At 44.7% G+C, this 129,483-nt stretch overlaps 1 protein-coding gene, 1 long non-coding RNA gene and 6 other non-coding genes across 9 annotated transcripts; 4 read left to right on the top strand and 4 right to left on the bottom strand.

Moving 5' to 3' along the window:
* Nucleotides 1-330: 330 nt before the first annotated feature.
* Nucleotides 331-541, bottom strand: LOC120399697. Its single transcript, XR_005595304.1, has one exon. It is a non-coding gene; the product is annotated as a small nucleolar RNA U3 (small nucleolar RNA).
* Nucleotides 542-6,689: 6,148 nt separating this feature from the next.
* Nucleotides 6,690-33,976, bottom strand: SQLE (squalene epoxidase). The gene is made up of 12 exons (XM_039527230.1): nucleotides 33,830-33,976; nucleotides 32,865-33,223; nucleotides 30,521-30,767; nucleotides 30,026-30,206; nucleotides 25,164-25,260; nucleotides 22,610-22,723; nucleotides 20,725-20,896; nucleotides 12,042-12,137; nucleotides 11,333-11,475; nucleotides 8,750-8,846; nucleotides 8,208-8,295; nucleotides 6,690-7,346 (listed from the first exon to the last, which is right to left on the bottom strand). Exons 2-12 carry the CDS (start codon nucleotides 33,156-33,158, stop codon nucleotides 7,154-7,156), a joined length of 1,722 nt encoding a protein of 573 aa, XP_039383164.1. The 5' UTR covers nucleotides 33,159-33,223; nucleotides 33,830-33,976; the 3' UTR covers nucleotides 6,690-7,153.
* A 45,212-nt stretch (nucleotides 33,977-79,188) lies between these two features.
* On the bottom strand, nucleotides 79,189-126,606 carry LOC120397054. 2 transcript variants are annotated; one of them, XR_005593647.1, is made up of 4 exons: nucleotides 126,436-126,606; nucleotides 123,602-123,693; nucleotides 84,057-84,242; nucleotides 79,189-79,262 (listed from the first exon to the last, which is right to left on the bottom strand). It is a non-coding gene; the product is annotated as an uncharacterized LOC120397054 (long non-coding RNA). The 2 variants fall into 2 exon arrangements; XR_005593646.1 differs by lacking the exons at nucleotides 79,189-79,262; nucleotides 84,057-84,242 and adding an exon at nucleotides 119,490-120,534.
* Nucleotides 98,603-98,816, top strand: LOC120399699. The gene has a single exon (XR_005595306.1). It is a non-coding gene; the product is annotated as a small nucleolar RNA U3 (small nucleolar RNA).
* LOC120399700 lies at nucleotides 104,394-104,606 on the top strand. The gene has a single exon (XR_005595307.1). It is a non-coding gene; the product is annotated as a small nucleolar RNA U3 (small nucleolar RNA).
* On the bottom strand, nucleotides 106,183-106,396 carry LOC120399698. Its single transcript, XR_005595305.1, has one exon. It is a non-coding gene; the product is annotated as a small nucleolar RNA U3 (small nucleolar RNA).
* On the top strand, nucleotides 108,282-108,495 carry LOC120399693. The gene has a single exon (XR_005595300.1). It is a non-coding gene; the product is annotated as a small nucleolar RNA U3 (small nucleolar RNA).
* Nucleotides 110,319-110,532, top strand: LOC120399694. Its single transcript, XR_005595301.1, has one exon. It is a non-coding gene; the product is annotated as a small nucleolar RNA U3 (small nucleolar RNA).
* Nucleotides 126,607-129,483: the final 2,877 nt, after the last annotated feature.

Here is a 129,483-nt window from a genome sequence, read left to right as displayed (position 1 = left end):
ATGGGGAGAAGCATTGTCAGACTCAGTGAAGGAAGGAGAAATAGCTATTCAGATGAAGTACAACAAGCAAGAGATAAAAGACAACCTTTTTATGGGAAACCTGCTGATTGCAGAGACAAGGAATAAGGACCTAATGGAGACACAGTAACATCCAAAAAGAAAGCTTTTCTTTGAAGCCTGCTGATAGATACCACCCAGTCACACACCACCTGAAAGCAGATGGAACATTTCACTGCTGAGAACTCAGCACACCAAACCCACAAGGAACACAGCTACCAAGGGGGTACACCCAAACTTCTCTTCATACCCAACAGAACAAGTTCAAAGCTAACCACTCAGACTGTGTTTCTTTCCCCTGCTCTTTTCAGGAAGAGCAAGACACTCTTCCACAGCAGAAAGCAGCTACCACAGAACAGCACTCTCAGCCACTGTCATGCTCAGAAAGAAACACTACAGCTCCTCATCGTGGTTAGCAAGACCAGGCTTTTACAAACACTCTTCTCCAGTCACCAACTAAAATGATCCCTGAAAGCATAGCCTTAACCAACACCCACCTAGACAGTCACAGACCATTCCGGCGCATTGTCCTCTAACTGGTGGGTGCTACAATTTGGCCTTCACGAGAGAGAGAGAGCACTACGAGAAGCCCCACGTGAACAGATCCTGGCTCTCAACTCTGCCCTCCATGGCCCCCTTCTCTAGGGTGCCTATCAAAGCAAAGAGGATCAAAGTAGCCATCCCCTTTCATTTGCATAAACTGAAGACACAGACAGGCCACTCAACCAATCTTCTCCCCGCTCCCTTCTCAGCAATGCCTAAGACAACAATCCTCTAGCTGGCCAAGCCAAGAGCTCTCTAGAAACCACAGCCTATGCAGTTTTGGACACCAAGAGCACCTTTCTTTGGCACCATAGACTAAACTGGAGAAAGTCAGCGGTCGGGAGCCGTGCTCTGCAATGAGGAGTGTTTCCTGAACCCCAGGGCCAGTCTTACCATTCTTCAGGGAGCAGGAGCGTAGACATGATATTTTATCAAACCACTCAATAGTATTTTCAGGTCTTTATTTTTGGTAAACACTAACACTTTATGCAATTGTGTCTTGAAGTTCTGAGACTGAAGGAATCTCACAGTGTAAAACACAAAACACCCACATATGGTGGAGATTGGAAAAATCAAATCACATTAATATCACGGTATGATTGGCCCACAAGGAGACGCTGCCCGCCTATTTCTTTGCGTCCGTGTGGCGCAGAGCTGAATTTAATTGATCAATCAATCACCCACTGATAAAGACAAGCTAAGAAGGTACATTTGGGCTCAAAACCGCAAAGCTATGCCTGAATACCAACAAGAAAATCAGTGCTTCAAACTTTTCAAGGCAAGTAAAGACAGGAGCGAAGAGGATGCCTTGCGCTGCAAGTACGGCAGTGTTGTGGTCAGCGCTCGCGATGACAGAATAAAGGAGCATGTCAAAAGCAAGCAACAGGAGAAGCTTAAAGAAGAAAGTGAGCGTTGGGATAAACAGTCAATATGAGGAGCTTTCAGTGAGGCTTTAGCGAAAGAGAGCCCAGAGCACCAGCGTGTCAATGAATTTGTGCATGCTCTTTGTTTCCTCGGACAATCACCGTTAATTGCCGGGGGGGCCTATTAGTGACTTTGTGCAGTAATAGTGTCCAGCAGCAAAAACCCTTCCTAATGCAGACAACCTGATTTGTAAGGATCTGAAAGATAATGATGATGCTTTAGTAGCAAAACTGATGCAAAGAATGGATGGAGATGTGGTGTCTAGTCTGATTTTTGAGGAGTCTCCTGATGCTTTGGACCTTCCGATTCTTGGCCGTTGGTTACTGTTGGTTGATTTCAAAGTGATAAAGCCTCGTTTCTTTTGTGCTGAGGAGACATTCGTTCCCGCTGCTCACAACTGTTTTGTTGCCGCAGCCATAACTACCATGGTTCAGATGTACCAGCTATATTGGCCACAACTAATACAAATTCTGTATCCTACATGGACAAGTTTGCCTGGGACGTTAAATTCACTCAGAAGCCGGAGCTGCTGCCTATTATCTGTCCTGCTCCTCTGATTAATGTTGCGCTGTCAGCATCGACTGCTACAGAGGAAATGAAAGAAGTTCAATCTTGCATCATTGGCTTCAGGGCCATTTTCAAGCATGTGAACAATTTGAAGGCCTTGTTTTACACAGAGCTAGACGAGTGCAGAGGCCCCCTTGTTGTGTCACGTGGGTAGAGGAGCTTGTATTTTCCTGCCCATCATGTAAATAACCCGTCGACTGTGCTAATGCGTCTCCTAGACAGGGCCCGTGCAAGGATGTTTCGCGTCCTAGGCGAAACTTCCACCTTGCGCCCTCCCCCGCCCCGCCCTGAGGCGCCCCCCTGTGGCATCTCCCCTCCCTGCACAGCAGCTCTCCTCCTTCCCCCCTTAGGCACCCTCCATCCTGCAGCAGCTCCCCCACACCTTGAGGCGCCCCCTTGAACCGGACCAGAGAAGGAAGAAGAGGAGATTTAGGGGCAGAGTCTCAGCAGCACACCATTGCTGCCAGTGATGCTGTTGAACTCTATCTTTGGCAGTTTTGACTATGGAGGCTTGTCAGAATGGCACAGTCAACAAGAAGAGGAAGCATATTCCAGGATCACACGGGGACTTTAAGAGAGGAGGAGGAAAGACATTAATTCCGGAAGCTGCATCCCTATGTCCAGTTCTGATTTCAAAGACGTCTTGGCAACCAGTCAACCTTCTGTAATGAATATCCTGAACTTTTCTTTGGAGGATTTAGGCAACATGTCTGTGACTTTGATTATAGTCTCAAAGTATGATTTTGTGAATGGGGAGAACAGCACCTGCTGATTTGCAATGCTCATTTGTAAGGATGAGATCAAATACATTTTTCTCCCCTTCAAAGCCAACCTCTTAGACTCTTGGCCTTAGGTATGGACTTATATCTCCCATGAAACAATCTCTCTTTAGTTGCCATTACAACAAGGGAGTTGGAGGCTGGATGAGAATTGAAGCACTCAGGACTTTGCACAGGACTTTGTATAGTTTCATTTGTCAGTACACTTCCCTGTTGGAGGTAAGGAAGCATGGGTATCCCACGATCTTTGCAGGTGTGACGGTGCCACCCATAAGGCTTTATAGAAATATGCTTTAGGGTGTATATATATATAACATAATTAGAATGTGTTTTATGTTACATATGCCATGTAACATCTCTGTAAAGGTTATGATCTACTGAATCCTATTTGTATGCATGTATCATTTTTGTATTCGTAGTTATAAATATTGGCTACATACTTGTTTGATTCTACGTAGGCTGTAGTGAAGCAGTTGGTCAGCTTCCTGAGAAAAGACTATTCTTTCCCAATCAAGAAACATTTAAGCCAACAATGAACTTGAAGACACCAATCCACATCTAGGCTTTCCTAGGAATGTGGCTTGGCTGGTAAGGAACTCAGTCATGCGTGGACATGTGACTTGCCCAGGTGACTCCAAAACTCCATTTTGTAGCTGGACTTTGCATAGGAGAGAGGAGGGGATCTCAACCCACAAGAGAAAGTCTATTTAAGCCTGTGAGAGACCCCTCCATTTTGTCTTCAGCTGGCTGAAGAGAGAGAACCTCTCCATCCCCAAAGATACCTGAAAGAAACTGGAACAAAGGACAGTGACTGCAAGGGGTGTGAGTGATTGCTGGACCCAGACTAAAAGGAGATTGGTCTGTAAAAGGAAGCATTCTGGAACTGGTGAGGATCTTATCTGTATTCAGTTTCTTACTGTATTAGACATAATTTGCATGTTTTATTTTACTTAGTAGTTCACTTTGTTCCATCTGTCACTACTTGGAACCACTTAAATCCTACTTTCTGTATTTAATAAAATCATTTTACTTATTAACTCAGAGTATGTGTTAATACCTGGGTGGGCAAACAGCCGTGCATATCTCTCGATCAGTGTTATAGAGGGTGAAAAATTTTATGCGTTTACCCTGTATAAAGCTTACCCTCTATAAGCTTTATAGAGGGTAAAATGGATTTATTTGGGGTTTGGACCCCATTGGGAGTTGGGCATCTGAGTGTTGAAGACAAGAACACTTCTGTGAGCTGCTTTCAGGCAAGCCTACAGTTGTTAAGAGACATGATTCCGACCTGGGTCCGAGTTTGCAGCAGGCTAGTGATTCTGGCTCAAACCAGGCAGGGCACTGAAGTCCCAAGCTGACAGGGCAGGAAAGCAGGGGCCGAGGTGGTCTAGGCACATCTGGTGGGGGTTCCCAAGGTGGGTTCTGTGATCCAACCTGTCACAGCGGGTTCCAATAGTACTTTATTTATAGGGAGAGCTACCTTTTCTGGGGCCAAGGACTGCAGAATGTCCATCAACTTGTGTGTATTTTCCTGCACAAACTCAGCCTGAATGCCCAAGATTGAAGCCATTTGCCTCAGAAGATCCTGATGTGATTTAAAAACTTCAGGCCCAAGAGAGAGACTCTTGTATGAGTTTCAGCCTGATACCCCTCAGGTGCTTTGGCAATTCTGAAAGGATATTGGTTAAACCTACAGGGTGAAAAATCCTGATCCTGTTGAAGGCAATGGCAAAACTCATATTGCCTTCAATGGGGCCAGGATTTCACCCATAAAGTGGGATTTTCCAAAGTGCTCAGGAGAAGGAGGGGTAGAGCAGTATGGGTCCCTGGTGCCCCTTGATGGGGGATACCATGCTTAAAGGGGAGTTTCCTGTGCGCAGGTTTGAGTGTGGGTGGAGCTCATCCTTGTAGTAAAACTTCCATTTACTTCAATGGGAGAAAAGTCAGGCCATGGGTGACTGCTTAAATCCAGCACATAGCTTCAAAAAGGGGAGCTGCAAGTGCGGAGTTATGCCCTATCTGTATCAAGTCAAAATTGCATGCAAAACTGAAATTACTCTTGGATTTTGAAATCTAGATAAGACCTCTTCCACTTTTCTCATAGGATAGCTCTAGTATTTGATGATCTAACTCGAAACTTTTTATTAATACGAAGCTTTATTATAGCAACTACATTGTTTAGCCTAAATTTGCTGAGCATCTAATATAACCGTGCAAAGAAGTTCAGCTTTTACTTTCAGGTGGCAGCGGGATGCTATGTGGTGCTTGTATTTTTAGTAGCACGCTGGAGTCTATGGCACTGTTATGTATTTTAAATAGATCCCAGTTCAACACCTCATCATGTTTGTTCAGAAATGTCTTGTATCTTGTTCTGTAGACAAATTATAGGTCCATTTAATCAAATTACATTTGCAAGTTGCTCTTCAACACAAGCACACACAGGATTTACTGTTGCCCTATTACAAACTCTAATGAGTAGTATTTGTCCTTCGACCCAGACTCAGAAGGGTATTTAAACACGTGTGTAACTTTAAGCATGTTAGTGGTCCCTGCTAAATCAGAGCCTTACAACATTCATTACCCAGAGAAAGTGACAAATCTACAAATGAACAATAAGTATCATAACGTTAGTTAGCTGGGGGTGCATATTTGGCTCAGGATCTTTAACCCCTGGTTTACAGGAGACTGATTGTAAAGAATATTTAAATATAAAACATACATTAAGAATACATTAAACTAATCCATAATATTTCAAAAATTAGACTCCACAAATGATGAAAACACTTTAAATATAAATGCTGCAAACTTTGAATACCCTTAAAGTGGCATTGTTTAATTTTTATATATAATGGTATTTGAAAATATTACTGTTTTCCCTTTGAGTAAAGTTATCAGTTATTAAAGTAGCAATGTTTAATTTCAATAGGGAATGAAGAGTGATATTGGTTAGAAAAATATACCTATTTCTGTTTTCACTTGAAAAAAAAAGGTAATTTGAAATATTTATCAAATAAAGTATTAAAAGTTTCTCCATAAATATTTTTCACAGTCCGACAGAAAAGTTGATTATGTTTATATACAGATATGTAAGCTGTCATTTTTTTTTAAAGATACATACTCAATTTTTTGTAACTTGTAAAGGAAAAAAGAGTGATCTGTCATTACTTTCCAACCTGTTGGCTGTGCTGATAAAAGGGTTTTTGGGTGAGCCAAAAGGAAAGAGCCATCCAATATTACATAATACAATCAAAAGAAAGGTAGGGCCAAAACAAAAATACACAGCAGAGGAAAGGACATTATTAAAGGTAACATTGAGAGGAATATTGTCAGTAAAAGGCATTAAATGTTTTTGGTCACGTGCAATAACTTGTAGAAGAAAAACAAAAACCAAGTATTAAAAAGGACACTTTTGAAGTCTTTTTCATGAGTTTTTAAATAATCTTTACTACTATTTTTAATATCCACTTGGAATAGCTCCTGGCTGATTTTTTTTTTTGGTGTGTACAACTTGTGGGCTATACTTCTGTTAAATGGTCGGTATCTGTTAACTTCTGTTGCACAAGCAAAATGAAAGGTAAGTCTTTTAAATAAAGTGAGACTGTGGAACTGGAAGAAGGTAGCTTGAATGAAATACAGAGTTGTTAAACAAATTCTGATCTGATAACCTCTTGTATAAAATAATTCTGGTGAAGAGAATGATTTTTTAAATTAGCTACTTAATATAGGATGACATTTGCAACAGTAATGAAGTTTAAATATAAAGGACAGTGTCCTTTTAAGTGTCAGTAGATTGCTATTTTAATTGCAACTGAAATAAAATAGAGGCAAAGACTTTTAATGAAATAAATGAAAAATTTCTTACAATATTTCACAGTAATAAAGAAAACAAACAATCCATGGAAACATTGAAGGATGCAGCAGCAAATGACTTAAACAGTTCACTCTGCATTTTATTAACATCATCAACATTATTGGTACATTGTATGCAATGGATAAAGTGAGGAAATCGTCCTTTGCCAGAAGTGGCATTTTTCTACCATATGTTAACAGTTAATTATGGTCCTTGTAAACAGTTAAGTCATTTTAAAATTTCCATGGTAAAGGAACATATATTTACATATGTACATATACCCACAAGAATAAAAATTAAGTCAAATCCTGAACAGGGGTTTGCACTTTAAACAGAGATGAACATAATACAGTGTTGAACAGTACTTGTCCAAAAGACTGTAAAGGCTTGGTGAGTTTCACATATTCTTCCTCCATTCATTTCCCTCTAATATTTAATAGACTATATACTTCATTTCAGAGTAAATAAGTGGAAATATTACAGAGCAAGCTCGGTAAAGTACAGCACCGCTACTGAAAAACGCTCGTGGCTTCATGACCCAGGACTCTGATTTAAAGCAAAAATAAACAGCATATAGCGCAACGGCAAAGAAGTGGCCAATCAGTACCATTGGTTTAGGAGATAAGCTGTACAGACAGAAGAGAAAACACATTAATAAAGAGAAATTTGAAGCACTATAGAATTTTCAGTCTTACATATTAATGTAATAGATTTTTGTTAGCACACTACTAACATCTGTTTGATCTAAACAATCCCAGCCCTGCTGTCTACAGTGGAAGAATCTGGCATAACTTGGAGTTGCTGTGTGCTAAGTAATTCCTCCTACATCATTACCCTGATACACCATTGCCTCAGCTCCATTTCTGCTGCAGTCCTCATCCCTGCCTTTATCATTTCCCATCTGGAGTATTTCAACTCCCTTCCTGATAGCCTCCGTAGATCCAGCTCTCTTGACTCCACTGAGTGAGGAATGCAGCAGCCCTCTTTCTCACATGCTCAAAGAAGCATGGTCTATTGTTTTATCCATTTCAGGATACAGTTCAAAACTGTCCCATTTTTAAAAACCATCCAGACTCACACCAACCTTCTTCAAAGAACTTGCCTCTCTCTGCTCCCATCCCTGCTCCCTCCACTCATCTAGAACTGGCCTTGGTGAATGAATTGTGCCAGCTATCATCAAGTCTTCAACCATCCTGAATCTCTTTGTCTCACTGAAACTCTCGTGCCCACGTATCTTACTTCCTCTCCAAACTGTTTTAGTGGAATCTTCTAACTGTTCAGCATTTTGGGACACACTTTATATGAAAGGCGTAAACCAAAATAAGGACCAATCCTAAAGAGGTTTGCTAGTGTGGACCCTTCTGCCCATGCAGTTGCCGACTCAGGGTCAGCAAGGGTCTGCATTAGTGGACTGCAATCCATTAACTATGGTCTATGCTAGTTTCTGATACAGTACAGTAGGTGTTTCGATATTTTATATAACTTACACAGATAGCAATCCAACTGGACCCGAGACACACTCTCCCCCAAGTTTGAAGTAATGGAAACATGCTTGCCTTAGTTGATGCAAGGAATCTAGAAAAGGAATTAAAAATATCTTCAGTAACTACTAAAACCACCTAAAACCAAATAAAGCTGTGATCCAAAGTCCACTGAAGTTAATGGGAGTCATTCCATTGATTTCAATGGGCTTTGGACCGGGCCTTATTATTTAAGTAAAGAATAACCTTCCAAAAAACTTACTAGTCTGTGAGCACTACATTCAGGCACCACAAATATGGGTTTTTTAAATGGAATTCCTTATACCAATTGTCCCTGGGCTGTTTGCTGAGACGTTATCAGCAAAATGTCAGCTCACACCAGACACCAGCACTACTCACAGTTTTGGAGGCACAGTCTAACACTGACAAGTATTTCTAAAATCTTTTGAAAATTATAAATGCAATACATGCTCATGCATGAACACACACAGAGTGTACTTATTTAATAAGTTGCAATTAATTACAGAAGTTCTCTTAAATGTACTTACCATCTCTGGCAGCAAACAGTTCATAAAGGGCCTGAGCAAGAACATTCACTACAAAAGAATGAGACTTTTTTCTTGACCAGTAAAATGTCTTTTTTGCCTGTAAAGGTAAAAAAAAATAAAAATCTTTATATCAGGGCACAGGAAGATACTCTTTTCTTTCTAAAAAGGTATAGGTCTGACTTCCTTTTCAAAGTTATACTGGTGCTACTGCATTATCTGCCTACAGATTTTGTACACTTTTTCTATTTAAAGGTCAAAATCTGTCTCAACTATAATATTGACATCAGCCTGTTTAAAAGCCAATTAGATCTCCTCTTCCCACATTCTGCTGTAGCCAAAAGGATAATAAAATCATGGAACTTTGATATGGAAGAGACCTGTTACATCATAAAGTCCATCCCCCTGCCAACCCCTATGGTATCTCTTGAAATAGAGAAGGAACAGGAAGAATGTTCTAACTAATGGGGCTTTCATTATTTCCTTGGAAGACTATATCATATAGTATACACATGTTTTTTTCAGATATTCATCCATTCCTCCCAGTTATACCCCCCTTTCCCATTTAATAATTGCTCTCCATCCTGGGTATTTACACCCTCCAAATATTTGTAAACTCTTATTCTTCCCTCTTTTACACATTGATTTGCCAAACTAAACATTGTTTAACTGGCCACTCTAAAAATTTTGTACTGTTTTGAATGAGTCTGCTATTTTAAATATAATTTCCCTCTTATAAACCTATTTCAAAGCCCATTGAAATCAATGGAGTCTTTCAATTGACTTCAATAGGCTTTGGATTAGTCTTTATATAGGTAGGGAATGTATAGCTTAAAAAGGTAGACTCTTTCAAAACAGCAGAACTATGCCCACCACCACTTTTTGATTCTTTCCTCTAAAGGTACTCTTGCTGGACCTAATTTGTGTACATTTTTCTGAACTGAAAACAATATTTACTGTGCATAACAACAGTTTAGGAGCAAGTGAAGAAGAATATCACATTCAACTGATACTGAAGAGTGTATTTAGAGATGTAGGGTAAAAGTTTCAAAAGCACCTTGGTGACTAGCGACTTTGAAAATCAATGGGATTTAAGCTCTGAAGTACCTGTCACTTTTGAAAAATATACCCATGAACACTTTGAAAAATATACCCCTTACATAGTGGGGTAAGACCTTCTACAAACGTGTGATTGTTAAAGCACACAAATGGGTCTGTGTAGATTCTGCTGGTGTGGTTAACCATAGTGCTGCCTGAAATAGTACTATGTTAAAGCACACTAGGGGTCCTTTGGTGTGCACCAGTAGGGTCTACAGAGACCAATTAATGTGCAACACCTTAGTGTGCTTTAGAAATCTCACTCCTGTGGAGCTCATTACCCCCACCATATACACAAGCCCTTAGCTTGTGAGATCTGACTAGATCACAGCATGAAGTGGCAAATAAAGGATGCTGGCAAAACCAATTATTAATCATGTTTATTGCAGCAGTGCCTAAAGACCAATCCCAAATGAGGCCCCATTGTGCGAGGCACTGTCCAAACACACACAATCCTTGATCCAAGGAGCTTGCAATCTAAATAGACAAGACAAAAGCAGGATGGGGAAATGGGATGTAACACACAAGCAGAATGAACGATGTGATGGCAGCAAACTTCCACATTTGTTTGCGGTGGATTTGGTTAGGAGAGGAGAAGCTAAAAATGGAAAACATGAAGGGAGAGAAGATGCTGAAGGAAGAAGGGTGAAGGGCAAAGGAAAAGAGGGTAAGGGGGCAGGTACTGGGCAACGCTGAGGTGAAGAGACTGAGGGGGGAGGGAAGGGGAAGGGATGGAGCAAATAGCCAATTACCACAGGACAGTAAAAGTCCAGTCAAAATTTTAGAAACTTCTCTAAGTGTCCAAAAGGTCCTTGATTTGGCTTCTTCTGCAACTGCTCCTACCAGCTATAGTCTCTGGCTGGTTCCTCTCTGCAGTTTCTTCCCCACTCCCACCCAAATGCTACATAGCAAGAAGCAAGAGTGGGGAACAGAGGCACCACCTGGGTCTTAATTTCCTCAGAATGGATGGGGGAGGGAGTGTCTGCCCTGCCTGGTTCTGAATTTAGACAGGGAGGGAGGGATGGCCCCAGTTGGGCCCCATTTTACCCCTCCCGCCATCTACAGCAGTTTAATGATTCACAAGAACGTCGAAAAACAGCTTTCACTAGATGAGCAAAGAACTATTAATTGCCCCACCCCGAAGTTAGGAGAAATTAAGTAAGTGAAAGAAATTGCATAAACACAAGCCTAGGCATGTCCCAGAAATAGGGTTGCCAACAGTCCCTTATTAGAAGGGACATCCTTTATTTTTTCATCTCTATACAACAAGATGCGAAGTTGCTGAGTGCTGCAAAAAGCAGCAAGAAATACCTCAGGAGAATGTGGGTGAGTACTGCTTATTTATGAATTATTATTATTAACGACAGCAACATTAGGAGAAGAGGTGGGGCAGATGTGCTAAGAAAACAGTCCCTTATTTTTGAAATACGTTGGCAACCCTTTTAATTATAGCACAATTATAATTCTAACGTCAAAATAACGTCTCACCTGAAGAATAGCAGAATCCTCATAAAGATCTGGAATATCCTGGAGCAAGCATCTCCATATTTTAATATCATTCAAAACAACACTCATTCCTCCACCTGTCAGAGGGTGCCTCATATTATATGCATCTCCCAAAAGAAGAACACCTAGATGGGAGAAAAATAATAATGGCATAGAACACATGCCAAGTTCTCCATTTTAGAAATCAAAACTTTCCTTTCTCTATCCATTTTGCTAAGCCTTAGCAAAGAAAGCATTGCAGTTTGAAAACTACATAGACTCCACACAGCAGCTTAAAATCACAGTGTAAAATGCATCTGAACAACTTAAAGCTTGGAAATGTTTTGTTTTTTTTAAACACACAGCTCAAGAACAGGTTATAAAAATTTCTTCATACTTTCCTTTAAAAAATAAGCCACCTTTGACAGATAACAAGCATGAAAAACCATCAGCCTGAAACTGACTTTAAAAAAAAAACATGTTTTAAAATAGGGGTTTAAAATGGACCAACCAACAAGCTTAATTCTAGTGTCACTATCAATATGCTGTTTATAGGTGCCAAACACACACACCTGTTTTTTAAAGTACCATTTTCACAAAAGATAAAACAAACTTGACTGGGAAAGTAGCACTGACAACAAACAAAAATATTTCTAAATTTGTTTAATGGTCATTAATCCTATACTTTTAAATATTTTTGTTCTTACTCTACCTTGTTTGTTAACAGGTGATGGAGGTAGGAAGCTTGCAGGCATGGTCCTCAAACGATCATTTTGAACTGCTATTAGGAATGGTTCCTTTAGGTGCTCTGCAGTAACGAAACTCTATTTAGTTATATTACGTATATGAAGTCAAATAATTTGCACAGAATTACTCATAACCAGTTCTCAGAGATATAACTCTTCGGAGTTACCTGTGTTACATATGGAAACTGAACAAACTACTGTTTGATGTTATGGTATCTATTAGTAACATAAAATTAGGGTCCAGTGCTGCAAACTCTACAATGGCTCAATCCTGCGATATGCTGAATGCCCTCAATTGCAGCTGACTTTTATTGGGAGTACAGGATGCTCAGCACCTCATAGGATCCGTACACAGGTGTGAACATAAATTGGAGCTCATCATATATAAGGCTTGCAGCATCAGGCACTTAGTTTGCAGAGGGGAGGAAAACTGAAAAGAACAAACAATAATTCTGGCATTTTAATCAGAATGAGCACACTAAACTTGTACATTTAGCTGTTGTTTTCAAATGACCTTACCACGTTCCCATTAGAAATCAGTGGCAAAACTCACAATAACTTTGGTAAAGCAGGATCTGGACCTAGAACAGTTACCATGGCAAAACATCAGTGAAACTATAAGACAGGCAACGAAAGGGAACAATAAGTTGCCTCCTTCAATATGGTCACTCAAAATAGTTTTCAAATCAGCCAAAAAAAGACCCATTTCAGGGAGACTGATCAAATTATTCCTGCTCTACCTTACCCAGCAGCAGCCTAAACTGTATCATTTCTGCATATTTTAAGATTTCCCCAAGTATTTAAATGAGAAAACCACTTAAATCTGCACCCTTAATACATTTCAATTCCACGTTGAATGTAAGAACATAAGAACGGCCATACTGGGTCAGACCAAAGGTCCATCTAGCCCAGTATCCTGTCTTCCGACAGCGGGCAATGCAGGTGCCCCAGAGAGAATGTACAGAACAGGTAATCATCAAGTGATCCATCCCCTGTCGCCCATTCCCAGCTTCTGGCAAACAGAGGCTAGGGACACCATCCCCCTCATCCTGGCTAATAGCCATTGGTGGACCTATCCCTCCATGAACTTATCTAGCTCTTTTCTGAACCCTGTTATAGTCTTGGCCTTCACAACGTCCTCTGGCAAAGAGTTCCAAAAGTTGACTGTGCATTGTGTGGAAAAAATACTTCCTTTTGTTTGTTTTAAATCTGCTGCTTATTCATTTCAGTTGGAGATCCCTAGTTCTTGTGTTATGAGAAGGAGTAAATAACACTTCCTTATTTACTTTCTTGAGACATGATTTTATAGACCTCTATCATATCCCCCCATTAATCGTCTCTTTTCCAAGCTGAAACATCCCAGTTTTACTAATCTCTCCTTATATGGCATCCGCTCCATACCCCTAATAATTTTTGTTGGCCTTTTCTGAGCCTTTTCCAACTCCAATATATCTTTTTTGAGATGGGGCAACCACATCTGCACACAGTATTTAAGATGTGGGCATACCATAGATTTATATAGAGGCAATATGATATTTTCTGTCTTACTATATGTCCCTTTCTTAATGAAGCCAAATTTTTGACTCCCGCTGCACACTGAGTGGATGTTTTCAGATAATTATCCACAATGACTCCGAGATATCTTTCTTGAGTGGTAACAGCTAATTTAGACCCCATCATTCTATATGTATAGTTGGGATTATGTTTTCCAACATGCATTACTTTGCATTGATCAACGTTGAATTTTATCTGCCATTTTGTCGCCCAGTCACCCAGTTTTGAGAGATCCTTTTGTAGCTCTTTGCAGTCTACCTGGGACTTAACTATCTTGAGTAGTTTTGTATCATCTGCAAATTTTGCCACCTCACTGTTTACCCCTTTTTCCAGATCATTTATGAATATGTTGAATAGGACTGGTCCTAGTACAGACCCCTGGGGGACACCACTATTTACCTCTCTCCATTTTGAAAACTGACCATTTATTCCTACCCTTTGTTTCCTATCTTTTAACCAGTTACCAATCCATGAAAGGTTCTTCCCTCTTATCCCATGACAACTTAATTTACGTAAGAGCCTTTGGTGAGGGACCTTGTCAAAGGTTCTCTAAAAATCTAAATACACTATATCTACTGGATCCCCCTTGTCCACTGCTTGTTGACCCCCTCAAAGAATTCTAGTAGATTGGTGAGGAATGATTTTCCTTTACAAAAACCATGTTGATTCTTCCCCAACAAATTTTCTTCATCTATGTGTCTGACAATTTTGTTCTTTACTATACTTTCAACCAGTTTGCCCGGTACTGAAGTCAGGCTTACCAGCCTGTAATTGCCGGGGTCACCTCTGGAGCCCTTTTTAAAAATTGGTGTCACATTAGGTATCCTCCAGTCAACCTCCAGCTGATTTAAATGATAGGTTACAGACTACAGTTAAGTATCAGAGGGGTAGCCGTGTTAGTCTGGATCTGTAAAAAGCGACAAAGAGTCCTGTGGCACCTTATACACTAACAGACGTACTGGAGCATAAGCTTTCATTGGTGAATACCTACTTCATCAGCAATTTCACCAAAAACTCAAAAGGTAATAACAAAATGTTTTTTAAGTACATCAGAAGCAGGAAGCCTGCTAAACAGCTAGTGGGGCCTCTGGACGATCGAGATACAAAAGGAGCACTTAAAGACGATAAAGTCATTGCGGAGAAACTAAATTAATTCTTTGCTTCAGTCTTCATGGCTGAGGATGTTAGGGAGATTCCCAAACCTGAGCCGTCCTTTGTAGGTGACAAATCTGAGGAATTGTCACAGATTGAAGCGTCATTAGAGGAGGTTTTGGAATTGTTTGATAAGCTTAACAGTAACAAGTCACCGGGACCAGATGGCATTCACCCAAGAGTTCTGAAAGAACTCAAATGTGAAACTGCGGAACTATTAACTATGGTTTGTAACCTGTCCTTTAAATCAGCTTCTGTACCCAATGACTGGAAGACAGCTAATGTAACGCCAGTATTTAAAAAGGGCTCTGTAGCAGGGTGGACCCCTGCTCCTGCCCTAAAGGGGTTAAAAACAGCCCTGGGAAGGGGCTGTGGCGGGAGAAAGCAGCCTTTAGGTTGCTGACTGGGGAAGTGGCTGCAGCTGGGGCCACGCCTCAAACTGAGCAACAGGGCCTTATAAAAAGGCCAGGGAAGCCAGAAGCCCAAAAACAGTCTCTCTCTGCTTTCAGAGGGAGATGGGCCTGGCTGCAGGGAGCTAGACCGGGCACCTGAGTGGAGCAGGGCTGGGGACAGGCTGAGGAGCTGGGGAGCTCCAGCCTGGAAAGCCCCAGGCTGCCGCCTAGCAGAGGGCTAACAGGTACTGGGAGTTGCAGAGGGCAGCCCAGGGGTAGGCCAAGGCAGCAGGTCCAAACCCTCCTTGCCAGTGATGAATAGGCTGATACTGCAGTCTGCCCCAGGACGTGGGGCTAGACAATGACTGGCAGTAGCCATGCACTGAGGCAAGGTGGGGATAGAGGGTGGGGGTTCCCTGAGAGGGGAGACCCTGAGAGAAAGGGGTTACTGCCGGGGGGGGCAGCACCCCATGTAAAAGGGCACCGGGGTCCAGGGAGGGACTCGGGGCCAGAGAACAGGCGGATCACCGGCCTGCAGAGGGCGCTCCGTGCTGGAAACCAAGCTAATTCCCCAGAATCACCAGCAGGAGGCGCCGCAGGGGTGAGTCCGACCCGTTACACGCTCTAGAGGTGATCCCAGCAATTACAGACCGGTAAGCCTAACATCGGTACCGGGCAAATTAGCTGAAACAATAGTTAAGAATAAAATTATCAGACACATAGAAGAACAAAAATTGTTGGGCAAAAGTCAACATGGTTTCTGTAAAGGAAAATCATGTCTTACTAATCTATTAGAGTTCTTTGAAGGGGTTAAAAAACATGTGGACAAGGGGGATCCAGTGGACATAGTGTACTTAGATTTCCAGAAAGCCTTTGACAAGGTCCCTCACCAAAGGCTCTTACATAAATTAAGTTGTCATGGCGTAAGAGGGAAGATCCTTTCATGGATTGAGAACTGGTTAAAAGGCAGGGAACAAAGGGTAGGAATAAATGGTAAATTTTCAGAATGGAGATGGGTAACTAGTGGTGTTCCCCAAGAGTCAGTCCTAGGACCAATCCTATTTAAGAGTGGTAGCCGTGTTAGTCTGTATTGGCAAAAACAATGATGAGTCCTTGTGGCACCTTAGAGACTAACAAATTTATTTGGGCATAAGCTTTCATGGACTAGAACCCAATTCATCGGATGCATAAAGTGAAAAATACAAGAGCAGGTATAAATACATGAAGGGATGGGGATTTGCTTTACCAAGTGAGCGGTCAGTCTAACGAGATAAATCAGTTAACAGCAGGATATCAAGGAAGGAAAAATAACTTTTGAAGTGGTAAGTATCAAACTTTATACCATCTGCTTAGGCCTGAATAAACACTGGGAGTGGCTGGGTCATTACAAAATCTAAACTTAATTTCCCCAATACTAATTTCTCCCTACTGTTACTCACAACCTTCTTGTCGACTGTCTATAATGGGCCACTCTCTTACCACTTCAGAAGTTATTTTTCCTCCTTTGATATCCTGCTGTTAATTGATTTATCTCATTAGTCTGACCTCACACTTGGTAAAGCAACACCCATCCTTTCATGTATTTATACCTGCTCCTGTATTTTCACTTCATGCATCCGATGAAGTGGGTTCTAGCCCACAAAAGCTTATGCCCAAATAAATTTGTTAATCCTATTTAACTTATTCATAAATGATCTGGAGAAAGGGGGTAAACAGTGAGGTGGCAAAGTTTGCAGATGATACTAAACTGCTCAAGATAGTTAATCACCAAAGCAGACTGTGAAGAACTTCAAAAACATCTCACAAAACTAAGTGATTGGGCAACAAAATGGTAAATGAAATTTAATGTGGATAAATGTAAAGTAATGCATATTGGAAAAAAATAACCCCAACTATATGTACAATCTGATGGGGGCTAATTTAGCTACAATTAATCAGGAAAGAGATCTTGGAGTCATTGTGGATAGTTCTCTGAAGACGTCAACGCGGTGTGCCGCGGCAGTCAAAAAAGCAAACAGGATGTTAGGAATCATTAAAAAAGGGATAGAGAATAAGATGGAGAATATCTTATTGCCCTTATATAAATCCATGGTATGTCCACGTCTTGAATACTGCGTACAGATGTGGTCTCTTCATCTCATAAAAGATATATTGGCATTACAAAAGGTTCAGAGAAGGGCAACTAAAATGATCAGGGGTTTGGAACGGGTCCCATATGAGGAAAGATTAAAGAGGCTAGGACTTTTCAGCTTGGAAAAGAGGAGACTGGGGGCGGATATGATAGAGGTATATAAAATCATGAGCGGTGTGGAGAAAGTGAATAAGGAAAAGTTATTTAATTGTTCCCATAATTTAATAACTAGGCGCCACCAAATGAAATTAATGGGCAGTAGGTTTAAAACAAATAAAAGGAAGTTCTTCTTCACGCAGCGCACAGTCAACCTGTGGAACTCCTTGCCTGAGGAGGTTGTGAAGGCTAGTACTATATCAGGGTTTAAAAGAGAACTAGATAAATTCATGGTGGCTAAGTCCATTAATGGCTATTAGCCAGGATGGGAAAGGAATGGTGTCTCTAGCCTCTGTTTGTCAGAGGGTGGAGATGGATGGCAGGAGAGAGATCACTTGATCATTACCTCTTAGGTTCACTCCCTCAAGGTATTGGCCACCGTAGGCAGACAGGATACTGGGCTGGATGGACCTTTGGTCTGACCCAGTATGGCCATTCTTATGTTCTTATGTAGAGTTCCTTCAGAACTCTTGGGTAAATACCATCTGGTCCTGGTGACTTATTACTGTTTAGTTTATCAATTTGTTCCAAAACCGCCTCTAATGTCATCTCAATCTGGGACAGTTCCTCAGATTTGTCACCTAAAAAGAATGACTCAGGTTTGGGAATCTCCATCACATCCTCAACCATGAAGACCGATGCAAAGAATTCATTTAGTTTCTCCACAATGGCCTTATCGTCCTTAAGTGCTCCTTTAGCATCTCAATCGTCCAGTGGCCCTACTGGTTGTTTAGCAGGCTTCCTGCTTCTGATGTACTTAAATTTTTTTTTGCTATTACTTTTTGAGTCTTTGGCTAGCTGTTCTTCAAATTCTTTTTTGGCCTTCTTAATTATATTTTTACATTTCATTTGCCAAAGTTTATGCTCTTTTCTATTTTCCTCATTAAGATTTAACTTCTACTTTTTAAAGGATGCATTTTTTCCTCTCACTGCTTCTTTTACTTTGTTGTTTAGCCATGGTGGCTCTTTTTTGGTTCTCTTACTATGTTTTTTAATTTGGGGTATATATTTAATTTGAGCCTCTATTATGGTGTCTTTTAAAAGTTTCCATGCAGCTTGCACGGATTTTACTTTTGGTGCTGTATCTTTTAATTTCTGTTTAACTAGTTTCCTCATTTTTGTATAGTTCCCCTTTCTGAAATTAAATGCTACAGTGTTGGGCCACTGTGGTGTTTTCCCCGCCACAGGGATGTTAAATTTAATTATATTATGGTCGCTATTAACAAGCGGTCCAGCTATATTCAGCTCTTGGGCCTGATGAAATCAAGAATGGCCTCTCCTCTTGTGTGTTCCAGGACTAGCTGCTGCAAGAAGCAGTCATTTAAGGTGTCAAGAAATTTTATCTCTGCATCTCTTCCTGAGGTGATATGTACCCAGTCAATATGGGGTTAGTTGAAATCCCACATTATTTTTGAGTTTTTTATTTCAATAGCCTCTCTAATCTCCCTGAACATTTCACAGTCACTATCGCCATCCTGGTCAGGTGGTGTGCAATATATCCTTACTGCTATATTCTTATTATTCAAGCATGGAATTACTATCCATAGAGATTCTATGGTACAGTTTGGTTCATTTAAGATTTTTATTTCATTTGATTCTACACTTTCGTTTCACATATACTGCCACTCTGCCACCAGCACGACTTGTTCTGTCCTTCTGATACATTTTGTATCCTAGTATTACTGTGTCCCGTTGATTATCCCCATTCCACCAAGTTTCCGTGATGCCTGTTATATCAATATCCTCATTTAATACGAGGCACTCTAGTTCACCCGTCTTATTATTTAGACTTCTAGCATTGGTATATAAGCACTTTAAAAACTTGTCACTTTTTAGCTGTCTGCCATTACATGATGTAATTGAATGTTGTGTTTATATATAGACACTGTATAATGGTTTATTACAGCAATTCCCAACTTTTTTGCCTGCATGACCCCATTTTAAGATTTACTTATTCCACCACCCCAGACAGCAACAAAACAACATGGGCTTGCAGCATGACCTCACCAGTACAGTGTTCTACAAAATGACATCTTCCATGCAGCATGACTTTGCACATACCATACACATGAGGTCACACCGCACAAAGGACACCATTTTGTGGAACAAATCCAGGTGCATTCATGACCCTATTTGCTGATAGCATAACCCCACTTGGGGTTGCAACCCATAATTTAGGAACCGCTGGTTTGTTCACTATTAAAAACTTCATTAAAAGGGTGTTATAGTTGCTCAACAATGCCTAGTACCCATCCAGAATGTGAATGTTGGCAGCTGAAACAGAAACACATGAGGTCTAGGAAATACGCTCAACCAAATGAAGCCAAAACATTAGAAAAAACAGGACACGCAGAGTTAAGGTAATGCCCACCAGACCACATACCTTTCACTCTGCCCCCTTTAGAAAGGAAAGGCAAAGCTTAATTAAACCTCTGAAACCAAACAATTGACAGTTAAAGTAAGGTCCTCCATACTCTACCAGGTCTGAACTCCAGTCTACCAGGTCTGAATTCCCCACCCTGATCTCAGCATGGTTTTCCTGTGCCATAGCAGACCCCTTTCTGGGAATAGAGTCAGAATCTCCATCCAGCCCATATGACAGTCAAGCTTAGAAAAGTTCTCCACTACAAAAGGTGGTATAGCTGTACTGGCAAATCCTTCTAGTGTAAATGCAATTTATATCCCCAGAAGGGTGCTTTAAATCAGTATAGCTCATACCAGTTCCCTGAGAGAATTAAACTATATAGTCAAAAGCACTTTTATGCCTGTATAACTGCATCTATGCTAAGGCATTTGCTGATATAAAAATGTTGTGATGGGAAAAAAAAAACCAAACCCACCCACCCACACACCAATAGACATTTATATATGGCAAAAGCTTCTGTTGTTGACCTGACCTTATAGGACTTACATCTAATGATGAACTAATGTCCTAGTAAAAAGAGATGGTTACTTCCAGAGTCAAATGACATTCAACCAACAGAGAGCAAATTACCAAGTGGCTGCAGAAAGGCCCTCAATAGTAAGATCACCACCTTCCCCATCCATGCAAGGATTCTGGATGCCACAGAGAGCTCCCCGACAATACACATTGTGACTGATAAGATGTCTGGCTTTCCAAATGGATAATTCAGTAACAAATTGAAAACAAAGCCAAAACCAAACCAATCCCCCCCCCCCCGATCCTCCCCACACACACACACACACTGGTGGATAATACATTACAATTCTGAAGAGTACATACACAAATCTTCATAGTCTTACCAGGTAGTTGTGGATAAATTTTCTCAGTCATGTATTCTTTGATGTTTTTTGGCATTTCTCCTCGAATATCAACAAGTACTCGAGTCTCATTTGAAGAAATCTGATAGATAAGGACTGGACTAGGATTAGCTAAAACAAGTTCAGCATGATTGGCTTTAAACTGTGGTGAGTCCTTATTAAAAAAAAAGGAAGGAAGGAAAAAACTGATTAGTAAAGGGGTCAAAAGTTGCTCTCTTGCTGAATCATTTCCTGACATCCTTTAAAGTGTATTAAATGCAAAACAAGTCACATTAATTTAACATTAAGATTGCATGTTGGCAATGAAAGTGCTAAGGTTCCAAAAACAATGATAATTTGACTTCTTTGCACATTCTGAATACTTTATGACAATACATTTTAATTGATATATTAAGCTACATATTTCATTAAATCCTTTATTAATTCTTATGTGTAAAGTGGCCTATTTAGGATATTGTTTAAATGAACAAAAGAGAGATGAGGAGACAAAATGCCAATAGGTGTAATTACGCTTTCTACTCCATATAGGCACCAATTCAGCAAAGCACTTAAGTATGTATTTAACATTAAACATGCGAGTAGTCAATGGGACTACTTATATGAGAGTTCAGGAACCTCTGGCACGCCGCTCACCAAGGTAAACACCCTGGCAGGCCAGGCCAGTTTGTTTATCTGCTGCGTCGGCAGTTTCAGCGGATCGCGGCTCCCACTGGCCGCGGTTCGCCGTCCCAGGCCAATGGGTGCGGCAAGAAGCGCCGCGGGCTGAGGGATGTGCTGGCCGCGGCTTCTGGCCTCCCGCATTGGCTTGGGACGGCGAACCGCAGCCAGTGGGAGCTGCGGTCCACTGAACCTGCCAACGTGGCAGATAAACAAACTGGCCCGGCCCGCCAGGGTGCTTACCCTGGCGAGCCACGTGCCAGAGGTTGCTGACCCCTGACTTATTTTTACCCCATGACTGGTTTTAATATTGTTAAATAAAAACCAGGGTGGGTTTTTTCCCCCCAAACCAAGTAAGGGCACTAGTCCTCAGTATGGACTATGGGCCCAAACCTTCTTTCACTGAACTCAATGAAAAATTTATCACAGACTTCAATAGGGGTAACGTTTTGAGAACTTTGAAAGTTTGGGCTGGTATGAATTTGTACCTCGTGTATTATATTTGACATTACACCTATAATATCCCCAGATAAAAAATAGTGTTAAGTCTGGGTACACATCAGTGTGATTGTCCACACAGAAAGTTAATGCCTGGCAACCCAAGGTGTGAATCTACAGCACACTAGCTTGCCACACACTAACTGGCCATGTGGACCCTGCTCCTGTGCACTAAAAGCTCTGCAGTACATGTAAAATGAGAGTGCATCAAAGCGCACTACAGAACTTTTAGTGCTCAGTAACAGGGCCCACATAGCCAGTTAATGCGCAGCAAGCTCGAGCTAGAGAGTCACACTTGGGTTGCTGTGCACTAAACTTTTCATGTAGACAAAGCCAGTAATTTAAAAGTACAAACACACAATCCAATTTTAATGTCACTACTCTTACCATGGTCCAATAATTCCCAAAGCCAAAATGAAAAAGAAGTTAATGGAACTCCTGTTAAAATATTTAAAATCATGTTGTTCTTCTAATAGATGCTTTGGAGGCCATTTAATAATACGGTATAATTCAAGAGACTGCTGTCAGTACTTGCTAAATAACAAAAAATAATAAAGCATAGGTTTTCTAAATGTCTTCCATAAGGATAAATTCTCATTTCATATACATAACTCTCATTACAGCTACTGGCAGATATGGTTGAATTTGGAGAGAAAATATACATCAGCTATTAGTCATCTGTCTTCCTGTACTATACATACAAGGTCCTTACTTTCAAAATGCAGCCAACAAAATGGGATGAAACAGAAACTTTGTTGGAGATCAAATTTTTCCTAAACTTGGAGAAGAGTCCATCAGCAACAACAGTCAGAGGCGCATGTAATTCCTGCAACATAAAAATATGATATTTATCTCAAAGATAAAAAGGATAAAATATCTTTTTATTGATATGTTGAGCCTATATAATTTTAGATCTGATATTAAGATATAATTAGCTGAATTAATTTATCTCAATTTTAAAGGGGAAAAACACAATAAATCACTTTTGGAATGAGAGAAAGTAGGGAAGAGTTCAACCCCTTAAGAACTTTGAGACATTATGAGCAATTTAAGAAGATGATGAGCTTATATAGGAAAATGCTTCTCAATATTTAATTTATTTTTTATTGAAAAATCTGAAAGTCTATATATAAATAAATAAGCAAAACAAAAATGGAACATCTTTTACAACAGTAACACACCGATAAATAAATATAAGATTTCTGCTGAGGTTCCTCAATTCATTTTTCTTTTAAAGGAACAAACAAAAAATAAGATGAGATAGATAACACACCACCACCACTTTTATTTAATTCTACAATTACTGACCAAATCACTGGCAATCTATCAAAATGAGTTACGTAGAATCTCCTACTTGCTTTAGGATACCACATAATTTAATATCAACAAACCACCCCAAGCCCTATATTTTTCAACCACTTACTGGTTTTGAGGTTAAAATAATCATGGAAGAGTGACTGTGACACTAAGCATCCCTGTATTCAGACCCTACACACTACTGTAATAATCTTTGTAGAAAATATGCCCTGTGAGGTATCATTTGAAAACTCACTGATCATTAATATTCTTGGGTGTTGTATGTACACAATGTGTATTAAGAGTTATGGACATCTGCTGGAACGATAATTAAAAAATTATTAAAACTCTCAAGGAGAGTTGGTAAATGAAGTACAAAGGAATGTGTTTTTGAATTTCTGACCAGCCTGATATTCAGGCAAAGATAATGAAGGTCCATTTTTACATATTACAAATCTATTAAACTAACAAGTGTGGGAAGAAAGAGCATGGAGCTTCCTTCACCACCAGACTTCAGGTTGCCTACCTCACAGCTTGAATAAGCTTTACTTTGAGGGCTAACCCTGAGACGAATCCTTTTCAAAGGTTTATTGGTCTATAAAGTAGACCAATAACCAGGCTAATACTATTGCATATTTTATTATTGCATAGGAATGTCTTCTTTTACTATGAATAATGAACCAGCTCATACCTCCTAGATCTGTGCATGGAGGATTCCATCTAGGTTCTAGTCTCAACCTTCCCACAGAGAAGTGGAACTCAGCTACCAGAGATGGTTTACGCTGGAGAGAGCACAGACTGGGCAGGCCAGAGGGAGAAACAGGTGGGCCAGAAACAGGCACATCACCCACTATCTGGACCCCTGGAAATTAGTCCAAAAAAGAGATATGGATTGGAGCTGCATTAACATTTTTATGACCTCTGAAAATTACTGGGGGCAGCTGCAGAAAGCTGTGGCAGCTACAGTAAATTTATGCACCCAAAGGGCAGAAAGGTTTTACATGGGAAGCCAGAATCTATGCAGAGACCGACAGGACTTCCATGCAGACAGCCGTAGTCTCCTGATATCCACCAGATTTAGTGGCAACCCCGGTAGCCTTTTCTCTATGGGGAACATAGTGCCTCCTAATAGAAGATCACAGAGAGAGAGAGAGAGAGAGTGTGTGTGTGTGTGTGTGTGTGTGAGAGAGATATCTCTCTGTAGAAGAGGTTTTGGGCTATTAATAAACAAACAACGTAGATATATAACAATTTCCATCTGTAGATACTAAAACACTTAAAAGTTAAATATTCTTATCCCCCTGTAGGCTTAGAGAGGTGGAGTGACTCCCAGTCCAGTGGACCACATTTAAAATCCTCTACAGCAAAGAGCAGAAAAACTGAAAAAGTTGTAAAGCACAAAAATCCCATAATAAAATGTACAATACAGTTTGAAAATACATCAATGATTTTCTGAAATTGAAACTGCAGGAATGTTAAATGGATTGTATTTGAAGAAAAAGAAAATCTTCAGCACTAAAAAGTGACCGAAACTGGGTTTTTTTTCCAAATAAAGAGACTGTACAAATTTCTTAATGTAATATACGATCCTGTATTGCCATATGCGGAAGTCACTACTTCCTTGTTTAAAAGAATAAAAATACCTCGCCTGTATGTAGCACTTTTCACTGATAGATCAAAATGCTTTACAAATCACCATGTATTCCCACTTTACAGATTGGGAAATAGAGGCACAGAGAGTGAAGTGACTTAGCAAAGATCACCCAGCAGGCCAGTGGCAGAACCAGAAACTGAAACCATGACCCAGTCCAGCCCTCTATCCACATGGCCACAAAACCTCCCTTTATTTTTCCCATGCTTGATGCACATTTATTTAATGTTCTGAAATATCCAAATCTTCTTACATGCTGTATCTGTGACCATACAACACAACAGTTAAACACAAAGAACAGTAAAATCTGTTGTCTCACCTTAATATCTCCAGTTTCTTTATCCTTATACTGAACACCCACCACACAGTCATCTTCCTCGAGCAGTTGTAACACAGTCCCTTCAATGAATTTTGTGCTGAAATAAACCAGAACTTTTAAAAATACAGGAAAAAATAAAAGGATATTTAGGGCCATAGTTTCAAACTGACTTATGACATAGAGAATGCAAGTTGTTCATGATAACATTACTGCATATAAAAAGCATTCACTTACACATATAAAATTGTTCTGCCTATGTTCAGACACAGTACTAAACAGTTCCTATTTTCTTGAAATCAATGGCCAAGACAAAGTGTCACTGAACGCTATGGCCCTGATCCTGCGAAGACATCCACATGGGCTTAACTTTATACACTGTGATTAGTCCCATTGACTTCATAGTCTATCACATAAAATATACATGGAAGTCTTTACAAGATTGGGATCTGTGGGCTTGCTAAACCAGCGGTTCTCAATCAGGGGTCCAAGGCCCCCTGGGGAGCCGCGAGCAGGTTTCAGGAGGGTCGCCAAGAAGGGCTAGCAGCAGAGTCGCTGGGGCCTAGGGCAGAAAGTCCTGCCATGTGGAGTTGAAGCCCAGGCCCTGCGTCCCACCACTTGAGGCTGAAGCCAAAGCCTGAGCAATGTAGCTTTGCAAGGGCCCCTACAGCATGAGCCTCAGCCAACTGTCCTGCTTGCTACCCCCTAATGCCGGTCCTGGTTTTTATATCCAGAAAACCAGTTATTGTGACACAGGGGGGCTGTGGAGTTTTTACGGGGGGGGGGGGGGAGAGACTTGGAAAGAAAAAGGTTGAGAACCCCTGGTCTACACTACAGAGCCTTGGCCTCTATAGCTATGCAGGCAGAACCCCCTAGTGTACGCGGTGTAAACTGCCATAAGGAGTTCTATTGACAGCATAGCCACACTATGACATTAGCTAAGCCAACAGGAGCACTGTTCTGTTGGTATAGTTGCATCTACATTAGATGGTTTTCAGGCATAGCTAAGTCAGCTAGGAGTTGTGATTTTTTCACTGTTGGAATAATTGGGGCCTAAGAGGCCTACTTTAGTGGTTAGCCTAACTAGTGAAAAAATGAGTAAAGATTCATGAATTGCTACAATGACCCATTACATAAAATTGTTTAAGAAAAGATGTAAGGAGGAGACAGAAAGACTGAATTAATTTAAACAAAGAGATCCCGATACCACCCAAGGACTGTGTTAAGATCATGAGTGCCAAAAAAGAGGCATGTAGGACCAGAAATTAGGCCTACCTGGTGGACAAAATAATGAGGGGGATGAGCTATTCTATCCATCATCCATTTTTGAGGCCCTACAAAAAGAAATGGGGGAGGAAGGATGACTATCGCCACTACCGTGGCTGCAGCAGAAGGATTTTTATCGTGACACGCAGACCTTGACACACCAGTGGGAACACCTGACAATCACTGCTGCATCAGCAAAGACCCCAGCCTGATACCTGTGAGATCCCGCTGTCTTCCCCTCCCTCGTGTGTCTCTTTCTGATCCCCACTATCTTCCTCCTCTTGGTTTTTCGCCACATCCTGAAACCAGCTACACTGCATGGCACCCGCAAGAGATGAGATGGCCCATTCAGCTCTCCTCAGCCTGAGAAAGACCAGTGAAGGAGAGGGGCCTAACCAGACCATCCAGATGATGTCCTAACTGCAGAGGTGAGCTAGGGTCGTAGTCGTGGCTGTCCATGACTGACTAGCTATTATGCATCCTGAGAACACCAAAAGCCATATATCTCCCATTTTTAATTATGCTGTCTCTTCTCTCCCGCAATCTTTGTAAAGCCAGATGTGAGCCAGTTCCCCCTCAATGGATGCATGACAGTGACAGACCGCTGATCAAGTACACTTAGTCAGAAAGTGCAGCTACCACAGCCTGGACTTAATCAATATTTCCTCTCTTTAAAGAGAGATTTTAATAGGTTTTGATTATGTTCCTTTTACATAATCACTCAATTTCAATTTGAATGCTTGTGTAGACCAGGTGTAGGCCAGGTCGCTATGTTACCACATGGCTTTCATCCTCCATTATCTCACACATAACTGTATGCTCCTTATAAGTATGGGGGAAAATGGGGAAAAAACACCACATTTTCATGGGGTTAGAGTTTCAGATTAGGAAGATTAAAAAAAAGTCTGGCTTTTTTTTCCTTTCATCATTTAATAAAATTACTAAAATAAATTTTATTTCCTAGAAAAAGATTTTCAAAACCATTTTCTTTAACAATATTACACTGTAAATATACTTTTAGTTTTATCATCAAAATAAAGGTGTGTACTTTACCAAAATTAATACATATTTGCATGACTTGGTCTCGTCTGTTGTTCATAAATCTATTAAAATAAATCCTTATGACAGTAAAAGGAGCTCCTCAAGTGAATTGCCAACAACTGAATTGTCAGAGGGATTTCACATGGGTGCAAGGATCCACCTACACAGATTCAATTACAGGCTCTGTCTTTTAGGTTAAACTCTTCAGGGTAGGGAGCATAGGCACTGACTCCGTGGGTGCTCCAGGACTGGAGCACCCATGGAAAAAAATTGGTGGGTGCTGAGCACTCACCAGCAGCTCGCCGCCCCGCCCCCCCACTCCAGTTTACCTCTGCCTCCTCCGCAAGCGCCGCTGCATCCTGCTTCTCCTCCCCCCTCCCTCCCAGTGCTTGCTCTGCAAAACAGCTGATTCGCGGGGCGGGGAGGGAGGGGGAACGCGATGCACTAGGGGAACAGGCGGGGCCGGGGATTTGGGGAAGGAATCCAATATGGGCAGGGAGGGGGCGGAGTTAGGGCAGGGACTTTGGGAGTGGGGTTGAATGGGGGCATGGCCAGGGGCAGGGAAAGGGGTGGAGTCGGGGCAGGGCCAGGGGAAAGAGGCGGGGGGGGGGGGGTGCAGGCACCCACCGGTGCCGGAGAAAGTTGGCGCCTATGGCAGGGAGTGTCTATCTTTGAATCTAGTGAAGCACTAAGCACATTGTTAGAACCGAACAAATAAACAGTAATAATATTGATAAAGGACCATCCCTTTACCCTGTGTGTAATTTTACTGGTATTCATCTGAAAATAAATACTTATTGCTTAGTACATGTTAAAAGAATATATTCACTTGTAATGACACTAATCTTTCACTCTCCATGACACATTTTTTAAGAATTCTGAGAGAAAAAGTAAGACTCCATGGCACTCAAAATTACAAATGTTTGAAATCTCCCAATTATAATTAATTTTCAACTTTCCCTCCCTATCCTGGTACATGGAGAGGTGGAACATATTCAAAATGAACCACGAAAGGAAGAAATGAACTCGTTACAAATACTAGCTTTTCTAAATTTCTGCTAGAAAAATGTGTAAAGCAGATATAACAGAATTTTCAAGGATTTTAAGAAGAGTTAGGTGCCCAAATCCCATTGAAATTAAAGGTATGCCCAGGCAGCTTAAACTCTCATAATGATCACAAATGCAGCAGATCACCTCAGCTTGCACCAACCTTAGCAGTATTGCAGGGTTGATATTTTAAATTTCAAAATAATTAATTCATTCAATCTAATCGATTTAATGGAAACAAACAGGTTTTCAGTAAAGAACAAAGATTCATACAGACCTGTGTACTTATTTTAAAAAATATATAGCTTATTGTGGTATGTTGCATGATAAAGCAATAAGACCTTACTTTCCTTTAACATTTAGGTTTCTTGACACCCCTCTTACATAAAGGCAGTGATCATATAAAGAAGTTTGTTACAAATGTTTTTAGGGAAGAAGGGGCTGCCTTCAAGACTCTAGAATACCAAAACTACTGGAGGTGTTCATCACTCTTTTACAAAAATTTTACTTTTATATGTAGTATTGGAAAAGGTGGAGGAGTAGAGAAAAAGAAGATCATGATCATCCTCATTCTTGCTAAGGCAAGCTTCATTTCCAGCATCATGAATCATGTCAGCAGGAAGATCAACATTTCTATACTTGAAAGTTAATGAAGATCAAGGTGGAGTGTGAATTTAAAGCACAGTGGCTATTCCTGAATAACTCCATGTATTTACAATTCCTGATCATGAAGTGAGTCATCTCTACCACTTGCTTCTCTGATCAATCCAGGTAGTTCCGTGCATTATTCACAGATAGAGTATGGCTGTTTTTGGCAAATAGCTCAGATCAGCACTGGTGTACACAAGTACAACTCCATTCAAGTTACTACCATTTGCTGAAGGGCTCATTTTGACCCAATTTATTAAAGTATACACTATGCATTACAGGCCTGTTTCCCCAGTGAATCAGAATCAACCCGTGGGACAAGATCCGCCCCACAGACTGCCAGTTGGACCACATTTTTTAATTCTGTGGCATGCAGTGCAAGCATTGCATACATAGACAGCACACTACTGATGAGTGGTAATGTTTTACAACCGCTTTGCAGAGATATAAACGACTACAACAGATGCAAGTGAAGAATTAACCTCTGAGATTTGGGATACTCCTTCATGTGGTCCAATATTTTGTCTCCGCCCAATGTTTAAATCCAAGACCAAATTATGTCCCAAAAACCAATGCACAGTTGCTTATTTACATGCTCTTTTAGCTGATTATGGTGTAATTAATATACCTCTTATAAACATCTACAAAAATATGTTATGTGCATATTGAAGCAAAAAAAATGATTAACACTCAGTTCCTGCATCAGGATTGTCTAGTGCAGACATCTGAACCCTTGCAGAGTTCCACTGAAGTGAATGGAGCATCTCAGAGGTGCAGGGAACTGTGCTATTGGATCCTGATGCAGGAACAGGACCTAAAATTGTTATACTATGTTGATTAAAATTTTAAGCCAGCTGTCTTACTTGGGTTCTGCCATGGCTGCCCTTCGGAGACCCATGATGAAGCGCCCATGATGAAATGCTCTTCCACTCTGCACCAGACCATCTGCAGAGTTTGGATAAGGAATTTCAACCTCTGACTTGCTCTCTAGATTATGAATGATGTAACCATTTACTATGTGAGCATCAAGACCTTCCACTGAATCTGGAAAACAAATCCCAATATATTAGTGAAAGAATAAAGAACAACAAGGAATATGCACTAGTCTGTAAAAACTGACCTCTACACCAAGAATATTCTATTTCTTTAGCATACGATTACATGCATACAGCACAGAAGGGGACATTTTCAAAATGGTGGACAGGAAACATAAGAACAAGCTTAATCCAAATATATCCAGAATATGTTGTATTTTTTAATTTTCTTTGTAAGCATGCTTTTCTTTGACACAAGATGTTTTTGTCCTTGTCAAGTAAATACCTTTGCAACAAAATATCTGAGTTTTAAGATTTACTTACCTTCAAGACCCAGTTCCTTAAGAGCATTATATCCTCCAGGTTGTAACAATTCTCCAACTATCCTGTCAGGTTCCTTCAGATCCCTCTCTATTACTGTCACATTTCTTCCGTCCCGTGACAGCACTGCAGCCAAAGCAGAACCAAGTACACCTGAACCCACGATGATAACCTCTGGATCAGACCGGGGAGCTAATATTGTATTTGTAGCAGTCTCTGTCACAGTGTTTGAGTTTACCCCTCTTTTACCCTATGTAGAAATTAAGACCAACAAAAATACAAGTGACATATCTAGCATTTATACTCTTTAATAATAATAGACAATATAATATAAAAATTGAATGATTGTGAATTATCTTTTGGCTTTAAAAATTAGTCAGTTTTTTTCTAGATCTAGGTTTGAATATCAACTCCCCTAATCCTGCAAACCATTATTATTGAGCCTAGTGATGTGAGTAGTCCCACTGGAATTCAATGGGGGTACTCAACAGTAATAAGTGTCATGTTCATGCTAGTAGGCATTAAGCTCAGTATAAAGGGTTTGCAGGAGTGGGTCCTTAGCCATATTAGGGCCATGGATGGCAGGACAGTACTGGTCTGGAAACAGGGATTTTTCTGAGGCCAATTATAAACGTGGTCAGATTTGGGAGAATTTTCACAGGGATGGCAAAAAGTACGTTCCTGACACAAAGGCAACCTCTCTGCCTAATTTCTGCAAAGCAGACGCACTAGAACCTCTCAAAAGTTGAAAGGATTTCTTTTAACATGGTTAAAATGCATTTCTGCACAACCTTGTTCTGAGAATGGCTGAACCATTTTAGCTGAAATCTCCCCTCAAAAAAAACAAACAAATAGCCCAAGGCAGGCACCCAAAATGGAAAATTTCAGCCCAAACAGTTACAATTTGGCAAAGTTATAAATAACTGAAAACGGAGTTATATCATGAAAAGTGTTAGGTAACTTTAAATATAGGCTGTGCTATCATTTGACTATTTATATTGCTTAAAACTGAAACCCAAAGTACTGTCATTCATCAAATTACATATATGCTGGTTAATCAATTTCTCTTGTGTATGGAAAAGGCCTAATAGGTTCCAGTCCTTCCTGGCAATTACCAATCAATTATACCTCACATTGCACAAAAATGACAAATGTGATAGTAGAGTTTCTTATTTATTCTCTGTCAACAACTCACTTGGCAAACCTGCAAAATATTTGTTGACTACCAGAGCTGCAGTCTGTACCTGCAATTTTCAAAATCTCAAGTATTTTCTGCTTTTTACATCACTCCCAGCAATAAACACTCTACAGTCAGAATTTTAATGACAGCTTTCAATGGTGTACAAAGTAGAATGGAATCCAGCTCATTTTGACACAGCTCTGCAGTGCTTACTGTAGTAAAAGCTAGGTTGTATCAGTACAACTACCTAGAAGGGAAACAGGATTGTTAGGTAACAGGGTGCCATGTTTATAGCTACTTTAAATGATTATAAAATCTGGGAAGTAAATGTAAAATAAATTAACTGGGGCTCAGGGTATAGTCTTTATAAGAAACAATACAGTAGCTGAAAGTCCCAGGAGAATTGCTGCAGCAGCATGAGGTCACGATCTCTAGTGCAGGGGATCAGACAGAGTCAGCTCTGCTCCAAAGTGCATACGGAAGGGGGTCCAACTATTGTAGTTCAAAGGATGCACTGAATCTGTACATCTGCTTGAGACCCTAGTGGGGCTCCTACTGAGCTCCTTCCACAAACTAAAGCTTTCCGCTATCATACCATTGGCAGACAAGGAAAAGCTGGCAGTCTGCTTCAGAGATTCTGCCCAATGTTCTAAAAGCCTTTGAAGGTGTAAAGCCCTATACATGTGATATTTCATTACTATTACTATTATCTATAGAAATCTATGGATTTCACCAGATGTATCTGCAATTTTTTTTTCTAGTCTGCCAGATAAATGTTTTTCTTTCAAATGTAGAGATGCTGAAAGCTGATGTATGTCACAGCACTAACAATTTAAGATGTTTCCTATGTGGGAAAAATACTTTACTGGAAATTACACGAACACAGAAACTGCAAATCAACTTAATAACGGAGATTTCGCAAAAGGTTTACCTTTAAACTTAATTTGAAACCTGAGACCCTAGTGTCTTGATTAAACAGGCTCCATCTATGAGTTTGTCACTCAAAACCAAAATAAAAATCTAACAAATCCCTAGGTGGGGACCACAAAGATAAATCCTCTCCAACCTTCATTAGGTGCTTTTCCCCTCAAACTGACAGAGGAGCCCTAATATAAAAGCAACCGTGAAAGGACTCCATTCTATTTCCCAGGTTTGAACTGAACTTACCTTTCTGGATTTGGTTTGCTCTGCCTGTGGAGATCCAGGGGTGGATTTGGCCCAGAAAAAACCAATGAGTGGCAAAGCTGAGAGAGCACTACAGAGCATCCCAAAGTGGGACTGTTTCTGCTGCCCCCACTGTTGTTGTTTTAGCCACCCAGAACGATACCGATAAGACAGGAACAAACCAAGAGAGAAAAACACCAACATAGTCAGCAGCACCTCTTTGTTGACATAAGTCATCAAGTCTCCACATTTCTTATACACATAGATGAAGGAGGCGATGCCCAGAAAAGTCCACATTATGACAAGAGCAAGTAACTGTTGCCAGTGGTTCCTTTTAACACTTGTGCTGTGATTGAAGTTCTCTGAAAAAGGGATTTTGCACAAGCTATAAAAATCATAAAAATACAAATATCCTCTTTAAAATATATATGTGGTAACAGAGAAGCAAGACTCTCTCACAAAGCCCTGCAAAAGATAACAACTGCAGCTTTACTGGGGCATGGCAGCCCAGAGACAAGGATGCTCCAAAAAGTGGTATGAATTCACTACAAATCTCTTAAACCATCAGAGGGAGATTTACAGCAGCTCAAATGATTTAAATTCTACAAACTGACTACAACATTGGCCTCAGCTATTGCCACCTGATGGTCACGAGGGTCAAATTCATTGGTGGGGTGGTGGGTTGTTGCTATGTCTCCTTTGTGGGTCACAGTCTCTTTTCTCCAACAGCAGGTGCTCTCCCGCACAAAAATAATTAGACCAACATATTATTTACATGTGGCCTGAAATGAGGCTTCTGGCGGTAGCCGCAGGAGGGGATTTATAAGACGGGGAGACCCTTCTCGTTAACTATCAGAGCTTATTAAATCTCATGTTGAACACGGGCTCCTCCCCGAAATCCAGAGGCGAAATAAATACGCTGGTGCAGCCCTTCAGAAATCCTCCGGCCGGTCTCTCCTCGCCCTCACCAGAAGCCCCCAGCAGGCGCTGACAGACGCGATCCCAATAGGCTGCTCCCCGGCACTGGGCGCCCGGCAATGGACCCGCGCTGGGCTGTGACTCCCCTGCCCCTCGGTGGGTTCCGGCCAAGCCCCTCTCCCCGCGCCCGCGCCCGCGCCCGAGCCGGTCCTCGCCCAGACTGACGAGGATGGAGCCAGGCCTCCCGCGCTCCCTCTCCCCCGGAGGCTGCCGCTGCTAGGCTACGGACTTGACGGCTCGCAGCCAGGAGTACAAGGAGGAGGGGCGGGGCTTATGCTAATGAACGGCTCCCTCAGTCCTCTTGCAAGCGCCGCGCGCCCGGTGCCCCAGCAGCTCCGGGCCAATCGGCGGTGCTAGGGCGAGATGGCGCTATTGAGGACTGGCCAATAGCAGGGAGCGGTGGGCGGGGCTTGACGCCTTCCGGGGCCCTAGTGCGATGTGACGAAAATAAGCGGACGGGGCTAGGGGAAGGGGTTGCGCCCTGCGGTTGCCATGGGCACGGGGAGGGATGATGCTGCGCGCTGGCGGGGTATGTGGGGCGCAGCTTCCCGCCTCTGACCGCCCCGCTGCGGCTGGGGTCTCGGGGCTGCGTCCTGCTCCCCATTAGAGCCTGTTCCCGGGCTCTCCGTCTGCATAGCCGAGACCCCCCCCCCCCGCAGCAGCTGGCCACCACCCTGCCTCTGTTCCCCCAGTGGGGAGAGATGGGGCACCTGGGCAGGCCGACCGAAGGGGGGAGAGCTGGGGCAGGAACGAGTTGAGTTGGGGGGAAAGTGAGGTGGGGCAGGACATAATTCTTCATTGCTCTGGATTGCACTCCCCAGTGTAACATCTTTGTGTTTTACACCGTGACTTATGATAAGCCCTGGGAACAGCCTTGTTGCATCATATTTAGGCACTTAAATAGGTGGCCTGATTTGCAGAAGTGATGAGTTCTCAACAACAAAGTAGGAGCTGCTGAGTGATCACCAAATCCAAAAATAACACCAACGGTGCCTAACTAAAGATTTATTAGGTTAACTTCAGGCTTCCAACCTGAGCCCAAAGGGTGAGAAAAAACAGTGGGGCTCTCAAAGGTTGAATGGAGGTCTCTGCTCACACACAGCTCTGGGCAATATCAGGGTTTAAATCCTGGGTCCTGTCCCATACCCCGTGATGCATTGCTTCTCATCCCAGAAATCCCTGTGCTTCTGTTTGCGTTTGGAGCCATCTTTCAACAGTTTGTGTACTGTGCGCTCTGCCTCTTTGGTCTGCAGGAATGGATCCGCAGTGTTGACTAATATGCTGCTCACTCTCACTAACAGGTCATCAGTGGCAGTGGAATTATTCCTTAAACTACAAAGGCAAGAGGACATTGATCTCGCCAGGCATAGTAGCTAGCTATAACATGAGATTGCTTGTGGCATTCATGGAGGTGCTGACCACACTGGAATGCTGCTTCTGGGGTTGGGAAACAAGCACTGAGTGGTGGGATCACATTGTCATGCATGTCTGAGATGATGAGCAGTGGCTGCAGAACTTTTGGATGAGGAAAGCCACATTCATGGGACTGTGTAATGAGCTCGCCCCAGCCCTGTGGTGCAAGGACATGAGAATGAGAGTTGCCCTGTCATTGGAAAGTGTGTGGTGATTGCACTGTGGAAGGTGGCTACTCCAGACTGCTGCCGATCAGTCACTAACCAGTTTGGAGTTGGAAAGGCAACTGTTGGACTCGTGTTAACGGAAGTGTGCAGGGCCATTAATCACATCCTGCTCTGAAAAACCGTGACTCTAGGCAACATGCGTGACATTGTGGATGGCTTTGCACAAATGGGCTTCCCTAACTGTGGAGAGGTGATAGATGGCACGCATATGTCAATTCTGGCACCAGACCACGTAGCCACTGAGTACATTAATCAGAAGGGGTATTTCTCTATTGTTCTCCAGGTGCTTGTGGATCTCCATGGGCATTTCACGGACATTAATGCAGGCTGGTCCGGAAAGGTGCATGACACGCATCTTTTGGAACAGTGGCTTGTTCCGGAAGCTGCAAGCAGGGACTTTCTTCCCAGACCGGAAGATCACCATAGGGGAAGTCCAAATGCCCATTGTGATCCTGGGAGACCCTGCCTTCCCCTTATTGCCATGGCTTATGAAGCCATACCCGGGGAACCTTTGACAGCAGCAAGGAGCGATTCAACAACAGGCTGAGCAAGTGCAGAATACCTGTTGAGTGTCCTTTTGGCCGTTTAAAGGCCCACTGGCACTGCATATATGGGAGTCTGGACCTGGTCGATGACAATATTTCTATGCTTATAGCTGCGTGCTGTATCCTCCATAATATTTGTGAAGGGAAGGATGAGAGCTTCACTCAGGGCTGGACCGCAGAGGCTTAGTGCCCGAAGGCTGAATTTGAACAGCCAGAGACCAGGGCTATTAGAGGGGTGCAGCTCGGGGCCATAAGGATCAGGGATTCCTGGAGGCAGCAATTTGAAGCTGAAAGCCATTAATATTTGTTGCTATGTTCAGGAGTGCAGTGCTTGTAATGCTAGGAGGTGATTGTGATTGGTGCAGACGATGCACTGTGAAGGGTTAAGAAAATTGCCTGTTGCTTTGCAGGGCTCTGTTTGCTTTCAATTAATGGAATAAAGATTGCTTTCAAACCAAAACAATTCTTTTATTAAAAAAACAACAACCTATGGAGAGAGAGAAACAAAAAAACACATCAGCAATGTGGAGGTTAGGGGGGAAGGCAGGGTATCAGGAGGAGGTGAGGTCCCGGGATGGTCCCCAAGGTCATATCTGTGACTCCCTCACGCCCCATGGGGACTGGCCCAGGCCCAACATGCCACCCCCGAGCTTTCCTCCCCACAATTTGGGGACCATTGGTCTACACAGACACTACGTTGACCTAACTACATTGACATAAGCCTTACACCTCTCGTGGAGGTGGAATTATCAGGTTGGTGTAGGTGGGCACTTACATCGGTGGGAGGAAGACTGTCATGTCTAAGATGCCTTATGTTGACCTAACTGGGTAGTGTAGACGGTCCCTGAGACATTTACCTCCAGGAGAAGGTTCGCAGCTGAGGCAGTGGAGTTAGGTGATGAACACTCTGAGGGACTTGGAGCTTCAGATAGCCTCCTCCCCACTTATTTAAGTGCATGCTGGCTTTTGTGAATCCCATTCTTAGATGCCTATCTCTAGTCATTGTGTAGGAAGCCTGAGCCCCTCACTCAGGCTTTTTGAATTCCAGGGATCTTCTAGGTGATAAATGTTAGGCATCGCAATGCTGAGCATCAAAAAGCATAAGATCTTTTGTGGATTTAGCCCTTAATGTCTAAACTGTCTCTATGGCTTTGATGCTGTATAACAGGGGGAGGGGGATGCTTCCGGCTTTCTTGACAGAAATTCCTTTATGGTAGAACATCTTCAAGGGTTATATCTCCATATTATTTCTAATTATAATAAATAAAAACAATTCTTTGCATTTAGGGCCTGATCCAAAATACAGTGTAGTTAATAGAAAAATCCCCACTCACTTCAGGATATGTCTACACACACAGAAGTTGTGATTCCCAGTTTGGGTGGGTAGACAGATGCTAGCTCTGCTTCAGCTAACATGCTAAAAATAGCAGGGTTTAGCCAGGGTTTAGCCACCCAAATATGTACCCCAGGTGTTGGGCAGGATTGTACTTGGGTGGTTAGCCCAAGCTGCCACCATAGCCACATTGTTATTTTTAGCATGTTAGCTCCAGCAGAGCTAATGTGTTTATGTCAACCTGGGCTGGGAATCACACCTATCCACTGCACTGTAGACATACCCACAGTCGGCTTTGGATTAGACCCTTATCTTCCAACCCATTCAAATAATGTTTGTCTCACAAATACCCGTGTGAGATAGATACGTATCATTACCTTCTTTTTTACAGATGAGAGAAATGAGACCCAGAGTACTGGAGGCTGGGGAGAGTAACATTACTTTACACAAGTTCCACCCTCACACCTCTATATCTGATAATTTCTCTTTTAAAATTGCATAATGAGAAAGGCATGATCTAGTGCTCTGAGCACCAGACTAGGAGATGGGAATTTGGCGTTCTAATCCTGGATCTAATGCTGAGACCTTGAGAAAGTCACTTAACCTTCCTGCCTTACTGTGAGAACAATACTTCATAAGGGTGTTGCAAGCATTAACTGATGTTTGTGAAAAGTTTTGAAAACAAGTGTTATGTAACGGACGGTTATTATTATCTATTATTCATACTCTGCTATGATTGTATCATATATAGCATTGCTGGTGGAAAAATTGGATTTGATATGTAAAACGATATGGCAGAGTGTAGGGAGAGTAACATTTCTGAACCACCAGTTATTCCCAATTGAAAGCATCAATTTTGTGCCTGTAGAGAAAAGTTATAACAGGGAAAATTGGGGTGTCTTACTGTGGAGATCAGTTCTACAAAAACAATTGGAGTGCCGTGGTTTTTGTCCAAATGCAATTTAAAAGGTACCGCTGAAGCAAATGATCAGAATACATTAGATATACTAGTTCATCCTTGAGATAGTTTAATATACAGAAAAATAATTGACAATAAGATTCAATTAACAAGTCTTAACTAGCTTACCAACATCATTTCCCCACATCAGTGACTAATTTGTGTGAATTCTTTGACCTCAAAGTAATTACCTAATTATTAGACGAAGAGAAATTACATTAATAGCTTCTTCTATAACTACCAATACATGTGACTGCTAGTACAGTATATTTCAGCTAATGCTTCACTACTCAACACTTCGGTTATTCTATTTGCTTAATATTGAATATAACTTATTCTATATCTTGTAACCCAGTGTTCACAAGTGGACATTTAAATGGAGCCCCTACTTTTAATGTGAGTCTCTAATTACTGGTGCAGTGGAGCCCTCTTTCATCAGTAAGTGCAAACAAAGCATAGGCTCAAATGGCCAGCAAAGTAAAGGTACACTTTACACTTAAAGGTCCAGATCCACAACAGGACTGAAGTGCCTAAATCTCATTGTTAGGCACCACAAAATCCCCACTGTGCTGCCATCTAACCCTGTAGGTACCTAAACTCACTTGGCACCTAAACGTTTGCAGTAAAAATTCCCTAGACGCCTATGCTTCTGCTTCTGGACATGCGCGTTGCTGCCTCACACTAGGCACCCAGGCACCTATCTCCCACCTCAGCCCCAGTCTGATCCATAAACTGGAGGAAGATGGCAAAGGATTCCCTATCTTGAATGCTTGACTTGATCTGGTACAGTTGCTCAGAGGGCACCTAACTCCACACAACAGCTGTGGGGGAGGAGGATTCCCTTATAATCTTGAGCCCAATTGCTAGATAGTCTCCCAGACTTTGGGAAACCACAGTTCAATTCCCTCCTCTGCCTGATGTGGAGAAGGGATTTGAACAAGAGTTCCCCACCTCTCAGGTGACTACCCTTGACTATAGGGCAATTCTCATTCTCTGGCCCAATTGATACTTAATTATTCAATCATTTAGTTGGAGAGATGGATAAAGACCATGAGCAGAACAACCTATAGTCCAGTGACAACATCACAATATGCAAGTCCCTTTGTGGATTTGGGCCAAAGTCCTCTGAATTCTAAGGCCTCAGATTCCTCATGGAACTGGAATGTAGCTAGAGCAATTATTAATTATGATCCAGAGTCTCAACTATGACAAGTAGCTGCTGTTGCTCAATATGCTGGCTGACTATGGCCCCCCAGGACCATTATACCACTCAAGAAAAGCCAGAACTTATTATTCTGGCCACACTTCTTATGTGCCTTACAGATTCCCTGTGTTGGGAATTGCAAGGAATGGCTGCCCTAACACAATGCCTATATGCTTGCTGCCTATGCCAGCAACTGTAATAGGAGGCAGGGGATGCAAAGGCTGGCTATGCCAGTGCGGGTCTCCCCTACACCAGGGAAATACAAGGCTGGGGAGATCTAGCTCCTTTTCATGCAACCAGAGCAGCACAAAGGATCTGGATCCCAGAGTAGAACCTCGCTTTCTGAGTAATACTATTATTTGCCTCCTCCAAGTCAGAATACCTGTTCCAGATATAGGTGGATGATTTATGAATAAAGACAAAGTAATCCCTTTGTAGTGCTTTGTGGAAACTTGATTACACCCACAACTTGTGTAACCACATCAGCTGCTGCAACTGTGCTGTAGTGTTTTTTCAGTGTAGCTCTCTTGCTTGTGTCTTAAACATGGTGTTTTCCTCACAGATGCTCTTGTCCAGAGACATTTCTTGACTGACTATTCTTCTTCTTTGGCAGCTGGAGATCCTGGAGTCTAGTTTGCAGATGCAAGAGACAAAATACAAGAGAATCCTAATTCACCGACTTCTATAAAAGCTGCACAGCGGTACTTCTTGGGTGGAGTGACCTAAGGGATGTCCCAATTTGTTAGCGCCATGCTTTGAAGGATATCATACAAAAATGAAACTGGCTCTTACTTTGATTAACTGCCTTTCTCTAAGAAAAATTGTTTTCTCTATCAGGATGTAGGGCATGTGAAATTTGTTCACAACTGATGATGGTAATTCAGTAATTTGTTTTCCTGAAACTTACTCTTCGCATTTAAATTTGTAAGAGTTCAAACTGCATAAGGTCCTTTACATATCAGTAGTGTCAATACTACTTTTTTAAAGTCCATTTTCAAACTGCCCAAGGATTTTTATTAGTTTCTTGATCACAACTTTTTCAATTTCTTTGGTTATTTTGGGTACCCAAGTTTGCACAAAATGAATTTATCCCCAGATTTTCACATCACTGATTGAGCAATTTTCCTTTGTTTCCTGATATAGTATAACATGTTTATAATCACACATTGCAATGGTCTATACTATTATGCTCACCAGTTTTCCAAAGTATGATACATTTTGTACAAAGTATGCCTTGTAAGATATCATTTGAAAACTCATAAAGTGCTGAATATCGTTCTCTTGTTAAAATGTGTATATCAAAATTGTATGAGACGTTATTAGATTCCACTATGTATCATTGTTATAACATGCTCCAACGTTAAGACACGCAGTCATTCTCCAACAATGGGAAGATGTGAATAAGAAATTTACATTGCATCACAGCAACATTTCAAACCTCACATCCACAACAGACTATGTGTCACCATGACTCAGCAAGGATGTTTCTAGCACAAGAAATGGAGTTATAGAGGGGCCAGAAAACACTTGACTTCACCTGCCCTCCTCCTGTCTCTCTGCTCATGACATTAACAACTCTCAAAGAACTGAAGTAAGTGGGGAGTGGTACCAGGCTGAAAGGTGATGCAGCCTGTGAAAGTTACAGCAGCATATGGTGAGATAAAACCTTTGCTTTTAAGGCTTGTTAAGTTAGATATTAGCTTGCATATTACTCTTTTATTTTTTTTCGTAACCAATTCTGAGTTCTATGCATCAGTACTTGTAATCACTTAAAATCTATCTTTCTGTAGTTAATAAACTTCTCTTATTGTTTTATATTAATAAGTGTGTTTGGATTAGCGTGTGGGAATCTCCATTTGGGATGAGCAAGGCTGGTGACTATATCATTTTCCTTTGATGAAATGACAGACTTTCTATGAGCTTGCAATGTTCGGTAGTGTGCTAGACAGTACAAGACGCACATTTCTAGGGGAAAGTCTGGAAATAAGAATGTGTGGGTGTCCTCCTATGGGCAATTCATGAATGACTGGTTAGAGTGCTTGTTTGTTTAGCTGGGAGTGCATTTGCATGATGAAGGTTGTGTGAGCAGGCCAGATGTGGATATTCTGACAGCATAGTCATGTAAGAGACACCCCAGGCTAGACAATTAAGAGGACACAGCTGCTCAACAGTACAGAATGTACCCTGGGGAATGCCACAAACATGTTATTAACAATCAATCCATGGTTGGTTTTGACTACGGAATAATAGAATGTAAGGGAAATTTAATATTTCACTTCAGTTTGTGACTATTGTAGAAACCAAACATTTAAAAATTAATCAACACATTAAAATGTTTCAGAATGCATTAAAATAGATTCTCCTTTTATCTTATTTAAGTGCCAGCTCTTCTAGATTAAGTGTTTAGCCCAAATTCTGGGCCTAGTAGATTTTTCCACTAGGATGAGAAATTGGTGATGCAAATCATGAATTTTCTTGGTGTAATCTTATTTACAGAAAATGTACACAATGGCCTGGAACTCAGTAGAAACAAACAGCAGGCAGTTTCCTAGCACAAAAATCCGCAGGTCCGCCACTCTAAAGTTCTGTGCCCCGGACGCTGTGTCTTTCTGCTCCTCCTCAGGATCAGCCACATGTTTTCTCCTGGCTTTCTGCCTACAATCAATATCCTGGCCCTTGGGTTTGCACCAGGAAAGCCCCTGGCTTGATTGTTCCTTCTGCTCTACCTAAAAGAGGGTGTGGCACATGCAGGGGCTTTAATGAGATCTGTGATTGTTTTTGGATATCAGGCCTCCATGAGGGCAGCCATCAGCACTTTTCTGCCTAACAATATAAAACCTTCCTTTGAAGCCTTATAGAAATAATATGTAGGTTTAACATGTATTTGGAATTATAAGCACAAAATAAATGTTCTAAACTGGACAAATATTTTATATGATTTACCTGATAAAACTGCAAAGTAATATAAAGCAGTTTGTAATAGTTTATAGCAGGAAAACCTTTGGAGGATTAGGACTTTCATGAATGAATTCAGACCTAAGCAATAACAAGATTAAAGCAGGCCAAGAAAGGGAAGCCCATCCCTTGCTGGTGGAGACATAGGCACCAACTTTCCCCGGCACTGGTGGGTGCTTGTGCCCCCCTGCCCATGGCCCCGCTCAGACTCCACCCTTTCCCTGCCCCCATTCCAACCCCTTTCCCAAAGTCCCCATCCCAACTCTGCCCCCTCCCTGCCACTATTGGACCCCTTCCCCAAATCCCCATCCCGGCCCCGCCTCATCCCCGAGCACGCCGCTTTCCCCCTCCTTCCCCCTCCCTCCCAGCACTTGCCGCGCTAAACAGCTGGGAGCTAGGGGGGAAAAGTGGGCATGCGGCATGCTCAGGGGAAGAGGCAGAGCAGAGGCAGAGGTGAGCTAAGGCGGGCCAGGGAGCTGCCGGTGCATGCAAAGCATCCACTAATTTTTCCCAATGGGTGCTCCATGGTTGGAGCACCCACGGAGTCAGCGCCTGTGGGTGGAGATGATTTATGCTAAGAGCATAAATAATTGCAACACAGGGGCTTGCAAAAGAGATTTGGAGAGCATAGGTACAGGTTCATAAACCACACCTCCTGTGTGCCCTATCTCCAGGTGCACACAACCCAGGGAGTATGAACACTGCAGGTTTTGGTGATGAAGAAAATAGGCCATACATTTTTGGTCCTTCCTGGCCATCTCTTCTTGTGCATGAGCCATGTTGTGTTTAATTGTAGCTAATAGTATACACTCCAAGTCTAGGGCTTAGGAAATGTAGGGGCCTTGTCTATGGTTGAGAGTTTAACTCCTTAAAGGCTCATTGATATTTGTTGTTTTTCTCTTCCTTTACACATACAAGGAAAATAGCAGGAAAGGGGGAAAGCAAGAGTAATTTTCATTATATGATGGAACAAAATTCTAAACTTACTCAGAAGATTTAAAGGAGGAGGAGGAAAGACAAGAATATTCCTGTATATTTAGGAGGCTGGACTGGTTGATATGGCTGCCATCAGTTCAGGTAGGAAATCTGGCTCCTTCCTCAGCTAAGGTAGTGCCTGTTGTATTAATTGGGCCCATGTGTTGCATTTAAAAGAGTCAAGGGTGTTAACATAACCCAGTTACTGTCCCACATTAAATAGTATTAAATGAGGTTTCGTGTTTGGTATACAGAGACCTTGCCAGCTTAGTACCATTGTAAACTCACAAATAAACATCTTTTTAACCTGTTATTAAAGATACAGGGAAAGCAGCAAAAATGGTTAAAGCATTTGAAATGTAAAATATAAAGTGAGGCTTTCATTTTAACATCTCTTTTTCCCTTTAGCTGGAGAGAATCTCTAGAAGGAAACCACCCTTTTTTGACAGTCTCTTAGATGTTACTAACTCTGGTAATACCTGTCCTTTTGGGGAAAAGAGAAGAAGTTAGTTGACACAGGATGGAGCTGTTATTGCTGTTGTTAAAAGTCCAAGCCAATTTCCTAAGAAAAGATAAACACACGAAAAAGGAGAGGAAAAAGAACAGCAAAAATAAGAAATGCAGATTATGTCTCTGGTGTTGACTTTCACTGTTGGAAAAACACGGGCACAGCATATGGTCTTGTCAGCCACTCCAAGGCCTGATGAACTTGTATCAGCACCGGGCTGTTTAGGTCATTGCATTTAGCTACCTCTTTCTGGTCACAGATTTACAGCAGTGTTGCATAATATACAGCCTTGGCTGGCTGAACCAGACTCTTATCAGACAGGAGGAAAAAGGAGAGGGATAGGAAAGAAAGGAAATGTAGGGAAGGAAAAGAACACACGGGGTGGGGTGTGACCAAGTCTCACATCTCTGGCGGTATTTGAAATTTAGCTGGAGCTGGTGGAGGTGGCAATGTGATCTGACTCCCTCTAGTTGGCCTGGGTCTGGTCAGGACATCTTTCAGGAATAGGATGAAGAAAGTCCAGGGTCCCAGGCGATGGTGGTGGTGGCAGCCATGATGGTGAAGCTCACTTTGGTAGCCAATTTTTCTCCCAAAGTCTTTGAGGACCCCAAAATGAAGTGATGAGTGGAATAGCCTATTCCCTCATTATTTTGCCCACCAGTTAGATCTAATCTGATGCACCAATTTTAATTCATTAATTTCCGGTCCCACATTTTTCTTGTTTACCAGGCATGCTTTTAACACAATCCTTGAATTATGTCAACTGGCCTTTTCCTTTTAACCTTTTTCTTTCTTTCTTTCTTTCTTTCTTTCTTTCTTTCTTTCTTTCTTTCTTTCTTTCTTTCTTTCTTTCTTTCTTTTCACCTTTTCCCATTAACATTTCTTGTTATGAGATATTGTGACAGCTTATGAACTCACACTCACTTTTTACAGTTGAGCTCACGATTAGAGTAAACTTGTAGGCCTACTCTTTATAAGAGATCAAAGGCAAGAATAGTAAAATAAGACTTAGGCCATGTCTACACTACAAACTTTGGCTGACACAAATTATGTCAGCATAAAGCTGACACAGTATATCACTCGTGCACGTGCCAGTGCTGCATGTGTCAGTGTCAGTGCTGCATGTATTCACCAGGAGTGCTTAGTGCACAGTATGGTGCAACATTACATCTGACTGTAGCTTTCTGGATGAAACTGTCCCTGGTATGGTCTTGATGCACGTTAAGGACAGCTACATTATTGTCTTCTTATCTCTCCATGTCTTAATGATTCCCAACATTCTGTTCGCTTTTTTGACTGACACTGCACACTGAGCAGATGTTTTCAGAGAACTATCCCCAATGACTCCAAGATCTCTTTTTTGACAGGTAACAGCTAATTTAGACCTCATTATTTTGTATGTATAGCTGGGATTATATTTTGCCATGTGCATTACTTTGCATTTATCAACATTGAATTTCATCTGCCATTTTGTTGCCCAGTCACCCAGTTTTGTCAGATCCCTTTGTAACTCTTTGCAGTCAGCTTTGGACTTAATTTTGTAATTTTGGATCATCTGCAAATTTTGCCATCTCACTGTTTACCTCTTTTTCCAGATCATTTATGAGTAGGTGACCAGATGTCCTGTTTTTAAAGGGACAGTCCAGTTTTTGGTGACTTTTTCTTATATAGGCAACTATTATGCCCCCCCCCACCCCACCCCACCCTCTGTCCCGTTTTTTCACAATTGCTATCTGGTCACCCTATTTATGAATATGTTGAAGTTGGCACAGATCCCGGTACAGACCCCTGGGGGACACCACTATTTACTTCTCTCCATTCTGAAAACTGACCATTTATTCCTATCCTTTGTTTCCTATCTTTTAATTGGAGTGCCTGACAATGTTTTCTAATGATCCTTAATTTAATTTAATAACAAGCCTTTTGTTAGCTTAATCTCCTGCCTCTGTTTAGAAACAAACTCCCTACTCCAAAGACAGAAGCTGGGAGTAGCACAGAACTCATCTCACATTCCACACACTCAGACTGGGCTGCATTTAAGAGTTCAGTCTAGGGCTAGGGCATACGCTGTGAGCAGATCTCTGCTGGTAGGAAACTCAAGGAGGAGTCCCCCCTCCCTCACAAATCAAGCCCCGGAGGACAGACCCCCTCCCCCCAGGCAGAGTAGAGCAGCTCCTCATTCACAGAAGTGGGGGAGCAGTGGCAGTGACTCTGCATGCACCTTACCCACACATACCATGCCTTGCCTCTGTTTGGGGGAGAGGGGACAATGCCCTCTCCCCACCCCCGAAACTGCACCCATGGACTCCCCTTCCCCTCTCCCAACACTGCGCAGGCCCCATCCCTAGCCCAGCTCTCTCTGTGTGGAATGGGACGCACCTGCTGCCTGCAGTTGGAGCCGGGCTGGGAGCTGCAGCCACACAGGGAGACTGCCAATGTAAGGGGACTGTTGCCCCCTTACTAACATTCAGTGGGGGTGTTTTGGCTGCTAGCTCCCAGCACTAAAAGGGGAGGGATTGATGGCAAATCAGGACCCTGAGACTGACAGTCCCCAGGAACAATGGCAAGAGGCCAATGCTCCAGGTCAGCCTGATTGACAGGGCAGGCCGGCTAATCAGGGAGACAGAAGGCCAGTGTGGGTCCCGTCCTCCGTGTGTGAGCAGGAATGTGCCGGAGTCAGACAGAGTGGGGCCGAGCTAAGGAGGAAGCAGGGGCCTAAGCTGAGCTGGAGAACAGAGCCAGGCCAGATCCAGAGGGGCCAGAGCTGCAGCCAGATGCACAGCCCAGAGAGAGCAGACCCTGTGCTGGGAGCAGAGCTGGAGCCAGAGGCACAGCCCAGAGAGAGCAGACCCTGTACTGGGAGCGGAGCTGCAGCCAGAGAGCCAGAGACACATCCTAGGGAGAGCAGACCCTGTGCTGGGAGCGGAGCTGCAGCCAGAGAGCCAGAGGCACAGCCCAGAGAGAGCAGATCCTGTGCTGGGAGCGGAGCTGCAGCCAGAGAGCCAGAGGCACAGCCCAGAGAGAGCAGATCCTGTGCTGGGAACAGAGCTGCAGCCAGAGAGCCAGAGGCACAGCGCAGAGAGAGCAGATCCTGTGCTGGGAGCGGAGCTGCAGCCAGAGAGCCAGAGGCACAGCCCAGGGAGAGCAGACCCCATGCTGGGAGCGGAGCTGCAGCCAGAGAGCCAGAGGCACATCCTAGGGAGAGCAGATCCTGTGCTGGGAGCGGAGCTGCAGCCAGAGAGCCAGAGGCACATCCTAGGGAGAGCAGATCCTGTGCTGGGAGCGGAGCTGCAGCCAGAGAGCCAGAGGCACAGCCCAGAGAGAGCAGATCCTGTGCTGGGAGCGGAGCTGCAGCCAGAGAGCCAGAGGCACAGCCCAGAGAGAGCAGATCCTGTGCTGGGAGCGGAGCTGCAGCCAGAGAGCCAGAGGCACAGCGCAGAGAGAGCAGAGCCTGTGCTGGGAGCGGAGCTGCAGCCAGAGAGCCAGAGGCACATCCCAGAGAGAGCAGATCCTGTGCTGGGAGCGGAGCTGCAGCCAGAGAGCCAGAGGCACAGCCCAGGGAGAGCAGAGCCTGTGCTGGGAACAGAGCTGCAGCCAGAGAGCCAGAGGCACAGCCCAGGGAGAGCAGATCCTGTGCTGGGAGCAGAGCTGCAGCCAGAGAGCCAGAGTGTGGTGAGCAACTGGGGCCAGCCAAAGGGGGGAACCTTGGTAAAAGGGCCCAGCGCAGAAAGACGCTCCAGCCAAGGGTCCATGCAGGCCAGGCTGGGAGGGGGATCTTAACCTGACTGGGGGGCTGGCACTGGGAAGAAGGATCCCACCACCCAAAGCCCGGAGGTGTGTGGTCACCACCATTTCAAGTGTCCCACCCACAGCATCCCTGCAGCACAGCCAGGGCCTGAGAAGGAGGCCTGGGGCCTACAACGAACAGACTGCAAAGTGCCTTGATGTCCAGAGACATTGTTTGTAATGTTCCCTGCCACAGAGCAGGGTGATGTGTTTCCCTATAACCGTTCCCATTTATTCTTATTCTTTTCTTTAAATTGATTGTTAAGTAAACAACTTGTATTTGCTTTAAATTGTATGGAATAATCAGTGGGTCAGGGAGGTGCCCAGTGCAGAGAGGGTACCCCGGAGTGGGGACACCTTAGCCCCTGTCCTAGGTGGCCACAGCAGGGTTGGGGGTTGAGCCCCCCAGGAATCCTGGGCCCAGTCTTGTTGGGGCTACGAGAACTCTGCCAAACAGGAGAGTCCTCAAGGGCAGGGAGGCCTCTGGGTAAAGGAAGTGGGAGCGAGGACTCAGATCCTTTCGCTAGCCCACTTCACCGGGGTAGCACAGAAGCCAGGAAAGTTCCCCACAATAGCGGGACCATTCTCCCGCTTACACCTAGGAGACACAGGTAGGAGGCAGGGCGGCCCCAGATGAGCAGGGTCTCATGCTGCTGATCATGCTTGGCTTCTGCAGAGCAGAGCGAACCCTGTGCTCCCCGCCCTCGCTCACCCCTCAGCTCAACCTGGCTGAAGCAGCCCCCCACCCCCACTGAGGGCTGAAGCAGGGCTGGGTCAGCTCATGCCACAGCAGCTGCTGCCAGCTCAGAGGCTTCAAAACAGCTGATGGGGGAGGGGAGAGAGGGCTGCTAAACAGCTGATTGGCGGAGCCTGCCAAACAGCTGATAAGCACAGATGCCTAACAGCTGATGAGTGGGGGGCCGGGCGACCCCAGAACAGCTGATCCATGGCCAGGGCTGCAAAACCACTATGACTGGTAGGTGCTGAGCATCTGGAGTACCCACAGAGTCGGCACCTATGGTGGAGGCCATTGTCATGCAAGTGCCATTAATTACTCTCAGGGGGATTGTGTCAAAATACTAAAAATTCTGCATGCAATATTTTAAAATTCTGCAAAATTCTGCACATTGTATTTGTCAAAATAAGAGTATATAATCACACCAATTTCAATTATTTTGGTAATTTATTTCAGAGTACCTGTCAGCAAGTACATCTGTAACAATACAGCCACACAAAAAAATCCCCTCAGGAGCAGAGAGCTAAAGAAACCCCTGCGACAACCCAGTTCCTGCTTTTCTGCCCCCTTTCCCCCAGAGCACAGCCAGGGAGGCAAGACACTCACACCCCTACCCCGCTCCAGGGGCGGCTCTAGCAATTTCGCCACCCCAAGCACGGTGGCACGCCGCGGGGGGCGCTCTGGCGGTCGCCGGTCCCACGGCTCCGGTGGACCTCCTGCAGACGTGCCTGCGGAGGGTCCGCTGATCCTGCAGCTCCGGTGGAGCATCCGCAGGCATGCCTGCGGGAGGTCAACCAGAGCCGCCTGCCGCTCTCCTGGCGACTGGCGGAGCGCCCCCCGCAGCATGCCGCCCCAAGCACGCGCTTGGCGTGCTGGGGCCTGGAGCCGGCCCTGCCCCCCTCAAAGGCCAACTGCAGACACTCACAGACCCTATCCTCCTAGAGCCCAAGGAGCCAGAAGGAGAAACACAGTTTCATGCTGAGTTCTGGCTCCGCCTCCTTCCTTCAGGAAGTGCTGGCAACTGCAGCTGCTGGGAACCCTCCAGTTCTCTCCCCGGCCTTGTCTTCTATTTGTGAGTTGGGCTCTGCTGAGTCCTGCAGCCCATAATGGCAGCCAAAATCTCCGCAGCCCATTTCTGTGAGGAAAAAAGGAAATTCTGCGCACCCAACAATAATTTCTGTAAAATTCTGCATTGCACAATGGCACAGAATTCCCCCAGGAGTAATTAAATTAATCATCTCCTGCTGCGCAGGACTGTGACTCTCAGCAATGTAGAGGACATAGTGGATGGATTTGCAGCAATGGGGTGCCCAAACTGCAGTAAAATGATAGATGGCATGCATATCCCTATTTTGTCAGCAGCCCACCCAGCATGTGTCAGCAGAAAGGGCTACTTTTCTATAGTTATGCAAGCACAGGACTGTTCTGAAAGCTGCAAATAGGGACTTTCTTTCCTGATCCGTGGATTACCATTAGCAATGTCAAAAGACCCATAGTCATCCTGGGGGACTCAGCCCAGCCCTTGCTCCCCTGAAATTTTAAACAAGACATGCTTATTGTCACTTCTATGCTTGCGCATGGCCCCACTCTCAGCACCGGCCAGGGTGTTTATGGTCCACCAGGGTGAGGGAAATAAGGAGGGAATTCTTTGGTTGCATGAAATGCAGTCTAGGGCAATGGCACTGAATACTGGCACCATTTTCTACAGGTGGTGACAATTTTAGCTGATCTCTCACTTCTGAGGGTAACAAAGGCTGCTGGTGTCCTGAAGCTGCCTGCATCTGTATGCCAATAGCTTGTCTACTGCAGTGGTGCCTCCTGAAGTTATTACAGATTGGGGCGGGAAAGTATTCTCCCGCAGGGGAAGAAATAAGGCTGCCATCCCTTGGGAGAGGATGGCAGAGTACCTCCATGAAAGTTGCATTGAGATCTCTCCGCAGGATACAAGGGGCAACCCTGCATGCATAAACAAACTGCCCCACATGCTCCCCACCCACCTGGCCTCACTCTACAGGGGAATGCAAATCTACCTCTTCTAGTACAAGACAAGGAAACCTGCTTTAGCCCCCCGTCCCCGCACCTCACCACTGACCGGGAGCCACTGAAGGTAAGCCTGCACCCCAACCCCCTGCCCCGAGGCCCCCCCAACCCAGAGCCCCTCCTGTACCCCAAACCCCTCATCCCCAGCCCCACCTCAGAGCCTGCACCCTCAGTTGGAGCCCTCACCTCCTCCCACACCCCCACACCCTGCGTCAGCCCAGAGCCCCCTCCCACACCCTGAACCTCTCATTTCTGGCCCCATATTGCACCCCCAATTAGAGCCCTCTCCCCCTCCCGCACGCTAACCGCCTGCCCCAGCCCAGTGAAAGTGAGTGAGGGTGGGGGACAACGAGCCACCGAGGGAGGGGGAACGTAGTGAGCTGGAGGCAGGGCCTTGGGGAAGGGGTGGGATAGGGGGTGTGGCCTCAGGAAAGGGGCGGGGCTAGGGTGTTTGGTTTTGTGAGATTAGAAAGTTGGCTCACCTAGGCCGCGCTGCCTGCCCAGAGCTCCAGGGCAGGGGCGGGGAGTTTGGGCCATGCCACACACTCACCCAGCACTCTGGGGCTGGGGTGGGGGCTGGGGCAGCCTGAGGCAGGGGGACCGGTGGTTCCAATGGGGGAGCTCTGGGTTCTGGGTGGGGGATGGGGGACGTGGAATGGGTGGAGCTGGGGGCTAGCATCCCTGAACAGATGCATCATGCATTGCCCATGGCTCTGGATTATGCCCTGAAGAAAGGATTCATAACCTAGAAAACCTTGCATCCGAAGAAGTGGGTATTCACCCACAAAAGCTCATGCTGCAAAACATCTGTTAGTCTATAAGGTGCCACAGGATTCTTTGCTGCTTCTAGAAAACAAATGTCATTCCAGAAAAATCTCAGAACAGCTTATAAATAACAGTGTAACTTAACACTGAATGCCAGTTGGTTTGTTGGCAGGAATGGCAACTTATTTCATGCATGCAGTGTTGCTGTAGACGTGCTGGTCCCAGAATATTAGGGAGAAAGTGGATGGGGTAATGTATTTTATTGGACCAATTTCTGATAAACTTTCCTGTTCCACAGAGCTCTTCTTCAGACCTAGGAAAGGTACTCAGTGTCACAGCTACATACAAGATCAAAACAGAGAGCTACTTATGAAAAACTATCTGTTTGATCATGTATTTAGTTGTGACATTCAGCAAATCTTTCCCAGACCTGTTCAGGTCTGTGTAGTAGGAAAGCGTGTCTCTCTTACCAACAGATGCTGGTCCAGTAAAAGATATTACCTCACCCACCTTGTCTCATTTATTTCATGTGTGCCAAATCAACTACAAAAATCTATTTTAAGCTGTATTTTTAAGAAGTGTTCTATTCCAGTTCCTGACCGGGTATTTCTGAGGGGCTAAAAAAGGCATCTCCCCTCCACAGGCAACAGGAAAGCTTTGTTGCACAAAAATGGAATACATATAAAAAAGAAAAGGGAGCATGTTCTGCAGTCATTCATAAAAATCATTCACTAGTCAAAAAGCTTTTTGTGAACCAGGCCGCTAGCATATGCTGTTATACTTTCTACCAGTTTGCATCTAGGTCCCTGATTCTGGAAATAATTAAGCACATGCGTAACTTTAGTCATGTGAATAACCCCATACTGCTCAATGGAGCAATCCACATGAGTAAAGTTATGCATATGCTTATGTGTTTGCATGATTGGGTCCTAAAAATAACTTTTTCATAGTAAGCAGGCAACCTTGATGTAAATCATCAGTTTTAATCTTGTTTTGCATTTGTACTTTTTAGTTATTTTCCTAAAGAAAGGCTGATTCTTATTGGTTGGTAACCATGAAAACATGTTAATATGCAACTAAGTATAGCCTTTATGCTATATTTCCTGCTTCATTTTGATGATGTAAGCAGGGTGTGAATGAGCTTTCCTCTGACATCTAGTGATGCACTGGGGAGGAAGGGAAAGACATCAAGAGCAGAATGTGTTTGCATAGACATGTCTAGATATGCAGCATAATGGAGCTGCTTTGCCAAAGTAATTAATATTGGCTGGTTTGGGTTACAAATCACTAATATTTGAAAGAGGAAGTGGGCCAGGGATTTGGGGAAGGGGCGGAGCTGGGGAGGGGGCATGAGCAAATTTGCTGCCCCTGCAAATTTGCTGCCCTAGGCCTAGGCCTTGTTGGCCTAGGCGATAATACGCCGCTGCCCTGATGCCTGTTAAATATTTGGCAGTCCTTAGGGGGACTACTCATAGAAAACCCAGTCATGTGAAAGACAGAAAAAATTGTCAGTAAAGAGCAGTACAAACCTACTAAGAAAGACAGCTTCCCAGATTTCAAAGTCAAAATGTTATGGTTGCATAATGAAAATTTAGAAAGTGTCACAGTTTAGATTTATTTTTGTTGAAAATATTGAAAATATCCAAGTAAACCAGCAGGTGGCCCCACAAACAAGCATCTGAAAAGATCAGATTGTTTCCTGAGCAAGTGGCCAGGATATGATTTGTTACGCCGGTGTACACTTGCAGTAGCTCCCTTTAAGTAAATGGCATTACATGTGTATAAAAGCAGTGTTAGATCAGAATCTGACCCTTAGTTTCTAGTACCAAAATCTAAATGAAACAATGCACAGATAATCCAATATCTGCCCCAAATATTGTCAGCCAAAATTCTGGTTTGCCTTTTACTATATATAGTCATTTAGACCTGTGCAAAATGGTTGGAAAACACTACCACTGGTGTAAGTTAGGGGGGAATTCTCAAATTAAATGTAAAACATATTCCAGGATTAACACAGAAGATAAAACCCATCATGGTTGGCCAATCTGTGGACCATGGACTTCTGCACTGCCATCCATGACAACATATTATCATTAATAATTTATTATTTTACAGTGCCCAGATGTGTGAAAGACCTCTTACAGTACAGAAAAGATGGTGTTGTCCATGACCTATGAGTTTACAAACTATGGCCTGGATCTTGGAAACATTTTTGCATACATGAGTAACTTCATGCATGTTACTTCATGCACCCATTGGAATGTCAAACTTGACTCAACAGTGAAGAGTAAGAAGGGGTGGGGAAAGAAGGGCAAGGCTTACAGAAAGATGATTGCACAGTTACTCAGCTAAGGCACGTACACATCCTTGTAAAACAAAGTTGTTGTTTGCTGAGTTTTTTCTTCTTTTAAATATATATAAACTGAATATCATGGTTGATTTGTGTCTTGTGGGCATCATGGAAGAAGCCAGTTTGAAGGAAAGATACAACTTAGAAGAGAATAGTGGCCCAGTGTAACACTTTCATCTTTTAAACAGTGCCCGGAACAAGCTCTATGTATCTATGCTAGGGTTTTTTATAGCATTCAATACTCTAGCATCTAAGCGCTCTGAAGGAAAAATAGCTTGGATAGTGATGTCCCTAGTGGACTGCATGAAGTTCTCTGCTCTTCTCTCTTCCCTGATAATAGGAAGCTCTGTTTGGAAAGCATGGCTAGCTAGAAGGGTTACACATCTATCTACCTGCCAGGTAGTGTAGGCAGCAACAAGGGCTGGGTCCTATATGTAGGAGTTCCTCTTAACAATACAAAACAGAAGCATCTGGAGCTTCCACCCAGTAATCTGGGAAAACTAAACACCCACCAACACCTCTAAGAGCAGTACTTCCACATTTGCAAGCACTGAGTCGGTATATAACAAGAGAAACCTTTTATTAAAGGAAGAAAACACAGCATTAATTTGGGAAAACACTGCAACAATGACTTGAAAATATGTAACCAATAATTAAAACACCTGCCCCATAGTATTTTGGGCAGTGTCCTTTTTTCATGGTTTCCCACGTGGTGTGTGAAAGTCTAAGGCCTGGTCTACACTAGGACTTTAATTCGAATTTAGCAGCGTTAATTCGAATTAACCGTGCACCCGTCCACACCAGGAAGCCATTTAATTCGACCTAGAGGGCTCTTTAGTTCGAATTCGGTACTCCATCCCGACGAGGGGAGTAGCGCTAAATTCGACATGGCTATGTCGAATTAGGCTAGGTGTGGATGCAAATCAAACTTAGTAGCTCCGGGAGCTATCCCACACTGCACCACTCTGTTGACGCTCTGGATGCTCTGACCAGCCACACAGGAAAAGTCCTGGGAAAATTTGAATTCCTTTTCCTGTCTGGACAGTTAGAATCTCATTTCGTGGTTGGACATCGGGGCGAGCTCAGCAGCACCAGCAGCAATGCAGAGCTCTCCAGCAGAGGAGTTCATGTAATCTCTGAATAGAAAGAGGGCCCCAGCATAGACTGACCGGGAACTCTTGGATCTGATCGGTGTGTGGGGCGAGGAGTCTGTGCTTTCGGAGCTGCGCTCCAAAAAACGGAATGCAAAGACCTACGAGAAGGTCTCCAAAGCCATGAGAGACAGAGGATACAGCCGGGATGCAACGCAGCGCCGCGTGAAAATCAAGGACCCCAGACAAGGCTACCAAAAAATCAAAGCGGCAAACGGACGCTCCGGAGCCTGCCACCACTGCCCCACCAGTGACCATGGACTCTGACGATGGGACAGTGTCGACGGCCAGTTCCTCGGCGATGTTCGCGGACGGGGAAGATGAGGAAGGGTTTGTGGAGGACGAGGCAGGCGACAGCGCTTACAACATTGTTTTCCCTGACAGCCAGGATCTCTTCATCACCCTCACGGAGAGCCCCTACCAACCCTCCCCGGCCGTTAACCCGGACCCTGAATCAGGGGAAGGATCACTCAGTAAGTGCTTTAAACATGTAAACTTTTATTCTTAATATAACAGGAATCTGAAGTATGTGAAAAGGAGGTCTCTATATATATGGGGATAAATCAGAAATCCTCCTGGGAGATCTCCACGAAGCTCTCCTAGAGGTAATCGAAAAGCCTCCGCAGGAGGTTCCCGGGGAGAGCTGCCTTATTGGATGCTCCGTGGTAGCACACCTTTCCGTGCCAGGCTTTCGTGAGGTACTCAGGGAGCATTGCCTCCCCGAGCACGGCTGCATAGGGCCCTGGTTTGTGCTGGCTTTCACGCAGCATGCGCGCTCTATCTCCTTCAGTGACCCTCCTCAGGGCGATCTCGCTCGGCGACTCCTGCATCTAATTAGGAAAATTACCGTAATGTTACGCCCGGTCCAAAGTATTTTAAAAAAATCTCCGGACAGACGGTGTAGCAGAGAGTCAGCACGCTGCTGCGTGACAAGCGTAACGGGAAGCCAAAGAATCAAATGGACGCTCATGGAGGGAAGGAGGGAGGGGGGGGGCTGAGGACGCAAGCTATCCCACAGTTCCCGCTGTGTCCGAAAATCATTTGCATTCTTGGCTGAGCTCCAAATGCTTCTAGGGTCAAACACAGGGTCCGCGGTGGTTCAGGGCATAGCTCGTCAATGTACAGCCACCCCCCACCCCCTGAAGGAAAAGGGAAAGAAATTGTCTCTTGACTCTTGTAAATGTCACCCTATGTGTACTGAATGCTGCTGGTAGACGCGATGCTGTGGCACGCTACAGTAGCATCCTCGCCCCCCCCTCCGCTGCCTCATGGGTGACTGATGGTGCAAAATGACTGGTACCTGTCCTCATCATCAGCCTTGCAGTAGATGATGTAGTGCAATAGGACTGCTACCTGTCCTCATCATCAGCCCATAAGTAGATGGCCTGCTAACTGTCTTCATCATAGCAACAGGGGGCTGAGCTCCATCAGCCCCTGCCCTTCATGTGTAAAGAAAAGATTCTGTAATGCCTGGACTATCATAGCAGCTGGAGGCTGCCTTACCCTCATTTCATTTCCCTAACAAGTCACTGTTTCTTATTCCTGCATTCCTTATTACTTCAGCATACAAATGGGGGGACACTACAACGGTAGCGCAGGAAGGCTGGAGGAGGAGGGAAGCAACAGGTAGGGTTGTTGCAGGGGCACCCCCTGTGAATGGCACGCAGCTCGTCATTCCTGTGGGATCTGACACAGAGTGGCTGTGCTCTCTAGTTCTCTGATACACTAAAACCCTAGTACAGTTGCCCCATATTCTAGGCGGGACTGTTTCTATTTTTAGATACCATAAAGGAGGGATTGACTCAGGGAGTCATTCCCAGTTTTGTCTTTTGCGCCTCCGGCCGATCTCAGCCAGGGGCATTTATGACAGCAGCAGAAGGTGCAGTGCAATAGGACAGCTACCCGTCATCACCTTGCCAATTTACATTGGCATGGTTGATGGTGTAGTATGGCTGATAACCATCTCTGCTGTCATGCAAAAGCAAATGAATGCTGCTGTGTAGCGCTGCTGAATCGCCTCTGTCCGCGGCATCTAGTACACATACGGTGACAGTGACAAAAGGCAAAACAGGCTCCATGGTTGCCACGCTATGGCGTATGCCAGGGCAATCCAGGGAAAACGGGCTCGAAATGATTGTCTGGCATTGCTTTCCCGGAGGAAGGAATGACTGACTACATTTACCCAGAACCACCCGCGACAATGAAATTTGCACCATCAGGCACTGGGATCTCAACCCAGAAGTGCAAGGGTCGGGGGACACTGCGATGGGGTAGAACAGGGGCAGAGTTTATGCTTTCCGGATTGCCTGCTGCAGGAGTGCGGATGAGAAAGGTGCTGTGCATGGTGTTGTTCACAGACACAGACTAGACTGTGTTCATTGTTCGCAGAAATGTATCTTTGCAAGGAATTCACTCCCTCTTTCCCATCACACAGCTTCGACTGTCTCCAGACCTGCCACAGCATCCCCCTCACAGAGGCTGGCAAAGATTAGGCGGCGAAAGAGAAAGACACGAGACGAGATGATCGCTGAACTTATGGGGTGCTCCCGAGCCGAGGCGGACCAGCAGAGCCAGTGGAGGGAGACCCTCTCTCAGCAGCAGCGCTCACTCAGCGAACAGGAGGAGAGGTGGCGTGAGGAAGACAAGCAGGCGACTCAAACGCTGCTTGGACTAATGAGGGAGCAAACGGACACGCTCCGGCGCCTTGTGGATGTTCTGCAGGACCGCAGCCAGGAGGACAGAGCCCCCCCGCAGTGTATCTGCAACCGCCCTCCCCCGCCACAAAGTCCCATACCTCCCGTCACCCAAAGTAACCAGAAGGAGTGGCGCCAGGGGCTGTGAAAACTGTCACTGCACCTCAGCAGAGTGCTCAAGTACCCAAAAGCTCTCATACCCTAATTTTTGAGAATTCCTTCCCTTCCTGACTCACCGTAGCCCCAATCCCAGTTTCATCCCCTGACTGTCTGGTTAATTATTAAAAATACTTTGCTGTTAATTACTGTTTCCCTCATGCTTTTTTACACAACGCTGCGTTTGAAGGGGTGGGTGGGGAAGGGGGTAGGGTATTGCATAGGACAGTCACCTTTAGCAGGGTACAGAGACGGGGGCAGGATCAGCAGCAGGTCACACACACAGTGCAGTCAGTTGGCTCCCTGGTCAGTATGGGAGGTGGTTTGCAGGTTCTGTGTGGGTGGGGGGGGGGTACGTGACTTTGTAGCGGGGGAGAGGGGTTACAGATCTCATGCAATGGTCCCTGTCCTGGACCACAGAGCCACGCAGCAGAGGAATCTGTATCCGTCCTCCCCCGCCGCAAGGCCACATAGCCCCCGCACACAGAGTCCCAAGAAGGAGGGATGGCAGGCTCCGTTGAAACAACCAGTTTGGCACTGCGGACCGCTCTGGGAGCAGGAGCCTGTCATTCCTCGAGTTTAGAGGCGGTCTTTACATCACCGCACACCCTACCCAGCACAGTCTGCATCCCAGTTTCAACCCTTTAACGCAAAGTCATCAATAAAGAAACCTTTGTAAAGTCACAGTGGACCATCTGTTTTATTTTTAAACGTGTGTTGGAAGTGGGGGAAGCGGGGTGGACGGGGTATGTAACTGCAGATGCTAGTCAACAGTAACTTGGTAAAGAAACAGGGGCAGGTTCAGCTTCTCTGTAAAGAAACTGAACAGTCACAGGTCACGCTGCTCGCTGCTCGCTGGTACTTGAAGAGTTCCTTGTCGCTGTGCAAGGCGCCTGCACAGAGCTTCACGAGCCAGGGCATTAGCGGGTAGGCTAGGTCCCCGAGGATCACTATAGGCAGCTGCACATCCCCAAGAGTTATTTTGTGGTCCGAGAAGAAACTACCTTCCTGCAGGCGTCTAAACAGACAAGATTTCCTGAAAACACGCGCGTCATGAACCTTGTCCAGCCACCCGACGTTGATGTTGGTAAAACGTCCCCCATGGTCCACCAGTGCTCGCAGCACCATTGAAAAGTAGCCCGATTTCTCAGCAGCTGACTCTGGAAGAGGTGGACGATAAAGTGCGAGGAGTTGACAACGGCCATAACTGCCGTGGGCTCCGTGCTCGCAGTGCTGTGGCGCCCGCGCTGTCACTGAGCAGAAAAGTGCACAAACAGATTGCCCGCAGGCGCTTTCGGGGAGGGAGGGAGGGCGTGATTGACGGTTCAATGATGACAGTTACCCAAAACCACCCTCGACACATTTTTCCCCCAGCATGCATTGGGGGGAAATCCCAGAATTCCAATGGGCAGCGGGGAGTGCGGGAACTGTGGGATAGCTTCCCACAGTGCACCGCTTCCAAATTCGACGCTGGCCCCGTTACTGTGGACTTACACAGTCGAATTAGTGTTTTTAGTGTGGATACACAAATTCGACTTCATAAGGTCGATTCCACAAATTCAACTTAAGTTGATTCGAAATAGTCTTGTAGTGTAGACATACCCTAAGGGAGGAATGTCTCTTTAACATGCCACTCCCTTTCCCCCTTCATTGTGCCCCACTCACAGTTTGTTGTCCAAGGTCAGCAAAATCCCCAGTGTCCAGAGACACATTTGGGTGAGTTCCCTTCCACCTCTGAGAGAGGAGAGGGTTTGAGTGATGCTTCTGCCTCTGCTATTACTGGTCACTGCTGTGATCCATCACTTAACCCCATTCTCAGTTATTTCAGTGGTGGGGGCTTCTTTGGTTCTGCCTCTTCTGCGTTGCCTTTCCCCACATTGTTGACTCCATATCAGGTGTAAAGTTCAGCCCCTTTGAGGTGAGCTCTAATGATCCTTGAAAAAGGTCCAGTACTCTCACATGAAAATCAGCCTTAGTTAAAATACTAGAGGAAAAGAAGAATCAAATTGTTCCTTGGCTGTGTTTGTAAACAGAACAACAGCAGCACCACCAAAACATTTATCTCTATTCTCTATGACTTTTGCTTGGTTTTGGCATTGCTATCCCCTGCTTAGCAAATGAGTTAATGATCAGGATGACCTCCCACCTGCCCCCGCAGTCGGCACACTAAGTAGAGTCCTGCTGCCCTTTTTTCATACCATAAGGATAACAACATTTCATTACCCCTGCATTCAAGACTAAAGTGAATTTTAACCCAAAACAGCCAAAACTGATCACTTTGGCAACACAGGTCTGTCTGCAGATCCCCTTGGCAGAGTAAGTGTGACTATGCAACTACGCTGCTCCTGAAGTTTATTTCTGCAGTTCATCGCTAGATGTCAGGGGAGAACTCATTCAGACTCTGCTTACAGAGAGAGAGAGAGAGGTTTGGATTCCCTTGACATTTGCATGTCAAAACTTTGCAGAGGATTTGTAGTGATACTACAATTCCCAGAAGGGTCCAGGAAAGATGAAAGAAAATATATATTTAAAATTATTGCTATGTTCTTCCTAAAAAGAAACACACAATGTTTAGTTACACAACTGAGCGAAAAGAAAATCTCTTGAAACCACATGCAGCAGCCCTGTAACAATGACAGTCTTCTTGGGGGTGCAGCCAGGGCCGCCCAGAGGATTCCGGGGGCCCGGGGTCTTCGGCGGCGGGGGGGGCCTTCCGTTCCGGGACCCGCCGCCCAAGTGCCCCGAAGACCCGCGGCGGGAGCCCCCCCACTGCCGAATTACCGCCGAAACCGGACCACCGCCGAAGTGCAGCCCGGTCTTCGGCGGAGGGGGGCCCCCGCCGCGGGTCTTCAGGGCACTTCGGCGGCGGGTCCCAGAAGGGAAGGGCCCTCCCGCCGCCGAATTACCGCCGAAGACCGAGCTGAACTTCGGCGGCGGGTCCCGCTCCGTCTTCGGCGGTAATTCGCCAGCGGGGAGTCCTTCCGCCCGGGAGCAGAAGGACCCCCTGCTGGCGAAGACCAGGAGCAGAAGAAGCTCCTGTGCCCGGGCCCCACAAGAGTTTTCCGGCCCCACCCCCCCAGAGCGAGTGAGGGACCCCGCTCCAGGGGCCCAGAAAAACTCTGGTGGGGGCCCCTGTGGGGCTCGGGGCCTGGGGCAAATTGCCCCTCTTGCCCCCCCCTCTGGGCGGCCCTGGGTGCAGCTAATTTATAGTTTGTGGGGCCCAGGCCGGCCATTCCCTCTTTGTATCTGTTAGCAGCTACTTGTTTTCCTCCCTCACATCTGTCTGTGCTCTGGGCCCCTTACCTGAATTCAACTCCTGATGGCCTGTCCATCTTGCCAAGAATTAAACAGCACTCTGCTTCTCTGATACTGCTCTTGGCTGCTGAACACAGGCTTTCTATGAACCCCAAGACTGCAGTCTCTTCCGCAGAGCTGCCACTAGAGGTGAGGTGTAAGGTGGCTGCTGGGCTGTGGGGTCACAGAGCAGTCAGAGTGAGGATGGCATTAATTCCTTTGACTAGAGTTACCATATTTCAGGTTCCCAAAAAGAGGAGGGGGAGCGTGCATGGGGAAGAGGAGGAGTGGTGTGCTGGAGGGGGTACCTGTGGCAGAGGTACTCACTAGAGGTGGGAGGCAGCATCGTTCCCCTGTCACAGTGGCAGGGCAGCTGGCACATGCCCAGGGCACAGTGACAGCCGTCAGTCAGCACCTCCCTGTGGGACCCCTTCCCTAGGGCTGGGAGCCAGGACCTGGGTGGGCAGGATCCAGCAGCTCTGGCTGCAGGTAGGGTGACCAGATGTCCCGTTTTGGGGGATTTTTTCTTATATAGGTGCCTATTACCGCCCCATCCCCATCCCCTTATTTCACAGTTGTTATCTGGTCACCCTAGCTGCAGAGGAATGGACCAACCAGCTGCAGATACAGAGGAGGGACCAATCAGGAAGCAGACCAATCAGGCCCTTTCTGAGCTGCAATGTCTGCTCTGCAAAAATCCTGGACATTTCCTGTTATTTGAAAAATTCACCCGCACAGAGGGCCTCAAAAAATTCATCCCGGCCTCAAAAAAGAGGCAATATCCAGGAAAGCCCAGACATATGGTAACCCTATCTTTGACTGCAAGAAGAAACAGGGCCAGCCCAGTGGGCAAGACATCAGGGAAGGACAGAAAGAGATGAAAAAAGGAAATGAGGAATGGGAAAGCCAAGATCAAGTTTTCTTATGGGAACAAAACTATTGCTCTGAGTATTCTCTCTGCCCCTTAACGTGGACTGTAGGACTCTCTTTTCAGCCTGACTCCAGCATGAAATATCTCCCACTATGGGCCAGAATATTTCACCCCCTTGAGCGATGTAAGTTACACCAACATAGGCTGTGTACACAGCACTATGTCGGTGGGAGAGTGTCTCCCGCCAACATAGCTTCTGCCGCATGCGGAGGTGGTTTTATTATGCCAACAGGAGAACTCTAGCCCATTGGCGTAAAGCGTCTTCATCACACGCACTGCAGCAGCACAGCTGTACTGGTACAGCTGCAGCGCTGTGAGTGTAGTCGTGCCCTTAGACTATCTTGTCATGCCTAGGATACGGAGCAGGTGCCTCCTTTCAGATGTTTGCAGCTTTTGTTCTAGGTGCTTTTTCAGTACTCATCTTTCCCAACTACAAACTAATGTGGGTACTAAAGCTATTCCATGTGAGTACTTTCCACAGAGCCTCTATGTTAACAGAGTCAAATACTTTCTTAAAGTCAGTCAATTAATTTGGCAATTGATCTTTGATTATTAGCAGGTAAGTATGCCCAGTGGTCTGTGATGGGATGTTAGATAGGATGGGATCTGAGTTACTACAGAGAATTCTTTCCTGGGTGTCTGGCTGGTGAGTCTTGCCCACATGCTCAGGGTTTAGCTTATCGCCATATTTGGGGTCGGGAAGGAATTTTCCTCCAGGGCAGATTGGCAGAGGCCCTGGAGGTTTTTCGCCTTCCTCTGCAGCATGGGGCACGGGTCACTTGCTGGAGGATTCTCTGCAGCTTGAGGTCTTCAAACTACAATTTGAGGACTTCAATAACTCAGACATGTGTTAGGGGGTTGTTACAGGAGTGAGTGGGTGAGATTCTGTGGCCTGCATTGTGCAGGAGGTCAGACTAGATGATCATAATGGTCCCTTCTGACCTTAAAGTCTATGAGTCTATAATGTATGTACAAAACAGGGGTTTGTTGAACTCTGTGTCTCTTCAAGAGTTGACAAAAAGTAAATATCTGATCTACAGTAGGGTGACCAGACAGCATGTGTGAAAAATCAGGACAGGGGGTGGAGAGTAATAGGAACCTATATAAGAAAAAGGCCCAAATATCGGGACTGTCCCTATAAAATCAGAACATCTGGTCACCCTAGATCTACAGTGGAACGTCCAAATCTAAAGCCAGTTTCTGACTCAAAAAATTTCCTCTGCCCTGCTTTTCATTTGGCCCATAATCACCATACAGAATACCTTGCAAGGAATGCTTATGAGACTTATTCCTCTGTAATTATTGCAGACCATGCAATGCCAAAAATGTTTGAGCATGGGGCTGAAACTTCCAAAATCCCAATTTAGCTACACTGAAGGCTCCACCACTCATTTTCTTGTGGTCTACCCTGCAGAGGGTAGGTGACTATAAAAAACTTTCCACCTATTGCTCAATGTGCACATCCAATCCGATGAGATTCAGAGATCTGATGCAAGGAAGGGTTGAAAACGTAGCATACATGGCAATAAAGAAACATGCTCACTTTCTCAGAGAACTAGAGAAGAATGAAAATGAATTTGCCATGTTCTTTAAATGTTTCTTAGAAGTGATTTGTACATATGGAGAATATATATATTCAGTATATATGTATGTACTAAGGCCCTTCCAAAGCACCTGTTAAATAATCCTGATGCTTCTCATTAAAGGGTGGCTACACTATGAAAAGTGTCTGTAAAATGCCATCATAGATTTCTATAGTTATTCATCCTTAGTAACTTCCAGGGAAGCTGGGAAAATTTTTATAGTGGGGGTGCTGATGATGGAAACCACGGATACCATGTATTTGGTATTTGTTATTATTACTTTAAACCAGGGGGTGCACCACTGGTAACTTCATATCAAATGAGCTTGGCTTGCAAGTAACAATGTGGGTTTTACATATTCTGCAAACTAATAAAGATAAAAGTGATCAAATTCTGCCTCAGTTATACCCATGTGACTCCACTATCTCAGAACATATTTAACAATTTCTTTGATGTATGAGCCAGAATACAGCAAGGCTCTTTCTTCTAGCTTTGTTGGTGCGACAGAGCTAACATGAGCAAAAAGCTGTAATGCTTATTTTAGTCATTTAAGTGAGCAGATATGACTGAATATCTGTATTGCCAACTCTCATGATTTTATTGCAGTTGTAATGATTAGGGGGTGGGAGATTTACCTACCTCATGAAAACACAATAAAGGCATCAACTCATGAATCTCCCTTATTTGAAATGGCCACCATCTACTATTAAGTATCAGAGGGGTAGCCATGTTAGTCTGGATCTGTAAAAGCAGCAAAGAATCCTGTGGCACCTTATAGACTAACAGACATTTTCCAGCATGAGCTTTCGTGGGTGAATACCCACTTCGTCGGATGCAAGTCATCTACTATTACTGTCAATGAGGCTGAAGCCAGCAAGATGGCTGCCATTTCCCTACAGTCTATCTGTATGTGGGAGTCAGGCTGTCCTTAATCAAGTTAGCTCCCACCTCCCACTGTTTCAATGAGATTGAAGGCATGCCAACAGGCAAAATACTGTACACTATGGTTCAGGGGGCTAGACTGTGAGGAGAAGCAGAAACATTGTGAAAGATGGATGGGGAGAGTTTGGGGGATCAAGGCAATGGTGGGAGGCTAAAGAAGGAGGCAGATTTAGGAGTTGCAGGGGGATGAGGTGCGAGGCTCAGGGGACCAGAGGACAGTGATGAGGTGGGAGATGGAGAGGAATGTAGTCCCCCAGCTTGGAGGCAGTGGTGAAGAAGGGGAACTAAGAAGTTACTGTACATGATCACTATAAAGTTGCCCTTTAACAAACATAACCCATGGATAGGGGATAAATGAAATTACACAGGCAGGTTTCCATAACCTTTATTCTAAATTAGAGGGACATAATCCAGTGACAGACTTCAATAAAATTAGTTCCCTTGTAGTGTTGTACTAGTTTGGTAGGATGCTCCTTAAGAATCTCTATCATTTTGGATCTGTCTCTACCGTGTTATATCTGAAATAAATTAAACACAAGCCTGCACCAAACATTTTAGCATTCTCTCCCACCCTATGTGCGGTATTGCACAAACAGGACAGATATTATGGGATTTTTTTTTAACTTTCTTCTCAAGCATCGAGTGTTAGGTCACTGCAAGAAGCAGGATACCGGACATGATGGGCCAATAACCTTACCTGGCATTGTGCTCTCTTCTGACAGCACCTGATCTCATCAACTAATTACAGACACTTGCAATTGATCCTGTGTGAAGACAAACAATAACTGGTAAACTCAAGCCTGTATGAATCGATCCACATATAAGTAATGAATAAAAATGAATGCAGGGACGGTGGCTGAGAACAGAGAGGTGTGGCATGGGCTGTACTCATTTAGGTCTCAGTCAAGCCCATAAGGCACTGGTCTATGTTGGAGAAAGGCAGAGGACCAGCAGGAACACCAGGTTCAACAGCTCCTTGCACAACTGGCTGTGCAGGCAGAAGATGAGCACTGCTATGACTCTTGAGAGAGCAATGTACGTACCTCTCCACAACAGGCAGCCATGCTGGTGGGCCCAGGTTGGAGATGGCCTCCTCCTGCCTCTTCTCTGTTCCTCTTAGTTTCTTTTGGGCTGGGCAGCATCCATGGGAGCATCAGCAGGGAAAGTGCAAAGGAAAGTCCAAACACTGTAAATGTGGCTGCCCCTTGCATGGTGGCATGGACACACAAAGTGTAGAGTGAAGCTCTTTGCTCGCTCCCTGCGAAGAGCAGCTAGGCAGGGCCAGTCTACAGACCTGCCTGTAATCTGTAGCTCAGAACTGTACAATTTGTCATTATATCAGGATCTGAAAACACGGTGCTCTGCTTATATCAGGCACCAATTTATGGCAGCCTTATTGTGCCAACTCTGCCAACTCTCAGCCCTGAGGAAATCCTGTAATGGTGATAAGGGGAATATACAGTTCTTTACACACTAGGTCAGTTTTATCTGTAAGCAGGGTCTGAATAAACTCCCCCCTGACATCCAGTGATGAGCCGGGAGGAAAAGGCTTCAGGACCAGCCCATATTTACATGAACACACCCAGGGCCGGCTCCAGACCCCAGCGCGCCAAGCGCGCGCTTGGAGCGGCATTTTGCCGGGAGGGCGGCAGGCGGCTCCGGCAGACCTTCCGCAGTCATGCCTGCGGGAGGTCCGCCGGAGCCACGGGACCAGCGGACCTCCCACAGGCATGACTGCGGAGGGTCCACCGGAGCCGCGGGACCAGAGCACCCTCCACAGGCACGTCTGCAAGAGGTCCACCGGAGCCGCGGGACCGGCAACCGGCAGCGCGCCCCCTGCGGCATGCCGCCATGCTTGGGGCGGCCAAATTCCTAGAGCCGCCCCTGAACACACCTACTCTGGTTCAGCAGACAGGCTGTGTTACCAATATGGTCAATTTTAGCTAGTGTTGGGTTGCAAATTGCTTTGGTATTTGAATGCAGGGGTAATGAAATGTTGTTATCCTTATTGTATGGGTAAAGGGCAGCAGAACTGTGCTTAGCCTACCTTGATTGAGAGGGTCACCATCATCTGAACTGCACTCACTAAGCAGGGATTATGGATGCTAAATGCCCTTGAAAGGGGGTGGGTGGACAGGGAAGAAGAATGTACACATGCAGTAATAGCTATTTTTTACCTGGTGGTGTGGGCTTTGCCTAAGAGTTTTGGATGTTATTTAGCTGCCTTCCTCTTCACTGTTTAAAGGGCAAGCTGATTAGACTCAACTAAGCATCCTCTGTTTTATTAAGTGATCGCTAGAGTTGATATCCCTGATAACCAGCTGTAAGTACTAAGTACCTGCTGTGTGGTGGAGTTTCAGGGCAAGAGATTGCACAGTCTGTGCCAGTGGGGAAGTTCCACACTAACTGCTGAAATCACTGAGAGCTGGGGCCTTAAGATGTGGCTTTGCAGTAGAGAGGCATGTAGAAACAGAGAAAGTGACTGCATAGCAGCCAGTGGAGGTGGAGTGAATGATGGCACTATGGGCGGCCAGTGGAGCCTAAGCATCACCGAACAGCCAGCCCACCCCCTTTGGAGTGCACCACCACTGAAAGGAAACCCCAGCCATGGCACTGCCCATGCTCCAACCCGAGGCCTCGCTCCCACTTGTCCTCTTCTCCCTGAGGCCTTGCCCTCCCTCCACCTCTTCCCATCCCTGATCTGCCCACATGGGGGTCTCGGGGGGATGGGCAAAGAGGCGCACAGGAGCAGTGAGTGGCCGGACGGCTTGCCAGCGAGCAAGGAGACTGGGGAAGGGGGTGAAGAGGTATAAGCAGCAGGCAGGCAGGCGGGCGGGTGGGGTGGCCAGGGGAGGGGGAAAAGCGGTGAGTGGTGAGCAGCTGGCCAGCAGGCAGGCGGGGAGGGGGGGCAGAGGAAGGTGCAAAGAGATGTGTGCAACTGGCGGGCAGGCAGGGGGGATCTGGGGGAGAGGGGCGAAGAGGCGTGAGCTGCAGGCGGGGAGCTTCAGCGGACGAGGCGATCAGGGGTGGGGGCTGAGGGGGGCCGAGGGTAGAGTGTGAGCAGGGCTTCAGGGGCAGGGGCGGCTCTAGGTATTTTGCCGCCGCAAGCACGGCAGGCAGCTGCTTTTGGCAGCTGGCCTGCAGGAGGTCCCCAGTCTCGTGGATTCGGCGGCAGCCTGCGGGAGGTCCGCTGAAGCCGCGGGACCAGCGGACCCTCCACAGGCATGCTGCCGAAGGCAACCTGCCTGCTGCCCTCGCGGTGACCAGCAGAGCGCCCCCCGTGGCTTGCCGCCCCAAGCACGCACTTGGCATGCTGGTGCCTGGAGCCGCCCCTGTTCAGGGGGAGGAGGCTGAGTGGAAGCAGGCCCCGGGGTGGGGTCACGGTCCAGGCGTGCCCAATCTCCCAAAATTGGAGGAGTCACTCACCCCCCATAGATGGCTCAGTGGCAGCAGTGGGCAGCAATGTGGAGTGAATGGTGGCAGCTGTGAGCCAGCTGCAGCAACAGAGGAATCACTTGAGGCCTTCCCGGGGGGGGAGGTGAACTCATGTGACTGCACCTCTGAATTCTGGGTCTTTGCTGACCAAGGGCAGCAACTGCAATATTGCCAACCCAAAATGTTGAAAAATCACGAGTCGGGCACACCAACAAACATGAGATTGGCTTTAAAATCATGAGATGATGCAAAAATAACAGATTTGGGGTTCTTTTTATTTGCCTTCTGCTTTTTCAGCCTTTAAGGTGCGCTAGGGACACATTTTCAAGCTTTCTCCACAGCGATGAGGGCTAGAAACTTACTTTTTCTTTAAAAATGAAGGCTGAAATCACCACCTATCCACTTGACTCCAGGAGCTGGGGTTTAAGGAAAACAATAATTATCATGAGACTCATAACAAAATCACTAGAGTTGGCAACACTGCAATTGTGAGTGTGGTGTAGTGGAGGGAGGAGTATTGTATGTTAAGGGGAACATTTGTTTGTTGGAGTTTCACACCCCAGGTGAAAAACTAAGGCAAAGGATACTACCCAGTGTACTCTGGGGCAGATGTTTTACTTATGATCTCTTGGTTTTGAATGTGGTTGTGGTGTTTTCCCAAAATAATACTTGGTTCCCTTTCCCTTTCAATAACAGTTCTCATTTGTTCTATACACACATACAGTGCTTGCGAGTGAGGAAGTATCGCCTCTTAGAGGTGCTGAGGGATGGTGTTAAATTTTCCGATTACTGGGTGGGAGCACGAACCAGTTCTGTTTTGTAGTTTTAAAAGGAACCCCTAGATAGTGAACCCAGCCCTTGCTGCTGCTGACTTCACCTGACAGAAGGGTTACAAACCATGCAACTCCATTGCCCTCACAGCAAGAATCATCCGTGTAAGTGAGAGCAGAATTTGTTCCCTTAGCCATTAGTACAAAAAAAAAGGGGGGGGGGAGTAGCAAATCAAGTTTAACCTACAATGTCTTGCAAATTCTTTTTTTTTGTGGGGGGGGGGAGCAAATTGAAAGAAAATCCACTAAGGGCCAGATTTTTAAAGGTATTTTGGTGCCTAAAGATGCAGGTAGGGGCCTAGTTTTCAGAAATACCTAGGTACTAGGGCCCAGATCCTCAAAGATATTTAGTCTCCTAACTTCCTTTGGTTTCAGAGCCTAAATACTTTTGAGGCCCTGGGCTGGCTAGTTGCACCTTTTGGGTGCCTATCTACCTTTAAAAAAATCTGTCTCTCTAAGTCACTAGACTCTCTCAAAGGTGAATTTGTAGCTTTGACTTTGAATTCCATTTGCTTTGTTGTTTTGTGCCACACCCTTAGCACAAAATACCAGCTGCCTGAATGGTGATTGTTCCTGTAGATGAAAAAGCTTGAACGTTTCCTAGAGGTGTTTAAACAGAATGGACTGTTTCTGGTTAAAGGCATGTACAAGATCATTTATTTTACAAATGTCTTTAGAAATAAATTAAAAAGTTATTAACTTATTTTTGCAAAGCAGGTACAGTTGTTCATGTATATGTTGAGTTCATGGTGAAGTACTTTATATGCAATATATAATAACATGTTCAACGTTAACACAAATCTCAACTCCATGGAAAAAAAACCTGTCTTATATAAGTAAGAGTGGAACAAAAAGAGCTATTGGGTCTAGTCTAGTCTATCAGAGTTCATCCCATTCAGAACACATTCCCCCTGGGTCAGAATCTAATTGCTTTCTGAATAACCATTATGCCTTTGCCCACTGGGCCATTCCGAACATATCATTCCTCAGAGAAAAAATGATTTCCCAGTGTCTGTTTTGAATTTCCTTTTCACTAACTTATACTTAGTTTACAAAAATAGTATGTTCACAGAACATTGAGGTTGCAAAGTCAAGCACGTTTAGGAAATGTCAAAATTTTGGTTGTCTGTGCTATCTTCTTTTAACCCTCTTGTGCATTTGCATTATGATACAGTCTCTAATTACATGACCACATGCTTCTTTTTTCCACAGGACCCCTGCCTCTTTCAGCACACAGAATGGACAGTGCTCACTTAATAAGCACCTATTCAATATTTTGTATTGTCCTCATTGTTTAATATGTGGCCCCGTGCGTTATTTACTACGCACTATTCAAATGCTGCTCTGAAGACAGAATTATTAGTTTCCTCGTGGGCTTTTCTATGGCATTCATTACGAGACTATCTGACTACTTCACAAACATTAATGAATTTATTTTCACCATACTCCTCTGAGATGAAGGGCTAGTAGTATCCTCATTTTACAGATACGGAGACAAAGCACAGAAATTGAAGTCAAATGTATCCACTAATTTTGGGTGCCCGCTATGAGACACCTAGAGTCTGATTTGTCAGAGGACTTAGCATTATGTATCACTCCATACGTTCAAAGTTCAGGTCCAATTGACTTCAGTTTGTAGCTGTGAGTGCTCAGATCAGTCCCCAGGGTCTCAAGATGGCCACTCATAAAATGAAGAACACAGAATTAGTGATTACCTGTGAAATGCTTGGTTTAGGTGACTTCTCCAGCATCACAAAGGAATTCTATGGCAAAGGCAACAATAGAATCCAGTTTTCCAAGACAACTTTCAAGTGCTTTAACCATGAGGCCATCCTTTCTCTTTCTGCAATCCCTTGCCTCACTCACTACACAATTTCCTATTTCTGCAACAAATGAGACAGACAGGGTCCTACAGACAACAGACTTTTTTAATATACAACCCTGATACATTTCCTGAGCTTAGTCCATCCTATGAACTAAATGAGGCAGGATCCTAGGAGAAAAATATGTGATCATGGAATTAAAGTCTGCATCATAATGCTTACAAACAAGAAGGCCAAATTAAGATTGCACAGGCAACATTAATTCTGGAATTTCCTAATTTATGAGTGCTTGATTTTTCAACTTTAATGTTCCTTTAATGCATTTTTTGCGTGTAATTTCCTAGGTTTAAAAAAAAACTGAAAAAAAATATTGATACTCACATGGTTCAACAGCAGGAATGGAACTGTTAGATCCAGCACACTGACCTCTTCCATTTGCGCTAAAAGATTAACTGATAGCCATAGTTTGCTGTCATCCTCTATATGGACCAGCACTAGCAGATGAGACACACACTTTGCAAGAGGGTTTCATAAATATTTGCTGACAGCAGAGGAATGGTGAGACTTGGGAATCTTGGATTGCATTCCAGGTTCTAGAAGGGTGTATGCGCTAGTGGTCACAGACCCTTCTGCTTCTGTGTCTCCCCAAGGCTGATTCCCCTTAGATTCATAGACTTTAAGGCTCAATCATCTACACACTGCAGGCCACAGAACCTCACCCACCCACTCTGATTGACCAATGTATCCAGGCCTTTCTCCTCCTTTGTTGCTTCCAACTGATATGTCCCCAGCTTAAAGCAAAAATTCTTGTTGTTAGTCTGTAACCTTGCACTTTGCACTCTTAAATCTCACCCCATTTCTAATACTCCAGTTTTCAAGGTCATCTATATGTAAGCAGAGTCAGGATGAGCTCTACCCTGACATCTGGTGGTGAAGTATGGGGAGTGTGGAAAGGAATTTCAGGTATTTGCATTGGCACACCCACCCCACCTAATATATATCATGGCAGCCTGGGATGGTTATTTTGACAGCTCTGGGATCCCCAATTTCTTTGATTATTGGGGCAGGAGGAATAAAGTGTTGTCACCCTGATTATGTGAATGAGGAACTATAAGACTGCGTTAGGACAAAGATGTCTCACTATCCATTAAGTAGCACTTGCTAGACAAGGGACATGGGTGCCAAAACCCAGTGAATTGAGAGAGAGGTTGGGGACTGGTGTGTGTGTACTTGATGGTATGGGTCCTCCTTTTGAGGGCCTGGGACACCAATTGCACATTCTTCTCTTTCCACTGTTGAAGAGCAGAGCTAATTTTGAATCCTTTAGGAGTCCATCTAGAGATTGCTGACCTGAATTCATGTTGAGCCAATAGTGCACCAGCACCTGGGGCTCCCCTACTACAAGCTGAAATCACTAAGAGCTGAAGCTTATTAAGCTGAGATCACTGAGTGCTGTGTTAACTAGTGGGGGAGCCTGAAGATCTATCACTAAGCGGCTGACAGAGTGGAGCAGTTTGCAGCATGTTGGAGCAGCCCATGGAACAGTGAGCGGAGTGGAGCGGTTTGCGGGGATGGCTGAAGTGGTTCACGGGTCGGCTGGAGGAGCGGCACAGCTGGTGGAGTGGAGCCAGTCGTGGTGAAGGCTGCAGCAAAACTCCACGGAGAGGCAGAGCAGTTGGCCCTGGCCCACGTAAGGTGCCCCTTAACACCCTGTGTGTGCCCCTCCCCCCATTTCCACCCAGGCTGGGGGGTAAAACTCTGCAGATAAACTTTTGAACTCTGGGTAGCTCTGACCAGAGACAGAGACTTTTGGGTTGTTGGACTTTGGGGTGATTGGACTTAAGACCCTAAGGGGGAAAGGACATTGCCAAACATACTTGGAGGTTGTCAAGGTTTCCTCCCCCACTCTGAACTTTAGGGTACAGATGTGGGGACCTGCATGGACCCTTCTAAGCTTAATTCCTAGCTTAGATCTGGTAACACTGCCACCAGCCAGAAATCAGTGTCTGGCACACTTTCTGTCCCCCCAAAACCTTCCCTGGGGAACACAGATCCAAACCCCTTGGATCTTAAAACAAGGAGAAATTAACCATTCCCCCCTCCTTTCCCCCACCAACTCCTGGTGAGTTCAGACCCAATTCCCTGGATCTTAAAACAAAGAAAAATCAATCAGGTTCTTAAAAAAGAAAGCTTTTAATTAAAGAAAAAGAAAGATAAAAATCATCTCTGTAAAATCAGGATGGAAAATACTTTACAGGGTACTTAGATTTATATAGCCCAGAGAAAACCCCCTCTAGCCTCAGGTTCAAAGTTACAGCAAACAGAGGTAAAATCCTCTCAGCAAAAAAGGAACATTTACAGGTTGAGAAAACAAACATAAGACTAACACGCCTTGCCTGTGCTACTTACAAGTTTAAAACATGAGAGACTGATTTAGAAAGATTTGGAGAGCCTGGATTGACGTCCCATCCCTCTCAGTCCCGAGAGCGAACGAACTCAAAACAAAGAACACACACAAAGAACTCCCTCCACCAAGATTTGAAAGTATCTTGTCCCCATATTGGTCCTCTGGTCAGGTGTCAGCCAGGTTTACTGAGCTTCTTAACCCTTTGCAGATAAAAGAGATATTAACCCTTAACTATCTGTTTATGACAGAGGTGGATTGTTTTTTTTTTTTTTGCTTATGGTTTGTGTTATAATCCGGTTTGTGGTGTTTCTCCAGTGGTGATGCCACATTGTTTCCCTCCTTTATTAAAAGGATTTTGCTACACTTGGACTCCGTGCTTGCGAGAGGGGAAGTATTGCCTCCTAGAGGCGCCCGGGGGGGGTGGTGGTATGTAATTGTCCCAGGTCACTGGGTGGGGGCTCGAACCGGTTTTGCATTCTGTTATTGAAACGGAACCCCTGGATACTGAACCCAGCCCTTGTTGCTGCCAACTCAGAGGGGCGGCAGAAGGGTTACATATATCTTCTTGTATGATATTCCGGTCCACTTCCGTATTGGCAATATCTCCTCACTTTGTGTCATCGGCAAATTTTATTAGCACACTCCCACTTTTTGTGCCAAAGTTATTTATGAAAATATTAAGTAAGATTGGACCCAAGACCAATCCTTGAGGAACTACATTGGCAACCTCCCTCAATCCTGACATTTCTGCTTTCAGCATGACCATTGTACTCTCCCCTTTAACCAGTTCCATGCCCACCTATAGATTCTCATATTGATCCCCTTCTTCTCCAATTTTACTAATAATTTCCCATGTGGAACTGTATTGAATGCTTTACTGAACTCCAGGTAGATAAGATCTACAGCATTTCCTTTGTCTAGAAAATTGGTTATTTTCTCAAAGAAAGAGATCAAGTTGGTCTGGCATGATCTACCTTTTGTACAATTATGTTGTATTTTATCCCAGTTACTGTTTACCTCTGTACTTAACTATGCTTGCTTTCAAAATTTGTTCTAAGACCTTGCTTACAACTGAGGTCAAACTAATGGGCTTGTCATTTCCCGGATGACCTTTTTTCCTTTCTTAAATATAGGTACTGTATTTGCAATTTGCAATTCTCCGGTCGTAGGGTGTGACCCCTGAGTTTACAGATTCATTAAAAATTCTTGCTATTGATCTTGTAATTTCTTGTGCCAGTTTCTTTAATATTTTTGGATGGAGACATCTGGGACACATGATTTCGTCCAATTAAGGTGTTTAAGGTGTTTGAGTTTGGCTTCACCTTGGATGTGGTAATTTCTACTTAAGTATCCTTGTTCCCATTAGTCGTCCTGCCACTGCCCACAACTCCTCATTACACTTATTAAAAACTGTTGAGCCATACCTAGATTATCTTTAATCTCTACCCCCATCTTCAGTCTTTAGCAATCCCACTTCTTCTTTCCTTGTTTTCTTTTTATCTATATGGCTAAAGAACCTTTTACTATTGGTTTAATTTCCTTTGCAAGGTCCAGCTCTGCTTGGCTTTTAGCAGTTCTCACTTTATCCCTACATTTTCTGACCTCCAAGAGGTAGCTTTCTTTGTTGATCCATCCCTTCGTCCATTCCTTGTAGGCTTTCTGCTTTCTCTTAATCCAGTTTGGTCTGCATCCTTTCCCTACAATTCTTCCCCGTGTGGAGAAAATAAATAGGGAAGTGTTATTTACTCCTTCTCATAACACAAGAACTAAGGCTCACCCAATTAAATTAATAGGTACCAGGTTAAAACAAACAAAAGGAAGTATTTCTTCACACAACACACATTCAACCTGTGGAACTCATTGCTAGGGGATGCTGTGAAGGCCAAAAGTATAACAGGGTTCAAAAAAGAACTAGATAAGTTCATGGAGGAAAGGTCCATCAATGGCTATTAGCCAAAATGGTCAGGAATACACCCATGTGCTCAGAAGCTGGGAGTAGACAACAGGGGATGGATCACTCAATGACTGACCGTTCTGTTCATTCCCTCTGAAGCACCTGGCATTGGCCACTGTCAGAAGACAGGATACTGGGCTAGATGGACCCAGAATATTCTGACCCAGAATAGCCTTTCTTATGTTCTTATTCATATCCAAATCGAATGCTGGGGGCTGTAGCAGACCCCAAGAACTATCTCAGTGGATCCTCTGTTACCTTTATTCCCCACAGTGATTTTGACCCAAATAGATTCAGTTTTAGCCATTCCACTATGCTACTCCACTGTCTTTACCTTTATTTCTGTCTTTCCTGAACAGCGCATAACCTTCAATAACTGTTTTCCCATCTGCCACTATCACCTCAAGCTTGTCCCTGCCCTAGTCCTCTCTCTTCTGCTTGCTGCCCCTCAGCTCCTCATTCCAGTGTCCCCTCTTTCACACACATCCCTCGCTTCTTGTCACAGTCCCAGTCTCCTCGCCTAGTCTGTCCCATTCTCCACCCTCTGGGCTCTTCATCCTCATCCTGTTATCTTTGCCCAGCCAGTTCCACGCTCTCTATCCAGACTCGTTGTCCAAGTCTCAGTCTTTCCCCCTACCCCACCCTCAGCTATCCTCTTATTTAGAGTCAGAGGGCATGTCAGAGCTATATAAGGTATCAAAGTTAGCTTGTTAGTAGGGAGGAGTGAAGACTCTAATATGCAGACAGAGGTACCGCTGTTTGAATGATATCTGGCGTTATTTATCGTTGGAAGGGAAATGCCATTTGAAACTGTAGGGGTAAAACTGAGAGGTGACTGGCAGATCAGTGAGGGAAGCAGTTGGTTAAATTCTGCCCAGGTGGCTTTGTTTGCATATTGTGTCCCATGCTTAGTATTTTTATGGGCCAAATTCTCTCAGTTACATTAGTGTATCCCCATTAATCTGTATATTATGGGATACATTTGTTTAATATACTATTTTGCTGATAAGATTTTAGTAGCTTGTGCAACCTCTTTAGTTTTTTTGGCATTCAGCCCCTGGGATTTTTCTAAGGAATGGGCCCATCTCTCATCTGAACTATAAATGGTTTCAAACATAGTCAATGGGACCCAGATTCACAAAGGTATTAGATATTTCAATGGAAGTTAGGAGCCCAAATACCTTTGATGATCTGGACCTGGGAGCTTAGTTTTTTTTGAAAAGCAGGCCACTTATTTAGGTGCCTAAATATGGACTTGGGAGCCTAACTTTAGGTGTCCATTTCTGAAAATCATGGCCCAAGTTTAAGTGAAAGTGTGAGCAGAGCAGTGGTGGTCAACCAGTGGCCCGTGGGCCACATGTGGCCCATCAGGGTAATCGGATGGTGGACTGCGAGACTCATAGGCGGCGAGTTCCATACCCATGTGGTGCTCGGGCACCAGCAATATTCAGAACCAGGAGCCCAGGTCCAGCAATATGTGGAGCCGGGTGCCCCTGCCACCTGAGGCCCCCTCTCCCCCAGGCCTCCCCCAAGTATTCCATGGCCCCGACTTGCTGCCCCCGGGCCCTGCCCCCCACTTGTCTTTCCCAGGCCCAGGAGCAGAAAATCACTGACTGTCTCTTCCCTGAGCAGCTCCATATTGCCTCCCAGCAACTGCTGCCGCAGGGTCCTAGTGCCCCCCATCTCCACGGCCAGGACAGACTGACTCTGATCCTGCCCTTCCTCCTCAAACCCTTCCCTTTTCCGGCAGGACCCTCAAGCAGCACAGGGGAGCCCCCCCTCTGCCCGCAGTCACCGCTCCTGCCCCATGCAAGGAGGCAGCTCCATCCCTCACCCCCAGTGAGGCTACAGTGACAGTGTGCTGCTGGGGGGCAGGAAAGGGGGGCTCCTCCCCCAGAGCTTGTTGCTGCCGGCAGGGAAAGGGCTGGGGGGAGTCCTCTCTGTCCCCTGTCCCAGAGCAGCCTGCTTGCACCCCAAACTCATCCCCAGCTCTGCCCCACCCCAGAGCCCCCCCACCACACCCTCAACCCTCTACCCTAATCCTGAGCCCCTCCAGCCCCCCAAACACCTTATCCCCAGTCCCAGCCAGAGCCCTCATCCCCCCGCACCCTGACCCTCTGCATTAGCCTCAAGCCCCTCCAGCACCCCAAACACCTTATCCCCATCCCAGCCAGAGCCCTCATCCCCCACACTCCTACTCTTGCCCTGAGCCCCTCCCACACCCCAAACCCCTCATTGACAGCCCCAGAGCCCTCACCCCCTACACCCCTACTCTCACCCTGAGCCCCTCCCACACTCCAAACCCCTCATCTGCAGCCACACCCCACAGCATTTACCCCTGCACCCCATCCCTCTGCACCCCTCCCATCCCCAAACTCCCTCCCAGAGCCTGCATCCTGCACCCCAATTCCCTGCCCCAGCCTAGGGTCTGCACCCCAGACCTCCTCCCTCACCCAAACTACCACCCAGAGCCTTGGGCAGGTGGGGGGCGGAGTTTGGGGGCAGGGCAGAGTTTGGGCGGGGGCGGGTTCTGGGCACCACCAAAATTTCTACAAACATGCCACCCATGATTTTACTGATGTACTAGCAATAGCGGTGGGCCACAGGGACGTGCTGGCCACCACTTCCCACAGCTCCTATTGGCCGGGAACAGAGAACCACAGCCACTGGGAGCTGCGGGAGGTGGAGCCTGCGGACGGTCAACGTCAGCAAAATGTCTCGCAGCCCACCATCCGATTACCCTGATGTGCCGCAGGCAGGGGCGGCTCTAGCAATTTCGCCGCCCCAAGCATGGCGGCATGCCACAGGGGGCACTCTGCAGGTCGCTGGTCCCGCGGCTCCGGTGGACCTACCGCAGGCACGCCTGCGGATGCTCCACCGGAGCCGCGGGACCAGCGGACCCTCTGCAGGCACGTCTGTGGGAGGTCCACCGGAGCCGCCTGCCGCCCTCCCGGCGACCGGCAGAGCGCCCCCTGCGGCATGCCGTCCCAAGCATGCGCTTGGCATGCTAGGGCCTGGAGCCACCCCTGGCCACAGGTTGCCTACCACTGAACTATTCAAATATCTAAAACTGTACTTAAAAGCTACATGTAGAGAAACAAGACACTGATGCAGCCCCAAATGAAAAGGGAGAATGTCAGGGCCTTCAGGATACCACAGCACAAAGAACTCACAGATGTAGCTCCTTTTCAAAGAAGCTCTCATATCCTCATGCCTCAGTACAGATTTCTATGTGGAAAGAGGCTGCTGAATTCTTCCAGGAAAGTTATATAAGGAGAATGAAGCCAAAAGTACAGCTTTGATAATTATCCATTTTTGACCATCAGACCTAAAGGCATCAGAGGCCAAAAAGGACATAAAATGTAAGGATTAGAGAACCCATTTCACTCCAGACAATATCCCTAGTAAGCAGGCCAGGGGCAAGGAGATCTTGCTGGTGAAACAGCCTTTAACTACTGAAGCACATGTTAGTACGTTATTGTTTCCCTGCACATTTAGGGTGGTGTGTGGTAACAAGACTTTCATTTTCTAGGACGTTAAGTCTGCCAGGCCATTTACTGAGGAAGATAAAAGCAGAAAATCATTTCTGTGAGCCAGAGAGCAAGGCAGATGAAATGGACACTTGAATTTTATTCTCTAAGGCGATGCAGCTTTTGAGAGGCAAGTCACCTGATTCTACACTCCATGCAATCTCTTTTCATTCAGTCACAGACACATAGAGGACTCTAAGATGCGGCTTATGCTTCTTTATAAATATCTTTGAAAGATTTCTACTCTGCCTTTAATTGGCTTACTGCCCAGTCTTTCCCTACTGTTCCAGGTGAAATGTTGCTTGGTGACATATATTTCTTTTTTCTTTTCATACAGAATGTACTTATGAAAAGATGAAGATTGAGGGAATTCTGAAAAACAATGTCTAGACTTTATCATTGTACTTCCCACCCAAAATGTTCAACAGGCCAGATCCTCAGCTGGCATAAACTGGAACAGCTCCACTGGCTTCAGTGGCGTTTGCTGATTTACACCAGGTGAAGGTGTGGCCCCTTGTTTGCCCATTCCTCTATTAACCTACATGCCCTTACAGGTGATCTTTCTGATCTTTGTGCTAGATTATTCATTTTAGGGTGCATACAGTGACAATTCGAAATCATAAATTACATAGGCTGTTAATTGCATAAATCATTGTCTATACTATAGTTTGCATCTTATCTGCTGCCTCTCATTTAAACCTTGTTCTTATACCTCTGTATTTTACTCCTGTTCTTACATGTGAATGCTGTTTGCTGTGGGGGATGTGTTTGAATACGCCTTTTTAGACTGCATGTAGTAACAATTCGAGATCACAGAGGAATTTGCTGTAACTGGGAATAGCAAAGCTTATTCACTTATCTTCATTTTCCTCCTCCTTCTTTCTTCCTCCTTCCCTTCTCTGCCCCAGATAAAAAACAGACATGAGAATATAGTAGAAGTGGCAGGGAGTCCTTGAGTGATCTGGGGAAAATATTTCAGTTGCTTTTCCTAGTCATGTGTTCTCATCACTAAGTGCAAGGGGAACACCGAACTGCCAAAATTGACTTCTCTATAGTTACTTGTATATGATCTATTACTAGTGTTTTTCCTCTGTTAAAATCGTTTTATATATCAAATATAAAAATCAGACTGCAGCCTGTTGGCCCAACCTAGCCCTCAAAGTTCTGCAGTGGCCGCTGTCATCTTTACACATTTGTGGCCAGTAGAATAAAGGTCTCAGCATGAGATGCTCCATCTCAATTTGAGAAGCCTGGCAAACTCCACAGCTGATTAGGGGAAAGTCTTTCCTTGTTTATTTTGGAAAGTGGGTTTTTTTAACTGGAAGTAAATTTAATGTTTTTGAAAAATGCCAGATTAATCACCCTAAAGGCCTCCATTTAACCACAGGACTGCAAAGGCAGTGTCATGCACATTTCCCTACCATGCGCCAACCTTGTTCTGAAAGGGATGAGCTCCAAGAACTTGATTCAGTGCCCAGTGAAGTCAGTGGAAAGCATGTCATTTATTTCACTGTGCATTGGATCAGGCCCTAAGAATGATAGCATGGTTCAGCCCTGGCATTCTGTGCCGAATGTCAACTAGGATGTCAATTGAGAATGTGCCCAACAAATGGGTTATGGCCATCAATTCATTTCACAGAGGCCAATGACAACAGATGTAAAATGGTAATTGTTGAGTAATCTATAATGAATTACTTATTCAACAAGATTTCCTTCTTTTTTTCTATTTGCAAATGGTCCCTAACCAGATCATAATTTTATCTGGTTTAACACTTTTTCTTTAATATTTTCTGCAAATTATTCTTGATTTGTAGCTTATTTGTGAACAGTGTGCTGCAAGCATTTCATAGTCAACATTTGAGCTGTTTGGTCTGGGCAGTTTCTGTGCCTGAATTCATGAGCAAAACTCATGGAATTGGGCTTTTGGTGCAAACCTCACACTTATAAATGCAGAATTCATTTTCTTTGGATGTTCTGCAACATTTGCTGAAAAAAATTGCTATTTCTGTGACTATCCCTGCCAATAAACTCATTTGCAAGAATGTTCACAAAGTAGAAAAAAATTACTAAAATAGTCAACACGAGTTTCTTTAAATACCAAAAGCATGTGCATAGAAATATTGTTGTAGTATTTCTTTAACTATAGTAGTGACTTTTAACCATTACTGACTAGGACTTAGTTGGAAAAAAGGATCTAGAAGTATAAGGCATTCCTAGCCTGCTCAGCCATGCACCTTCACATTTCCTTCTTATTTTTAATGGATAAAGGAAGTCCCCAATTCTGCACCTCATATTCACAAAGCAAACACCTGTCTCTTTTGAGCTGCTGGTATAGTTTAGGTAAAGATTAAGGTTGGCATTTTCTTGGTAGGGAGATAAGCACTGAGTAGTGAACAGTAGGAAACACCTTTTATATCGAAAGAATTACATGAATGAACTTCTTTGACACATAAACAATTGGACCATTCTATTACCAGAAGGCCAAAACATGGCTGGATTAATCTCAGACAACATGGCTCTTTCAGGTGAAAAACAATTTTGGAATCTAGCACTGAAGTAAAACTTTTCTATTATTGATCAAGCATTGCTTCTCAATATTTGGGGCATTATTTAGGGCCTAATTTTTTAATTAGGTGTGTACATTTTATATGGATATTTGCACATAAAGTAATGTAATGTTTGCATTCTAGTCAAGTATTAACATGCACACTCAGTAGCTAGGCAGCTAACTGGCAACGCACATATGCAAATACCTTATAAGCATGCACAGATTGGTATTTGTGCCATACATTAGGGTTATGTACAGGGGCGGCTCTAGGCACCAGCAAAACAAGCTGGCTGGTGGGCGCAAAAAAAAATGTAGCGCCCTGCCGTCGGCGGGGCGCTGGGCGGGCAGGCTGCGCGGCAGACCTGCCCAGGCATGCCTGCCACGAGTCCCCGGAGGACCGGGACGGGCATGACTGCGGGGGCGGCGGCGCCGCTCCGTCTCTGGCTCGGCTGGAACTCCCGCGCGGCGCGCGCGGCAAGCGAGGGACGGACCACCATCCGCCGCGCCGCCGCGGAGGGGCGGGGAGCGCGCCGACCAGCGGTCCGGTCCCAGTCCCAGTCATGCCCATGCCCTGCCGGTGCCCTGCTCGCGCGCGCGGCGCGCCTCGCGCGCGAAAACGCCGGCGCGCCCTGGTTATGTAAATATATGTGTTTAACTTAGAAAATTTGACCTTTAGGGAAAGATTCTAATGCTGATTAGAGACAGTCACAGTGCAGGGCAGGTGTTGTGCAAACTTCTCCATGTGCTCTAGTTTTGCCAGTGAATCTCACTCCTGACTGCAACACCCTCTGCTAATTGCATTGATATGTGCATGCATGGAAGAAACAAGGAGCTGTAACTTGGAAAGCTTGCAATTGGGTCTTAGACTTTGACCACTAAACATTCTTATGGAAAAATCCTAAAGAATCCAATAGAAAATAAGCCTCTTTCTATAGATTATTTGAACCATCCCATATAACTTATGTAACCCTTCTGCCAAGTGAAGCCAGCAGCAACAATGGCTGGTTCAGTATCTATCTAGGGGTTCCTTTTCGACAATACAACACAAAACCGGCTTGAGCCCCCACCCAGTGACCTGGGACAATTACACACCACTCCCAGGCACCTCTAAGAGGCAATACTTCCCCTCTCGCAATCACAGAGTCCAAGTGTAGCAAAAACTTTTCATAAAAGGAGGGAATTAGCTCAGCATTAATTTGGGAAAACACTGTAACTAGGGCTTATGAACACAAACCATGAGCAAAAGACCCACCCCCAAGTAAGTTAGGCAGTGTCCTTTTCCCCTCAGGGTCTTAAGTCCAGCAACCCAAAAGTCCTTTTAACATGCCTATCCCTTCTCTGTACTCCACTCACAATTGCTGTCCTTGGCCAGTACAGCCCCAGAGTTTAGAGGTTCATCTACAGAACTCACCTCCCACCCTGTGTGGAAGGCAGGTGGTGGTGGTGGTGGTGGTAAGGGAGCACCTTACACTGCTCAGACACTTGCTTGTTGCCCTAACAGCCAATTGCTATGCCTATGCAGGAGTCTGCTCTGGCCCACTCCACCAGCCCCCACAAGTTGAGGGTGCCAGGTACAGTTCTGCTGCCCTTGGTTCACACAACAAGGATAGCAACCCTTTATTACTTCTGCCCCAATAACAAGGAGACTGGGGATCCAACACTAGCTACAAGTGATCATTGGGGCAAGCAATCCCATCATGCTGTGCGCCTAGGCAGGGTAGGTGTGTCCATGCAAACGAGATCAGCTTTTGAAGTCGTTTTCCATAGCTCACCACTAGATGTCAGGGGAGAGCTCATCCAGACTGTGCTTACACCTAATACAAAAAATATATCCTTTGTATAGAATTCTATAGGATGATTCAAAATAAAAATTCTGTTATATCTTATTCAGGTTCTTAAACTGCACCCCTTGCCAGGATACCCGAGCAGTTTCCCTGTCCTTAAATTCAGTGGGCTTTTCTAGTAATGTTCATAGAATCCTACCGATTTAGGACCAGATATTTTAAAGCTATTTAGGTGCCTAAAGATGCGGATTGAAAATCCTACTAGAAACTTATCTGCATCTTTAGACACCTAAATATTTTTACACATCTGGTCCCTTCATCCCTATTGAATTCCACAGGGCTCCTTCATAATGATATTTTCACTTGTGACTAAGGAGGATTTAGAGCCTGATCCAAGGTCCTTTACTGTCAATATGAGCTTTTTCTGCACTTACAATCTACCATATTGGTGTTAGATTGTGCTGTTTCTATGCCTTTAATTTCCAGGATGAAATATAGTCAAATCTCTCTCTGAAGCTTAGCCTGTGTGTGTTGATGATGAGGTTTCAATCAGGAAAATAGTGTTAGCGCTAGCTTGTGACTAGTCAGAAGCATTCCTTCCATCTCCTGTACAGATGCACTGGGGCTATTCACAATGGCTGCCCTTTTGCTCTCTGAATGCTTAAGGCTAGCAGCAACACAAATGCTAGCTTCCCCAAAAGGGAAAGATGGGAGGCCATAGCCATACCCCCGTCCTCACTCTGGCCAGCTGGGCTGACGGTGTGGAGAGTGGAGACCATGCTGCACTCTTCCAAAGAAACGGCAGGTGCAGCTCTGGATCTTGCTCCCCAGTGATCCACTCTCTAGAATCTTCCACTGCACCCCTTCTACAGCAGGTAAAAGCTGACGAACCACACAGAAGCCCCTGGTTTGTCGCTCTATTTATGCTAGAGTGCAATTTTATTTTGCTCTGACCTAGAGTAAACACACCTGCATTTTCTCCCCTTAGAATATTATCATTTGTCATGGTGAATAACAGTGCAACAGATCAGATCGTTTTGTGGTTCAGGAAGCTGGAAGTTATTAAAAGCAAATTTTACATCAGGGCAAAATCGAGGAGAGGGAATTCCAGCTAATCCCTACAATTTATGGAATGTTTTTGCATGAGAATAGAACACAGAGTTCAGGAATGCTTTAAAATCAGGTCTTAAGAGTTTTATTATATGAAAATCATCATTTTTTTCCAAGCAGGAGCGGCTTTGTTTTTCACAACATCCTGTCTTACCAGGGTTGTGCTGGTTTGGTGAGGCATGGTGTGCTGGCTGATTATACTAGACCTGGATTTTATCTTTGGTTTCAATATAGTTATAAGAAATTCTCACCTGACGTGGACTAGCACATCCGTGGGCCTGGAATAGGGTTGCTGTGCTGTGTGCCTGCAGTATGTTCCAGGGCGCGGCGCCTCCCAGTGGCGCCAGAGGAAGCAGAACTTCTGAGCCATGGCTGGCCCCCTCCCAGCTATCAAGTAGGAGCAGAAATAATGTCCAGCTCCACAGAAAACATTTGCACTAGGAATAAAGCAACAGAAAAACCAGACCAGATTCAGCTTTGGTGAAAATAGGTGTCACTCCACTGATGTGAAGTGAGTTTCACCCATTTACACCAGGCCTTTCATCCAAAAGCTCCCGTAACTTTCATATGAGAATTGTGCAGGTAGATTCTGTTACCTCTGGGCAAATGTATATGAATGAAAGTACCAACTCAGTTATTTTTTATATTACCTATATTTATAACTATAACCTGGAAAGCCTCTTTTCACTCAGTTTAGATGCCTCTAGGGTTTTGGATTAGAAGGACTCTTTGAAGGATCACAAAGCAATATCCCACTGGAGGCAAATTAATATTTAACATTCCTGTTTGTACCTAGGTATAAACATGTGACAAACTGGCCATTTTGGGTCCCTGCATGAAAAGTAGAAAAGACAAGCACACAGAAACCATACCCTAACCTTTATAACAATTGGGTTATTACAAATTAACAAAAAGTTGTGATATTCTTCTAAGGAGAACTTCTTCCTAAAGGCAAAATTCTGTGCTCAGTTACACCTGCGTCATTGTACTGAAGGCAATGTGTAAGTTCTTTGGGACCAGAATGCTCACTACTTTGTACAGTTCCTAGCACAGTGGGGCCCTGACCTAATGGAGACCACCTAGGCACTATCACTATGCAAATTAACATTTACATGGGTGTAACTGAGAACAGAACTGTCCTTTATAATTGTTTAGCTTTACCGGTAGATCATTTTTCTAATATGGGGTAAAATCTTCAGAAGCATCTATTGGCCAGATTTGTAAAAAGATGTAGATGCCTAAAGATGCAGATGGGCATCACACAATTTTTTTCAAAAGCACCAAGGTGCCAGTGGTGACTTAAGTGGCTTGGACTAGCTTCACTTGGGGAACGTAAGAACTGCAATGCTCAAGGCTTGTCTACGCTTACAATGCTTCAGCAGCACGGCTGCACCGGTGCAGCTGCGCCATTGTAGTGCTTAGTGACAATGCTACCTACATGGATGAGAGAGCTTCTCCCATCAACACAGCACTGTCTACACTGGGTGTTAGACTGGTATAACTGTGTCGCTCAGAGGTAATCCACACCCCAAGTGATGTAGTTATGCCAACATAAGGCCAGAGTTCAGCATTACAGCACTTAACTTTTAGGTGCCCAGTAGCATTCACTACCCTGAATTAGGTGCCGAGGCGCCTTGTCCAATGCATGGAAAGTGTTAGGCTTCTGAGGATAAGTCTACACAGCACTTAGAGGTGTGACTGCAGTTCAAGTAGGTGTACCCAAAATAGCTTTTAATTCAGTATGTATGCAGGGTAGTGCTGAACTCAGGAGGCTAGCCCAGGCTGCTGCAGCAGCTACACTGCTATTGTTACACAAGATAGCTTTGATCTAAGGTTTTAACTAGATCAAAGCTAGGTTCAGGGTATGCCTACGTGAGCTGCAATCAGACCTCCTGATTGTGCTAACCACTAGGCTGCATAGTCAATCTCTCTGCCCAGTGAATATGTTAGTGACTCTAGCTCAGCACACACTCCAGGGAGACCCAGTCTCTGCACCAATGAATATTTGAGTACTTCATACAAAGTAGAACAGCTTCATCAGAAGCAACTGGGAGAAGTCTCCTCCCCCCCCTCTAAATACCCTACAGTGCAGTAGTTAGGGCATGTGCCCGGCAGCTGGGAAACACAAGTTCAAGTTCCTAGTCTAGGGAGACTGGGGGTTTGAACTTGGGTCTCACACGTCCTGGAAGAGTGCGCTAACCCACTGGGCTATTGAGTGCAGAGGGCAACACTAGCCCTTCCTTGGCAGTGTTTTTTCAGGGCCAAATTCGGTAGGTGTGCTCTTAGGTAGCCTCTGAGCATGCCCACTGGATCAGGTGAGATAACCAGCAGAATAGCTAGTCGGTGAATCCTTCCTTAGCTTAGGTGGGAGCCGAAGTGCACAGTGGTATTAGGACTGAGGTGGCTGAGACCATGCCCAGCAGCAGCAATTGAAGTGCCTAAGGGACTTTCCCAGTGGAAACTTAGGTGCCTACAGGGTTAGGCGGCAGCTGATCAATGGTTTTATGAATGACAGTGGTGCCTAAATGTTGGACTTAAGCACTAACGTCCACCAGAAAAATCTAGGTCACCTAGTGAATCTAGCCCTTAGGCACTTTTGAAAATCCCAGTAGGCCCTTATGTGCCATGTTAGGCACCTAAATAACCTTTAAAAATCTGCCTCCAAATACCTACAGTCCTTTCACTTTCAGCCTCCTAAGTCATTTTTGAAAATGGGACATAGGCCGTTAGTCAAATACATGCTTTTGAATATTTTCCTCTTTATCCATAGAGACACTTGGCTCAACTTCCAAATATAAAATCTTTAACAGAAAAGCATTTAGTTCCTTAATAATGCAAATACAGAGTCAGAATATGATATTCTTACGCCAGCAGCCACCGGTCTGAAGACACACACCATTGATTGTTGTCCCTTGAAAGTTTAGTCCAGCACAGGTTGGATTTAAAGAGTAAGCTAATTGTAAAAAGATTTAAAACAATTTCAAGACACTCATGTTTGCATACAGTCTGCAGGGACTATGCTTTTTAAATCCAATATTTTTAACAGAACATATGGCTATTTATACCAGAAACTAAGAGACATATTGCCAACATCAGCCATTAAAATAATCTTTCAGTGTTAGAAAGGTGGTGTGCAACATCACATCAAGCACTGGATTCATTCCAGTGGACATGTGAAAGATGTGCTCTGAAACACAGTAAATTGGAGTCATTCCTTACTGTTTGGAGTCATGGAGTTGATTCTCTCTCTTTATAAGTGCTAGAGCATAAGCTCACTACAGAGACCAGTTCTTAACACAGTGATGATGGTCAATAAATAACAAATAATACACAGTACTAATAGGGAAAGAGCTAAAACTCTACAACTTGGATTTCCTTCAATGAGAGCTATAGATGCTCATCAGGTGCTTAGGAATTAGACCCCTAGTAAATGTCTCATATGTACTTATTTAATGGGATCAAATGTGGATGTTTTTATTCCATTTTTGCTTGGGTCTAACTCAGGCAAAATTCTCATGGAAGTCACAGGACAGTCTACCTAAAATGAAGACTCAGGATTTGCCCCCTTCTGTCTGAGCAACCACTTTCTCGTGTTCTGTGTGGATCTCATACACCCTGGGTGTTTCCTTGGTCTAACAATAATACTCAGCACTTATCTATTCCTTCCATCCAAGGATTTCAAAGAGCTTTACCAAAGCTTCACATAACACAGCTGGGTGGTAGGGAAGTACTATTATCCCTATTTTACAGATGGGGAAACTGAGGCACAGAGAGCACAACTTCTGTTTTCTATATGCAAAAAATCTTTTATTAATACTCAAGGATAGACATGAACAGACTGTGTGACTTAACACACATGTCAATGTGTTTACATGCATGAAACATATCACATGATGTTTAGCTGGAATCACACCTTTTTGCATTTTCCCCCAAGACACTGTATGTTGCAATATTCAGTTTCTACGACCTGTGTTATGCAGAGGCTCAGACTAGAGGCTTATGACTGAAAATCTACAAATGTATAATTGTGCTTTGATATGAATCCCTCAACAATAAGAAAACAAACCTATTAAATTAAATACCTGTAGCATATAGTGTGCAAAGCAGAGTTGAGAGACAGTGTGCATAGGGCACTAGACCATGATTCTTGGGTTCTGTTTTTAGCTCAGTCAGTGGCTTGCTCTGTGACTCTTGGGCAGGTCACCGTGCCCCTGTTCTGTCTATGTAGATTGCCATTTACTCTCTCTGTCTCTCGTTTTTTTACAGGGGCTAGCACACTCTAGATGCTATTATAGATAAATATGTGGCTTTTTTTGAAATCTGTTACATGCAGAACTTTCCCCTGATGTCCTTGCAGTGCTATCATTAAAAAACACAGCATTTTCTTCCTTTGCCCGTGGAGCAAATTGCACCAGTTTTCAACACAGACCTTTTTGCCTATTCTTCCCTCTGTCTCCGACACCTACATTTTGTAAAACGTGCTGGATAATACTCAGAAGTGAAGTGCATGTGAAGGGATGGATGCTTTATAGACTGGTATGGTCAGAGGTTTTATTATACCAAGAAATTACTCAACACAAGTTATGAAATCCAGCTAATCCTTTATTTTAATGTAGCATCTTAGAGGTTGTCCATATGATTCTTTAAAGACTTTTCAATCAGGAGTCTACAGCTATGATGCAAAGCACATACAGCAGGGGCGGCTCCAGGCCCCAGCACGCCAAGTGCGTGCTTGGGGCGGCATGCCGCGGGGGGCGCTCTGCCGGCACGCCTGTGGGAGGTCCACCGGAGCTGCCTGCCGCCCTCCCAGCAGCCGGCAGAGCGCCCCCCGCGGCATGCCACCGTGCTTGGGGCAGCAAAATGTCTAGAGCTGCCCCTGACATACAGAGCATGATCAAAACTGGTGGCATATTATTTCATTGTTTGTAATGAGGGGGGGCCCAGTCTTAAGATTCTGAAACCTTTGCCCCTTTGGGCTTAAATCATATCTGTACTTACTGTGGATAATAACTGGAGGATGCTTTCTGGTTATCTGGTAATAACTTTATCAAGGGATAAATAAACCCTGAGGTTGAAGGAACAATAGTAAAAAAGAACTGTTGGCAGTGGGAATGATGTGAGGGGGCAGCACAGTCTTCACACCTTTTCAGACGGAACCTTTCTCCCCTCTGCTTCCTACAGTGCTGCTGCCAATTATTGGGAAGAGTTTGGATTTTGAAAATAGTCTTGTCTCAGACCTGTCAGTGGGTGCACATCGCATCTGACTTACAGCCAAATGTGGAGAGGCGTTGAGCACTTGCTAGTTCCCACTGTCTTCCCTGAGAGTCACTGGGGCCCAGCAGCAGGGCCGGCTCCAGACCCCAGCGCGCCAAGCGCGCACTTGGGGTGGCGTCTCGCGGGAGGGCGGCAGGCGGCTCCGGTGGCCCTCCTGCAGGCATGCCTGCGGAGGGTCCACTGGTCCCACGGCTCTGCTGGACCTCCCGCAGACGTGCCTGTGGAGGGTCCATTGGTCCCGCGGCTCCGGTGGAGCATCCGCAGGCACGTCTGCAGGAGGTCCACCGGAGCCGCGGGACTGGCGACCGCCAGAGCGCCCCCCGCAGCGTGCTGCCCTGCTTGGGGCGGCACAAAAACCTAGAGCCGCCCCTGCCCAGCAGCAATTAGGATTTAGAACCCTGATTAAGGAAAGCAGTTGAGCAATTCATCCCTACTCAGGAAGTTCATGCTTAAAATTAAGCACATGCTTAAGTGCTTTCCTGAATAGTGATGCTTTTCTGAGTCAGGGCTTAGGGCCTGATCCAAAGTCAATGGAAAGGATCCAATTGACTGCACCAGGCTTTGGATCATGCTCTTAGTGACATCAACAAATGCAGAAGTGAGATTCTGTGCTGGGTGCTGTACACAACCAGCAGCCTAGATGAAGGGGATGTGATGGTGGTGTTAAGTAACCATTGTGCTCTCCTGATCCTCAGGGTTACTCTGAATCTCTGTAAAGCTCGCGCTGTGACCTTGTCCTGCCACACCCCACGCAGCCCCACCCCGGACCCTGGCATTGCCCCATACACCAAGGTTTTGTAGGAGGTGCTCAGAAAGCAGCCTTTTACAGTTATATTCCACAGTGCCTGCATTTGGGGAATCCTTTTATGCCATTCTGGCCCTTTTTTCCTAGTGGACAGGGGCTGAAGTGGGAGCCCAAAATGCAGAGACAGCTATTAGTCAGCATCTTCCCGCAGGACCCCTTCCCAGGGCTGGGAGCTGGAGCCTGGGTGGGTGGGATCCGGCAGCTATGGCTTTCAGGGGAATGGACCAAACCACTGTGGATGCAGGGGAGGGACCATTCGGGAAGCAGACCAATCAGGCCTCTTTCTGAGATGCAGCTTGTTTGCTCTGCAAAAACTCCGGACATTTCCTGTTATTTGAAAAATCCACCTGAACAGAGAAAGGGAAACTCAAAAAAGAGGCAATGTCTGGGAAAACCCGGACATATGGTAACCTTACCTGATAGGTCAGATACAGAGCGATCATGTTGTGAAAAGTGTTCACCCACAGGTGATGGGGTTTGTCTTTTATCATTTTCCTGTGTGAATTCATTCGAGAACATAATTATTATCTGGTTTCACCCACATAATTGTTATTGAGGTATTTAGTACACTGGATGAGGTACACCACAAGTTGTGACAGGCATGTGTAGAACACATGGATCTTGAAAGGTGTGTTGCGGGGAGTGTTGATCATTGTAGCAGTGAAGATATGACTGCAGGTTTTGCAATTGCCTCAAACATTTACAAGACCATGGACAACCCTCAGATATCCACTCCAAACACATAGCCAAATTCATCCATTTCATCCTCACCCATAACAATTTTACATATAACAATAAACACTTTGTCCAAACCACGGGAACAGCCATGGATATTAGTATGGCTCCTCAATATGCCAAACTCTTCAAGAGCTACCTTGAAGAAGAATTTCTGGACAAATGTACCACGAAACCAATGATATACCTGAGATACATGATATTTTCATAGGGTTCCCAACTTTCTGAGTGCAGAAAACTGAACACCCTTGCCCCGCCCCCTGCCCTGCCCCTGCCCTGCTCCTTCTCCGAGGCCTCACCCCCCACTCACTCCATTCCCCCTCCCTCCACCGCTGCTCTCCCCCACCCTCACTCAATCGCTCATTTTCATCAGGCTGGGGCAGGGGGTTGGGATATGGGAGGGGGTGAGGGGTGCAGGGTCAAGGTGTCACCGACCTCAGGCAGATCCCGGAAGTGGCAGCATGTCCCCCCTCCGGTTTCTAGGCAGAGGCGCAGCCATCCAGTTCTGTGCGCTGCCCCATCCACAGGTGCTGCCCTGCAGGTCCCATTGGCTGCGGTTCCCAGACAATGGGAGCTGCGGAGACGGCAATCGGAGCAGGGGCAGCATGTGGAGCCCCTGTGGCCACCCCCGCCTAGGAGATATGTCACCAGTTCCAGGACCTGCACTGAACCAGGGCAAGCTGGGAGCCCGCCTTAGCCCCACTGTGCCGCCGACTGGACTTTTAACAGCCCAGTCAGCAGTGCTGACCAGAGCCATCAGGGTCCCTCTTCGACTGGGTGTTCCAGTAAATAACCAGACACCTGGCAATCCTATATTTTCATCGTCTGGACAGATGGTTTAAACTCCCTCATAGATTTTCACCACAACTTCAGCAACCACCACCCACCCATTAAACACTCCCACACTAGCATCAACTTCCTAGATACCACAGTCAGCTTCAGCAATGGAAACCTACAGACAACTACACACAAGAAACCCACAGATCACCGCACCTACCTTCACAGATCCAGTAACACACCAAGAAATCTGTTATCTACAGCCAGCTACTCAGATACCACAGAATATGCTCTGAGGAGAAAGTCCAGGCTATATACCCACTCAAAACTGTCTTTACCAGACAAGGACCCTTCACCTGAGAAGTAGATCATATCATGGAATGGGCTACCCAAATACCCCAAAAGAACCTGCTTCGGTATAGAAATTAAACCCTCTCTGACTGCACACCCCTAGTACTCACCTACCACCTCACACTGGAAACTATATAGGGTATCATCGAACAACTACAACCCAAATTTGATGGGGACTCCATCCTGAAAGAAATCTTTCCTGAACCCCCATTTATGGCTTTCAACAACCTATCCAAGCTCATCATCAGAAGCAACCTCCCCACAGACCAGGACACAGCAACTCAAAGTGGCTCCAAACTCTTCCAGAACAACATATGAAAAACTTGCAGACATAGCTCCACTTCTACAATGATCAACACCCCTCACAACACACCTTTAAGGATCCATGGATCCTATACATGTCATCACAACGCAGGGGCAGCAGAGCCTTCCCAAAAGTGGGGGGACTGGGGGCCCCACCTCCATCCCACCCCTTCCCCCAGGGCCCCTCCTCTTCTCCCCAAGGCCATGCCCCCATCCTGCCCCTTTCCCTCAAGGCTCCTCCTCTTCCCCCAACGCCCCCTACCTTTTCCCAAGGCCCCGCCCCACCCCTCCTCTCCCCCAAGAGGCAGCCATGGCGTGAACTCTCCACCTGCCCGGGGTGAGGGGCCCAGGGGGTGGGAGCAGGGGCTGCTTGGGCCCCCTGCATTGCAGGAAGGTGGAGAGTCCACCACAGTTCCCCACAGCTGCCTGCACGGCTCTTACCATGGCCAGGTTGTGGCTCCAAGGCCCCGCCCTTTGACTGGAGCTGGCTTGGGGTAAGAGCCGCGCAGGCAGCTGTGGGGAGCTGGTGCAGAATCCAGACCCTCCACCTCCATCAGTCCTGGGCGGGGAGCCCCACAAGCAGGGAACGGGGGAACAGGAGGGGAAGGAGGCAGGGTCCGCTGCTGCAAAAAGTAGATGGACCAGGCACATCCATTTTCAAAAAGTAGGAGGGCCATGGTCCCCTGGTTCCCCCTGTTCCAGAGCCACTGTCATCCAGTGCACTAAATGCCCCAATAACAACTATGTGGGTGAAATCAGGCAATCATTACACTCTCGAATGAACTCACACTGGAAAATGATAAAAGACAAAAACACCCGACCACCATTAACACTTTTCACAATGCAATCACTCTTTATCTGACCTATCAGGCTCCAACCTCAAAGGAAACCTGGGGAACACATTCAAAAGATGAGCCTGGGAGCTTAAATTAATCACTTTTCTAGACATCAAAAATCATGGACTGAACAGAGACAACAATCTGTAACCCACTAACCCCATCTTTAGGCTGGTCTACACTGGGGGGGAGGGGTCATAAGAACATAAGAACATAAGAAAGGCCGTACCGGGTCAGACCAAAGGTCCATCTAGCCCAGTATCTGTCTACCGACAGCCCCAATGCCAGGTGCCCTGAGAGAGTGAACCTAACAGGCAATGATCAAGTGATCTCTGCCATCCATCTCCATCCTCCTGACGAACAGAGAGCTGGGGGACCATTCTTACCCCATCATGGCTAATAGCCATTTATGGACTTTAGCCACCATGAATTATTTATCCCTTTTAAACATTGTTATATAGTCCTCCTCTACAACCAACCTCCTCAGGAGTTTTCCAAGCGTTGACTGTGCACTTCGTGAAGAAGAGAACTTTTTATTTGTTTTTTTAAATTTGCTATTTAATTTATTTTGATTTGGTGTATTATGGTATGTTAAATAAATTTTATAACTTCCTTTTTTTCTTTCTCACAATCATCATCATCATTTTATATATATCTCTCATCTGTCCCCCTTAGTCTCCTCTTTTCCTAGCCTCTTAATCTCTCTCTTTATTCTTTCCCTCTCTCTTCTAAAATCTCTAAACCCCTATTTTTTCTTTTCTTTCTTTTCTTCTAATTTTCTTTTTTGCTCTTTTATCTTTTTGGAGTGCACAGTATCTCAGTATAGCGTTTCGATGTGTTTAGTGGGCGTATATATTATATATATATATATAATATATCTCTTATTCTTTTTTCTATTTTTAATTTTTTTCCCTCTTTTTTTTTTTTTTTTTTTCTGCACTGCACACACACTGCGTGAACATCTTGTATAACTCCACTCCAACTCCTTTTTCTTTTCTCGTTCGTTGTATCTAACCCCATCATCATGTGTATGTATAGTTGGTATTTTTTTTAATTTTTTATTTATATACATTACTCCACATTTAATTTCATTTGCCATTTTGTTGCCCAATCACTTAGTTTTGTTTTTATCTTTTTTGTCTCTTCACTTCTTGCTTAGTTCTCTTTCATCTGTTCTTGAGTAGTTAAACTTTGCAAACTTTTGCACCCTCACCTTTTACCCTTTCTCCAGATTCATTATAGAATTGAATGAAGAGATTGACCTTACTGACCCACCTTGGGGAACACCACTAGTCCCCCTCTCCATTTGGAGAATTGTTACCATTAATTCCCTTTCCTTTGTTCCCTTTCTTCAACCAGGACATGATGAAAGGAAATCCATTCTTCCCTTCCCTTTACAGCTTACAGAGCAATTGTGCCTTTTTTGTCATCTAAGTACCTTATCTAAACTGGCACACTTGTCCACATGTTTCTGTCCATCCCCATGTCTTTGTGTTGTTTAAGACTCTAGATTTCCCTTTACAGTATTTTTGAGATTTCTTTTCTTTTTTTATGTTTGACTGACTATATTTCAAATTTTTTTTTTTTTTATGTTTTCTAACAATTTTTTTTCTTATGTTTCAAACTAATTTGCCCGTACCCACGTTAGACTTACCGGCCGGTTACTAATTGGATCCCTTTTTCCTAGACCCCTTATTAGCATTTTTTTTACATTTAATTTACAGGTTCCAGTCATTGGGTAGTTTAAGGGATTTAATAATATTTGGTTACTGACTAATAGTTTTACTCTCACACTTTTGATTTGACTTCTCTGTCTTTGGTGAGAATATTCTGGTGCTTCCTCTATTGACAAACCAATTCTTAATCCATCCCTGACCTCTCCTCTAGTCACCTACAAAGTGAGGAGTTTTGTCAGATTTGTCACCCACAAAAGCCAGCCGTGAAGACTGAAGCAAAGAATCCTTTCCTCAGAGAAGCAAAGCAAAGAATCGATTTCTTTTCCCCGCAATTTTTCATCTCTAAGCGCACTTTTTTTTTTTTTTTTTTTCTTCTTTCTGATGTTTGTAAACATTTTTTTACTTTTTTTGTGTTTTAAAAAATTTTTTATTTTATGGCTTTTTTTTTTGCTTTTACTTTTTTTGCACTTAAGTTTTTTCTGTTGTTTCTCTTTCTATTTTTGCAGCAGTGTTTGTGTCTTTCACTTTTAAATTTTCTCACTATTTCTCTCTTTTTTCTTTTACTTTTCTGTTTAGCTCTCTCTTTTTTTTTTTTTTACTTTTTTTTTTCTTTTCTTTGTTCTTTTTTTTTTGTTCTTCTATTTATGTGTATATTTTTAAGGGGCTTCTTAGGTTTAACTTTTTTCTTATGTTTTACTTATTTTTTTAACTAACTTTAACTTTTTTCACTTTAGTCCTTGTGATGTAAGATACGCAACTTCAGCTATGAGAATAGCATGGCTGAAGTCGACGTATCTTATTTCGACTTACCTCCCGTCCTCACGGCATGAGATCGATGGCCATGGCTCCCCCATCGACTCCGCTTCCGCCTCTCGCCCTGGTGGAGTTCCGGAGTCAACGGGGAGCACGGCGGGGATCATTTTATCATGTCTAGACGAGATGCAATAAATCAATCCCCGATAGATCAATCACTACCCGCCGATCCAGCGAGTAGTGTGGACATACCCTAAGTGTCCTATAACTGCAGAGGTGTTAACGGGTCACTCTACCTTGAATGGTCCCTTACAATATGTGCTAACTTCTTATGCTAAACAATCTGTTCCATCTGGCATTCTGATGTGATGCTCGGAGTTCCTTTCCCAGACCAGAAGAACAGTTCTATGTGGCCTGAAAGCTTGTCTCTCTCACCAACAGAAGTTGGTCCAATAAAAGATATTATCTCACACACCTCGTCATGGTAAAATACGTATATTTAAATTGCTTCTGTAGCTTTTTTTACATGTTATATGCTTGAGGGAAGAAATCTGCAACAAGGGTCAATTTGGGTCAATCTTTTACGGCAGGAGCCTTTTGTTATGTCTTAATGGTTAGATGATAAAATACTCTTCCAAATACAATTTAGATTGCTAAATCAGCACCACTTTTTCATACACAGCTTTAAAGTTTATCTATTTCAAGCAGCTTTTGGTGTTTAGCTAATTTTTTTGTTGGTGTATAAAGAGCCATGCATTACTTGGACAATGAGCAATAGATGCATACCTCTTTTAATATAAACAGCAAAGTTTATAGAATTTCATGTCATTTCTCATTGTCAGAAAGTCTTGAACTATTAGATTGACAAAATGACCAAAACATTTGTATAATAGGGAACTCCCAACTTGGAGGGAGAAACATGGCAGCCATTTCATTATTATCATTTATCTCTGTGTGCCCTCAAACTAGGCGTTCCCTCACCTGTCTTGCCTGTGGGTCCCAATCCAACAAGAGTGCTCAGAGACCAGGCCTTGCACACCACAGTACTGCCTCAGGAAGAGGTGGCAGTGCCCTCTTTTTAACCTTTAGCCCAGTAGATTAAAGCACCTACCCAGCAGTGGCAGTATGGGTGGTGATTAGGAGTTTGGGGGGGCATTGCCCCCAGGGGCGGCTCTAGAGCCCAGCGGGGCAAGCACCCGCCTGGGGCGGCCCTTTCCCAGGGGGGCGGCAGGCTGGGCCGGTGGACCTGCCGCAGTCATGCCTGCGGGAGGTCCACCGGAGCCGAGGGAGCACCGGACCTGCCGCAGGCATGACTGCGGACGGTTCGCTGGTCCCGCGGCTCGGCTGGACCTCCCGCAGGCATGACTGCGGCAGCTCAACTGGAGCCGGCGAACCGTCCGCAGCTGCGGGAGGTCCAGCTGAGCCGCGCGACCAGCGGACCCTCCGCAGTCATGCCCGCGGCAGGTCCGCTGCTCCCGCGGCTCGGGGGCGCCTCCCGGGCATGATTGCTTGGGGCGGCCAAATTTGTAGAGCCGCCCCTGATTGCCCCCCTCCCCCCTCAAACTGGATATGTTGCAGAGGCAACATGTGGTGCGGGGAGTGCTCAGATTTCTCACTTAGCCCTGCTTCCTCCCCACAGACGAGCATTGGGGTGTGGAGAGGGCAGGGTGAGCTGTGATGCCAGGAGCCCTGTGCCTGCTGGGCAGTTTCCCTCACATGGTCTGTGTAAGGGGAGGCAGTGCCAGGTTTACAAAGGCACCAGTGGTGCCATGGAGCTGGGCCCATGCTCAAAAGGGGCCCCAGCCTAGCACTGTGCTGAGATCCCACCAGCCCACTGGCTCCCCCCAGCCCATCTCTTGCTCCTCTCGGCCTGCCTGCCCACTGGCTGGGTACTCCTCTCTGCCTCCTGGCCAGACCCCAGTGCACTTCCGGCTCCAGGCAGTCTCTGCTTCCCACCACCTGTGGGGCCCCGCCTGTCTCCCCGGAGCCGAGCCGCCAGGGACTGGTGCAGAAGCCTGGCCAGTCTCACCAGTTGGGGTGGTGAGGTCACTCCAGAGGAGCCAGAGCGATTCCCGGCCCTGGGACCAGCCCTGGCTGCACTGCCGGTTCAGCCTGACACACAGTCACCTCCCAGCAGGGCCGGTGAGTGCGGCTGGGAGTCAGGGTGTGGGTCTCTGAGGGCCTGAAGAGGTGCTGGGCTGTGAAGGGGCTGGGAAGATCTGTGTGTTTTGGGGCACTGGGGATTGGGGGTTCTGTGTGGGGTGCTGGGCAGTTGTGGTGGGGCTGTGGGCAGGGGGGTGCTGGGCAGGGGTTGTGTTGTGCAGGGCGCTGTGCATTTATGGCAGGGTCTGGCAGGGGGTGCTGGGCATAGCAAGTCCAGGAGGTCTCTGGCCATAGGAAGTCAAGTAGGTATTGGGCGGGGTGGCTGTGTGGCATGGCATGGGCCCAGCCCCAAGGGGAAAGGGCAGCCTGGCAGCACAGGGCTGGGCAGGACACTGTGCATCTGGCAACTGCTGGTTTCTAAATAATGCTCTTGCACGGGCCGGGCTAGCCCCTTGCTCCAGGGACCGATCTCCCTGCACCATGTGCCATTATCCACATGGGGACCCACAAATATATTTTCACCAGCCACAAAAGGTTAATCTGTCCCTGAGGGGAGTGCAGAAGAGCTGAGAGGTGTTAAGGCTCCCACAGATTTTTGTATCAGACTGTTTGAATGAATTATAAAGTGTGAAGGTTAAAGTCCAGATTAGTGAAGTATTTCTCTGTAGTTATAATCCCCACACATTCTATCTTAAATTATTCAGCAACTATGTCATTAGGGTTACCATATAAACCTGTTCTTACTGGTCTATAGATGACAGTGAGCAGGAATAGCACTTAGACCCAGATCCACAAAGATAGTCACCTGAAGCCCAGATTTAGACACTTAAGTCCCAGTTTTAGACACTACTGTGACCCACAACACTCCCTTTTTTAGCCCAGCTCTTTATCTGCCTTGGATAAATATGTAGAGGCATCACAGAGCAGGGAAAAGAAGAAGATTGGTGGAGTGCCCTGTCTGTGTCTTCAGTTTATGCAAATGAAAGGGGATGGCTGCTTTGAGCAGCTTTGCTTTGATAGGCACCCTATGGAAGGGAGCCGTGGAGGGCAGAGTTGAGAGCCAGGTTCTACTCACGTGGGGCTTCTCGTAGTGCTCTCTGTCTCGTGAAGGCCAAATTCTAGCAACCACCAGTTAGAGGACTATTCGCTACAATGGCCTGTGACTGGCAGGGTGGGTGTTGGTTAAGGTTATGCTTTCAGGGATCATTTCTTTAGTTGGTGACTGGAGAAGGATGGCTGTGAAAAGTTGATTTTGTTAGCTACAATGAGGAATTGTAGTGTTTCCTTCTGAATGTGAAAATAGCAGAAAGTCCTGTCCTATGGTAGCTGTTTTCTGCTGTAGAAAAACGTCTTGTTCTTCTTGAGAAGAGCAGGGGAAGGATGCACAGTCTGAGTGGTTAGCTTTAAGCTTGCTTTGTGTAATATGAAAAGGCAGTAGGATATGGTTCTTAAAAGCTGTGCTGTTCATAGGTGTAATACAATAAAATCTCTTGTAGTGAAACTGTCTACTTTTGGTAGTCCTTGTTATGTGACTGCACTTTTCCAAAGACTTTAAGGAAGGGTATTCTTTGTGTGTGTACTATGTTTTTGCTCCTGATCTTTGAAGTCAGAAGATTTATCATAAAATAATTGTCTTTTTTCTCTTGCTTAGTCTGCCTTATCTTCAGAGCTATTTCTGTTCCTCCATTAAGTCTGACAGTTCCTTTCCCAATGACCCCTGTCAATTCTTCTGCACACTGGGATGAATGGATAATACTTCCCTATTAACACCACCGGAGCCACTGATGCTTGAGAACATTTTGTCTGTTCCCATCTGGCATTTTGGAGATCAGGAGGACAGCAGCCTGTATTCCCACCATTCACGCTCTCTTAAGAGCCTAGAACACACTACCACTCTAGGTGACACATAGCAGAGCAACTTTCTTCCAGTCTGTGATGCTGTATGGAATGTAGGTGACCATTTATAATATTATTGATACCAATTTTACAAAATTGCAATCAATCTTACAAGATATGCCATGTAAGATATCAGTGGAACAGTTATGATTTGCTAAGTATGACAATCTTGTTTATATCTATGTATCATTTTTGTATCATGAGTTATAAATATGTGTAACCTATCCGTGACGTTGCACTCCATATGTTTAATAAAACTTTGTTTATGTGTGGATATGATGTAACTGGAATATGCTTTATGCAAAAGGTCTCTTGTAAGGTATCATTACAAGGATTATGATCTACCGAATATATTCATCCTTTTTGTATGCATGTATCATTTTTATATCTGAAGTTATGAGCGTTGGCTCTATGCTTGTATTTGAAGTGTTTGCTGTAAGAAACACATAAGGGAGGTTTGGCCAACATATCATGAAGGGACTATTCAAGTAACTGGAAGTACTTAACTAACAATGGACTTTGGGAGACGCCAATCCATAGCTGAGCTTTCCTGGGAACGTTCAAACTAACATGTAAACAATGGCATCGGCCTGCAAAAAGCGGAATCATTCATGGACATGTGACTTGCCCATGTGGCTACGAACTGCATCTTATTGCTGTGATTTTGCACTGAATAACAAAAGAGTTTCCACCCACAATAGAGAGAATATAAAAGGCCCTAGAAGCCTCTCCATTTAAGCCCCAGTCATGTGGAATCTCCTGTTTTTCACCTAAGTTGCCTGCTGGCACTAACAAGGTCAGTACCAGGGGAAAGGATTGGGCTCAGACTAGAAAGAAGCTTATTGGAACATCTCTGAAGGTGAGATTTACTTGTACTCAGTTTCTTAATGTATTGGGCTTAGACTTGCATGGTTTCTTTTATTTTGCTTGGTAACTTACTTTGTTCTGTCTGTTATTACTTGAAACCACTTAAATCCTACTTTTTATACTTAATAAAATCACTTTTGTTTATTAATTAACCTAGAGTAAGTGGAGCAAACAGCAATGCATATCTCCGCTGTCAGTGATATAGAGGGCAGACAATTTATGAGTTTACCCTGTATAAGCTTTATACAGAATAGAATGGATTCATTTGGGTTTGGGTCCCATTGGGAATTGGGTGTCTGGGTGCTGGAGATAGGTGACCTGCTGAGCAGTTTTTGGTTAAAGTCTGCAGTTTTGGGGGCGTGGACTGTCTGCGTCTTCAGTTTATGCAAATGAAAGAGGATGAATACTTTGAGCAGCTTTGCTTTAGTAGGCAGCCTACAGAAGGGTGCGGTGTGGGGCAGAGTTGAGAGCCAGAATCTGCTCAGGTGGGGCTTCTCATAGTGCTCTCTGTCTCGTAAAGGCCAAATTGTAGCCACCACCAGTGTGAGGGCAATGCACTAGAATGGCCTTTGACAGGCACTATGCTAGTTAAGGCCAGGTCTTCTCAGTGTGGGTCAGGCTATTTCCAGCTTTTAAGGCTCCTTTCCTAGCCATAATGAAAATAAAAATTGACAATACATGTAAATAAATTAGACCACCAAACAAAAAAAGAGAGATTTAATTAGATTTTTTTTATTTAATCAATGTTTTTCTAGTATTTTTCTGTGCAAATGCTCTGATTATTGAGGAAATAAATCTAGTTTTCATGTAATATCACAATTGATATTAAGCATAGCAAGCCCATTCAAATGCTCTTGTTCTATAGTTGAACAATATAGTTCTTTACCTGCTTCAATATGTTGAAGGTGCGTTCATCTGAAGCCACTGATGCAGGCAAATTTTCAAAAATATGTAGTGCAATTGTGATATTAGGAAACACCCTCTAGAGTCCAAGTTTGAGTGTTTCTTGAAGCAATTCTTTTGCCTTGCAATCCAATTTAAAGTTCGTGGAATATATTTGTTTGAGGAAGATGACCTCGTCACTGAGATCTTTTGAGATTTCTTTGTTGTACTGTTGCTGAAATTGTTCAGTTGCAGAAAGTAGACCCTCATTACTCAGTCTGTTGAACTGTCAAAGAAACCCCAAAAGGGTACAAATCGAGTGACTCAAATCGATATGTAAGACCTGATTGAATAGAGTCAATAATGACAAGGAAGACACTGACCCTATAATGCTGCTTGGCATTGGATTCAGTAGATAAGTTCCAATTGGTAGAGAACTCAGAAGAAATGCCAATATTCGGTGCTACTGATTTGGACTCAGTCAGGATTGCATCCCATGGTTCACAAATCTGTTGAATGTCATTGATAAGACTTTCAATGTTATCCCTCTCAACATCAAGTGTAGCATTGTGTGCTTCAATTACCAGATTAGTTTGGTGTATCAATGTAAGTAGCTTCATCCACAAAGATGACATCAGAATTCATTCAAATTTGGACATGTGCTTCTGAATAGACTGAAGTTCAGTTTGAGCCTGCGCAGTGAGATTGAGAGATTCAAGCTCATTTAAAGCCTTTCTCACTGAATTCAAATGCTACGCAACTGGTTGAACACCATCAATCCATGCAGACCTTCTAGTTTTGGGCATCCCATGCAGTGAAACAGGAAGATATTGCTTCAGAATTTCCCACCTTTGGGGACTGCTACTGAAGAGATTGTGCGTTTGCTGAATAGTTCCAAAGTACGTAATTGCCTCTTTGCATGATTCAGCACAGTCAACACCTACAAGGTTTAGTGTGTGGTTTCCACAGCTGGAGAAAATACAGTTTGAATTATGCTCAAGCAGAACTGCTTGAACACCTTTGTACTTCCCAGCCATATTAGATCCATTGTTATAGGCTTGACCAATGCAGACTTGAAAATCTAACTTAAAACCTTCTAGAATTGCTAGTACTCGAGCAGTTATTTCTTTTCCAGTTTTTCTCGTGAAATTATCAAAGAAAATAAACCTTTCTTCAATTGAAAATTTTGAGCTCTCTACAATCTTAATATATTGAATAACCATAGTAGTCTGTTCCTTGTGAGAACAATCTGGAGTGGTATCAACGATTGAAAAATACTTGGCATTTCGAATCTCATCAAGAACTTTTGTACAAATGACCCACATAGCTCAATAAACTCATTTTTTATGTGTGTGGAGAGATAATGGGTTTGCATGTGCTTTTGACTCTCTTGCAATTCTCAAACACATTTAACATGCTCTGATAAAAGTGGGTCATATTGCTGAGGAGCTCAACTATGCCTAGAAAGTTTCAATTAGCACAATTACCAATATGTTCACTGTAACCAAAGAAAGCCAATCTCTGCTTAGAAAGAAAAAGGATGATATTCAGGATGCACTCAAGAAGTTTTTTTTTCCAGTTATTAGTTTCTGTAGAGAGTTCAGTCAAGAGTAACTTCTCAACTGAACTTTCAGCTGATGCTGCCCTGCTGGCTGATTTCCATGCAACATAGTTTTTCTTTGTGTGACAATAAACTCTCATGTGATGGTATTTGATCTTTCAACTTCCTCCAACCTCTGTTGATGCTCCATCCTGATTGATCAGAGAGAACTGATGCATTTGCAGCACTTTTGTTCAAAATGAAGTAGGGTGCACAGTACAGAGATTGTTTTTCTGTACTCCAGCATAATCAGTCTCTTATGCAGATCTCACCATTTGGAAGAGTTTTTGTCAGCAGGTGAGTAGGTAAAACATGATTATCAGCATCTCGTGGAATGTTACCTGGAATTTCAAAACAACTAATTTGATGAAAAGATTGCATTTGGGCAGCATTGGTCTTGTCAATAATTCCAATGTCAGTCAGAGTCACACCTTTAGTACTCGTGAATTGTTCTTGCTGCGTAAGATCTACATCTTCCTGTTGCTGTTGAGTTTCTTGATCATACACAGGATCTTCTGCTGCATCTGTTATGGTTCGCACATCTCCTTCTTGATTACTGTCCTCATGTTCAATTATTGGTATTGAAATATCACTTGTTGCAGTTGTGGAGTTTTCATTATCTGTAGCATTGTTTGTTGGGGAAGGTATGTTTTCTAGTGGTTTGAGAAATGAATTTATTGGCTTTGAGCTCTTAGCTGCTGCTTCACTCATTTGTTTTCACCGTCTCTTGCTTGCACCACTTTCAAATCTCCTCTTCACAGTGATCCAGCTGGTCAATATGTAGCCTATCCACACTTGAAATATTCTGCTGTAAATAAGTAGCTTATCTACACTTGAAATCTTCTACTGTAAACATGTACACAAATGCTGAATGGTACACAAATGCTGAAAAGACTTAAAATGAAGGAATACTAATTAAGAACACAAAATGAAACAGTCAGACAGGTTATTATCCTTATCACTGAATCAAAACTCAAGCACTCAAGGTATAATATAACAGGCTGAGCTGAAGACAAAGTGATGCCATATATATAATAAACACAGACATGGATACAGACAGAGGGATAATGTCAAAAAATTTAAAACGTGTGGCCTCACGAAACTCATTGTACAAGACTGTCCTCACAAATGTTCCCCTTGAAACTGGGCCTATAGACTACGAAAGCCTATGGTGATGGCCAAGCTACCAAGCTAGGGCTCAGCCAACCAACCAGTCACCTCTTTTAGCTACCGTATGAGACAATAATGAGGAATTCTCACACATAAATAATTCCTTAGTCAACTAGACGTAAAACTATGAAGACATTACAATGTAACAGTTCTCTACCTTTCAACACGCACTTGATCCAGCACCAGCCACTAATAGTGGTTTGTATATATAATCAGCTGCTCTGAGAGGACACGTTCCTCATGGTCTAATCTTCTGCCATCAGAACTGATATTTGTTTTTAATATTTATGAACATTTTAAAATCTTTAATATGACAAAATCGATATCAGTTAACAAAAAATGTATGCCTTTTACCAAATCACATCTCTTATTTCCTTAAACTCTCAGTTCTAAGCTGAGAAAGTGTGTCACATTTTGGTCCCATAGGAATGCGCATAAAAACAAGTTGCAAAACTTATCAAATGCCAAAAAATTAACAAGTGTCTAAATTTGAGGCCCTCTTTGAGCTTGAGGCCCAGGTCAAATGGCCCTCTTGGCCCCCTCTCTGATTGGCCCTGGTTAAGGCTATGCTTTCAGGGGTCATTTCTCTAGTTGGTGACTGGAGAAGGGTGACTGTGAAAAGCTGATCTTGCTAATCATGATGAGGAGTTATAGCATTTCATCTGAACATGAAAATGGCAGAGACTGCTGTTCCATGGCAGCTGCTTTCTGCTGTGGAAGAGTGTCTTGCTTTCCCTGAGAAGAGCAGGGGAAGGGTATATAGTCTCAGTGGTTAGCTATGAGCTTATTTTGCTGGATGTGTATCATGGAGTGTGGGGGAGTCAGGGTTCTGCACCCCTTCCCCTCACTTCCTGCAATTCACCATGACTCTCAGCCAGCCAGTAAAACAGAAGGTTTATTAGATGACAGGAACACAGTAAAAAACAGAGCTTGTAGATACAGAGAACAGGACCCCTCCGTCAGGTCCATCTTGGGGGTAGGAAGCCCAGACCCCAGTTCAGGGCCTCTCTTCATTTCCCCAGACAACTCAAAACTGAAACCCGCTCCAGCCCCTCCTCTGGCCTTTCATACAGCAGCTTGAAAGGGAAGAACCCTTTGGATTCCTGGGGCACTTCCCTGTACTGCAGGTGGGGCAGGTACTTGTCCCAGTCTTGCAGATGCTGATCCAACAAGGGAGGCTGCACATAGGAGAGCAGATTCTCCCAAAAATGGTGGTTAACACTGTAGTTAGATTCGCCATCCAGTCACAAACTGTGCTCATGATCCCTGCACACTGGTTATCAAAAAGCTAAAAAAATAATAATCACACAACCCCCTTTATTGCAGCCCAGTCTTTGCCTCCAAATCAGCAAATAGACCCGGGACTATGACAAGTTATTTAAAACTCTATTCACTACACAAAATGGATCTGAAAAGGACCAGCCACATTACCAGATCAACATTCGTTTGGATCTTATCCAAAATATCATGCTGCCAGTCAATCCTTTAGTATCTCAAAGTAAAGTTTTATTATAAACAAAAAGAGAAGAGAGCTGTTAAATGGTGAAAGTAATCGGATATCAACACATGACTTCACAGTCCATATATCAGGTTCTTAGAGACACTGTGAGTTTGCGGGCTTGTAAAGTCCCTCTGGAACAATTCCGAAGCTTGGATGGGTCATTGAGTGCTTTGTTCAAAGCTTCCATTTGTAGAAGGGAAGGAGGGCTAGCTCAGTGGGGGAGGAGGGATAGCTCAGTGGTTTGAGCATTGGCCTGCTAAACCCAAGGTGGTGAGTTCAATCCTTGAGGGGGCCACTTAGGGATCTGGGGCAAAAATTGGTCCTGCTAGTGAAGGCAGGGGGCTGGACTCAATGACCTTTCAAGATCCCTTCCAGTTCTAGGAGATTGGTATATCTCCAATTATTACCTTTACCTTTTATTACCTAGAGAAGTTACTCCAGAAGTGAGAAGCAGGACTGAAGACAAAATGGAGATGTGGCTGTCCTTTTATATCCTTTGCCATGTGACTTGCACATAGAATCATAGAACTGGAAGGGACCTCAAGAGGTCATCTAGTCCAGTCCCCTACATGGCTAAGTATTATCTAGACTGGGGGGTCTCAAACTGTGGGTCAGGATCCCAAAGTGGGTCACAAATCTATTTTAAGGGGGGTCATCAGGACTGGTGTTAGAACTGCTGGAGTCTAGGACTAAGGCTAAAGCCCAAGGGCATTAAGCCCTGCACAGAGCAAAAGGGGACATAGCATTTCACGGCTAAGGGTTTATCTACACCAAACCCACAAACAGCACAACTCCTAAAAACTATATCCTATCTTTTTTTCACACTGAACAAAACAAGCTCAAAGCTAACCACTCAGACTGTGCATCTTTCCCCTGTTCTTCTCAAGAAGAGCAAGATACTCATCCACAACAGAAAGGAGCTGCCACAGAACAACAGTCTTAGCCATTGTCATGCTCAGAAAGAAACACTACAGCTCCTCATTGTAGTTAGCAAGGCCAGGCTTTTACAACCATCCTTCTCCAGACACCAACTAGAGAAATGATCCCTAAAAGCATAGCCTTAATCAGTACTTACCCTGCCAGTCACAGGCCATTCTAGAGTAATGCTTTCTAAGTGGTGGTTCCTAGAATTTGACCTTCATGAGACAGAGAGTAGTACAAGAAGCCACATGTGAGTAGAACCTGTCTCTCAACTCTGCCTTTCATGGCCCCCTTCCGTAGGCTGCCTATCAAAGCAAAGCTGCTCAAAGCAGCCATCCCCTTCATTTGCATAAATTGAAGACACAGACAGGCCACTCCACCAATCTTCTCCTTCTCCCTGCTCTGTGATGCCTAAGACAACAATCCTCTAGCTAGCCAAAGCAAGAGCTCTCTAGAAACGCCTGCCTATTCAGCTTTGGACACCCTCGTAATGTTTCTTTGGCACCACAGACCAAAATGGAGAAAGTCAGCAGTGGGGAGCCAGGTTGTCCAACAAGGGGTGTTTCCTGAACCTGAGGACCAGTCTCACCATTCTCCAGGGAACAGGAACTCCCAACTTTTCTGGAAACGACTGCAGAAGCTTTGACTTAAAAGCAAGTATGTGTAGCCATAGGCTTTCCTTTGAACCAAACCAGAGTCCAGAGAAACCCTATCAAAATTTCAAACATATCTCCCCTCAGCCTTCTTTTGGTTAGGCTAAACAAGCCAAGCTCTTTGAGTCTCCTTTCATATGACAGATTTTCCATTCCTTGGATCATCCTAGTAGCCCTTCTCTGTACATGTTCCAGTTTGAATTCATCCTTCTTAAACATGGGAGACCAGAACTGCACACAGTATTCCAGATGAGGTCTCACCAGTGCCTTGTATAACAGTATTAACATCTTCTTATCTCTACTGGAAATACCTCCCCTAATACAGCCCAAGACCTCATTAGCTTTTTTCATGGCCATATCACACTGGTGGCTCATAGTCATCCTGTAATCAACCAATACTCCGAGGTTCTTCTCCTTCTCTGTTACTTCCAACTGATGAATCCTCAGCTTATAATAAAAATTCTTGTTATTGATCCCTAAATGCATGACCTTGCACTTTTCACTATTAAATGTCATCCCATTACTATTACTCCAGTTTACAAGGTCATGCAGATCTTCCTGTATGATATCCCGGTCCTTCTCAGTATTGGCAATACCTCCCAGCTTTGTGTCATCGGCAAACTTTATTAGCACATTCCCACTTATTGTGCCAAGGTCAGTAATAAAAAGATTAAATAAGATTGGTCCCAAAACTGATTATTATTATGTTTTAGCTTCTTGATAACCAGTGGGGGGGATCACAAGCACAGTTTGTGACTGGATGGTGATTCTAACTACAGTGTTAACCACCAGTTTTGGGAGAATCTGCTCTCCTTGTCCTGACCTTGGCATTTTCAGCATCAGCTTCTCTAGGCACTGCATGTCATACAGATGAATAGCAAATTGAAATTTTGACAGGATTTCTCTGGATTCTGGTCATGAATGGTGAGACTGGTCCTCAGGTTCAGGAAACACCCCTTGTTGGGCAGCCTGGCTCCCCACTGCTGACTTTCTCCAGTTTGGTCTCTGGTGCCAAAGAAACATTACAAGGATGTCCAAAACTGAATAGGCAGGCATTTCTAGAGAGCTCTTGGCTTGGCCAGCTAGAGGATTGTTGTCTTAGGCATCACAGAGCAGGGAGAAGGAGAAGATTGGTGGAGTGGCTTGTCTGTGTCTTCAGTTTATGCAAATGAAAAGGGATGGCTACTTTGAGCCTCTTTGCTTTGATAGGCAGCCTAGGGAAGGGGGCCATGGAGGGCAGAGATGAGAGCCAGGATCTGTTCACGTGGGGCTTCTCATAGTGATCTCTCTCTCGTGAAGGCCAAATTGTAGCACCCACCAGTTAGAGGACAATGCGCCAGAATGGTCTGTGACTGTCCAGGTGGGTGTTGGTTAAGGCTATGCTTTCAGGGATCATTTCTCTAGTTGGTGACTGGAGAAGAGTGGTTGTAAAAGCCTGGCCTTGCTAACCACAATGAGGAGCTGTAGTGTTTCTTTCTGAGCATGACAATGGCTGAGAGTGCTGTTCTGGGGCAGCTGCTTTCTGCTGTTGAAGAGTGTCTTGCTCTTCCTGAAAAGAGCAGGGGAAAGAAACACAGTCTGAGTGGTTAGCTTTGAACTTGTTTTGTTGGGTGTGAAAAAACATTTGGGTGTTCCCCTTGAGTGCTGTGCTCCTTGTGGGTTTGGTGTGTTGAGCTCTCAGCAATGATGTGTTCCATCTGCTTTCAGGTGGTGTGTGACTGGGTGGTATCTATCAGCAGGCTTCAGAGAAGGGTTTTCTTTGTGGATGTTACTGTGTCTCCATTAGGTCCTTATTCCTTGTCTCTGCAATCAGCAGGTTTCCTATAAAAAGGTTATCTTTTATCTCTTGCTTGTTCTACTTCATCTGAATAGCTATTTCCCCTTCCTTCACTGAGTCTGACAATTCTTCTCTCCAGGGTACCTGCCAACTGTCCTCCATGCTGGAAGCAATGGATGATGCTTCCCTGCTAACACCACCAGAATAGCTGGTACATCTCAACCACGTTAGTTATGGCTGCAGCGACAAAACAGTTGTGAGCAGAGGGAACGAATGTCTCCTCAGTACAAAAGAAACAAAGCTTTATCACTTTGAAATCAATCAACAGTAACCAATGGCCAAGAATTGGAAGCTCCAAAGCATCAGGAGACTCCTCAAAAATCAGACTAGATGCCACATCTCCATCCATTCATTGCATCAGTTTTGCTACTAAAGCATCATCATTATCTTTCAGATCCTTACGAATCAGGTTGTCCGCATTAGGAAGGGTTTTTGCTGCTGGACACTATTGCTGCACAAAGTCACCAGTAGGCCCCCCTGGCAATTAACAGTGATTGTCTGAGGAAACAAAGAGCATGCATAAATTCATTGACACGCTCGTGCCTGGGCTTTCTTTCGCTAAAGCCTCACTGAAAGCTCCTCATATTGACTGTTTATCCCAAAGCTCACTTTCTTCTTTAAGCTTCTCGTGTTGCTTGCTTTTGACATGCTCCTTTATTCTGTCATCGCGAGCCCTGACCTCAATGCTGCCGTACTTGCAGCGCAAGGCATCCTCTTCGCTCCTGTCTTTACTTGTTTTGAAAAGTTCCAAGCACTGATTTTCTTGTTGGTATTCAGGCAGAGATTTGCAGTTTTGAGCCCAAATGTACCTTCTTAGCTTGTCTTTATCAGTGGGTGATTGATTGATAGATTAAATTCAGTGCCGCGCTAAACGGACGCAAAGAAATAGACGGGCAGCATCTCCTTGTGGGCCAATCATACCATGATATTAATGTGATTTGATTTTTCCAATCTCCACTGTATGTGAGTGTTTTGTGTTTTACACTGCGAGCCTCCTTCAGTCTCAGAACTTCAAGACACAATTGCATAAAGTGGTAGTGTTTACCAAAAATAAGGACCTTAAAAAAATATTGAGTGGTTTGATAAAATATCATGTCAATGCTCCTGCTCCCTGAAGAATGGTAAGACTGGCCCTGGGGTTCAGAAAACACCCCTCATTGCAGAGCCCGGCTCCCCACCGCCGGCTTTCTCCAATTTGGTCTCTGGTGCCAAAGAAAGGTGCTCTTGGTGTCCAAAACTGCATAGGCTGTGGTGTCTAGAGAGCTCTTGGCTTGGCCAGCTAGAGAATTGTTGTCTTAGGCATTGCTGAGAAGGGAGGGGGGAGAACATTGGTTGAGTGGCCTGTCTGTGTCTTCAGTTTATGCAAATGAAAAGGGATGGCTACTTTGAGCCTCTTTGCTTTGATAAGCAGCCTAGGGAAGGGGGCCATGGAGGGCAGAGTTGAGAGCCAGGATCTGTTCACGTGGGGCTTCTCGTAGTGCTCTCTTTCTCTCGTGAAGGCCAAATTGTAGCACCCACCACTTAGAGGACAATGCGCCGGAATGGTCTGTGACTGGCAGGGTGGGTGTTAGTTAAGGCTATGCTTTGAGGGGTCATTTCTCTAGTTGATGACTGGAGAAGGGTGGTTGTAAAAGCCTGGCCTTGCTAACCATGATGAGGAGCTGTAGTGTTTCTTTCTGAGCATGACAGTGGCTGAGAGTGCTGTTCTATGACAGCTGCTTTCTGCTGTGGAAGAGTGTCTTGCTCTTCCTGAAAAGAGCAGGGGAAGGAAACTCAGTCTGAGTGGTTAGCTTTGAACTTGTTCTGTGGGGTGTGAAGAGAAGTTTGGGTGTACCCCCTTGGTAGCTGTGTTCCTTGTGGGTTTGGTGTGCTGAGTTCTCAGCAGTGAAATATTCCATCTGCTTTCAGGTGGTGTGTGACTGGGTGGTATCTATCAGCAGGCTTCAAAGAAAAGCTTTCTTTTTGGATGTTACTGTGTCTCCATTAGGTCCTTATTCCTTGTCTCTGCAATCAGCAGGTTTCCCATAAAAAGGTTGTCTTTGATCTCTTGCTTGTTCTACTTCATCTGAGTAGCTATTTCTCTTTCCTTCACTGAGTCTGACAATGCTTCTCCCCATGGCACCTGTCAACTGTTCTCCACGCTGGAAGCAATGGATGATGCTTCCCTGCTAACACCACCGGAGCCACTGGCACTTGGGAAGATTTTGTCTCTTCCCGCATGGCAAAGCTGAGATCAGCAGGATAGTAGCCAGTTTCTTGCTCTCTGAGAAGCCTAGAACATCTCCCCAAGTCTAGGTTACACACTGCTGAGCGACTTTCATCCAGGTGAATAGCCATTAGAAATTGTAATGGGGATTATCTGGACTCTGGTCCGGTTCAAAGGAAAACCTATGGCTCTATAACCCTGCTTTTAAGTAGTGGTCTGTGTTTCCTGTTTTTATTTGTAAAAAAAGAAAATCTGGGAATTTTTCAGTGTTTATTTTCCAAACCTTCAAACCAGCATGGAATCAGGATAAATATGAAAAAATTTAAACATTGTGGAAAATTGTGGGGGGCGTGGAAGGAAAACCTTTTGCAATATAAACAGTTTATTACAGTATAATGGAAACTTTCTTTTAATGTACAAAGGTATATTTTGTCTCTCTTGGAGCTAGTAGATTTTCCATAATCCTGGTTTGCGTACACTCAGGTAATTTTCTTCAAGCTCTCCTCGCTCAAGTTGAGCATCATGCTGGTTTAGAAGTAGTCCAACTTTGAAAATATGCACTCTGCATCAATAGATAAGGGGGTCCATTCAAAGCTCACCGTGCCTCTTTGCTGCAGTTGGGAAGTGTGTCTTGATGACTGTTCCAAAAAGCCAGCACATCCAGTTTTGCATTGTCGGGGGTAGGCAAGTTCATGTAAGTAGTAAATTCCTCTTTCAGATTTGAAAGTTCATCTTTAGTGGCAAATAGTTGAACCACTCTGGCATAACGGCCGCAGTCTGCTGCAAAATTCACCTTGAAGAAGGGAGTGAAAGACCTGGAAGAGGACAATTCCAAAAGAATCTTCGGCACCAAGCACTTTGGGGTTCAGATTATGGGTCATGGTCGTCTCCCATTTCTCTCTGAGCATTTTGTTGAAGGGTTTGAACGCTTTTTTGGTTTTCTCGTAATCCAGGGTCAAAAGGATTTCCAGAAGCAGCTGGGTTTTCTCGCCATATATTTCTCCTTCAGCTTTTGTGCTCAATTCAGCTGTGAGTTTGGTTGTTAGGATCCATTAAACATCTGTATTGGCAAACATTGCAGAAAATCACAGTGTTTTCTGTGTGTCACAATGATTCCAAGTTTTCAACAATGACTTTGCTTAGCCTGCCTGAATGAGGGGGGTCTTCCTCAGTACTTAATTTGTGCTAGGGCTTTCCGGGGCTGATCTCCAGCACCTCTAGGCTTGGCAGTTCATAACCCTGGGACCTCTGGACTTGCCACATCAGTTATGAGAGTAACAAACTTGCTTGCACACTGACGCCTCTTTCATTACAAATTAAGCACTGGTCACTCTCACCTGAACTGCACTTGCTAATCAGGACGTTTGGATGCTATAGCCTAGGGGGAAGACAGAGAGCAGGGAGGTGGGGGGAGCTGCTGCTGCTTTGCAGTGTGGGCTCTGCCAAAGAGTCACAGGGCACTATTTGATCTGCCCCTCTCCCCTGATAAAAGTTAGAGCTGATTAGGCTTCACAGAGAGTTCTTTGGTTTGTTAAGTGACCACTGATAATCAGGTCTCAGTGCTTAAACCTGCTGCAGGACAGTGTTTCTGTAGAAGAGACTGCCCAGCCTGCACTAGCAGTGAGGTTCCCCCACTGAGAGCTGAAATCACTGAGAGCCAGGTGGAACCTTGAGAGACCGACTCACAGAGGTCACAGTGGCAAGTGGCAGCAGAAGGTGACGATACAGGGCCATTGGGGATGGAGCGGTGGAGTAAACAGCAGCATGATGAACAACAGCGGTCAGAGGGAGCGGCCAGAGTGAGCAGTTGAGGGAATGAGTAATGTGCCTTTTCCCCGTTCCCCCCAGGTCCCAGGGTGGGAGGTAAACTCATGTGAAAGCACCTCTATACTCTGGGTCTCCACTGACCAAGGACAACAACTATGAGTGGAGTGCAGTGGAAGGAGAAGAATCATAGAATATCAGGATTGTAAGGGACCTCAGGAGGTCATCTAGTCCAACCCCCTGCTCAAAGCAGGACCAATCCCCAACTAAATCATCCCAGCCAGAGCTTTGTCAAGCCTGACCTTAAAAACCTCTAAGGAAGGAGATTCCACCACCTCCCTAGGTAACCCATTCCAATGCTTCACCACTCTCCTAGTGAAAAAGTTTTTCCTAATATCCAACCTAAACCTCCCCCACTGCAACTTGAGACCATTACTCCTTGTTCTGTCATCTGGTACCACTGAGAACAGTCTAGATCTATCCTCTTTGGAACCCCTTTCAGGTAGTTGAAAGCAGCTATCAAATCCCCCCTCATTCTTCTCTTCTGCAGACAAAACAATCCCAGTTCCCTCAGCCTCTCCTCGTAAGTCATGTGCTCCAGCCCCCTTATCATTTTTGTTGCCCTCTACTGGACTCTTTCCAATTTTTCCACATCCTTCTTGTAGTGTGGGCCCCAAAACTGGACACAGTACTCCAGATGAGGCCTCACCAGTGTCGAATAGAGGGAAATGATCATGTCCCTTGATCTGCTGGCAATGCCCCTACTTATATAGACCAAAATTGTCATTAGCCTCCTTGGCAATAAGGGCACACTGTCGACTCATATCCAGCTTCTCATCCACTGTAACCCCTAGGTCCTTTTCTGCAGAACTGCTGCCTAGCCATTCAGTCCCTAGTCTGTAGCAGTGCATGGGATTCTTCCGTCCTAAGTGCAGGACTCTGCACTTGTCCTTGTTGAACCTCATCAGATTTCTTTTAAGCCAATCTTCTAATTTGTCTAAGTCCCTCTGTATCCTATCCCTACTCTCCAGCGTATCTACCACTCCTCCCAGTTTAGTGTTATCTGCAAACTTGCTGAGGGTGCAATCCACACCATCCTCCAGATCATTAATGAATAGAGGGACACATTAAAGGAACATTTGTTTGTTGGACTATATTTTAGTGAATTCACTCCAGAATGCTAGATTTGTGACTAAGAAACTTATATAAATATATATTTCCAAGTAGGCCAACATTTTTAAAATGTATTATTTGCCAAGGTCGTTATTGCACATGATTGTTATCTCAAGAGGTCGTTATCTTGGGGAGTTTCTGTACGAAACTTTTTTATTATTATAAGTAATTTTTATGTAAGAACAGCCATATTGGGTCAGACCAATGGTCCATCTACCCAGGATCCTGTCTTCCAACAGTGGCCAATGCCAGGTACTTCAGAGGGAATGAACAGAACAGGCAATCATTGAGTAATCCATTGCCTTTTATCCACTCCCAGCTTATAGCGAACAGAGACTAGGGACACTCAGAGCTTGGGTTTGCATCCCTGCCCATCCTGGCTAATAATCATTGATAGACCTAACTTCTATGAACTTATCTGGTTCTTTTTTGAACCTTGTTAAAATTTTGGCCTTCGTGACATCCCTGGCAAAAAGTTCCACAGGTTGACTGTGTGTTGTGTGAAGAAGTACTTTCTGTTGTCTGTTTTAAACTTGCTGCCTATTAATTTCATTGAGTGAACCCTGGTTCTTGTCTTAAGTGCAGGGGTAAATAACACTTCCTTATTCACTTTCTCCACACCAGTCAAGATTTTATAGGCCTCTATAATATCCTATTTTAGTCGTCTGTTTTTCGAGCTGAAAAGTCCCAGTCTTTTTAATTTCCAATAATATGAAATCTGTTTCATAGCCCTAATAATTTTTGTTGCCCTTCTCTGTACTTTTTCCAATTCCAATATATCTCTTTTGAGATGTGGGGACCAGACTGCCTGCGGCATTCAAGATGTGGGTGTATCATGGATTTATATAGTAAAAGTGGAGGAGCTTGGGTTGCCAGAATGATCAGTCAAGCTAATACTGACAACCTACATGAAAAGGCTGCAAAACGTCATGTCTCTGGACTGCATTGACATGCAGAAAGCCTTATAAGCTAGTCAAAGCCAATTTTACAAGTTCTTAATGAGGCTGTTAAGAATGCTGGAGACACAACACAGTTTATGTGAACCAACATGGCTGTTGCATCATACATTCTATTTAAGCAAGAGATACCACACACTACAAACTGTAGGCCAATGTTAAGTGCATTGTCACTTGTTAATCCTGAAGTTGGACACTGGTTCCAAACAGGACTGGCAAATGCTCACTATCTTTCTGCAAAAAACCTCAACTGACTGGCTAGAAGCATGCAGTGCAACAGTGACTCAGCAGTTGAAAAAGCAAAGAACTCTCTCACCACATTCAAAAAATGTGCATACATGGCTGATGAATGCACCGATGCAAATAGGCATCAAGTAGTAAGTCATCATGTACATTATCTTGATGTCCATGGTAGGCCAGTAGATGCATTCTAGATGTTCAGGTTATAGAAGACACATCAGCTGCATCTTTGATATCTGAGAAGAGTTAAATGCTTGTAAATTGAACCCCAAAGCGATGACTGCTTCTGCATTTGATGGAGCTGCAAACTCCTCTGGAAGACATAGTGGACTACTAACTTTGCTCAGAGAAAAGTGTAAACTAATCTCTCCTATACACACTGCTGAGGCATCTACTCCACCTAGTGCTAGTATGAGCTGCAGACTCTTCAAAATACATTAAAAAGCCATAAATGTAATGGCTTTGTTACACTCTTTTTTCAGCAACAGTCCAAAAGTTCTGAACCTTTTGGAAAAAAAATAGAAGATCCACTGGAACTGAAATTCAAATTAGTCCAACCTGGGAAAACCTGCTGGCTTTCTCATGAGCGATCTTTGGCTGTTGTCTTAAAATTTCTGCAGCTGTTACTACTGGCTTTGGAAAGTATCTACCAACATAGGACAGATCTAAGTAGTGCAGCTAGCAGACTACTTTTGCTAATGAGTTCAGAGAAGACTATCACCATTCTCTCTCTTGTAAGTCTACTGTTGAAACCACTTGGGTCATTAACAGGGGCGGCTCTAGACATTTTGCTGCCCCAAGCACGGCGGCATGCCGTAGGGGGCGCTCTCTCTGCCAGTTGCCGGTCCCGCGGCTCAGGTGGACCTCCCGCAGGCGTGCCTGCGGAGGGTCCGCTGTTCCCGCAGCTCCACCAAAGCCGTGGGACCAGTGGACCCTCCACAGGCACGCCTGCGGGAGGTCCACCGGAGCCGCCTGCTGCCCTCCCGGCGACCGGCAGAGCGCCCCCCGCGGCATGCGGCTCCAAGCACGCGCTTGACGTGCTGGGGCCTGGAGCTGCCCCTGGTCATTAAATAATGCCATCCAGGCATCTGCTACAACAGCAGTAGATCTTTGTCCAGCAATAGAAGCTACCCCTGGATCAGTCAGAGAGCTATCCATTGAAAATGTACTGGAAGAAGCAAAGACTTCAGTCCAGAAGTTGACTAAAGAAGGCACTTATATTGAATCCTTAAATGAAGAGGACAAGAAGTGTTTGTTAAGCCCGCTGAAAAAGTACACAGACTTGATTCTTACAAATCAATAATGGTGATTTCTGGATTCTATTCAACATCTACATAGCTTTTACAGATGCCTGGTCTTATAAAACACCTACAGTTGAGTGGAGTGAGGCATTATCAGCAATGGGGCTGCCATGTGATCAGGACAGAATAGAGAATTTTAAACACAGAGTAGAATATCATACGACAAACGAATGAAGATTTAACTGTAACTTCTTCTTTATCATCACTAGAGGTTCGACCCATTTTTGTGCTATGTTTCCTGGGATGAAAGAAGTAGGAATTCATCTCTTTCTAGTCCCAGTAACAACAGCTACAGTTGAGCAACGCGTTCTTTTTCCTCATTGAATAGAATTTTGTGTTCTGAAAGAAGTGACCTTCTGCCTGATCATGAGCACATCATGAAGGACTGGAAGTAATGGACATACAAGAAGCCACCAAAGATGAACGCATTGCATTTGAGAAGTTCATTAACAGAGGCGTGCAAAATTACAAGAAGAAACCAAGAAGGCTACAGATAGTACAGAAGGCTTCATAATACTTTTGTGTAGCCAACTTTAATTTCTGTGATGATTTAAAAACATGAGTTAAATCTAATAAAATGGTCCTGAAACATTTTTGAGTTTTTACTATGGTGCCATACAGCCCATCTTCATCCTCATTGTCTCACCCCTCACTGGCCCTCACCCCCACGCCCTGTATATTCAAACACCCCCCCCATTCATTCCCCTAAAAAAAAAACACACTCCTCATCCTCAGAAGCATCCTCCTTCCGGCCGACCATCCTATATCTCCTTCCCAAAAGCCCCTCCTCTGTCCTTTCTCTTCTTTCCCAGGCAAACAGATCACCAGGGCCCCCTCTCTTCCATCCTTTGTTCCCTCACTGGCCAGAACTTGCTGCCTTCCAGATCACCTGAGGTCTCTCTCCTCAGCCCTTTGTCCTCCCACTGGCCAGAACCAGCTAACTCACAAGATGGGATGAACCTCCAGGTCACCAGTTGTTAAGTTCCACAGTGTCCAGGCCATTGTCTGGGGTCCAGGCAGCTAGGCAAAGTCACACCTGGCCATCTGCAACAACAAACATCTTCTCCCACCACCTTATTAAACATACAACACAATGGGAAACTGACGCACACACATTATTCATGCAAATCATTAAGAAAATCCCCCACTTCGTCACACCAACAAACTCAGGATGATCTAGGAGATGCATTAGCACAGTCCACGCATTATTTACATGTCAGGCAGCAAAGTAAAAGCGCATCCACCGATGTGGCACAACAGGGGTAGATAATCAGCAGTTGGCTCTGTACTCATCTTGCACTGTGTGAAACAAAGCCTTCAGCTTGTTTGCGTGCTTGAAAATGGCCCTGAATCCAATGATGCAAGATTTAACTTCTTTCATTTCTTCTGTAACAGTAGCTGCTGATAGCGTAACATTAATCAGATGAGCAGGACAGGTAATGCGTAGCGGCTCCAGTTTCTGATTGAGTTTAATCTCCTGGGCAAACTTAGCTATGTGGGAAGCAGAATTTGTGTTAGTTGTGGCCAAGTTAGTTAGTACATCTCCAACATGTCAGTTATTGCTGCATTGACAAAACGGGTGTCAGCAAAGGGGACGAATGTCACCTCAGCACAAAAGAATGAGGGCTTATTCACTTTGAAATAAAAAAACAAAAAGAAAAGGCCAAGAATCGGATGGTCCAAAGCATCAGGAGACTCATCAAAAATCAGACTAGACACCACATTTCCAGCAATTCGGTCATCAGTTTAGAACTAAAGCATCATCATTGTCTTTCAGATACTTACAAGTGAGGTTGTCTGCATTAGGAAGGGTTTTTCCTGCTGTCACAAAAAGTCATCAGTAGGACCCTCTGCAATTAACAGTGGTTGTCCGGTGAAACAAAGAGCATGCAAAATTCATTGACACACTCATGCTATGTTATTTTTTTCATTAAAGCCCTAGTGAAAGCTCTTGATATTGTTTATCCCAAAGCTCACTTTCTTCTTTAAGCTTCTCGTGTTGCTTGCTTTTGACATGCTCCTTTATTCTGTCATCGCGAGCACTGACCTCGATGCTGCCGTACTTGCAGCGCAATGCATCCTTTTCGCTTCTGTCTTTATTTGTCTTGAAAAGTTCTAAGCACTGATTTTCTTGTTGCTATTCAGGCACAGATTTGTGTTGTCACCCCATGTTTACCTTTTTACCTTATCTTTATCTGTGGAGGATTGATTGATTAATTCAGCGCCGCACTAAATGGACTCAAAGAAATAGGCGAGCAGCGTCTCCTTGTGAGCCAATCATAGTGCGATATTAACATTGTGTGATTTTTCTGACCTCCAGAGTGTGTGTGTTCTGTGTTTTACACCGAGAAGCTGCTTCAGTCTCAGCGCTGCAGGACACAACAATTGCCTAAAAGCATTAATGTGTAACAAAAATAAGTACCAGAAAAAAATATTGAGTGGCTTGATAAATAGGTGTAAAACAGTAAAAACTGAAGTCCTTTAATAAAAAAACCCTGGTAACTTATCAGTGAAAATCAGTAAAAACTGAAAACGTGGAACACTGTATAGTATTTTGAATAATAAAGACAAATACATGCTACGGCACAACTGGGAAGCTGTTTCCAAACACAATTTCTCCATACATCTATTTATACCAGTTAGGGTGACCAGATGTCCTGATTTTATAGGAACAGTCCCAATTTTGGGGGTCTTTTTCTTATATAGGCTCCTATTACCCTCCATCCTCTGTCCCGATTTTTCACTCTGGCTGTCTTGTCACCATAATACCAGTCCATGATGAAAACCCACATTTCTTGCCACACAGTGCACCTACCCCCATTTCATACACAGTCTTCTCATCCATAATTAAAAATCATAACTATCAACCCCTCCATTCATTGCATACAGTGACAGCACCTTATTTACTGTTTACTTTTTTGTAAAAACACATTCATAAATGTGCTATCACTCCTCTTCTATTGGTCCATGCGAGGCCATAATGAACAGAGCATCCCTAATTTCCATTAGCTGAATGCGTTCTGCTCCAGCTGTGATAGGTGCACTTCCTGGCTGAGTGTACCAATTCAGCAATCCATTACTGTCATAGCTCGACTCAGGGGAAAATGGCTCACCTTTGGCTTCATAAAGATTGTGAAGAGCACAGCAAGCTACAATAATGCAGCCAGCATTGACAACACTGGAGTTCAAACAGTTCAGTAAACAGCACCATTGGGATTTCTATCTGCCAAACACACATTCAACCACCATTCTATGCCAACTGAGTGTGTAATTAAACCTTCTTTGGCAAGTTCTCTGAGATCAGGTTTCATAAGCCAAGGGAAAAGGGGGTGCGCAAGCTCCCTTAGAATAACAGTGGAGCAGTAACTCCAGTTGTCATTTGGTGGGAAGAGTGTCCCTGACTGACAATGAAGGTGGACTCCTGATCAGTGGAAAACCATAGCATCATGAACTTTTCTAATACAGCCCATATTGGTGTTCATAACTTGGCCTCTGGTCCATGAGGGCCTGCATAACAATGGAGTAATACTCTTTGTGGTTTATGTACTCATGTGATCCTTGAGGAGGGCAAACTATAGGCACATGAGTCCTATCAATGGGCCCAGCGCAGTTTGGAAACTCCACTCTCAAAACCGCCATTTACTTCAGGAATATGGTTTATGCCCACTACCTTTGGGTCAATCACACACCTGACTGCATCAGACACTTTTCCCACGGTCGACTTTCCAACACCAAACTGGTTAGCAACAGACCTGTAGCAGTCCAGGGTAGCCAGCTTGAAGCTGGTTATAGCAACCTGTTTCTAGACCAGCAAAGGCTGGTGTTGTGATGCTAGAGGGTCAGGGAAAGCAGCTTACAAAGCTTCAGAAATGTAGCTTTCTTCATGCAAAAGTTATGGACCCACTGATGGGCTACCCAGGGCTGCATGACAATGTGAGCCCACCAGTCTGTGCCTGTGACTCTGCACCAGATATGCTGGTCTACATAGGGGGTATCAGTGGCTACACCAGGACTTGTGAGCAGCATCAGCCAGTTCAAGTCTGCCATGTCTTTATCATTCTCAACCTCCTCCTCTGACAGGTGCCTTTGGTGGGTCAGAAAATGCCACATGGACATCCACCTGCATCTCATGGATGTTCTGCCCAGTTCCTGAAACAGAAGTGAAAGCTCTAGCAAGACAAGTTCTTCAAATGGTGACTCCGCCATGTTGCTGGCTTCAGTTGCAGGGAGCATGGAGACCCAAAAGACAGCTCAGCTGCATATGCTGGTGGCCTGCAACAACTTCCTGTAATGTGCGGAGTGGAAAGGCACGTTTTCCCACACTGCACCACAAACAAAGAGCTAGAGAGGCTACAGCTGGGGAGAGTGCTAGGAAGCTTGTGATAGGCTGGTTTGACTCAGGTTTTCAGAATGCACTGTAGATGCCTGAGCATGGCTGAGAGACCCAGGTCCAGAAATTCTAAAGCAGGGGTCAATATTCATTGTTTGCAAACACTGGGCCAGGGGATGCAAGTCCTATTGACCCTGGCTGTACATTGCAAACCTCAGGCTTTGTGAATCCCAATATTGTTCCAGTGATTTTCTAGGTGCATAAAAGTTAGGCTTTACAACACTGATCATCGCAATGCCTAAGTCCCTTTTTGAATCTGAGCCTTAGGCACTACAGGTATCCCTAAGATAGTGTAACTTTAGCGCCCTCGTGGCCAAGATGGAGTCTGCTCTGGCCAAGAGACGGCGCGCGCAGGAATGCAGCAGGAGAAATCCCTTCCATCCCAGGGGCACCTGTTCCAAACCCCCCAGCGTGAACACACCCACCCACAGGAAAAGTACAATGGATATAACAAAGGGAGGTATTTATTTACAGACGGATGAGAGGAGAAAAACAACAAGGGGAAATATAAGGGGAGCTGTAAAACAGGGCTGCATCCAAGCCAAGGCCCCACAGGCCCAGTGGTAGCACAGTCTGGAAGGGCAGACACTGAGCAATGTGTCTGTACACAGAGTTCAGGAGGCCTGAGCAAAGTTCCAGTCCGGTGGTGAGTCTTGGGGGCTCCTGGTCATCTTCGGCGCCAGTGAACTCTCCCCAGCAAACCCCTCCGGTGCCCTCTTCTGCCGCTCTCTGCAAAGCTACACAGAGCGACCATCTCCCCATGTAACTAGCTACAACCTCCCTCCTTGTTCCCAATGCAGAGTCACCAGCCCCAGTCCTCCCAGCCCCACGCAGCTCTGGGCAGGCGTGATACTGGGTCCATCTCCGGCCTGTCCTTCTCGGGCGATTCCCCCCGGCACAGGGCTGCTCCAGGCTCCTGTCCTGGGCTGTCCCCGATTGGGCCTGTTCTCCTCAGGCCTCAGGGGGGTTTTCCCTGCTTCACTCTTCCATGGCCTGACGACCGCCTCTCTCTCCCCCTGGAGCTCCAGCGCTGCCCCCTGGCATTTCCCTCCTTTTTTCTTACTCTCCCCCTCCTCCCGACAAAAAAGATTTAAAGAGGCCATGCTCTCTAAACCCCAAAGGGGTTACAATAGAATATGTCTAGGTTAAATAGAATAGAATCACAGGGCTAAAAGGGACCTCAAGGGTCATCTAGAATACAGAATATCATTGTTACATTGTGCTCACTCTATCTGTTGTATCCATCTGTTGTCTCGTCTTATCCTTAGATTGCAAATTCTTTGAGGCCGAGACCATCATTTTGTTATGTGTTTGTACAGTGCCTAGCACAATGGTGCTTGGACAAGTAGGTATTAGCACACCGCTAATATTAATTTATAAATTAAGAGTGTTCACAGCATCTTAACTATGAAGCCTATCCTGACTTCCAAGCATTTTTTATTTTAAGACTCATCTCATAAACTGGTGTTTTTGTTTGGTTGTGGGGGTGATATTTATTTACAAGCATAATTCTGTCTTTGCTTTTTTATGGGAGGGAAGAGCTATCTAAACAAAAAGGGCCATATTTCGGCTCCAATTTGCATCACTGCCCAAAATTTCCTAGTTTTTGTCTACATAGCTAAGGTGTTCGGTACCATGGTTTTACATCTCATACAAAACATGGCAGCTTGATTAGCGCTGTGTCCTCTACCCTCCATGGATGAAGAAAGCATCACTGGTTCAGCTCTGACTCAGAGTGAGGCATATAGAATCATCTGCATCACTTCCTGCAATGTCTAGGTGTTCCTGGAATTTTCTCACCCATCTGTTAGCCTTCTTATTTAAAACTTCAGATGAGATTGCAGCCAAAAGAGAGCAGAGTTGGGAAACCCCAAGCCTATCTCCGTAACAACAGATGATTTACAATTACCAAGTTCAGAGAAATGGAAACCACAAGGGCATGAAATATCATACGATTGCCATGGCAAATTCAGACAATGTAATCAGTGCTGTATGAGGCTAGGCCTGCAGCCAGACATTTCTCAGCCTCCTTTTATAGTCTGATTATTCAGTGTCTGGTACTTACATGAGTGTGCAGTGAGGAAGGGTGGGGATCAAGATGATAGCCTCTCCCTTGCCCTGTCTATGCAAGGGCTAGGCAAAACTGCGGCTTTTGCATTCAGAAAACCATAGAAATTTTTCCATGCCTACTGCCCCCCAAGGCACATAGTGCCCAGCAGGGGATGGGGTTATGCAGGGAGAATATGGAGCCATGGACCTGCCCACCTGCCCATGGAGTGGGACCTCGGCACAGAAGTCAGCAGACTGTTCCTCATTCAAATGTTATTGAGGAGCATGTTTCTGCAGCATTCCAGGGAGCTCCAGAAGTCAAGAACCATTACACTTGCATGCCTCCTGCAAGGTGTCTAGCACCTACTGTAACACCTTGAAGGGACATTTAAGGTGCTCAGTATCGAATAGGATCGGGCTCTTGTTTTCCCTACTTTTCTTCCTACAAAGGAAAAATAAATAGGCACACAATGTGGCCAGGGATTTTGGGTGCCTCAAGTTTTGGAGGGCCAACTTGAAACCCCTTGGGCCTGGTTTTCAGAGAAGCTCAGCACCCGCCACTTCAAGTGACCTTAAGAGTAGCTGGGAGGGCTCACCAAAAAAACCACACTCAGAAGTGTCTCAGGTTGGACACCCAAATTTGGAGGGTCCCTTTGGAACATGGTGTAAGCATGTCAAACTGGCCTCTTCAATTAAATCTGTTAAACCCAGGGGAGAGGCTAACCATGTCCATTCTTTTCTTTTCATTGCACCTTTAAAGCCAACCATTCACCGCACCTTCTTTTCACTTCTGAAGCTGAATAAGGCTTGAGCTTCTGCCCTCTGTCCTCTTTCCATTCAGGAACAGTGATTCTTTCAGGTTTATTTCCCTGTGAAAATTGAAATTATAAAGAGGAAAATAGTTTACCATGGTGGGTTTGCAATGAATTGCTGGTGAAATTACCCCCTTAGCTGTCCACTATGTGAGTGACATTGTCAATCTTTGTTTTTGTTTGTTTTTTAATGTGTGGTCTGTGGCTGTCCAAACCACTCCCCTTTCCCCTCTGCAGCACCCCACTCACAGTTTGTTGTCTGAACCAGCAACGTCCCCAGAGCCTGCAGATGCATTTGGGTGGGTTTGTCTCCCGAGTGGGTTTGCCTCCCGCCCTTGATGGTTAAGTGATGCCTCTGCTCATCAGTGTCACTGCAGTCTCTGCCACTGTTTGTTTCTGTCATTGCTGTCATCACTACTGCTGCGCACAGCTACCATCATCACCATCTCCTCTTTCTTCAATACCGTGTTCTGAGGTTCCACCTCTTTGCCCAGTTATCAGTGATCTCATTGGATGAGTGGGGGGGGGACCTCTCTGTTCTACATTGTCTTTTCACAACAATGCTATCTCCATACTAGGTTTACAGCTCAGCTCAGCTCCCTTAAATCAGCCTATCAGCAAACTCAGCTCTAATTGTCACTGAGAAAGGACCAGAATACTCAAATGAAATTAGCCAGCTCTGTCTTCAAATACTAGAGAAGAAGATCAAATAGTTTTAGGGGGAGTCAAAGCCCAAGTCTCCCTTGGCATTAACATCTCTACCCCATGCTTAGCAAAGGAGATTAAAAGTTAGGATGAACCCTTCACTCTGGGCATGTTGAGTACAGTCCTGCTGTCCTTTACTCATACCATCAGGATAACAACATTTCATTTTGCATGCATTCAAATTTAAAAAGTTTATTAAAGCTACTGTTAAAAAAATATGTAATGCATAGGTTGAGAAAAGAGTGTCTGTACCTCTGGGTATAGTGCTTAGATTATCCACAAATACAGAGTTTGTTTTTAAAAGTCATATGATACATGCAGTAAAATGAATTTTAACCCAAAACAGCCAACCTTGATCACTTTGGCAACACAAGTCTATCTGCTGATACCCTAGACATAGTAGTATCAGAGGGGTAGCCGTGTTAGTCTGGTTCTTTGCTGCTTAGACATAGTAGATGTGTCTATGCAGAAACAGTCTGCTGCTGAGGTCTTTTCTCTCAGTTCATCACTAGATGTCAGGGGAGATCTCAATCAGACCTTGCTTATACCTGCCTGAATGTCCTAATCCAGCCTACAAATCTACCATGTAGGGAAGCGTTTTAAAGGGTCTGCATCCTAAAAGATATTTGGGCCAGACTCCAAGCTGGCATGAACTGACAAAGTTAGGATCTGGTTCATTTGATTCTTGTGGGATGAACACTCCATTTAATAAGTCACAACAGCTAGGAGAAAGAAGACAAAGATTGCACAGTTCAAAGATTATCCTTCACTTTGTCCCAACTCTCTCACCCAGAACACAAAGGCAAAGGCAATCAGAAGTGGGAAGCAATTTTATTTATTTCTGGTAGTGCCCACAGTGTCCCAAACAGAGAAGAAAGCGAGTTCTGAGCCCTGAGGTCTCCACAACCTGAAGATGAACTAGTAAATGAACAGACCGGGGGTAGGTGAGGAGGAGCAACATACATACAATTATGTTTACAAATATATAGCTATATTATGTTGGTTGTGTAAACTGTACCCAAGTTACTTCTCAAATGTGTCACTGTCAGCAAACATCTCATAGACATGCTGTGGTGGACTTTCAGGGGGAACAGGTAATTGAGGATGAGTTCAGGAAGGTCCTTCCTTGCATAAGGACAGCATGGGAGAAATCCCCCAGATGTTTGTGTGGGACCGTGTCAAATGGGTGAGCAAGGTTAACACCACTGACAGAGCAGAAGGGCTGGTGAGGACATGGAATATAACGGCAAAGATGGAGTGAAGTCCCCTTCAACACTCTCTGGATAAGAGAGCAGACACAGCATGGAAGAAAAGAGAACCCAACAATTAGACAAATCAGAATGTTACTTTTCCTTTGAAAAGACCATTTTGATATTACCAAAAAAAATAAAAAGCAACCATGTGACTTTCCTATGAAACTGAGTTTATCTGCTGATCATTACTAGGCTCCCGCTCCTTGCTCGTGCTTTCAGATGAAAGTTGTGTCCACTCAGGGGTGACTCATTAACCACAAGACAAGAATAAAACACAAGTAATCACCATGGAACAGAAAGAAACCAACAAACAAAAACAACAGAAAATGTTGCCAGTTAACTAAAAGTTCCAGACAGTTGAAAGAATGATTCTGCATACGCTCGGCCACTCTCCACATCCTGTGGCGTATGGCACTTGGCAATAAGCCTGAACTATGGTAACTTTCTTTGCCATGTGTGCATTCTTGAAAAGGGAGAGGAAGGATGATATTGTGCATACAGCACTGGACTGGGACTTTGGCTCTACCAGATTTCCCGTGTCCTTGGGCAAGTTACTTTGGCCCAGATCATTAAAGAGATGTAAGTGCCTAATTCCCATTGGCACCCATATCCCTTTAAAGTCTGGGCTTAATCTCTCTGTGCCTCAGGTCCCCAGTCTGTAAAATGGGGGTAATACTATCCTTTATCAAGTTAGATTGTAATAGCTTCAAAGGAGGGGCTGTTTCTTCCTCTGTTTTTGTACAGTGCCTAGCACAATGGAGCCCAATCTTAGTTAGGTCCTATAAATGCTACTGTAACACAAATAATAATGCTTATCATAAAAGATATTTTAAGCACTTACCTTAGAACTTGCACAGTGTTGCCTGATCTATTGCTTGTGTATTTATTATAGTTACTTAAGAATTCCCAGTTAACATTCTGAGGTTCCAGTTCCAAGATCAGGCCTAGAGTTATTAGAATTCTGGTTACATTGGAAACCCCAATGAGCATGGCTGCAACACTCACACTTAGGAAAAAGCTTCTGAATTGGTAAGAGTTTTATTGAAAAGGTTAATAAACACACAAAGGTTCCAGTCCAAAGAAGACTTTAGCAATCATGCAATATTAATTTTATGGCCAGCCGTGTCATGTGCAAACTCACACAATCCTTGGGGAGACCTAGGAGTAAAGAGGCAGGTGGTGGTCCACGGGGGTGCCAAATGAATCCAACAGTTAAGGTCTAGACCAGAGGTGGGCAAACTACGGCCTGCGGGCCGAATGTGGCCCGTTGGACTGTCCTGCCCGGCCCTTGAGCTCCCGGCCGGGGAGGCTGTCCCCCCTCCCCTGCAGCTATGCCGCCGCACGGGCAGCATGGCTTGCACCCACCCACCTCCCATGGTTAACCCTATTATAGGATCTGATGGCTGCCAGAATATTCACAAGAGTGTTCAGCCTCCTTTGCCCATAACTGGCATCCTCAGCCTGATATTGTTGGGGTCTCTTTATTCTATAGGTTAGTATATTAATTATCTCAAACTCATTAGCATACACATCAAGTGGTTACTATAACAATTGTGCAATTGAACATCTGCTGATGTTCCTATCCTAAAATACCTAAACTGGCATCAACTGACATTTTGGGGTTACCCGTCGGCATTGTATGCACAATTTCAGCAGAATTATTTATTGCAAAATTATATTTTGTGCCATCTTGCAACTTAAGCTCATTGTTGGTCAGCTTATTTATGCTAAGTCTTAACAGGCCTAACTTCCTTAAATGCTTAAACTAATGTCTTCCAGGCTTTTGGGCCTATAGGCTTCTTGCATTCCTGCCTTATACCTGTATCTTATCTTTAGACTTGTAAGCTAATTTTGAACACATAATTTGACCCACAGGCTACAACAATGTACTTAGAGCTGGGCCTGATTGTTGTATCCTGCTATGTAGATCTCTTGGCAGTCAGTGGGAAATTACTGTCTTGCTCTAGGTAATTTATTCATAAAATTTGGCCAATATCTTCATGTAGGCAAAGTGAAAAACAAGGTTGCTTTTATTCAATTTTCTGTGTAATGCATCCCTCTGTGAGGTTACATGCTGGGTTGTAAAGTGACCCAGCTGGTGCAACCAGACATGGTTCATCAGCAATACTGTACAAATTAAAAACAAAACCATGTTAACCTAGAAAGAGAAATTAGTGAAATAAATATACTCCGGTAAAATTCTACCCTTGGTTATGCCTGGGCCACCCCATGCATGTCACTGATTTGAGTAGGATGCAACTGAGGACAGAATTTGGCTCTATAAATCTTGTGTTTTTAATCAGGTCCCATTATCTGTAGGCTGGTCTGGACTGAAATAGATGCTGTTTATTAAATAAGTAATATACTGAGAGGCAGGGACAATACTTTGACATCAGATAGTACCTGACATGATGAGTAGTCAATGGACTACTTGTGGAGTACGGTACTTCCCAGTGTGGGTAAGATATTCTAAACTGGCCCTTTTTCATCATCTTGTATTTTAATGGGAAGTTAGTGTCAAATTTAACTATGAAGGGACCCACATGTTGCTATAAAAATATACTTGCCATTATTAATGGTTGGTAAACATTCCAAAGTCCATAGTCTGATCTAACTTACACTGTCTGAGTCTGACATACCTTCATTGAAGTCAATGGAGCAACTTCAGATTTACACCTGTATAAATGAGTCCAGAATCTGAGTCCAGCTACTTACTAAAAATGATAATAGGAGATATACCTATCTCCTAGAACTGGAAGGGACCTTGAAAGGTCATTGAGTCCAGCTCCCTGCCTTCACTAGCAGGACTAAGTACTGATTTTTGCCCCAGAGCCCTAAGTAGCCCCCTCAAGGATTAAACTCACAACTCTGGGTTTAGCAGGCCAATGCTCAAGCCACTGAGCTATCCCTCTCCCCATCTTTGGTTTAACTTTATCACTATGTGTTGTCTTGACCTTTATTATTGAGCTCTGGGCATCACAGTTTGTCATATTTGTGGCAAGAAAATACTTATTCACACTACATGCTGTTGCAGGGGGCCATGGAGTTAAACACTGCAGCTGGAGCAGAACAAAAATCCCATTTGTAGCTAGCATAGCAAGAGATCAGGATAATCAAATATCATGCTTCAGAGCATAAACTGGTTGCTGGAGAGGTCAGGAAGGAATTCTCCTTCCACATACAGAACTGCACAATGGCCTAGATCAGGGATCGGCAACCTTTGGCCCGCGGCCCGCCAGGGTAAGCACCCTGGTGGGCCAGGCTGGTTTGTTTACCTGCCGTGTCCGTGGGTTCTAGGGTGACCAGATGTCCCAATTTTATAGGGACAGTCCCAATTTTTGGGTCTTTTTGTTATATAAGCTCCTATTACCCCCCACCCCCTGTCCCGATTTTTCACACTTGCTGTCTGGTCACCCTAGCAGGTTTGGCTGATGGCAGCTCCTGCTCGTCACAATTCGCCGCTCCAGGCCAATGGGAGCTGCAGGAAGCGGCGACCAGCACATCCCTCGGCCCGCGCTGCTTCCCACAGCCCCCATTGGCCTGGAGTGGTGAACCGCGGCCAGTTGGAGTCGCAATCAACTGAACCTGCGGACGTGACAGGTAAACAAACCAATGCCAAAGGCCTAGATGCACAGTTGTGGGGGGAATTCATCTTCCACTGACGCATCAGATGTTGGTCACTCAGGCTACTGAGTGTGTGATTTCCCTTCTTGTGTACACATACTTGCACTAGAATTATGTACACATACTTACACTAGCACCCACTGTGTTAGTGTGAGTATAAATAGCAGTGTGGCCATAGTAGCACTGGTAGTAGCAGAGGCATCTACCCACTGGTTTCAGGCAGGTTTGTATTCAACACAGCTCAGCTGTGCCTCTGTTGCTCTTT

The sequence above is a fragment of the Mauremys reevesii genome, linkage group 2 (genome assembly GCF_016161935.1).
Source record: "Mauremys reevesii isolate NIE-2019 linkage group 2, ASM1616193v1, whole genome shotgun sequence".
Taxonomy (NCBI): domain Eukaryota; kingdom Metazoa; phylum Chordata; order Testudines; family Geoemydidae; genus Mauremys; species Mauremys reevesii.
Note: the sequence above shows the minus strand (reverse complement) of the source record. Positions and strands in the feature narration are given on the sequence as shown.

Coding starts and splice junctions, on each gene's coding strand:
- SQLE (XM_039527230.1), bottom strand. CDS start 33,158: ATGTGGACTTTTCTGGGCATCGCCTCCTTCATCTATGTGTATAAGAAA. Junction 11,476..12,041: donor ATCACCTGTTAACAAACAAG/GTAGAGTAAGAA, acceptor TCTCCCATCTAG/GTGTTCTTCTTTTGGGAGAT. Junction 8,847..11,332: donor AGGATTCTGCTATTCTTCAG/GTGAGACGTTAT, acceptor TTACCTTTACAG/GCAAAAAAGACATTTTACTG.